This window comes from Leptosomus discolor, chromosome 10 (assembly GCF_034619465.1).
Source record: "Leptosomus discolor isolate bLepDis1 chromosome 10, bLepDis1.hap2, whole genome shotgun sequence".
Classification (NCBI taxonomy): Eukaryota; Metazoa; Chordata; class Aves; order Leptosomiformes; family Leptosomidae; genus Leptosomus; species Leptosomus discolor.
In genome coordinates, this window is record NC_141400.1 from 20,837,772 (window position 1) to 20,980,249 (window position 142,478).

At 49.5% G+C, this 142,478-nt stretch overlaps 2 protein-coding genes across 2 annotated transcripts; one reads left to right on the forward strand and one right to left on the reverse strand.

Annotated features, from left to right (window-relative positions):
- Positions 1–27,474: 27,474 nt before the first annotated feature.
- On the reverse strand, positions 27,475–34,765 carry YIPF5 (Yip1 domain family member 5). Its single transcript, XM_086470980.1, has 6 exons — positions 34,733–34,765; positions 34,318–34,428; positions 32,621–32,793; positions 31,209–31,354; positions 29,224–29,405; positions 27,475–28,566 (listed from the first exon to the last, which is right to left on the reverse strand). Exons 2-6 carry the CDS (start codon positions 34,416–34,418, stop codon positions 28,404–28,406), a joined length of 765 nt encoding a protein of 254 aa, XP_086327106.1. The 5' UTR covers positions 34,419–34,428; positions 34,733–34,765; the 3' UTR covers positions 27,475–28,403.
- A 9,818-nt stretch (positions 34,766–44,583) lies between these two features.
- On the forward strand, positions 44,584–117,299 carry KCTD16 (potassium channel tetramerization domain containing 16). The gene is made up of 2 exons (XM_009947053.2): positions 44,584–45,415; positions 116,848–117,299. The coding sequence occupies exons 1-2, from the start codon at positions 44,584–44,586 to the stop codon at positions 117,297–117,299; spliced, it is 1,284 nt and encodes a 427-aa protein (XP_009945355.2).
- The last annotated feature ends 25,179 nt before the right edge of the window (positions 117,300–142,478 follow it).

A 142,478-nucleotide genomic window follows, 5' to 3' on the forward strand; every position in this document is an offset into this window, starting at 1 on the left:
GCCTGAAATGGGCTAACACCTCTTGTTCCAAGACAGCATTTTTTGCGCACAGTTGTCCTAACAAGTTATTTCGAGTCGTACACTGTGTGATCCTTCTGACAAATCTGGCCCCCTACACTAATGCAACAAATTGCAGACCAACATGTGGGCTGGAAAGATGGTGACTAAGGGTCAGCTACCGCTGATCCACCGAACTTTGGAGCCCTATAGCAGCCTGCACTAGGTGAGACACGAGTGCTGCCCTAATTTTCATTTATTTATGATCGGTATTAGGTAACAGGACCAGGAGCAGCTCCTGCACGAGCCCCTGCTGATGGTCCCGCGCCGCACGGCTGCCGAGTGGGATGCTTGCCACCCCACGCCTCATCGCTGCTGACCTCTCCCACCAGGCAGCATGACGCCAGATTACAGTGGCAGCAGCTTGTGGATAAAAACATCACTCTGGTAACTCCAGTGTTTGGCCATCCGGATCCCCCGCTGGTCCCCGTTGTTCTGGTTTGGAGCAGATGCTCGGGCTGCAGTTTTACAGCCCGCTCTGAGCAGGGGCCAACACAGCTCTGTCACTCTGGGACAGCACCAGGAAGTCAGACAAATAAAGCAGGAGGTAAAAATGTGACTCAGATCTCAAAGGGAAAGTGTTTAATCCTTTTCACTTGGAAGTCACATTCTCCCCTCCGAGTCTGGCAAGAGCTTGGAGGTTGAAGCCCAGCGGGGCTCTGGCAGTCAGCATTGGCATCTCTTCCCCTCTCAGCGCACCCAGGGCTGGCTGAGGGAAGGGGCATTCTCATTTTTTTCTTTTTAAAGTCTGTCTCTTCTTCTAGAAGAGTCTACAGCTACCACATCTCTGCTTGTTCTGTGTTCAATTTGGAAGCCATGCGTTTGTAGCTGGAGAAACCCCTGTTCCTGAAGGACACGGCATTTGCCAACGTCAACAAATGGTTTGTGTTTGTTTCAGGAAACTCTGCCATCTCATATTTTTAATATACTCATGGATTAGGACCAAAGCTTTCCTTACTAGCTGGTGTAGACTCTTCAGGCTGCCTGTGTTCTATTTCTATAGCTTGGCTGCGTTAACTTTTCCTCCCAAATCTCTTCTTTCTCTTGCATGGAATTTATGCTTTTGTTCAGTTACCATGCGACTCTAGTTCTTTCCAAAGCTGCATACGGTCTTTGGTCATTCTGTGCTCAGTTGCCTACAAGAAAACCTCGTCTACTGTACAAAGCCTACACTGTTCTGGAAGAACATCTCGAGTACTACGTAACCCAAGCTATCTGCTGCCACTTCTCCAGAGGCGTGACAAAAACACGTGCTCTGCATTTTCAGAGTAACTCATCGGAAAGTTACCGCCATCAGAAGCACATCTACTTCCCTGGTATCACCTTTTAACCCAGAACTTTGTCTTACCTGCAGCAGAAGGTGTTCCCTGTTTTGAGGAAGGAATGAGATGGGGAGAAGAGGAAGGGCTATGCGTTTGCTAACAGGTCTGGATTAGAAGGTGCACAACAGTATTTGTTTAAAGCTTCCTTTGGCACCTTAAAAGAATGTCATATTTAAATTTGACCTCTCATCCCCAAGACATTTTTTAATCTTATCAACAAAAAACCAATTCACTCAGAAGCCAAATTGACTGTTGCAATTAATCAACGTCTTTACATCTCGCCTTGATTTAACAAGTGGAGGACACCATCTATTTAGTGCAGATTTAATATGCAATGCACATCTCTGAAGTTTTCTGATATTCCTTAGTCTTTCTTACTTGAAGTAAAAGTCATGTGAATACACTTGAAAAACCATTGGCATCTCCTTCCCTATTTAAAGAAGTCTTCTGAAGATAAACACAAAAGGGCCTCACCCTGCCACAGGGCAAATCTCAAACCTGTGAGTCTGCGATAAAGCGCGGAACCGCAACACAGACGTCTCCCTCCTGATGTGCTTCGAAGAACTACAGAGTGAACGCCGACGAGCCAAGCAGCTCCCCGCTGCATCCCGACTCACCCCACGAGAGAAGGAAACCCTGGACAAATCCACACGACTCAGGAGGAGCTTCTTCAGTGGTCTCCTCTTGTTCAAGCCAGCTGCGCTGCGCAATGGGTTGAGCACTTCCTACAGCTGATGTCTGAGAGATGCCAACCTCTAGGACTTGGGCTCAAACCAGAGCTGCAGGCGCCCCGCAGCAGGGAGCAGGCAGTAAGCAGTAATGAAAGAGCAAGATGCAGAGTCCTGTCCCAGCAACTGCAGGGAAAGGGGCCCTGTGGGACAGCTTGCAGGGACACGCTCCACTCTCGCAGACTCCAGCCGCCACTTAGTCCCCAGGGAAACCGCAGACACAGTGGGGCAGAAGAGAAGCTAAACTACAGGCAGCCACGAGCACTGATGGTGCTCCAGAGCTAATAAGATACTATGCCTTTGCATTAATTAGCATTTAGTAAAAGCAGAAGCCTCAGAAAGGGAGGGCTTCAGCATGTTCCAACGCTCCTGCGCTCCTCTGTCCCCTCCATATCCCAGGCACCTCTTCCTCCAGCTCAGCACCCAGAGGACAACCATCTCCTGAGCATCCACAGCAAGTCTCTCCATGACTTCTCATGGGAACTCGCCGCACTAGGACAGCAATCCCATATCACCCTCCCCAAGAGGGCACCAGCCTCCTTAGGGCTTGGCCCCACAACCACTGCAGTTTCAAAGAGCTTGACAACCTAACAGTTTGTGGGGGGAGCCACCGCTAAGGCTTGAGGTAAAGTTTGGGCAATAAACAAAAACCAATAAAAACCTCCACCCCACCCTTGAGTGAAGATTCAGCCTGCATGGAGTATCTCTCTGGGGAATTGGTTAGCAAGTGGTTAACAACCCTGGAAGACTAGTTTGAAAGTGCAAGGTACCATTACTGAGGTTAGATAATGAAGGAAGAGAAGCACAGGGTGGTGAGGCTGATGACAGCCCAGCACACGGCACAGCCAGCTGGGAAAACACCTGGTTGATGAAACAAAGAAACCCTGGATAAGCAAAGCTGTTTTACTGAATAGTAGTGAAAAAATACCTTGTTAAGGAGCAGAGAATATTGACGATTAACCTCTGGCATTTCATAATTTTATTCAGCAGAATTTACGATTTGTTTGTTATCGGCTTTAAAACAACTCAAGCTTGTTTTTATCACTTGGTTTGACTTGCTCCTTTCATTTGTACTCCCCTGCCTTTCCCGAGCATTTCCCTGCTCTTCCCAGCCAGCACTGTGCACTAACCCTGTGCAGGCTGCGGTGGTTTCCCAGCTGTGTCTCTTATCCATAGGCGCTGGGAAATGCTACCAACCATCTCCAGATCAAGTTCAGTACCAGGCACAGCCACTGCTGCAAAGATTTCCATCTCTTGAAGGATTTCCATCACTCCAAGGCCCATCATAGCCTTAATCACTCATGACAGCCGCAGCAAATGGAGCTGAGCAAGGACAAGCAGCGATGAGCCACATGTAGGCGAAGCACAAGCAGCACCTTCCTCCTCGTACCGGTGCTGCGGTGGCTGTCCCCATGCCAGCCCCGCTTTGCTGGGCTATTCCAGCAGACAGCCACCCCGGCAAGGCCTGCTGCAGCTCACCGCGAGGGCTGGCTGGTGCCAGGGCTGGCACGAGAAAACAGGCAACGCAAGACTGCCCAGAGGGGAAGGCTGGAGCTGGAAAGTCTTTTTTTGATGGCAACGCTACTTCTTGGGTTGGCTCAGTCGTGAAGTCGAACCATGCCTTGAGAGACAAGTTACGTGTGTGCAAACACAACTGCTGTGGGATTGTTGAACGTTATTATGCTGTTCACCTTAGTAACCTCAAGGTACAATGTCCTGCTTACAGGGGTGGCTCTGATGCTCCTCTATCCCAAAGCTGTCTGACTTCAGCCTGTCCAAAAAAGCTTAGACCTTTGCCAGAGGATCATCCCTTGGGGCCTACAGAGTTGGCAGGTGTTTGCAGCAACACAGAAAAGCTTGTTTCAGGTCAAGACCACTTTTTTTTTTTTTTTTCCCCCTTAACTGGAAGAAGATGCTCAGGACCTGAAAAAGCAAAGTCTGTGCAAGTGAATCACCTCCTTCCTGGCCAAGCTACCCCAGACCCATGATGCTCTGCTCAGTACCAGCACTTTTGTCACAGCCTCAACAGCACAGGACATTCTGGGCCAACAGTCAGTGAAAGTCAAATATCCAGACAATGGTTTCAGCTATCGTTAAAGAGCAACTTCATTTGCACACTGGCAGCCCTTTACAGATTAACTATATTCATCCTGATGCATGGATATTTCATCCACAATACTGTGAAAGGGAGAGAAAACAGAGTTCCATAATTTCCTTAAAATTCATCAGCCCTTTCTCATTGTCTGTGAACTGGGGGGTGCAGAATTTTTGTATTACTGGCTGCAGAGAAGCAGCTGTATTCTCCCTAACCTTTGAGTACGCTGCGTTGCAGCACTCGGTGAACGTTTTCTTTACAGTCCGCAAGCTCTTCTCACTTCACTCAACACATGGATCTTATTTAAGCAGGCTTAGTGGTGTGAGGAGTAAAGGAGAACTGGGAATAAAAAGTGGTGAGGGGGAAGTCAGGAGAAGTAACAAGTTTCCAAAAATCTTACATTTATTTACAAATTTCTGGCAGTTTCAGGTCTGCAGGGTACAGAAAACATGCTTAGGAACACCAGGCTGCAAAAGTGTAACAATTAAGAAAAGTGATTAAAAAGCAAACTCGCAACTGAAAAGGACAAACCCGACAACTAAGCACATGCAAATTTCCATTAACTTAAGTAAAATCGGGATTTTGTCCAAAAGTTAGTAGAGATTTAGCCAATAAAGTGGCCAAGGAAAACAAGGTATCGTTAGGAACGCCCGTAGTCTTCCAAGCGCTGGTTTAAGTATAGTGTATGGATAATACTGGACTTACTTGAATCTACTCCCACTTGGCAGGAAAGCTAATCTTTTTTCCTCCCACAGCTGTCTATATAGATGTCCTGTCTTTTTTTTAAATATGTCTAACATCTAATTTAATGCCTATTAAGTGTTCTCGATCAGATATAATTTCTTTCATTTTAGAGGGGGAAGGAGATATATCAAACACGCAGTTTGCTCACACCACAAAGAGTGCAGAGACACTCATGAGAAGCTGCGAACAGAAAACCAGTTCCAAAGGAGAGCTCCTGCAAGGCCACCTCTGTGCCAGGCATGGGATACTGCAGAAGGTGAAGGTGAAGCTGGCGGAGGGAAGCCCCTACCAGACATGGGCCACAAAGCGCCGTAGCTCCTGGAGCACTCAGTGAGTGTTCTCCAGTTCCAGAAACACAACAGCACCCACAAAACCTGACAATAAGCAAATATCTGAAATGATTTTGTAAAGGTCAAGTGATTGGCTACAGAGCATCACTGTGAGAAAAAGCTGGTCCACATTTTCTGACGGGCAGGCTGAGAGGGTAACGCACCAGAATGTCTCGTTGCAAACATTTGAAATGTTTCTCTTCAGTTTCAACTTTCCTTTTTAACTTTTTTTCCAGTATAACTAAGGTTTCAAACAAAATGTTACTCTCAGCTTAACAGGTCATTTTGAAAAAGGTCCTTGGAAGAAACTTACCCTTTTTATGGATAGTTTCTGTTTTATAAATGAATATTTTCCAATGGAAAAACAGGTCCTCAAAATTTTCCATACACAAAGTAAATGTCGTAATTACTTTGGTAATTAGAAACATAATGGCTCCTATCATATGTTCCTCAAATTCTGGTAACTGCATGATGCTTTTCTATATTTTCCCAATAGCTCAAAGACCTGACAGCATTGCTCTTCCCTGCCTGTCCCCAACAGCCGAGCGTACCTGTGAAACACCCAAACTTCCTTCCCAGCCTGGGGAGGCCGAAACCCCTCTCAGGTAGGAAAGGAAAAGTCTTGCCGAGTCCATCCAGATCGGACATAGACAAGACCAATGTTATTTTGAAATCGATACAAAACCGGGAAGATGGTGCTGCTCATTCCCTGACAAGGCTGGAGCAGACCGAGGGCACCTCTCCCTGCCTGGGCCCCAGCCATTCCTTTTGTTCCAGGTATTTCATTCACACAACATGCCTGGCAGAAGCAGGCTGAGTTAAAGGAAGCAGAAGTTACTGGAGAGACGTGGATCTATTCAGATGAGCACACTGAACTTTGGAAACACACCCCGTGCCACAGAACCCATCAGCATAGCCTACACAAAGCGTGGCTGACAGCAAACGGTCTGTTCTGCCTCTCCTCACTGTTGGTAGTGCCGGCAGTAACGGGTATCAGAACAGCAGCCGGCTGAAACACCTGGATATGCGACTTGTTGCGCCTGCTCCACCCCAGGTTTCAAAGGCTTTACCTCGGCATTCAGGCACACCAGCCCTGCAGGACCGGACACCTTCCCTGGCAGACACAACAGCCCCGTTGTTGGGTAAATAACAGCACATCACCCCTCGGGCTGTTGGCTTCCAACTAGGCCTAAAGGTGACATTTGTACTAAACGTTCATTTTAGATACAACCGCTTTCCTCTATGCCAGTACATGTGCTACTGTCCAGCACGGGCACATGAGGACAGAGGGGTCGCCGTATTGAGGCTCAAGCCTTGCTCCAGAGAGCAAACGCTCGGATAGAAAAGACTGATGGAGTAAATAGGGCAATAGTTCAAGCAGCCTCTTGGTTCAGCATCAAACGCAAACATTGCAATGCAGCATGAAGCGTCAAACTAGCTTAGATCTTGGGCTCTCTGCCATTTCTTTGGGTCTTTATGTAGCTACACAGCATCACACAGGAGAGAGAGTGCTATGTTATTGACTGCTTTTTGGGGCACCAAGTGTCTATATCTTATGTTGCTTCCTCTGAAAATTAACTAGACTGTTCTATAAGCTAAGGGCTGGCATTTATTATCAGAGTTGTTTAACAGAGTAAAGCCATTAGAGAACAAACAGTCTCATAGTTGAAACACAAGGTTGGAGACCCTGAAGAGTGGGTTGCTTTACAAATCATGCCACATATTTCGTCTGTCACCCAGTAAAGATGGTAAGATCCTTCTGGACACAGGGTGCTCATGTACAAGTGAAGCTGCAAATGTCTGTATTGCCAGACAGTTGCAAAAGCTTTGATGTATCAAGTGGAAAATGTTGAAGTGTTACTTTAGGATAACCCAAACTCCTAGCGTTTACAGTACAAGACAGACGATAATTCCTGGGTTTTTTCGCACTGGGGAATCAGACTGGCCTGATCATTCCCCAGGCTGCCCCCAGTAACCAATGCTGGGAGCGCAGGGGAGTTCGGTGGTATCAGGCTGGATTTTCTCAGGACGCTCAGAGTCCCCAGACGGTTTGTGTTTCCCATTTAACTGCAGCCCCAGAGGTCCAGGGGCTGCTCTCACCCCTTCCAAGCCCTGACCTCAGGCTCCAGTGATGTGGGCTGGGGTGCCTGCACCCACACCTACGCCCAAGCTTGCCAGAGCCTCTGCAGACACTGCTGCTTCTCATGACGGAGAACGGACAGGAGCTGCAGGTTGTTAGGAAATGAAATACTCTGGATGCGACGCCTCCCATGTAACCCCCCCTCGCCAGCAGGGCTGAGCCCGTCTCTCTGTGCCCCCTCCCCTTCACTACAGCCACTGCTGCTGCTGGGCCCCCCTTGCCCCGGCCCACCAGGCTGCCTGGAGCAGAGCCAGGAGAGATGCCCCCCCACCACCAGCAGCTCTTGGAGGGTCCTTCGCCCCGAAACAGCCACAGAAAAAGAGGAGATGGGGGATGAAGAGAAATAGAGCAATGGTGTAGCTGCAGAGGTGTCATCAGCAGAAGACTTCAGAACCTCATGCAGAAATCACAAGTTTTACCATCTATTACCCCAGAACACTTCATCCCACGGTAAGGGGGGAACCGGCTGCAACAACCAGCAGGCGCTTGCTGCAGCCTCAGAAGAACGCTCCAACAGACACAGCATCAGCGATGACTCGAATGCTTGTTAACAAAACACGAATAGAAGCCCAAATCCAGGAGGGGCTCCTGGGTGGGACAAGACATACAAGGAGAATGCTCAGAGAGGGCGGGAAAAGCCCAACTCCTGCAAGCACAGCACTGCTCTCAGGCCGTTGCTTCCCCGATTCAAAGCACTTCCCATCAAGAGCAGCCTCTCTCCTCCATATTTGCAATTTTTCATGCTCTTGCAATGTAAACAGTAATGACTATGGGTAAATGTTAGCTTTCAATGACAACCACTGTACATATAGATTTCACACAGTTTACTTTTCGTGTTTTGGTTAAAAGGTCAGAGTGGTGCTCAAATATTTGGAAGAGGCATGAAATTTATAGCACCTAAGAAATTACAGCACATAGTAAACACACATGCACCCTATTTATATGTCTATACATATAAAGAAAAACAGCGTGGCTTTGGCAGTTAATTTGTTCCTGCTGGAAGGCAGGATGCAAGAAGTAAACTCATGTGCACGGCCTCACCCCTCCCTGCTCTTTAGGAGCGCCTCCTTTCTGTGGCACACGTTAAGCTAACGCATATTTCTATTTACATTATCTTTATTTAATTAAATGCCGCTTTTCATACACACACACTATTTAGCCAGCACTCACAGCTCTCCCTCCGAATCGAGGAAAATCTCCTCTCTGCGGCCCCTTCTCCAGATGTTGGTCTTTCAGCAGCGACGTGGGATCAACCAGCCACAGGAGCAGCGTCCCCGAAACCCTCCCCACCGCACCAGGGAGGCATGTGTTCCTGTCCTGGGGCTCGGGGCGGGGGGTGAAGGCGGCAGAGGGGCAGTGCTGCGTGTCCCCCAGGTGGCTGTCACCCAGGGCCAGCTCCCACGGCAGGCACTGCACCAAGCAGAGGGGTGCAGGCAGCTCCCCGCACCCCTAAAAACCTCCCTCCTGAGCTCTGCTCCCAGCAGGGGAGCCCGACCCCCCTTTTCCTCTGTATACTTTGCTATCAGCAGGAATGGGCACAGGATTTCCCAACTTCCATAGAGGCAGCTTCACAGTCTGCTGGAGGGCACTGGCTCTGGAGGGGAACACCCCACCATCGAGAAGGGTTTGCTGCCTCTCACCGCACCTATGGGGCTCTGGAGAAGTTTAACCACAGCATCATGAGTCAAGAAACCTCAGCAGCAAGCAGCAGCAGATAACCTCTCTCTCTTTTTTGCACTGAGTCCCCCAAAAAGGGCAGGTATGAAACTCAGGGAAATCAGGAACATCTCTCTAGGGAGCCCAGGAGATGTGCTGCCATCCAGGGGAGGGTGCTACCTCCGGTCATAAGGCATCTACCTACAGGCAAGATGAGCAAAGCACTTCAAACAGTCCTCTCCACAGGGAAACACCGAGGCCTTAACCCCAGAGCACGCACGAGCACGGGAAGGGGCAGAGCCGTGTCCTGCAGCGGGGAGCTGCCGTGGTCAGCCGTCAGGAACAGCACCGACCCTGGGATCTCCACCTGGGTTGCTGCAGCCTGCTGGGATGAGGATGGAAAGCCCACTCTTTGGTGGGAACCTGCGGTAACCGAACGCCCTCCCCGCAGCCATGGGCCGAGCAAGAGCTTCATCGCTCAGCCAGACTGATGCAGCGGAAGGGCTGGCCCAGCCTAGCTGGCACGTTCACGAGCCACCCCATGGAAGTTTAATCATGATTAATAAAAGGATTGCAGCTGCAGCTCGGATGTGACATAATAAAGCTCATTTCTCCAGTTGTTCCAAGAATGACCTAAGTTCAGCGTCCTTTGCAGCTCAAAGGTTAGTTCCCAAGCAGCACTCAGTGCTAAGAGCAGTGGGCTCCCTTCCTGATAAAGCCTTCAGATATTTGCAATGGAAACCAGCTATATTTAGTGAGTCCACCAAAGCAAGACCATGTTTATTATTATTATTATTAGGTGAAAACCATAAACTCAGCTTCAAGAATTATCCTTCACAACACAGAACCGGTGGAAAAGGCAAAAAAGCGAAAGCTCCTGACCTGGGTTACAAGGGGTGGGGAAGGCAGCCAGTTCTGGACAAACACAGCACATGCAGAATAAAGCAACTGAATGGAGATTACCTATACAGTCATTTGTTCAGAACGCCAACACATGATTATTAGGATTAACCCCATAATTTTTCCTATTTGCACATACACCAGCCAGCCCAGAAGCCGTGTCCTCCCCCAGCGTCTGCAGCTGCAGCCATAAACCAGCGATTGCTGCTGCCCCGGTTGGTCCCACAAAGTCCAGCAGTCAGATTCTGCTCAAGAAGATTTTTAAGATATCCCAAAGATGAAGCTCCAGTTTATTTTCCCTCAAATGAAGTTTTGTGACTATACCTTCAAATTCTGAGCAGGAACCCCCAATAGATCTAGCTCCTATCCTTTCTATTCCAGCATGACAGCTGCCACTGTGGCTGAGCCGCTGCAGACAAAAGCACTCTGGAGCTGTCACTTGGCAGCTTCTGCAAACATTTTTGCAGTACCTGACTCCTTCCAGGCTGTAAGTTACAAAGAGAAGGAAAACTTAAAAGCAAACTTCAGAATTCTTCACACAGAAAGCATCTAAAAAGCTCTCATAATGAAGTGTGGTCATTTTGATGTACATCATCTCTTTTTCCCTGGTTTATTTTTAGAGTTTTAGTTACCATAACAACATAAAGTATTTTACTGTATAGTGTACTGAAATGAGTTTGGTTTTCCTTCTGGTGCACAGCAGAGCCCTGACCACCACCTGCACCCCAAAGGGAAGGAATGCTCCCCCCTTCTCCAGGGTGCTCCTGGGGTGCTCCCCATGCCAGTGACGAGCAGTTGTGTGCTGCAAGGGGCTAGCAAGAGCAAACCCCAGAGCCAGGACCGCAGCTCCCGTAACCCAGGCACATGCAGCACGAGGCACAGGGAGAAACACGAGCAGCCGGAGCAGCAGCCAGAGCAGCCCAACAGCACCAACCCAGCTGTCTTCTGGGTGGTGAGAACCATTGCACAGCCCCCGAGGAGCCCCTCACTCTCCCCCCACCCCAGCTCCCTCCAAGCAGCCCTTATGTGCACCCAGCACTCTCTCTGCAAGTGAAGGGACCCTCAGAGAGGGAGCAAAGCCCCAGGCTGGCTGCACAGAGCAGCGTGGACGGGGCATATCTGTGTGGACGGGGCACACCTGCGCTGGTCAGGCAGTTGGAAGGTGATGGTTGTGGGTCCCTTCCAGCTGAAACAGGCTGTTCTATTCTCTCCACCTGTGTGGACAGGGCACACCTGCGGCCCTTCTGTTAAACCCACAGCCTGCAACCATCCCTAACTGGAGGTGAGTAGGGTGCTCTGTGCTGCCTAAGGGCCAGGTCCTGCTGCAGGCAGAGCGGTGGCTGTGGCTGCTGGGGGGCTCCTGCAAGAGTCAATGGGCTGAGCTGTGGCTGGGTGGGCCTGAACTGGGGGTCTTTGCTGCCATCCTGCCTCATCCTCTCTGTTTGCCTGCTCTGATGGCTTGTGACCTTCTGAACATGTATTTTTGCTGGTAAATAATGTGGTTGCTGTAGCCACAGTGACCCAAGCCTATAAGCAAGGGAGGAGGAGATACAAGAGTCCTTCTTGTGCTGATGCCTGTTGCATACAGCCGGGGACCAAGGGGGGCTTGTTCAAACTTGTCCTGCCAGCCCGGGGGCTCAGGGGTTGCAGGGAAGGAGGACACACACAGAGCTTTAACCTGTGCATGGTGTGCTTTGCTCCTGCTTCGGTGGGCTCTGCTGCTGCCAGAAGTCAGTTTCTTGGAGCCCCAGGGCCCTCTGCAGCAGGCAGAGCCTCCTCAGGATTAGTCATGTGTATAAATTGTTTATTATTTCAAAACATGTTTTACCTGAAATGTATTTTTTCTGCCCAAACAGTACTTTGCTTCCCAAGAGCTGCCTGGTCACCAGGTAATTGAAAGAAGGGAGCTGTGGATGCTGAACCCACTTCAGACAGCTGAATGATTGCTAAACACAGTTTCTAAATCTTTTAAAATATTTTCTCTCTTCTGTATAGCTTTTCTTGCAACAAAAATAGCAGTATTATTTGCAAACAAAATAAACCAGAGGCAGTGACAGCAGGTTAGCACTCCTGGATCCTCCTGCTGTATCAAAACAGCACGGACAAGCGCTGCCGATGGCAGCTCCCGCAGCAAACCAGGCTCCCTCGCCCAGTCCTGGTGAGACGGGTACTCTCAAACGTAGTGCATGGCTGAAGAAAGCACGTTCCGTGTTCAAGCAACTGAAGGGCTTTAATTAAAACCACTGAAAAGAGTTTTAAGAAAATACTGATCTTCCCCAAAATTATTTGCTCCGCCAAAGCTAATGCTCTGCTTTAAATCTGTTTTCATACGTCTCTCGGACTTGAATTATGGCACATTAATTATGGCCAGAGGCAATGAAGAAGTGTTATTCCTTCACAAAGAAGATGGAGAAATTCAGTTAAAAATAGATTATAAGACAGTGCTGTCAGGCACAAGCATTTTCCTGCCTCCGCTCTATTTCTGTTTTCCATAGACCGAGGAGGAATTTTCTCACAGAACATATGGAATTTTTATATTACTCAGCATAATTAAGTGTAACTGGTTAAATGAGCACAGCGGCTGTGGAGGTCACTAGAACAGCCATTAACTTTTCCCTGCTAAGTGAAGTGGCAGTTGGCCAAAAAATCATTATCTTCCTCTGCCTTTTTTTTTTTTTTTTCCCCAGTATTGTTACATTCGGAAAGGCTGAGGAGAAGCCGTGTGTGTGTGTGTAACACCTGAACACCCGGGTGTGCTGCAGGGCTGCACTCCCGGTATGAGACAAAATTTGTTGTAAGGGCTGGAATTAGCCCTGGAGCTCCAGACCCAAGCGATCCACCGAGTTCTTGTGGGACCTGGTGCCACCTGGAGACGCTGCTGAGCTTTAGCCGCAGGAAAGGGGAACAGAGGCAATAAACGCCTGCCACCTCCTTCGGACGAAGGATGGAGTTTCCTATAAAGATGTAAGCCCTGCAGGAAATGGAAACTTTTGATAATTCACGGATCGAAGGGAGGATTTCTTTCCTCATGCTCCGACGTATTAGTGAGTGTTCTTAAAATAGCATCACTGCGTCGAACAGCCGTTCGCTGGGCTGCCCTGTCGTCCAGCGCTGCTGAAGAGGATGCTCTGGCTTGTGGTGTCCCCTCCTCACCTTCTTGCCCTCTCCTGCAGCGCTGGTGTGGCCCTGCCACCAGGCTGAGGTCAGGGAAGTGACTCAGCTGAAGCTGAAGCGAACCGAGTTAGCAGAGGACCGCTCGTCAGCAGGGGACACTCCTCAGCAGGAGCAGCTCCCTGGTCCCGCTCCCCAAGCCCCATGTCCCGGCTCCGGGACCCCCCGGCCAGCACCGGCTCTTCCCCGGAGAAGGGGTCGGACAGCCCGGGGAGCAGATCCCCCGATCCAGCCCCCGGTGGAGCACCAGAGCAGCCGGCAGGCGCCCATTGCCACCTACCGGCGGGTGAAAACGGGCGCTCGGAGCTTGACCCGGGCTCTGCTGCCCGGGGATGCTGATCCAGCCTGAACATCGCGGCGAGGCTGCTCTGCCGCCGACCCCCCGTCCCCCCGCCCCTGCCATCAACAGGGTGGGGGCTCAAATTGTATTTGCTCTGCTCTCTTCCTTTATTAATCCCGTATTTCAAATTTTCAGGATATTTTGGCTAGAGAGTAAGGCCAAAGAGCAGCTTTGGGAAGAAGGTTCGTTGTTGGTGTTACTTCTCCTGGGTGCAACAGAGATTCGAGGTCAGGGCTGCTCTGACCGTGCTCACACCTTGACCAGGAGGTTTAGGGAAACACCGGTGGTCTTGTCAAAACCCTCATGCACAGGGCCAGGGTGCTTGAACCTGTAGGACGAGGCATCCTCAAGCAGCTTGACTTTCACAATGGCACAGGGTCAAGGCATTTCTGCCCAGCTCTCAGCCTGCTCCTGCTTGCCCTCAGCTACCGGGTGTCACTGGAAGTGCCACATTGCACAGGGGATCCCCTCCCATGAGGAAAACTGGACGTGTGCTCTACGTGACCAGCCTTGCGGACCAGCTACCTGCACCCCTCCTCCTGTCCTGGGAAGGATTCGTCTTGCAAATCACAGAGGTCTCGTGTGTGAGTCTGAGTCACCCTGGCCTGCCCTTACAGTCAAAGGCTGTGACTCATCTGATTTATTATGGCAATCTACTTTAAGATATGAAAAATGCCTTATAAAGCCTATTTATTTCCATTGCCTGTAAAGCCTCAAATGATTTACTCATGTATCTACATCTGCGTTACAGACACCCACCTGACCAGGCGAATCCCACAGCAGATGAGTTGAAATAAAGGCAGAAAACAGTGACAAGTACTGAGAACCACAGCAATACAAACAGAGCCGTTAAAACCAGTTATCAGTTCAGAGAACAGCGCACGTACGCTGCTGATAACGGTATAGATTAATGAGCAAAAGGTAAAGACACACTTTTGTTCTGGTTTTGTTTTCTCAGACTGTGGTTCTGCTTTACCTGCTTAGTGACCTCCAGACAAATTGTTCCCCTTCTCCATGTCTCAATTTCTCCCTCTACAATATCGAAATGATAACAATTAAGCAACGTCTTTGTAAACTGGATAGGTTGAGACTGGTAAAAAGGGAAAAGGCATTTTATAGTAGGAGAAAACCAGAGCAGAATTATAATCCATGAAGCTTCGTTGGCTTTCTAAGCTTCATCAAGTGGTGCATTCACAGGCTACTCTTCTGCTTGAAAGTCAACGCTCTTGCCAAGCTCTACCATCTGCAGAGTCGCCACCTGCCTTAGCTGCCGGGCTGTAAGTAAAAGAAACTTGATGATGGTAGAGAAAAGCTGCGAGGGCCCAAGCTGGGTAAAGACAGCAGCTTTTTGGTTTGGGAGACCCAGGTCCGAGCCTGCCCCGTGCATGTTGGCACAAGGCACCCGAGCCACGGGCAGCCTTAATTCCCGTTTGTGACGAGGGGCTGGCGTGGGGACGGGGCTGGCGTGGGGAGAGCTGGGGGTGCTGTAAGTCACGGGCACCCAGGCCGGGCTGTGAGCAGGCGCCAGCACCGAGCAATGGGGTGGGGGCGACAGCTGAAAAAAACCCCACAGTGAGGGATCTTGGCGGCAGTGCGGAGGGGATCGAGACGCTCCCCAAGCGAGGCCAGGGCTGTTTATGCTGCCAGAGTTTCTTGGAAGGAACAGCAGCGTTTCTGCATCGAGCAAGGCCTCCTCTGCCCAGCGCCCTCCATAGGGCACGTTGATACACCAGTCCTCCAGCTGCTCGCGACGGCTGGTGTGTTCATCAGAGGTTAGAGGAAAAGAAAACAGGACCATGGCAACCAGGCTAACACAGCCGGGTGGTATCTAAACATCGAGCCCATATACATGAGAGTGAAGTGAGTTGTTTGGGGGATTACACTTCGGGTTTCCATGGAAAACACTCCCATAGAACACACTTCCAGCCGAATTACTGTGTAAACTGAAGAGAGGTTTCAGAGCTTCAGTGCGATGTTTTTAATGAGCATTATCTAGCTGCTGCCAGCACTTTACAATTTCAAAATGTAGCTTAGCAGTATTTTCTCCGGGGTCTAGAATTCTGTCTGTGTTTGCTCTGAAAATAATGAAGGAACAAGAAATGGCCTCTGCAGTTATTCAATCATCTGTTTAGCAATCCGGAGTGAAAACAAGCAAACAAATGGGCTGGAGGTGGAAGCAGGGAGAGTGCTGAATGCGAATGTGAGTGCTTCAGAGCTACTTACAGCATGAAAACATTCGTATCTCCTCGAAAATGCTGCACACACAAAGAGCATGCCGGCTCCTTCATACCGCCAAAACAATCAGAAAGAAATAGGAACAAAAATCCCTACAAATCAGCAAAGCCAATTAATTACAGATTGTGGCAGAAAGACAAGAACTGCTGTTATGTTTCTCCAATGTTGTTTCAGACACTTTCAAGTGCTGTGGTTAAAGGGAATTCAGCAGAACTTGAGGAAGATACCTTCTATGTTTAGGGATGCATTGCCTCCTTTCAGCAATGCAGTGGAAAGGCATTAGCAAGTTTAAATTAGCCTGGATTTTGCACAGAAAGGAAGAGCTCTGCATTGGCAAGGAAAGGGGACGTATGATTTTAAAGATTGTTTTTTTCCTTACCTCCAGTATTTGAAGTCCATTGGGATCCCCAGTATATCAAACTCGGCTGGTGAGATTATCCAGGTCAGTAAAATTAGTTTTCTCACCCAGAGCTGGACTCCAGGGTAAGAATAAGGTATTGTGAGGCAGAATTACTGTACTATCAAACCCCAGTATTTTCCAGATCAACCTGACACATACTCCTGGCTGTGAGTTGCAGGTACTGTACAGTATTGCTAGGATAGATAATTTAATGACAAAATAAGAAAGTCTTCCTTGCTTTTCAAAGCATGATCAGAAATAATTAAATTTGAATATTTTCAATACTCAAAATGGGATAATTTTTAATACATTATGAACAGTTACGACATTCATATATAATTCACGATGGAGAGAAATTATTTTAATAACATTTATTATTTGAGAATAAGAAGGAATATTTGACTACTGAACAGTTACAAAAGTGGAGCTGATCTTGGTTTTTGCTGCTTCTGGGATTGAATTGGAAATAATTCTTCTGGTAGCTCCCCGCCAGTTTTTGCTCCTCCCCACTCAGCAGCACATAACCTCAACGACAGCTCCTGGCTCCCGCTGATGGGCGTCCACGGGCGCAGCGACGGCACTGCCCTCCCCGCGCCGGGGCGGATGGCTCAGCCCGAGACACGGGCAGCCCGGAGGAAGGCTCAGGTCAGGGCTGACACGACCACCACGGTGCTCTGAGGCACTGGGCTGGCCACGAGGGCCAGAGCCGCATCGACTGCTGCTCCGGAGCCGCCAGATGTTGCTGCAGCCGTTGCCCGATGGAGCTGAAGGGTCGGTGCAGCCGGCGGCAACGTCTCCGGTTCGCTCCCAGTCGTGTAGGGGGGGAGCAGAGGGAGGAGGGGGAGAGCCCCCACGGGCGCATCCCTGCGCCCCCCACACCCCCGTTGGTGGCCCAGGCTGGTCCGTGCGGGAGTCAGCCAGGCTGGGAAGGGCCACCCCTGCATTCCCAGTCTGGACTGGAAAGGTGGGAGCAGCCACAGCTCGTCATAAGGGATGGTATTTGAGCACAGGCCGCACATACACCAAGCCAGACTTCATTGACAGTTGATATTAACGTTGCCTGTTCAACCCTTCCCAGTTTGCCCTCCTGCTTCCCATCTGTAATCCGTGACCCGTTCACAAGCCCGGTTTGATTTAACGGCAAATTCACATTCTGCTCATCTCCTTCGCTTGGGCCTCTTGGTTTTGGCTTTGCTGGGAGAACGAATGAATGACCGACAGGCAGTTTTGTGGCCTGGGGAGGAGCTACAGAGCGGGCTCTGCCCCGCCAGGGTTTGCTCCCCGAGCACCGAGTCCCAGGCGAAGGAACACACCTCTGCCTACAGACCGAGGAGCTCGCTGCAGAACTCCTATGCTGGCCTAAAAAAAAAAAAAAAAAAAAAAAAAAGAGACGACAAGCGGCTAAACCTGCTAGCCCTAGATTTGAATGTAAAATGTGTCACTGTTGCAGCTCTCCTTGTAGGAAAATTTCCTTTAATTTATGGGAAAATTTTCAGTTTAACTGGGATGCCAGGAGATGACCCAGCTCTTCCTTTTTTTCTCACCCATTTCTCAATCTCAACAAAAAAGAACCTAAAAAAAATAAAATTAGTTGTTTCACCACTTGTGTGCACACAAACAGGAGAGGCATTATCCTTTTCGTCCCACATTCCCTAACTAAACCAATTGGGGTTTGTTTGGGTTTTTTTTGTTTGTTTGTTTTTTGTTGTTGTTTTTTACAAGGTAAAATTTTGAATGTCTTGTAAAACTATCTGAAAGTTACTGAATGCAAAAAGTACAAAGAGGAACCAAGGGGCAGGTTTTGGTGGGGGTTTTTTTACCATCTATGCTCTGCATCCCGCCTACAGAGGCAGGCAGACAGTGGCAGGCAGGAGGCAGAAAACTGCCTCCAAGCCTGTCATACTCGGATGGAGAGGGAAACGTTTGCTGGGTCCGAACAGGAGGCTTGCGAGCCGCTTCGTGCGAGCCACGGGCTCGCTGCGGGCTCCGCTGTGTCCCCCAGCCCCTCTGACAGCCAGGCACACCCAGGAGCATCCCAGGGCTGCATCCCTCCGGAGCATCCCTCACCCCACACCTAGGGCCTGGCACGGCGCTGGGAGGGGAGCGAGGGGTGAGGGGCTTCCAGGGTGGAAGTTGCTGTTTATCACCACATCCACTGCGTACGCTGTGATGATTTATTTATGCAGGCAAACGCCAAGAAAATACTCCCCACTCAACAGTGCTCCTGCCTCTCACATTTAAACAACTCCATACCTGGGGATGGATTTTTTTCCTCTTCCCTCCTGTGTTTTTCACCATCATTTGTTAAATACATTACGACCTGCTATTTACCTCGCTCTGAAGCTCTGAGACCGTTTGTGGCTTTATTCCCCTCCTGGCGTTCTCTAAATAAATCATAGTATGTTCACAACAGATCTTATGAGAAGTGATAGGAGTAGCACATGGGAAATGTAATCCCGTTCCGTACCGGCAGATGGTTTGGTGACCTGCCACAAAACTGCCTCAGCAGCTGGAGCAGCACATCAGCACGGGGTCCTCCAGCCTGGCGTGAAGGTCTGAGCCTATTAGTGGAAGCACTGACTGGGTGGGAACACTATCATCAGCCAACATGCAAACACGAGGATCCTTTTCAAATTTAAGCTCTACATTCACTCCAGGTCATGAATCAAAAAAAAAAAAAAAAAAAAAAAAAGAAGAATAGATTTGAGGCAGAATTAGGCCTTTTAAGCTCAATTAAAGCTCAGGCAGAGCATGAAGATTTTCATACCTACCACACGGGCTAAGATCACTTGATTGCTGCAAATTTATTCCAAACTAACAGTGGTGTGAAAGAGTGAAGAATTAATCCAATGATGTAGGCTTGGACCAGTCAATCATTTATAATTACGATCATCTTGTCTTTTGTCAATATGCATAGCTAAAATTTAATTTTGATGCTTTATTCAGATATGACAGCAAAATCCCAGAGATTAAGGAGTGAGATGAGAAAGAGAGGCCTTTCAATTAAAAAAAAAAAAAAAAAAAACAACAAAACCCCCACGCAAACCTTGATATTTAAAGCAGACAATGTTGTTTAAACATTAAATAAATGAAAAAAATAAACTACCCCATGGCATTGGAATGGTCAACCTGGTTGTGTAAACACGTGAATAAATCAATACATCCAGCCCAAAACTTCCTGAAATTCACATGAAACATCTGCATCTCAGAAAGCTGCTACTGACATACAAAACTGTGAATTCTCAACCTCCAGACCCAACCTACTATTACATGGTAGTTAAGTACATCTAGTTTAGATAAAAGGGTTTAGCGTACAGGAATTCCAGGAGAGTATAAAGCAGCCAGAGAAAACAGTAAAGCCCGTCGCAGCGAATCAAGCAGATGTTCTGAATCATTGCTACTGAAACCCAAACTCGGAGCGTTCTGTTTCCACGTAAGATTATATTCACAGATCCCTTTTCATTCTTCAGCCTTTAAGAACAATACAACTGCCGTGGCTTTCATTCAAACAAAGTGTTATTGAATGATTTAATTGTTTTACCGAAGCTCATGGTTTTTATGGGGAAAGCACCGCATCGAGGGCTTGCAGCACATCCCGCTCCCAGCACAGCCCTGCCCTTCAGCTGGTGTTCACAACGACATCGCTCTGCTCTGCCCCTGCTCCCTGGGTCTGCCTTCACGCCACCCCCGCGCTCCCCCGCAGACGGCTGCAGCTCCAGAATTAGCAACCCCACGTTATAATGGATCAACTGGACTCAGGCCAGTTAATGCCCAGGTTGGTTTGACTCAAGGCCGGCTGCTAAAAATCAGTGGCCTGATTCGCAGAGGATTGAGCAAATATTCCTCCAAACAAACAATTCAAAGCGAAACAAGGACCCTCTTCTCGTGCGTTGGCGTCATCCCAAGGCACTCAAAGCCACCATTTTGCCTGTGTTTAACGACTGAAATAGACCCCAAATATTCACTGCTGAAATTGTGCGTCTGAAAGGCATGGAGAAGGTGAAAACACGGAGCACTCTTTTTCTAATACTTTAGTCTGATCATTTCAGCTTCTTCTCTAAATAACATCTCAACGGTTGATGACAGCAAATGAGGCCATCAAAGAAAATTTGATGCATGTTCTAGTAAAGATGATGAAAAAACAAGCAGCCTGTGTGGGGGTAAAAGGAAGAGTAATAAGTGATCAGTAAACAAAGCTGCAGATAAGACTAACCAAAGTTTCCATGAATATGTTAGAACAAAAAGTGAAAGCAAAGTACGTGAGCGTTAGTTAACAGGGAAGGAAAGCAGGTGCCGCATGACGGCAAGGGGGTTAACGTGCCCTGTTCGTGCGAGCCCTCACAGAACCAGCCGTGACCAAACGCCCAGACCCTGCAAGTTGTGTGTCGGCAGGGGCTTGTTAAACAATACCAGAGGGTCCGCCGGGCACTGGGCAGAGCAGCCCCTCAGCCACCCGCAGTCATCCTGAGGACACGTGCCACAAGCATGGGGATGGGGCCACAAACGCGGGAGTTACGGAGGGACAAACAAAGCGCTTTTCAGAGGAGGACCTGAGGAGCACGGGCTGGTGCCTGCAAGGAGGCTGGAAAATAATTAAAAGGATCAGTCTGTAAATACACAGAAGAAAATGAGGTGACAACAAACAACCAATATGGGACTGTAAGAGAGAAACCAGGTTAGGGAGACCTAGTTATCTTCTTCCACGGGTCACTGGTCTGATAGACGGCGAAGCAGCAGATGTGATATCATGATTTACAAGAAACATGGCACAGAAAAATTTACTATAAAGGTTGAAATGTGAGTGCAAAATTATGACTGCATCACGGTTAAACACAGGCGATACACCCCACCCTCAGTCTGCACTATTGACTTGCTTAATCAACTCGGGGGATGAAAATTAAAGATGATAAAGTGGGAAGCACTGCCATCACTTTGGAGATGGGATTAGAGCTCAAATTGATGGATATAAATTGGGAAAATGATCTGAACTGTTAAGACGGAATTCGGTATAGTGCACAACGCCACTTTAAAGAAGCAATGTCAATGCCTAAACAAATACCCTAAACAAGATGGGTAACCGTGGGCTCAGTAGGATTTCTGTAGAAGAGGATTTGGGCGTTGCAGTCGATAGTCAAACAGTTGGGTTTGTTTTTTTTTTTTCCAAAAAAAGAGAAGAATGACAGGGAAATTAGAACGAATTCACCATTATGTAAGAGGCTGCTGCCAAAAGGAAGAGAATAAGCTGTCTTTCATGTCTATTGTGGATAGAATAGTAATAACAAAGTGCAATAAAGGGAGGAAGAAATAGGAAGAAATAAGCCTGACATCAAGAACCATTTTCTGATCATAAAGTTAGCAAAGCACCGACGAGGTGTTCAAGGGAGACTGTGCCATTTCCCTCCAGCTGGAGTTTTAAAGGACAGGTCAGACCTATCTGTCAGAAACGAGATCATCTTGCATTTACACCCAGTGACAGACTTCTTGGGGTCCCATCCAGACCGACCTTCTACAGCCGAGAGCAGAGGAGGATGTGGGAACGGGCAGCCTTCGCAGGGGGCACTGGAGGGGGGCCCACGGAGGTGGCCCAGGGAAGGGTGTTAAGCCAACGAGCGGCGTCAGAAAGCAGGTGTAACACCGGCAGGCTCTGTGTTCAGCACCTCTGCTTGTCTGACTTCCCTGGAATGCTCTATTCCAAAAGATAAAAGCCACCCTTCATATTCTCAAGGGGAATGTTAAGATTTCTCAAATCCCATATAAAATGGTTAAAGGTGATTCTGTGCCTTTCAGGCTCAGGGCTTTTAAAGTAAACCAAATAGTACTCAGCAGAATTTGGCCAAATGAATCTGTAAGAAAACAGCGTGGCAAGTAATGTGACATCTGCTGTTGGCATTAGCTAAGTGCAGACACTGAATTCTTTAGATCTCCTAACCTTGTCTGAACCAGTAATTTCTAATTGGGACAAAACACTGGAAAGAGAAAATCATCCTGAATTTAAATGTTTCTAGCTGTGATTCAATAAAGCAGCCTACCAGCACTACCAGCAGAGCCTTGCCAAGATGCCAGATTATCTTTTCCTATTGACAATTAACACTTGAACTAGATGCTGAAACAATCAGAAGATTGACTCATATTAATAAAGTCAAGATTAAATAAATAAGAAAAAGGCACTGAACTCATTAAAGTCCTCCGCAACCTGTCATGAATCTTCAGCGTTTGTCCTGCTGGCACGAGGACAATGTGACCTTCAGCTTTCTTGGGTAACTGAACAGGAACAGGTTAATACAGTAAGTTTTTACGATGGATTTCCACTTCTGCAGATTGTACCCTTTACTAACACAAAAGGCCTCTACGCACATACTTTTCAGACTCTGAACATTTCTGAGGTAAGGAGCTGGCATCCATCTATCAACACTGACATTCTTTCCTCTGTGGATGTGGCCAGTCCGAGCGCAGGCTCGGGAGGCTGGGCATCGCTTGGGCCTGATGTTGGCTGGAGAAGAGGTACTAGCTGAGCATCCTAGCCTGTCAGGCTTATTTGTAAATGAGGGTATTTGTCCAGATTTGCCTGACATAATTATTGGCCAAATATTCATCCTGTTGATCCAGCTAAGTCTCCGGCTGAGCCAAATGGGAATTCTGCCTGAGAAAGAACCGAGAAGCTGGCACCCACCGAGTGGGATAAATCACACCCCGAGTAAGAACGTCTGGATTTTACCCTGAGGCTCCAATGGCCTCAAGTTTGGATCCATAAAAACGGCTGAAGATAAGCCTTCGCTGGTGCGTGCTGCCAACAGGCCTGGGAAGACTCTGCCAGAAAGTTCTGGGACCAGCGTTCAGCTGGACCATCAAACTGCGCATCTCCAGTGACCCCCCCCCCTCTGCCAGGCCCTGCGGTGGACAAGCTGTGCAGGAGGAAACCTTGTGCAGGTCTCGGAGGTGAAATATCCTCCTGTAACGTGTTCAGCAACAGATGCAAACCACGGGTTTACAACAGGGAGAACACCCCCTGTGCCGCAGGAGCTGCCTGGCACTGCGCTGAGGGACGGGTAGGCCAGAGAAAGGGAATTCTCCTGACTCCCTTTGGCGGTAAATCATTATGCTCCAGATGCGAGAGAGCACAGGCAGGTGAAGAGTGCCTTTGGCAGGGTCTGGTTCAGACCTGACGGTAACTTCATGTCACTTCTCCCTATAGACACGTAATTACAGCACAATTCCTGAGAAAGGCCTGTTCCAGGACTAGTGTCTAATTTCAGACAATCTTCCACTCCGCCATTCCTGATGAGGACTAGAGGATCCTCGCTTTTCTAAGGTCAGTACTTCCTGCAATAAAGCAAATAATAGGAGACAAAAAAAAAAAAAAAAAGCCCTTAAGAGCATGATGCTTGCAGTCCTTCCCAAAGCAGGGACTGCTGTTTGGCTAATGGCCTGCTGGCTTTGATTAGGAAAGCACAACGCTGGCGAACACAATCGACAGACTTTGCAATTACAAAACCTCCTCCCACTTTCAAACTGTGTCCCAGAGAGCTGGACCGAGAATTCCCCTCTGGAGAAATACCCCATTTTGTTTTGCTGGCATAAAGACGGTCAAATGCAGCAGGACTTACAGAAATCACACGCATCTCCTCACTCCATTCCTCATCTACAAAACCAGACAACAGAACCTCCCCATCGCACAGGACTGTCAAGGATAACCACAACAGATAACCTGAGGTCCTCACGTCTTGACGGATTAGGGCCTGCAACTCCTCAACAACAAAACAATATTTTAAAAACTCTTCTCATCCCATAGGTTGTGTAAACAAATTGTTTTCGTTCTGAGAGGGACGCTGTTTAACTAAACTGAAAAAGTACAGCAAAGGGAGGATGTGTCAACTCACATGGACAAAAGGCATCGAGGCAGGGCTACAACACAACGCCACCCACCCCAGGGAAGAGCTGGCCGGTCTGTAGCCCCCAATGGTCAGAGAGAGGCAGTGAATTACTCAGAGAAAAATAATCTGAAGTGCTTTTGGACTGCGTACAGGAAACCAAGAGACTTCCTAGTAAGCTGAAAAAAATAAGCTGGTCAGAAATATTACAGCTTTATACAAAGGAGATGTAGCAAAGGTTTCCTGTGGCCAGGGGGCCACCCAGCACCCTGCTAGTTTGACAGGCCGTGACTGAAATGAATCCCTTCCCCATCACAGGGCACAGAAACCCAGCTTGGCTTCAGCAGTTGGACTACCTGGGCACGGAATTGCTGTTGGTGTTGCAGGAGACAAGCGAGGAGGGGAGAAGAAGGGGAAAGGCTTCCCAAGGCCGAGCTGTGCCAGCCTTGCAGCACGTCAGAAGTGTCCCAGTACAGCGGATCCATGGCAGCACATCAAGCGTGTGCGCCTCCCACCCAGTGGAGAAGCGGGAAACAGCAAGTTTCCCCAGTTACTCCATTCCTTCAGTTTTTATCACGACGCAGCACGTACCACCACGAGCAGGCACCACAAAGCACCTTGGTGAAGACGTCGAGACCCAAAGCTCATCCGGGTAAATCAACAGGCGCACTGGAGGATGATCTCCAAACCCGGCTTCCGTGGTGCAGCTCCTGCCTGCACCCCACAGTGCCGCTCGCTCTGTCGGCCAACGGGGGGCCCTGAACATGAACAAACTCTGAAGCCACAGTATTGACACAACGAACGGGCCGTTAGCACGTTGGCGAGTGACCCAGCCCAGCCTCCGCACCACGAGGCGTACACCCAGCTGCAGCCCTCGGTCCCTCGAGCACCCAGAGGCCCAGGCGACGGTGCCAGCGAGCAGGCGGCACACGGCATGGGCGAGGCTGGCTCCCCGCACAACCCCAGGATGTTCCTCTCCGGCCGTGAGGATGGAGGAACATCTGGCTGCACAGAGAAGGGCAAATCAGCCCCGGCCCTCTGTGGCTTCTGAAGGTATTCAGCCGTCCCTGAACAAGCAGCAGCCCCTCAAGGACAGATGCCAGCACCAGTGCACGGATGAAAGGCACAAGAGCACAGAAAAAATGTGCTTTTTAGCAGCAGATGTGCCATGTCATCTGTTGATGCTTACAGGCATGTTGCCTACTACAGACCAAACTGCAGTCAGCAGCTGCCTCATAGCAAAACAGGTCACTGACAAAGTCACTGACAAAACATCGACAAACTGAGAGAAAAAACAGACAAATGGGGAAAGGTTCCTTTTGACTCTTGTAGAGTAGGAAGTAAACTCAAGATTGGGCGTCCTAACAAAAGCAGTTTTAAAAAAGCAACACCAGCATTCATGTTCGAATGCTGGAACACGAGAAACATGAAAACGCCAAGATACAACGCAGGACAGGAGTAAGTAATGTCAGTATTTCATCTGAAAACCAGATGCAACGCCAGTGGTAACAGACTGTGGGGGAAGAGTTCAGATTTAAAAAGTAAAAAGAAAAAAAAAGGCCTATTGAATACAAAAGGCAAATGTGGGAGTCAAGAATTACAGCATACACTCCTGTCAGTCTGCGTAATGGCAAAATTAAATTGTCTGAAACGTAACTAAAATTGAAACAAGATCTAGGACAAACCATCATTACAGAAAAATCAATGCAATTGATTTTGGAAAGGCAATAAACACAGTCAATGGAACCACATTAATTAATGTACCAGAAATTTGGCATCTTTAAAACTACCAGTCTAGACACAACGTTGTGTTTTTGCGAAGTCCTCCATGAATTAAAGTCTTTGACCTTCTCCTCCCATCCGCTTCTCTCCTGCCCCCAAGAGACCAATTAGAAATTCAGTGCCGAGTTCTCCATGTGAGCTGAAGAACACAAAATGCTCCTGAAACTCACTGCTCAAACAGAACCTGTAGCATCCTCTACTGCCAGAGGAAGGACTTTGTAAACACACACGTCTACGTAAATACCCGTCCATAGTCCTTTCCAAAACTCAGCAGCTGTGCCACACTGAGAGAAGTGAATTTACATGTTTCTCCCACGCACTTGGGTTTGCTCGTGCTGAGGTGAGAGAAAAAGTTAAAAATAGTGCTTTCACCCAGAAGCAATCGCCCTGGAAGCTCTCTGCAGGATCAGGGCCAGCTTTAAGAAGCGAACCACATTCGCATACACAAGGTAAGCTGAATCAGCCCGCTGCACGGAAATACAGCATCAGGGTGTTCGAACCTGATGTGCTCGAGAGAGTATGGGAGCTTTTATACTTAGTAGAACAATTCTGTATTTAATTAGGCCTCATTAGTAAAGGTAGTCACTGTAATTTATTTGCACCAATACAGGAGACCACACTCCATCAGCTGGTCACGTTCTTCATTAAGAGAACCTTGTGCGCCAGGGCAGGGGGCTGCCAATTCAAAGAAACCAGAGTAAAACATTTTGCTAAATAGAATCAACTCACCACTTCGATTTGGGATGATGGTTTGTAATAACATACCAAAGCAGAAAATTATCTGGGCTCTTGAATTTGCTTCTGGAAGGAAAATCAATTTTCTTAAGTGTGTCTGTGTGTGTTTTAAAGTTCATGGCAACAGCCAGTTAGAGCACATGATGCCGGTCAGATGGTAACAGCCAGTTACAGCATATGACGCAGCTCAGAACAGTTTTGTGCATCAGTGTTTGATTCTCAGAGGCTTCACTCACCCGACACTTCCCGCAGCTCCCAGTGACACCAGCGCAAGCTGGCTCTGGCCAGCAAAGAAGGACCCTGTCAGTAGCTTCTAGCGGCACCAGGAAGGTGTTTTTAGGAGAACGTGCAGACCTAAGGGAGGAGTGAACAAAAACGGGTACTCAGCCTCTGAAATTACTCGTTCAGGTATGAACTTCAGATGAAACTTCCCTTTGATGCACTCGCACATCTGGCCAGAAGGTGCCAAGGGAACGCCCCTGAGCAGCCCTTCCCCTCCTGGGGCCTACGAGCAGATGGTTCTGCCAACGGGCCAGGTGAGCATCGGCCCACGCCTGCGGCGAACTCGAGGGAACGGAGCCCCTCGCCCCGACCCGCTGCAGCACCGGGCGTGACGAACCAGCGCTTCGTCAGGGCTGCTCATCCCCTGGGCGGGGCAGGGCACAACCTCCCCTCCCCACTACCAGTTACAATCCGTCTGTGCCCCTTTCTGGCCTGTTTTAGGAATTACAAAGTGCTAATGTGAAGAACGACCATTTTTGCTTTCCCACTTCTTAGACCCACAGGACTCATGGCAAGCGGCTAACAGCACCAACTGGGTCATGCTTCTCACGTCCCATCACGTATCTGCGACTGAAGCAAGTATCAAATCCACCAACCGAACACAGCCTGAACTACGATCTTGCTTCAATACTAAAGTTTCTATTTTAATAACTGAACTCCATTAAAAAAACAGATCAGAAAAATCAAAAACCTTTTTCAAAATTTAAGGAAAATTTAATCAATATGCCTTAAATTATTTTACAGTAACTACAATACTGACAAGCATAACATTTTCAAAACGGTGTTTTTCTTGGAAGTACTGCAAAAGAGATTACTCTTCGTCTACTAGTATACGCACCATTAGGAAAAGAAACTCTAGCTGAAGTCATCTTCAGAAATCCAAGTTAACACAGAGTTACTCAGACATCCAAACATGTTCATATTTCAAGTGTGACAGAATTACAGATCCCTTCAACTTTTAAGCATCTGTTTTCTAATCGATAATTTAAGTATCTTAAACCCTGAAATACTATCCCATCAAATGAACAAGTAAATGAGACCAAAGATCTTAAGAGTATATTCATTAAAATACAGAAAATACTCTAATCACTTGTGCTCACTTGTGCATTTTATTTTACTAAGAGGGGGCAGGAAATCGGTTCCTTAGTACTGCAGATCGATTCACCGAGCACCCCAAAGCTACGGCATCTGCAGCTCCGTTAAATGGATAGATTTTTACCCAAAAAAGTTATAACTGCAACTCTTCTCCCTCCCTCACTCCCCTAAGAAAAAAATAAAAACAAAAAACGAACACAACAAACAAAACCCACAACCTTCAAATAAACAACCAAAAGGTACTTTTCTAAAGATACAGGAATGGGAAAGAGGTTACACGAGTGTGACAAGCCTGGACACTTATTAAAGCTATAGACACCTCAGGTCAATTGAAAACAGTACTCAAAGTCCTAAAAAAGTGTACATGAGACATTGTTTTCATTGTTCCAGATGATTCAAAACAGGTTTAAGTTTTGTGATAGCCACACCATAGAGTTATCTGCAGCCGGTTCTGGTCCAACCAAATGTTCCAAGTCGCTGTTCTCAGTTTGGCCCACAGGAGTCCAACCCTCTGGACAGTCCATTCAGAACACAGAAATGAGAGCAAAGACTCCGTACAACAAAGCACAGGGGTATGCTACTAGAAGTTGTTGTCCTTCCATTGCTAAGGCAGAAATAAAGATTTTGGAAGCAGAAAAGCTGCACCAGCCAATGATTCCAGCTGTGAGAATAATCCCCATCATTCCCCTGCAGAGACAGAAATCAAGAGAGAATTAACACAAGACTCATGCCTATGTGCCTGTAGGAGTCATCACTGGACTCCTCCTAATACCTTTTACAGATTCTAAGATAAATTTCAGCTTTTATTTTTTTGACTTTTTACATTAAATAGGTCCAGTATAGACTTCAGAAGGGTGTTACTCAATTATGACAGCATAAAAAAAAAAACCCAAAATTAACTTTGTGCACGTGAAACGTAAAAGCAGCGAGTAAAGGAACTATAGGAAGTTCACTCTCGGCCCCCACTTCCATATATAGCAATGGGGAATCCCATTATTTTTTTTCTCTTTGTCAAGTTCAAATTTGACCTTCAATGATCATTACTTCTAGAGTTCATAGGTACTGAGATCTCTCAGATTCAAAGCTGACTGAAAACAAATTCGATCTTGTTATTTGAGGCTATGTATCTAAAAGCTATTAATTGACTTGCAGATAAAACCAGTATTCACCTGCCTTTCATCCAGCAAATACCCGAAGACCGGTCGTATTTATGTTTCTGCACTTACTACAAATTCCTGCCGTATCCAAATTATACGCAGCTTCATGAAAATTCCTTTCCGTAAGTTCCTTCACCACCCCACACGAGAGGCATCTACTACTGAATGAGGAAGTTTATGTACTTACTGCAACGAAAATACAATCGCGAAAGTGGAGAGCAGGATCATGGGAAGGAGACAGTATCCAAGGACACTGGCGACGCAGCCGAAGGAGACGCCCGTCATGCTCATCAAGTTCAGGAGACAAAACATCCCCAAACAGCCGATGGCACTGATTCCATACACGTACCCAAACTGGATTTTGCCTGCCTGAAAGCCAAGCAGAGCAGCGCCTGTCAGCTCCCGGCACGAGCAGGGACGAGGGAGGAACGTTCACAGAGCACCCTCCTCCTCCTCTCCCTCGCCCCCATCCCCAGTTCCTAGACCCAAATGCTCCAGGCAGTACTTCCCACAACCCAAACTCCAGGACACCTATATGTAAGAGGCACATTTCTCCTAACTTTACCTATCCCGATGGGCAGATTTTGATCGAATTGTTATTCTTTGGTCTGGGCTGCAAAAGCTCTAAAAAGCTCTAAACTCCAGGGTTTACCCAACCAACTTCTCCTGCCAACCAATTACTTGCAATAATAATTTTTACAGAACTAGTGTATAAAGACCAAAAAATGGTAATTCAGGAACTTCTTGACAAATCCAGAGCAAAGTCCTTTAACTCGTGGCAAGCTCCACAACGTAAATTACAGAGAGTTCCCAGGAAGACCAGAGGCTGAGCTGCAAAGCAGCGTGTGTGAACGGCAGAACTCACTCAGGCAGATTTTAAAAAAGCCAAAATCGGAGCTTTGCTCACTAACCAGCACGCAGAAGGCACACCCACGGGATGTCACCGAGGAAATCAACGCTCCCCTCACCCTGCGGAGCACAGGACTGCACCGCTGCTGAAGCCACGACGCTGCACAGCTCCCAGCTCTGGCTCCCACTACTGACTCCCAAACCCAGTTTCCTCACAGCCCAGCTCTCTCCCTCCTCGGGCGCTCCAGCAAGCCAGCAAACCTGCTCTCATCCTTTCGCCAGGCTAAGCTTGGTTTCTTTCACCGCTCCCAATGTATTTAAAAATAAAGCCCACAGGAGAAAGTACCGATTTCTTAGGAAAAGAACATTCAAATGTATGTTACAAACATGCTCAGTAATTTTACTGGCCTAGTTTCCATGAATAAAGGTTACTTATAAAAGTAGGCTTGAAGGCCCCTTGGCACCAAACCACTGCGTCGTAGCCATGTGAAATTTAGGCAAAAATGAAACGCAGTGCCTGAAGACATTTAGAGAAAAGAACAGATTAAAAAACCTGAAGCTTTCAATGGCAAGAAAGGCTGTTTGCTGCCATTCTGTCATTTCATAACCGACACTTTCGAGTCATTAAGGCTCTTACTTCAATTAAGCCTAACCAAAAAAGGCACCAGGCCTCAACAGCTGCTGCCCTATTAAGAAGTATAAACAATTTGAAAGCAGGTTTACTTCAGAAGTGTTTTACTAGACTGAAAGTCATGCCTAGTGCTTATGAAATCACTTTTTACACATGAATTTTGAGTTTCCTCGACTCTTGATTATCATTAAAGAACAATGAATAAAGAGTATGGAGCAAAGAAACACAACTAAACAAAACAAAGAAATAGACTCCAACATTAAACACAGTAAGAGTTAAAAATTAAAAGAAACTCCTAAATGAAAACATGAAATAAATACTCCAATATTTAATGTCTCCATTCTTCTGACTCCTGGCAAGACACAAGATAACAGAGGTGCTGCAAGAAGCCAAGGCACGATTCTGACAGTGAAGCATCTCCATCTGAATTACACCGAAGTAACTGCCACGCAAAAACCAAGGACAAAGTCGTGGACTCAAACCCCACTGAAGTGACGGTGAACTGAATTTCAACCAGCAGTGACACCCCAGCTCCTCTTCCACGTAGCTACGAGCTCGTGGTCAGGATGTGCCTTCTGGGCCTCCATGCCAAGAAGTCACTTCCAACAAACCTGTGGGTAACTTGGCATTTGCCCCAGCGTTTCCAAGAATATTAATACACAAAGAGTGACATTTTGCAATTGGTATCTTACCAGTAACAACGTGGCTCCAAAAGCTAGACAGAAGACCATGGGTCCTGCCAAGTCAGTCTCATTCATGATGCTGCCATCTGCCACTTTCAACGGGTGGAGCACTGTTAGTGTCTTCTGCCAGATGTGGTCAAAGTTGATCCCCAGTTCTACAAGCCACATGAAAAGCATTATGTGCATTTATTCCATTCTTCCCCCTTCCTGTCGCCCCCGTTCGCTTCACTCAGCTCTCCCTGCCCCTCCACTGTCACGTCTCCTCCAGACACCATCCCGTGCGGACCAGAGAACCGAGGCAGCCCCTCATTCCTCAAGCTGCTGAGTGCGCTGCCTCCGCAGATCCTGGGTCTCAAATGGTCGGAAGTGACAAGGGGGTTTCCGAAGGAGCAGGCAAGAGCGTAGGCGCCGCGTTCTGGGGCAGCCCAGAGCCCTTCAGCCCCGTCCCTGCCCCTCCGAGCGCCCCAAAGCAGACATGGACAGAAGAGCACAAGCACAGAACATGCAGGTTCCCCAGGTCGCCGATGGCTGGCGGCTCGGGGATTTCTAACTCAAAGCAGTTTCTCTGCACTTAACCACCCTCAGCGGATTTCTCTGTCAGAGGCCAGTGAGCCCTTTAAAAAGCCCACCCACCCCCCAACACTCGGGGTCTCACGACAAGGAGTTTCACATCTCCATCCCCACAGTCTGAGCACAGCCGTGTGTCAAACCCTGCCCACCTCAGGCTCTGGGATGCGCCGGTGTAAACCAAGTAATTTTTTGAAGAAAACACAAACAGCACAGCAGAGTGGAAGGCATCGTGAATACGTACAGGCAACAGGTATCACAAATACCCCTCTCTCTAACCAGCAACAGAAAGGGTTTCTTTGGGTGTTTGGACTGAAGAACAGTGGGTACAAGGTGGGAACTGAAACCACCAATCCAGACACCAACTACATCCCCGTGCTGGCACTCTGCACAGACTGTGCTCTGCCGAGGAATTTCTGCAGTGTTCAGCATTCCTCTTCAGCAATGACAGATTTCCATTCTGACCAAAGAATCAACTCAAACTAACTGCCTCCACTTATTTTACCAAAAAATCACATGCATCATTCGCAGTAACAGAAACAGCGTTTTGTCGTGAGAGCTGTACGAAGTGAGGTGCCCCACTTGACTGACCAGGTCTTCCACAGAACCGTGGTGTGACGGAACAAAGCACAATTCTGAAACTGCAGAACTTCACAGAAGAACGTGCATTTCATACACCAAAGTACAGGTGAACAACAAAAAAAAAAATTCCTAAGAATTTCAAGTCAGCTGTGCACTTTCAGACGCAAGGAACACACACCCTGCTACTCAACCTACCCCCAGACTGGGAGTTTTGGATTTGGGCCACAAAGTATAAGTTATACTTTCTAACACAGGAAAAGCATAAGTTGTACCTTCTAACAGAGGAGGCTCATCCTCGAAATTACTTCCATAAAAAGACTGTGCTGAGGTCGGAGTGTACGTCTGCGTGGGCTGGTAGATCTGCCCCGTGTAGGGCTGCTGCTGCTGCACCATGTCCGGGGGCACAAACCCGCTCTGCTGCGAGTACTCGTAGCCTCCATAGTGCCTGCGGAGAGCAACCGCGCGTTAGGGACGGGCACAGAGCTCTGGTTTAATACCTCTCGGCAAAAGCAAAGCTGGTTTTCAGCAAATGCCTCGCGGCAAACAATCCTTTCCTCTTCCTTGACAGGTCCCATTACACGATGCCCTGCTCAGACCCCGGCCGCCCAGGCACAGAGCCACGTCCATCAGTTCAACCCGTGCCGGCAGCACTGCCCGGCCAACCGCAGCCGCTCATGCTGCGTGTGCCAGCGGGGGCTGCTGGTCTGGAGCAACGAGCGCTGCCCAATGCCTGCACCACTGCTAGAGGCTGCAGACCTGGGAGAGCAGGAAATTTCACACCTCCAACTTATTCAGATGTTGCCCGTTAATTAGGACTGACATCTCATCTGATGGCAGCACTAATCTGCTATGTAGAACGTTTAAGTGCAGATTCACTGCTGAAGAAGGAAGCTGTTACACTATCACTTTTGTTCCCCTCCAGATTTTAAGAATGAAACTCAGCAAAAAAGAAAAAGCTGTTTTCCCCTTCACCACGCGTGTCAGGCAGCATCACGAGACACAAAGAGGAGCTACGATACGGACATCAGACACCTTGTGACATCTACCTACAGTACGTGATGCAGGGGGGAAAACGGGTGATTTTGCAGTTTCTATTCCATGTGTTCTCAGTTATTTACTAACAACTCAATTTATCCTGTCCTTGGAATACTTTGTGTTATAAATTTTAGATGGACAGCAATATACATTGCTACCTTTAAATAAAGCCAACCGAAGCCACTGTTGCTCCTACACAAACTCATTAAGCTATTCTGGCCCCTGATCATTTCCAAGTTTGACTACAGGTTTCAGTAAATGCCCCTAAAATATTTCACTATGGAAATACAAAGAATGAAACCCCAGAACTCCTTCTCCTTTCTCCCCTTCTATTAGTAGTGTTCAGCCTTGTCACAGCCCGGGAATCACTTTCAGGACTTGACCTGCTCCACTTCTCGCAGAGATCACAGAGGTCACATAACCGACCAAATCCCTCAGCCTGAGCCTGGATCTTCACACGGGACTCCCAAGAGCTCCCCTAGCCTAGGAACATCCGCCCCGCTGCCCTGCTGCAGCCCAGGAACCCCTGCTGACGTCACAGGCTCATTTATGTAACACTGGAACTGATTTTTACTCCCTGAGTGACTGGAAATGGACTTACAGAACAGATATTTCTTTTCACAAAGATGCGAAGGCTGTTCATATAATTAAGACTGCTTATATAATCTCTCCTTCAATTTTCTAAACTTAGCCTTAAAGTATTCAGAGTATTCAACATGCAACTGCCCTGTATCTCCACTTATAGAATACAGATTACGACCCTCATAAAACAGAGCAACAGGGATTCCTGTCCAGGCAACAGCAGCTGGCTGAAATGTCAACCCTCTGCTGAACAGACTGTCCCAGGAGTATCTAAGCCAGGCCTGGCGGCTGAGGAGGCCCCTCGGGACAGCTCTACAGAAGCCACACGAAGCCCAGAGGCCCGCAGACTCACTTGCCATACGGCCGGCCGCTGTAGTCGTAGGGCTGCGCCTGGTCATCGATACTGTAGCTCGTCTGGAAGAAGTCTGTGTTGAAGCTGTCAAACCCGGACATCGCAAGGGATCTGCAAGAGAACAGCGAGGGTTGCTGGGGGCGCCCCAGAGAGCCCGAGCGGCTCTGCCCTCCCTCCGGGCCGCCCCGAGCCCCGGTAGCACAGCGGCCCTGAGGGAGCTCCCCTCCCCGCCGCTCGGCCCCGGCCGGCCGGCTGCCCTGCCCCCCCCCCCGCCCCGCCCCGCCTCGCCTCGCCTCAGGCCGTGCGCTGCCTCAGCTGTGGCTCCCGCCCCCGGGGCCCCCCGCCCCTCTTCGGCCCGCAGGGAGGCGGCGGGACTGCGGGCCCGGGGCGGCGGCGGCGGCGGGCGCGGACTCACCTGCACCCCCCGGGCCGGCCCCGCACCCGCCACCGCGGCCCCTGCGACGTGTCACCCAGCGGTCCGAGCGCTTCCGGGGCCAGGGGGGGCCGCGCCTGCGCACGGCGCGCTCGGCGGAGGACCTCCACCGCACATGCGCTTTCCGCTTATGCCCGCCCTCCCCGCCTGCGTGAGGCCGCCGCGCATGCGCGCTACCGCGTCCCCAAGCGACGGGGAGCGGGGTGGAGGCAAGATGGTGGCGGGGCGCGGGATGGCGGCTGGGGCTGGGCCCGCTGTTCGCTCCGCACCGCGCTGCTGCCGCAGGCGGGGTTTGGCGGCTCCGGGCTTGTCCTGCGGGAGGGCTCGGCCACCCGCCATGGCAGGGCTGGCGTTTTTCCGTCCCTTCTGCTACAGCTGAGGCCTCGAAGCTTCGTCACTTGTGTCTCCCGTTTTGCCTAAAATCTGAAGAAAAGCAGAACACTGGCTTTCAAATACATGCGAAGAATAAAGTTCTGTCCGTATGTCACTCGGCACTAAGGCAAGAGTCGTCGGTGCCGCCTTCTGCTGCTTCGCCCCGGCTGAACGTGCTGAGTGTCAGGCAGGGAGCTGTGAATCGGGGGCAGTAACACAGATTGCTCGTGAGGGGAAGCTGTCACGCACTGTGTGACCACTAATTGTTACTTGTTTTTACTCTTCTACCCTGGTGCCGCCACCAATGACGTATAAAAAAATTAATTACGGTTGTAAATCCTTCCACCAGTATCGCCCTGTCTGAAAAGCGCAGAAACCCAGTTGGCAAATCCTGCTGTGGTCACGGTGGTGTAAAAACATGATGGAAAAGCTGATCTTTTCTCCAGGAGGCACAGAAATGGACAAAGGCAGGGCTCTGGTGACAGCGTAAGGTTCCTCCAGTCTCTGTCACTGCTGCAGTTAGCCCTTAACCAGCCTGGGACAGCGAGGAGAGGGACTGCTGGGCAATATACTGGCTTGTCAGGCAGCTTCCTGAAGGGAAGTACGAAGGCTGTCAGGCTTCTGGCATCTGCCAGCTTCACGGGGCTTGTTCGTGCTCGGAAGCGTCACCCGCTTTCACCCGGATGCAAAAGTTTGGTCTCACTACAGTTTACACACACAGGTAACATCAGCAGCTTTTCAGTAAGAGCTTAGTGTTAAACATTTTTGAGGGCACCGAGAAATTTATTACTAAGCAACTTAATTGTCAAAAATTTCTTTCTTTCCAGGATTTTTTTTCTGATTATTCATGAGAAAAAAAGGTATTGTGAATCCTTGTATAACTGTGGAGCAGAGTAGGGATAAAATTGCATGATTCAGACACAATTCTTGTTGACATCAATGAAAGTAAGCGAGTAGAGTTTGGCTCTAAAGATATTATTTTGCATCATGTTCATTTAAGGTGTTTTTGGTTTGGTTTGGTTTGGATTTTTGTCAAGGCCACAGCATGGTTACATGAGGTGGGTTTTCCTGCCAGTTTAGCACCTTGCCCTGTGATCTGTCTCGATCTCTTAAAGGGGACAGGGTGTTCCCTGCATGGGTGGGAGAGTTTATGTGAGACTGCAGGTACTGAAGGAAATGGAGTAGGTGATGGTGCTGCTGGGTGAAAAGTAAATAATTGCTGTCATTTAGTATTAAACCTTCATACCCTTTCACATGTCCACATTAAATAAACCTAATATTTTTGTGAGGCCAGACAAAATTTGCTAGAGCTGTGAATCTTCTTGTGCTGAGCAAAGAGCAGCCGTTAGCCTGTCCCTCACAGCTCAGCTGCAGGAGCTGGGAATAATGTGGGACTGAGAGAAAAATGACCGGGATTGTGAAGACTCTCACGTCAAAAAGCTCCTTTCCTTCACAGTCCTTTGTCACTCACCCTCTTCATCCTTCTAGTTTCAGCATTTTGCTCCTTTATTTTCATGGAGGGCAGGAGAAAAGGCTGTGCCCAGGCTGTGAGCTGGAATTCGGTTTCGTTATCTGCCCGGGGTGCAGGCGTGCGCTGCTGGCTCGGGCGGGCAGGGCCAGGGGAAGCCCCGGCTGCAGCAGGGCAGCGCAAACTCCCGCATGGAAGGAGCAGTGATGGCCACGGGAGGGTTGTGCTCCGTGGGTGCACGGGATGAGGTTCAGAAGCGTTGGCTGGGCGCGCAGCAGCGTGGCAATCCCACGCTCGATGGCGCTGACTCCTTACGGGCCTGCTGGAACCCAGCACTTGCCCCTTGGGCACACATGTCCCTGCGAGTGCGGGTCCCTGTTTTCAAGTGTGTGTACGGTTCCCTTTTTTTTTTCTTTTATTCATTTTGGCTCAGGACATGATTACAGTTCTTGTGTCACAAACTCTCAGGTCTGTAATCTCCCAGGGAGATTGCTGTATTTAAATGATAGTCCGGTTACAACCTCTCCTGCACAACATATCTTCGCAGCAGCGTACATGGCATCTGCTGAGGACAGCCTCCCAGGAAGTGTGTATGCCTGCAGAACTGAATGAAATAACAGTGGAGGGATGATACAGAGATCAGTAACTGTGGTATAAGCTGCTGCTTGCAAATTGATACTTTGGGAAAATTAGTGTTTGAAGACCGAGAAGATCCCAGCTTTCATGGAAGATCTGCAGAGTGTGCAGGGTACATCTGATGTTGATGACTTAGTGCCACTTTGCTGAACTGTGTGACTGCGTTGCAGTTCACTAGACAGTAAAATGAGACCCAAATCCCAGGCAGTGGGCTGTGTAATTGTGATCTGCTGGCGAGACGCTCTTTGGCCAGAAACCTGCTTGGATTTGCTTAGATTGTTAGAATGTGCCGACGGCTCGGGCTGAGCTTTCATTCACCAGTTCTCTCTGCACCGGGCACCTCCGCGTTGCTGTGGGGCAGCGCCTGCTCCAGCTGCGCAGGGTGCGCTCCCCGGGCCGGAGCCGTGCCAGGTCTGACCCGGGCTGCAGGTCCTGGCGCGGCAGCACACGGTGCCCTCGGGAAGGGCTTTGTCCCGCCGGCCGGGTGCACCAGGCCTCGAGGTGGCAAACACGGTCCTGTTCTTGAGGACCCAGCTCCCGCGGCGCCTGCGGTTACTGGGCAGGGGATGGGGCTTTGCAGAGGCCTTGGAATGGCTCCACGATGGGAAGAGTAGAGGTGCTCCTAAAGCTAGTCCGTGGATCCCATGGTGCTGAGGTCGTACAGTGCTACCCAGGGAGGACCAAGCTTCGGTTTAGCTATACCATTAAAAACCACACTGTAATGACACCAGTGTTCATAGCGGGATAGTTGAACCAGACTGAGAATACAAGTATTATTCAGGGAACTTTGGGAGTGTGGGAGGAAGGGAAGAGGAGGAAGAAGCCTGCTGAAGTAGGCTTTGCTAGGGCAGAACTGTAAGAGAGCAGGGAAGTCCCTTACAGAGGGGTTACTGAAAACAGCGCTTTTCGTTTGAGTGTAACCCGCGGATCTGATGTGAGCACACGGGAGGTCTCTGTCAGCCTCTACCCTCTGGGTCAATGCAAGCATCAGCGACAGGATGTGTGTGTAGCGGGTTGTCGAGCAGCGCCCATGAAATCCTGAAGGATTTGCCAGCACTGGGTATATCAGTTCTTGGTCAAAATGTTCTCGGATGCACAACGGTTGTTATCTCAGTCGGCAGAACATGATTCCCTTTGCCGTGGGGTTTTGCAGACGCGGGGCCTGGTGCAATGCCTTTGCTTTGGGGTCAGGGTTTGGCAGCAGGTGCACACAGCTTTATTTGCCAGAGCTGGGCCCACGCTCTGTGTGGTACCTGATGGAAAAAAAACGTTGTCGTGTGTCTTCTGTGTGAATCGTCCGCCTTGCACCGCGCCCATGCTCACGTGCTGAGCAGCTGTGAACGATACTCTTCCTCTTTGCCTTTTTTTTGGGTGAAAATACACTGTTGGCTTGAGTTATGAACAGAAGATCGAGGGCAAAGCTGTATCGTGCTTTACCATGTGCTCATCAGTAACCCTGCTTGATGGCACTCGCGCTCTTCTGCTAGCAGACCCTTTGCTTAGGGAGATGCTGCCATTTAGTCCTTTTGTGCTTTTTCTTCAAAGTGAGAGATTCCTTAGGGCTTCTTATTCACACCTACTGCTGTATTTCAGCAGATGAGGTTTTCTCTGTATGTAATCCACATTGCTGGATCAGTGGATAATGTGTTATTCTAGCTCAGTATCGTACTTTGTTTTTTGCCTGGCTCACTTTCTTCACTAGAAACTCAGATTCTAGAGCTGCTTTAGTGATGCGGAGACCCCTCCATGCTGGGAATGAGACACCCCTTTTAGAAAAGCATCTGGGTTAAAGGCCTGTAGCTCTGCAAGAGCAGTGCGAAATGGATCCTGCCAGGGCTCTGTCACCGGTCTTTGCCCTGGATTGGGACTGGAGGGCAGTCTGGAAGCGCTGGCGTCTGCCTGCAGGACATGGTGTCTGCTCCTCAGTGCCACCGCTGTCCCTCTACATCGCTCTGGCAATGAGCCGGAATCAGGCCCAACCTGTCCACTGGGACCAGACGGTTCTTCTTTTTGCCCTGCTGCCCTTCTCAGAAACTGCCCTCTTCTCTTGGGCGTGAAGGGGCTTTGCCCTGGCAAAATGTTGCGTTGACTTGGTGTTTAGATGTGAGACTGCTGAGGAGCGCTGAATGTTACAGGGTCTGTGGCTGAAGGATACTTGGGTGGCACCTTGAAGCCATTTCTGAATCAAAGCACAAGCCCAGAACTGGAAGTACTGCTTTTCTTTCTTCCTTTTTTATTTTAAAATTGTGTGTAAAAATCCCCCAGAGTGATGAAAGTTCCCATGTGGCTTTTTAGCTGAAATCTTCTGTCCAAAATCCAATGTGGATATTTTTTTCTTCCCAGAATTACTCCTTCAGTTTCCGCAACTTCCAATTGCTGCTTCTCTGAGTGCCATGAAGTTCCACACGGTGTTGCTAAATGCTGATAAACAGCTTCGACACTTCTCATGAGACGTGGGCAACTTGATTCGTATTTATAGCCTGTGTGTTCACAGTGTGAGATCTGAGGCGATATGTATATGTACCGTCGCTACTACAGACCTAGCTGAATACTACCCTTTCTTTCCAGCACTCATTACTGCTTCTTTTGAGGCACCTTTTTTAGCATCCACGGAATCTGATGAAGTCAGTTGTCCCATGATTTCCTGAAAGCAGAAATGCTAATTTAGCGTGAGGAGTGACCTCAAACCTGTGAATGATGTGATATCATTAGTATATCAGGTTTAAGCATAGCTCTGCTGTGACTTCTGGAACATAAACTTTAAGCTCACGCTAAATTTTCCCCTAGCTGTACTGAAGGTTATGTAGGCATCTGTTAAAAGTGGAACATGCTTCATCCTCCTCCCTTTGATGGATGCTGCTTTTCTTTTTCATCGGAACTGTCACTGCTCTTCAAATGAGCGACATTAGTTCTGCAGCTGAATAGCCGAGGACCTTAGTGTGGTCCTGACACATATTTTACATTCAGATCACCACTGTGTTTGGCCCAAATTTGAAAGTTTCACTCTTCTCAGGCTGCATTTTGATGGATTTACAACCCCGTGCAATGCTACAGGCTGGGGAGGAGTGGCTGGAAAGCTGCCTGGTGGAAAAGGCCCTGGGGGTGCTGGTCGACAGCCGGCTGAATGTGAGCCGGCAGTGTGCCCAGGTGGCCAAGAAGGCCAACAGCATCCTGGCCTGTGTCAGCAATGGTGTGGCCAGCAGGAGCAGGGAGGTGATCGTGCCCCTGTACTGGGCACTGGTGAGGCCGCCCCTCGAATGCTGGGTGCAGTTTGGGGCCCTCACTGCAAGATGGACACTGAGGTGCTGGAGCGTGTCCGGAGAAGGGTGGCGGAGCTGGTGAGGGGTCTGGAGAACAGGTCTGGTGAGGAGCGGCTGAGGGAACGAGGGGTGTTCAGCCTGGAGAAGAGGAGGCCGAGGGGAGACCTCATCGCTCTCTGCAGCTGCCTGAGAGGAGGTGGTAGTGAGGTGGGGGTCAGTCTCTTCTGCCAAGGAACAAGCGATGGGACGAGAGGAAATGGCCTCAGGTTGCGCCAGGGAGGTTTAGATGGACATGAGGAAAAATTTCTTCACCGAAAGGGTTGTCAAGGCCTGGAACGGGCTGCCCAGGGAAGCGGTGGAGTCACCATCCCTGGAGGGCTTTGAAAGACGTGTAGACGTGGTGCTGAGGGACATGGTTGAGTGGGGACTTGGCAGGGCTGGGTTAACGGTTGAACTCGATGATCTTAAAGGTCTTTTCCAACCAAAACAGTTCTGTGATTTGGCCAGGGGCTTGTGTTTAGCTGGGAAGTGTATGTGATGCTTTTACCACTGAAGTCATTTCATCAAAGGAAATTATGTTACAGCAAAATGATTGGAACATGCTGTGTGAAGAAATAAAAGCAGGTGTTGAGTTTCTTTCATTTATTATTTGAAAAGTGCAGATGCATTTCTAAAGCTGTTGTGATTAAAATTCTAAGGTTTTTGTTCTTTTCAAAGGACAATTCCGATTATAATTTTTCAGAAAGTCTTAGAGCTTAAATATCTCTGTAGTCGCTAATCACATGGTATCCATGTCAGAATGCTTCACAGAAGCTTGTCAGGAATCACAATTTTCTACAAGACTCTCTTGTCACCGTGCCGTTTGCGAAGTGCCTGCCCGTCAGACTGACTGTGTTGTCTCCTCTCGGCCCTCAGAACCTTTGCCCAGGTGATCTCTATCGCTCGCCCTGGTGGTCTGGGTCTCCATCCCACTGCGTAATCACAGATGGCTTCAATGCTTGTTTGAACAAGATCAGTTTTTACTGGGGAGAGTGAATTGATTCTTCAAGCCCTGCCAGTATGGCATCACTGGCCTTGTGAAAACGGATTTCAATATTATTGCAGCACATTAACTAACATTAATAACTAAAATATTTGAAAAAGCTGATGCAATACTCCTTGCTTTGAGCAGGGGCAGCACTAATGAGCTTAAATCCCGAAGGAAGCTGTCATTCCATCTGTCATGCAGCTGTCAAAGCCCGTAGGCACTGACTGCACCAGGCTCCTGCAAAGGGACGAGGACATCCAAGCTGACCTGTTCTCCCTTGCGCCTTCCATCCTCCCTGCCAGGGCAGCGCTCCTTCAGCGGGTCTACCAGCACTGCTGGGGCGTGCACAGCACTCTGGCTTTGCTCCTGCTGAGACACAGCGAGCTTTCTCTGTAGTAGGACCAGGTTCTGCTGGCTTGAAAATCAGAAATCTGATCCAGAAGTAGGAGCCAGAACCTTGTCTCAGGAGCCCAGCAGTTGCTTCAGAGTCAGTGAATTGATTATGGTAAAAATGGAGGGTTTGGTTATCTGTGCAACCCTCAGATTGGAATTTGAAGAGTCTGTAAGCACACAAACTAGCAATTTTCTGCCTTAGCCTTGAAAATGGTACTTTTGACATTAGCATATTGGGTTAACTTTTTTATTTTTTTAAAACTATGGCCATGTTCTCAGAAGAATCTCGCTGCAACTGCAAACAAGCAACAGCAAAGGCTGTCTGCGCATGGTGACTTCCCCACGCAGGTTTCCCTTGAAAGCTTCGCCTCCAGGTTTTGGTTAACGTTTGAGTAAAAGGCTTTAGTTTATTTATCATGGGTTTATCACGCTGAGTAACCTATTTTTGCCCAGAACTGATGTGTGCTAGACACAAAGCTGGACCTCCCTGTTGCTGCTGCACGGCCAGCTGTGGCATCGCTGGCGGGTGTGCAGTGTCGCGATTCGGTGAGCTATTGAAGCAGCTTCGTGCCTTAATTTCAGCGGCTATTTTGTGCCGGGCTCATTTCACCCCAGGCGTGTGCTTAACGTCCCGCTGAGCAGAGCGGGCCGGGGGTGTCCGGTTTCCCGACCCGGAGCCCCCGTCAGCAGCGGCAGCAGGCCGCACCGCCGAGCCCCCTCTCCCCGGTACGTTCCGCTCTCCTTTTCCCGCAGCCCTTGACCCGGGAAGAGCAGCCGGGACCGTCCTGCGCGATCGCCGCTGCGGACGCGAGGTGGCGGTGCCGGCGCGGAGCCACGGCCGCTGCTCCCCGCTCCCCCCTCCCCGTTACAGACCCGGCAAATAAAGTAGGTGCGGGGCCGCCGCCGCCACGCCGAGCTGCTGCGGGTCCCACCTCCTCCCTCCGCGCCCCGCGGTGGCGGCGGGTCCCCTCTACGCTGGCTCCTGCCCTTCCTGGGTCGCTGCTGGGGAGATGAGGAGCGCCAGCAGCGTGATAAACCCACGGTTCCGCCTGAAAGCCGCGGGGGTGCGTACCGGGAGCCCCCACCCGCCGGGCGCTCCCACCCTGCCCGCGGCGGGCGTCGCCGGCTGAAACCACCGCCGGGGCTGCGCGGAGCCGGGAAAGGCACGTTTGGGCGGCGGGCGGGCAGGGGAGCGGGCGCTGCCGGCTGGAGGGGGACGGAGAGGAACGAAGCGAGGAGGAACTTTCCCCGAACTCGAGCGGAGCGGCTGCGAGCGCCTCCCGGCCCCGGCCCCGGCGCTGTCCGCGGTGCTGACCCCGGCGCTGGTCTCGGCCTCGGCGCTGTCCGCGGTACTGGCCCCGGTGCCGGCTTGCTCCCGGCGCGGGGCGCGGGCGCCCCTCCCGGCCCGACTCCTTTAAGATGATGCAATCGGCATCGCCCTCCGCGCTCCCGGCCCCGCGCCGCTGAGCAGAGCCGCGCAAGGCGGCGCAGGGGCGCGGGAGCGGCCCCCCCCCCCCCCCCCCCCCCCAACCCGGCCCGGCGCAGCGGGGCGGAGCGGAGCGGGGCGGCCCCCCCCCGGCGGCGCCCCGGCCCCGGCGGCGGCCCCGGCGGGGACATGGGTGTGCCGCCGGCAGCGCTGCCCCGGTGGCTGCCGCCGCGGGAGCCGCCGGAGCCCGCCAGCCCTTAGCGCAGGCTGCGGGGTTTCTGCAAGTCATCTGAGCTGGCCGAAACGCGCACCCCGCTCTTCCTCTGCCCCGCTCCCGCGGCCGAGCGGATTTATTCGGGGGGGGGGGGGGGTGGGGGGGGGGGTGGTGGGGTGGTGTTGCTGCGGTTTTGTTGTTGGTTTTTTTTTTTCCCTCTCCCCCATTGAGCCGTCTGCATTGGTTTCTCTCGTCACCTGCCACGGTTAACTTTCCTGTGACTCGGTTTAACTCTTGAGATCCACATGGATGTTGCTAAGAGCACTTTTCTTGCCTTTGCTGTCCCTCGCTGGGATCGGATTTCAGACTAACTGGACTCTGTGTGCCTGTATGTGTGTTCCGAGTGTCCTGAAATTTTGCTTTCCTTTACAAGAGCTATGCATTAATGGTAACCAAGGTAAGACTCGCTGTTCTTGATTGCTCATGTGCATGTCTAAATCAGATGTTTCTTTAAAGATGAAGTATGTATTTTCTTTTAAACGGTGGAGTCATATGTAGTCCTTCCATCGATCAGTACTTGTGAAACAGCAACGCAGAACTTGCAGAAAAATAGACCTGTTTAGCAGGAGATCTAGCCTGGCTTTCTAAATGGATCTGCTTTTTTTTCTGTTGCAGCTTCTGTCATACTTAAAAGAATAATTCGTATCTTATTTTGTTTTCCCTTCTGACAGACCTGTGAATGACCATAGGCTTGGCTTGACCTTGATTTTGATGGCTTTGTTGGAAGATCTAATGATGTGATTGCATTTCATGAAGTGATTGCTCTCCATCCTCTATGGCTTAGGGTATAACCCACTTCTGCCACGCTGTCCCTCATGGACAACTCAGATTTTTTTTAAACAAACCTTTTGGCTATTTTTCTTTTCTCACTTCCCCTTTCCTCCTTGTTTCTCTTTAATATTGGGAGCCTTATTCCACACTTTGATGTGATTGATAGTCCTGCTGCTTTGTGCTGCTGATTTCTGTTTTAAAGTACAATGGCTCTAAGTGGCAACTGCAGGACTTACCTTCCTCCTCGAGAGCAGGGGACTGGGCTGCACTCCTTCCCGGAGGTAGTGGAGCTAAACGTGGGCGGCCAGGTTTACTTCACTCGCCATTCCACCTTGGTTGGCACCCCTCACTCCCTGCTGTGGAAAATGTTCACCCCAAAGAGAGACACAGCCAACGATCTGGCCAAGGACTCCAAGGGAAGATTCTTCATCGACAGAGATGGTTTCCTTTTCCGCTATATTCTGGACTATCTCAGGGACAAGCAAGTGGTTCTGCCCGACCATTTCCCAGAGAAGGGAAGGCTCAAGAGGGAAGCTGAGTACTTCCAGCTCCCAGACTTGGTCAAAATCCTGACTCCCGATGACAACAAGCAAAGCCCCGACGATTATTGCCACAGTGACTATGAAGAGGTCTCCCAAGGCAGTGACACAAGAATATGCCCACCCTCATCGCTCTTACCGCCTGATCGGAAGTGGGGATTCATTACCATCGGGTACCGGGGGTCATGCACTGTTGGCAGGGAGAGCCAAGCAGATGCCAAATTCAGGAGGGTCCCAAGGATTTTGGTTTGTGGAAGGATTGCTCTGGTCAAAGAGGTCTTTGGAGAAAGTTTGAATGAAAGCAGAGACCCAGACAGGGCTCCAGAAAGGTACACCTCCAGGTTTTATCTCAAGTTCAAGCACCTGGAGCGGGCTTTTGACATGTTGTCCGAGTGTGGATTCCACATGGTGGCCTGTAACTCCTCGGTGACGGCTTCGTTTGTCAACCAGTATACAGACGACAAGGTCTGGTCCAGCTACACTGAATATGTCTTCTACCGTAAGTACAAGACATTTCTGAAGGAAATGGGACTCCCTGTTTTAAGCTGCTCTCTTCCTTTGACCGGACAATTCTCAAAGCACAAAGAGTGCAAATTGCCTTGTGTCTGTCGTGGACTGAGGCTTTATTTAGATGTGGGGGGATACGCTTCAATTTAAGCTTTCAAAATGTAAAGCCAGGCTGAACTCAACGGCTTGGCCTTGGCTAGGTGGCAGCACAGACTGCCAGAAGCGCCCCATCCCCGTGGCTGGAGGGTGCTGCTGTGGCTGGCGGTGTAAGCCAGCCATCTGCCCGCCCCATGCTCCCGAGGACGTGCGGGCTGCAGTACAGCCTCGCAAACACGCTGCAGCTTTAATGACAGAAAATCTTCAAATGGGATTCAATTTGCAAAGGTAATAGCTGCTTGATAATAGTCAAGCACAGTCAGCCAAGCCATCTGTCAACAAACCTGACACACTTACACAGAGGGAAGGGAAAACAAAATCCCGTCCCCCTGGCTACTTTTCAACAGGGGGCCTTCTCGGAGCCAGCCGATGCACTCGGAAATGAGGGCTCGGAGCAGCGAGAGGCAAGTGGCTGCGCCTTGTTATGCAACGTGCCTCTGCAAACCACACTCTCCTCGTAATGAGGAGTATCTGCCCTGCTTACCGCATCACATCCGAGACCGTACTGTTGTGGTAATTTCAGCTGATAGCTCTAGCAGGCTCATTAACCTTCTAAGTTGATGTGCAGGTAGAGGCAGTGTTACCCATGGTAACACGAGGGTAATTTTGATTCTATAATTCTGTATCAGAAAGTCATTCCACAACTGCTGCACTTAAATATTTAAGAGGTTCGTGAGGCTGTTTTCCTCCATTTTCATTTCAAGAGGGCGAAGGATGGAACATTTCCCCAGTCCATTTGTAGAAACAGGCTTCAGCCAGCTGCTGCTCTGGGCAGCGGGGTTCAGAGCAGGATCATGCTTTGCCAGCAGACCTGCTGCGCTGTGTGTGGTGCTTACTGTTTGCCGGCTCAGTGGTGTGGAGAGCTGACAAAAGTTTTAGATGAAAGATGTCTCGGGAAGTGAATAGTTTGTGTGTAATACTGGATTCAGCGCCATCTACTCTTGTGTCTGGGCTCAACAGGCAGCCCTAATCTGCTTATGTAATGATGCTTAAGTTAGCATCTTGAAAAGCCATCTGTATTTTTGACATGCATGGATTTACTTAAAATTAGTTTTCTAGCTGGATTTCATAGCAAAATCGTTCTAAGGTTATGGGTTCGCTTATATTCCGACAGGAATGGATGATTTCTATTATTAGGCTGCTTCTGTTTGGGATAACGGTGTCTTGTACAAGTTACAGGGGGAGAATTAGTGCAGTTAAAAGAATGGATCAGAATAAATTGTGTTTGTACTTATAAAAAATATCTAAGTTCCCTATAGGCACAGGGGTTTGCTAATTGAAGAGAGGATGAACGTGAGTTTTGCATGAATTAGCAAACACAGACTCCTGATTTTTACATTACTCAAATTTTTACTTTCAAGGATTGCTCATTGCTTCCACAGCACTACAGCTAGGGTAAGGTATTGAGATAAAAGGTACCTTAGAAATTTTGGAGAGTGAAAGTCTATAGTAGGTGTCACCAAACCTTCTCTCACCAGCGCAGGGAGAGCCCAATCCAATTACAGTTCCTGGAAAGACTCTTACCCAGTTCAACAGCCTTTGCATTTGGCTCGTTTCAGTTTTGTGGATTTTTGACACTGATACAGTTTCAGAAGTGGATTTTGCAAAGGGTCCTTCCCGAGGTAACAGCTCAAGCAATGACCGTGAGGCTAAACCACTCCCTTTCATCTCAGTCTGAATTGGTCTGTTACGCTCTGTGCCATCTGCTGAGGTTCTCCGGCCACGGGCTTGGGGTCTGGCTGTAGGCAGTCACCCGGAGAGCAGGCACGATATCCACAGAATTCACCTGGGGCAAAAGAACCCTCTTCCCAAATTTCCCAAAGTCATTGCGTTTGAAACTTTGAGGACCAATAAAATTGACATCTGGCTTTCCGGTGGAACCTCACAACTTCTCTGCAGCTGCTTTGCCATGATTTTTTAATTAGAAGCTGCCGACTGTGTCTATATAAGCATTAATTCATCAAGCTGTTTGGATCAGGTTAATGGGCCTGAACATGGGAGGTGTCTAATGCCACTGGTTAGGCAGATGTAGGGGTGGTCTTTGCAGAGCCACTTAGTAGCTCTTGTGAAACGCACAGCTGGAGGGACTCTTCAGAGCTGGGAAAGGAGGATCATTTCCAAAGGAGGAAGAATAGAGGGAGGAATAGGTTTTTGATACACCAAATACATTGTATGCTCCAAATACTACTGGGAAGGTAAATGCCTGCGGTTGGCACGAAGATAAAGGACATTCTTCATGTGCAGATCCTTTTGAAAGTAGATCAGATGGCCCGAAGGGGTGTAAGCTGTGCAGGCACTCACACGGGTACAGTGTGTGCCGTTAGCAGAACTGCCCGGTGAACAGTGTGTGACGTTTTCTCCCCTTGCTCAAATCTAGGTGCTATTAAGGCTAATGGGAGATTCATGTTCTCTGTGGAGGATGCTTTCCTGAACTGCAGGGCACGCAGAAAGCATCCAGTACAGCAAACCTGCAGCTGTTCTGCTGAGGGGGTGGTGAGATGGGCTGCAAAGCCGGCACTCGGGATGACAGTGCAATCCTCGGAGCGCAGCTGGGCTCCGCTCCAGTCTCAAACAGGCCGATGCGAAGGAGGGTTTGGAGACAGGCTGTGTGGGTACATCAGAGCCACGATTAAACAGCTCTTTGAAACGCAGCTCTTGTGTGGTGGGTAGGCAGGAGTCACCGCCTGGCTGCTTCTCGCAGGTGGGGTATGGGTTGAGGAAAGGAGGTGAGGTTCTGCTCAGGCATTTTCTTTCCCTCCAGTTTCTCTTATGTCAAAGACGTTTACTTAAATTACTTAAATGCTGGCTAAGGCTGGATTTCTAACTTGAACCATTTTGTGGTCCGTCCCATCCCCCTCTCCCCGCCTGTTGTTTTGATGATCTTGAAGTAAAACCTCATCTCCAAACACTCATTTTTGAAGAGGGTGATAGCCTGTGCTTGGATCTTAATTTTAAATGTTTTCAACCTTTCTGATGGGATGAGTCAGAAATGTGCACTTGAACATCCGGTAAATGTTGTGGCGGGGGTGAGGGGTGTTAAAGCATATGGGCTGGCTCAGCCTTTTGTAGCCTGGCCCCATTCCTGACTCTGCAGCAGCAGCCCCACGCTCTTTGTCACCACCTCCTGGACCCTACACACCAGCCCTTGCTGCCCGGTTCCAGCCTTGCAGTGTTGCCAGGTCTGGGGGGGACGGTCCTGCAGGTGGATGTTGCAAGTGCCAGCAGAGCAAACAACAGGTTGGAAGCAGAGGAGTTTTTAGCTTCAGACAGCAGATCAGCAACATGGCAGGCTGTGTGCACGTGTCTGCCAAGCAGCCAGGAACCGAGCGGCATGGCAGTGGGCTGGGGAGAAACTGCGTGGCAGCCCCTGACTGTGTCTTGGTCTTGCCCCCAAAACCCTGGTGCCACGTGCCTTCTCCGTGCACTCGTCAGGGGCTGGGACTGCCATGGGCTCTGGGAACAGTTGGCAGTACAGAGGGGAGGTCTTGGCTCTAGCACATCGCATCAGCCCTCTTGCCTGGGCTCTCGTGGCTCCCTGCGCAGCTGTGGGTGGCACCGGCAAGGGGCACGGTTGGCACCACAACAAGCCAGTTGCCCTCTGCTCAGCTGGAGCAATAAAGTGGAGGGAGAGGAGAGCTACTATGCCAAGAGCAACAAATATAGAAGAAGTACAGATGGAGGAAAAGGGGAGAAAATTCACACACAATCTGGAGAGAAGGAACGAGGGAAAAGATGTGGGTACTGACAACTACACCCAGACATGGTGAGGGAGAATTTGTTAGATACGTCAAGGCTTCAGTTTAACCCAAATGTTTTCCCACAACAAGCAGGTGGAGAGGGGTTGACAAGTGCTCCTTCAAGTTCACTGGCAGAAAAGAATACGGGGATTTAGACAGACGACTGTCCCTGCCCTTCCTAAGGCCATGTTTCAACGTCTGAGCAAGCATGAGGAAATCAGGCCAGTCAGTCTGATTTGTTTAAGCCTTGCCTTGCACTAGCCTCTTCACACCTGCACACGTGGAGCAGCTCAAGCGCCTGCAGATGTGTAGAGGAAACTGTGAGACGTTCCTAGCACTGTCGCTCCGAAAGCCAGAAATTAATGAACAAGGCTCTTGCTCCTGAAGGGACAGGTGTAAAATTTGGCCTTCTCACCTTCCTCTTTCAAGAAGGTGCTGGCTGGGTGTGCTTTTCACTTGCCGGTAGAAGGCTGATGTGCAGAAGTGTTTGTGAAGCAGGTTTCAGATTATCCTGGGATAATCAGGTGAATCCTCTGGGGTGGGGCTGTGCAGGAAGGAAGAGAGATGCCAAGCGATCCCCTCTGATCGCCGTCCGTTTGCCATGCATCTCTGGGGTAATCCTGGTGTCCTTTACTCAAGATGAGCCTTGGGATCAATGCAGCCAGCTGCGGCCCGTCACTGTGTGTGTGAGCCGAGCTAAAAGATCCCATGCTGCTACGCATACCACTGACTCATCAATGAATTGTGTGGTAGAAATCTGACTAACAAAACTGAACACTTTTGCACAGTGACACCTACGGCTGTGCTGTCAAGCGGGTTAGATGTGGAAAAGGAATATCATCTATTTTCCCCTCTCTTTAAACTGATACTGTCATCTGTTCTAGTAGTTGGTTCTGTCTGGTTTTAAATCAGTGAAGATCAAAATTACCCAAAAGATAACAAAATAGAGTCTAATCCAATGAATAATGCAAGCTTCCTTTCCTGTTGACAGATGTTTCTTTTCCCAAGTAATTATCATCAGCAAATCTGGGTCCACCTTGCCAAACAAAACTCTCTCGCACAAGGATGATCACCTGCAGGTGGTGGGGCTGTACTTGGCCAAGTCTGTTAGCATATCCATGTCAGAAGGACCTTGCTCTGAGCTTTTTTGGTCAGACTTGAGTGACAGTTGATTTATTCCCAGTTTGTCATGGCAGACTGAAGAGCCTGCACGGTTTTTGATTGGAGTTATTCCATAGATGAAAAATGTCATTATTTATGGGAAACCAATAGTGTCAAATCTGATTGTTTGATTAGTCTAAGAACTCCAGCTCAATGGATAGCCAAAGGAAAACTTGGGGGAAAAGCTGGTGGGATATAGGACTCGGAATTCCTTCTAACAGCATGTGAATAGTGATGTTTAGGAACCGGCAAGGACGGCTTTGGGTACTGGCCTTTGTCTCTACCTGGCATTCATGGCATGGCTGGTTATGTTGTAGCCCTTTGGATATGATCTTCTTCGTCCTGAATGTCTGAGGTGAGGTGTTTGACGTGACTGTGCAGATCTGGTACCTTGCTGCTCCAAAACACCGCTTGGCGATGGAAATCCTCCCTTTGGCCCAATACCTGTGCAGCAGCTAGACAGGTTTCCTGCCAAGGACAATCCTTACCCCTCTGTCCCATGTCTGTGGAGGCCTCTGCGGTGGGAGGGGGTTTGTGAGTTCGGGAGAGAAAATCAGCACTGCCCAAAGAGGTTGTTGAGTGGGTTTTGGTCTGGGGTTTGTGCCTTCCCTCTCTTTCCACGCTGCTGGGAGGGCTGTGTGCGCTCTGTGCAGTGCAGGCGTTGGGGCGGCGATGGCAACGCTGGCGCAGGGCTCGGTGAGGTGAGGGCCTGGCCGCGGGCACGGGCTGCGGGCGCATCCTCCCTGTGCCCGGCCACCGCCTCCGCTGCTGCAGGACCAGCAGGGATGGACTGGATGCAGAACCTCCCCTGGGAAGCTTGTGTTGCTGCTGCTGCTCTGTGATCCATGAGGAGACTGTAATGACTAAAGGATTGACCGAGGAGGGCTGGTGTTTAGGGGAAAAAACCAAAATCGCTGTATTTTAAACTGCAGTCTTGAGCTGGATGTTTTCCAGGGGCAGTGCGCATGAGGTCCCACAGTGCTGTTTCGCTAGCCTGGCTGATCCAAGGAGGGTTTTGCTGTCATAAAAGTAGGTGTGTGCCAGCGGGATGTTCCCCCGCTGGTGTCCCGGGGAGGTGTGGGAGCAGGGAGCACCCAGGCTGCTGCCCCGCGACGGCAGGAGGATGGGTGGAAGTGGCCTGGCAGCCCTGGGCTGCTCTCTGCGCAGCGGCGTGGAACGGCTCCCACTAGCCAGGTTTCTGCAGCTTTATTCAGCCTGGTGAGGTCTGGCCTTTCTAAAAATTTGCTGAAATGTAGTTGTGGTTCTTAGGAAAACAAAATCGAAAAGAGCAAAGGAGTGTAAATAAGAAAACATAGCACAGATATTTGCCATTCAATGAATATTGGCAACATATTGTGCACACAGACAAACACTTCCTTGCAGCAGGTTGTTTTTTTTTTCTTTCCAGCCATCCTGGATTTGTTTAAATTTGTAACCACAACATTTTCTCAGTTTCTTCTCCTTTTTTTTTCAGCTTTTCAAGTTCAAGGCTAACATGCAGTTAGTATGGAGACAAGAAGTAAAATCTAAATTACATCTTTGCAAAGAGCAAGAGTACCCTTTTATGAAACTTGCTCAAAACTGTTTTTTTTTTTAAAGGAAGGAGATAAACTGAAGCGAGTTAGACTTGGTGGAATTGCTTAAATTGTCACTGAAGCATAATGGCAAATGAGTTGGCCAGTCCAAAGAACCCTGCTCGAGTGATTTCCCCTTTCTGCTTTCACAAGACGTGCTCAAGTGAATCCTGGAATACAATAAAACATTGCTGCTTGTTACGCCTCTTGCTGCTGACCCAAGTGCTTAGGGAACAGTGAGGGTCGAGCCTCAAATCTGATGATGTAAGGGAGAGTGTTATTTTGGTGATCTGGGAAGTGCTGGACACCTGCAAGTCCAAAAAGGTTCAGGTCCAAACATGAATATGCGATATAAAAGCTTAGTGCATATGATATCGTCTCCCCTCACAGGTGCGGGGTGGGAGGCTGGTGTTTATTTCTGTGCCGATGGCCCTTACTGAGGCCTTCCTAAGAGCTTTGGACCTTTCTTTTGGAATGAATGTTCCTTGGTTTTATCTCTGCTAGAAAGATCTGGGTAAATAAAGCAGAGAATGAACAGCAGTATACTGGGCATCAGAGTTCTGTGTAGGCTGTTGTCCTTAGTTTTCCCAAATTAGCTTGTTGCATTAGTTTCTGGTAACGTTTAAAAGACAGCAGGGAGTCGGGCATTGTGAGAATACCTTTTACATTTCCATAGCTGGGTATAAGCTTTGTTGAAATACCCATAAATATAAACTGTTCAACTAGAGGGTGATCCTGTTGACCACTTTCTATTGACTATCAGTCACGTAAAATGCCTTTCCGCCCGTGAGGCGAGTGCTGGTGCAGGCGCTCTGCAGCCGTGATAACCGGCTGGACTTGGGAAGCTGGCTCATAAATCACTAGCGTTAACATTTTTCCAGTGCTCCTTCTGGATCTGCTAAGGAAGTGATCAGCGACTTATAGGAGCTCATTGGTTGGCTGCTAAGGCAGCTAAAAAATGCCTCTACCGAAAATACAGTGACGAGAACCCTGGCCATCCTGGCTTGCAGTCCGTCCTGAGCACCTCGAAAACCAACCCCTTGAAGTCTGGACGTGAAAATCTCGGTAGCTGTGCTCCAGACGCGGGGCTCTGGAGTTTGGTAGAAGAAGACTACAACATCCCTAAACCTCTCATTTCAAACAGGGAGGTGAACCCGGGTTTTGGTGTGCGTTTCTGGAGGGACAGGGTTGCGGTGGAGGGAGCAGCAGCGCGAGGGACGCTCTCATCCCCGCTCTGAGCTCAGAGTGCGGGTGGGAGTGGAGACCCAGCGCTGCTGTTCGGGCAATTAGTCTTTGGCCAGGGCCAAAGGAAATTTTTGAAGAAAAAGATTCTCTCTCTGCATATTTTGAAGGAGTCTTATTTCAAGACTTCAGATTGAATTTCCATCAAACTGAATTGGAGTATATTTTTACACCAGAATTTAATCAGGCTGAAATAGAACCCAGTGGAACATGCTGATTTTGACTGAATTTTGCACTTTGAATATTCTCAAAGCCAAAAACTCAGAGCAAAGCTTGAGTGAGCAAAAAGCATGCCGTCAGAGAGCTTGAAAAAATGTTTATTTGGGCTTCTACAAAGGGAATTTTACTGACTTTTTCTCAGCTCAGAGTTTTTGCTGGTAGTGTGGGAACGTCCAACATTGTGTTCCATGAAGGACCAGGAGTGCAGAGGCCAATCCTGAGACGGGGGAGAGAAGATGGCTTTTTGCAAATTTACTGTTTCATGCTCACATGAAAATGTGGTTACTGATCGGCAGTTAAACTGAATGTAACACCTGTATCGATAATGGGTGCATTCAGATAAAATTTGAACAGAATTTTCTCTTGCAGTGTTGTTGCCTTAGTGCATTGTCATGTGGCAAATGAGCGTAGGCTGGGCAACAGAGCAGAAGGCTGGGGCTGCTGGAAAAGTTGAGCTGCTTCACTGGAGATCTAAAACCGCCTTGCTTATAACACACAAAAATCAATAAGGAGGAATCTGATGGGTTGTCCGATTGTTTTTAAAGTATGTTGGCTTTGGTTCCCGTTGGTTTACTCTCCTAGTTATTAGGTGATCATCAAAGCCAGTGCATGGATTAAAGAGGGAATTCTGTCCTGAATTAATGGCCCAATAGTGGTCAGCGGTAATGTGATTTCTGCGCATGAATTCTGTTTATTATATTATTTATTACCTTTATTGTTAATATTTATTGTTAATGTTATATATAGGCAGAAAAGTAAATATGGATTGCTCAGGTTACTAACAAAAGCTCTGCTGAGCCCAGTAGAGCTGCACCAGCCACCGCAGCTGAAGACCGGGCGGTTCTGCAGCATGTTACCCTGGTACTGCTGCTTGCCCTGGCAAACGCGTATGCTCCCACGCGGGCTGGCTAATTGGAAAGGTTTGCTGTGGAAGATAGCGCCCTGTTTGACGTAGCAAATGTATTTAATGTACCTCCTTTAAGTACAGCTGTGCCTTCTGGAGAGGTCACTACCAGAAACATCGCTGACATTTCCTTGAAAGTTTGGGTCCTTTTATCTTGTTAGTTTGATCACGACATGCTAGAACCTGAGCGTGTTTCTCTGACTGATTGAGCTCTGTCGTTCCTGCCAGTGTGGGATAGAATGACTTTCTCTCCATCCTGCCGTCAACGCTTAAACCACAAGGTTAGAGAGGTTTTGTACCCATGGCTCCATTTAATTATTTCATTCCCTTGGGCGTTGTTTAACCTAACCCACGCGCAGCCCAAGGGTGTCTTTACTTTCCTTGGTGAAGCCACAATTATCAAGATGCAAAAGCAAGTGTTTCCTAGCTGGAGGAAGCGTGGCTTCTAGGTATTCTTGATTTCATTCATTTGTGAGCATTCAAGAGAGCAAATCCTCTATTCTCTCAAGTCAATGCACTTATATTACATGAGAAATTATTCATTCCCTTCCTTCAAGTCAGAGCAGATAGAAAGCTGGTCTGCCTTACTTTAAGTAGGCAAAGAATATTTAAATAAGGATGCGGATAAAAATGCTTTCACTGGTAAAGATCTGATTAAAGGATCTGTTGCTTTAATGAGTCCTGTAGGCGAAGGCGAAAGTCGAAAGATACCATTTCTTGCAGAGGGATCGAGCAGTTGGTTTAAGTTTGGGCTGTGGGAAGAACTCCCACAAGTCAGTGACGTCCCCACTGCTGGGCAGGGACCAGGTCCCTCCCCGCAGTCCACCAGGCTCCCCAGCTGCAGCCCCCATGGGGCTTTTTGCTGAGGCTAGTTCACCTCTCCCTATGCAAGCGAGGGTGCTCCTGGTTTCAGAAGTCCAGTGAACATTTTCACATGTTATTGTAAAGACGAACATTTAGTAGCAATAGAGTTTGTTCTGTGCACTGGTTTTAACGTCCTCATGGCAGAAATAAAGTAACCTCCCTCCCAGAAGGACAGTATTGTCGCACTGTTTGGACTTAAAATAGAAACAGATGTCACAACTATTTTTTTTCCTGGTTTAGATCTGTTAGTTGGTTTGGTTTTTGGGTTTTTTTGCAGAGTGGGCAGTGAATACAAATGAGTCTACCTCTGATTATAAAGGTAAACCAAAATTTCCCAGTTATGGGATTAGGCAGCCCATGGTAGTCTGCGTCCCGTTGAGACTGGCGGATCTGCTGGAGGCCGTTAACGGGGAGAATCAAACCCTGCTCTAACTTACTTCCACTTTTAAATCTTCAAAATACTTGACTTGTGCCTAGGAAGCACCAGTATTTAGTTTAGAAAGGTTTTCTGGGTTTAAGATGTCCAAGTAACCTTTCCTGTACCGAAACTCGAAGGACTGGAGAAGATGATCCATTTGAAACTTCATAATGCATCCTTTCTTCTCCAACAGCAGCCCCGGGTTTCCAGTCAGGCTGGTACAGAGCAGGGGACACACCAGCAGCCAAGCCCTGTTCCCGTGGGCAGGGTGACTGCTTCGCCTGCCTCCCCCCCGGCACCTCTGCAGTCTCTGATCTCAGCAGGTAAGCTAGGGGACTCTGACCTGTCTGAGGCTGCGCTGGCCACTGGCCATGGGCTGCTCCCCATCCCCTTTGGGTGTTGCACGCCGTGCCATGCCCAAATAAAGTGGCTGCGGGAGCACAGGGGTTCGAGTTTGTGTGGTCACAGCCCAGCAACCACAGACTTGGGATCAAACCAAGGCTGGATGCAAACAGGCAGAGGCCACGGCTCCCACCGCAGTCAGAGCTGCCGGCAGCAGGACAGGGTTTGGTTCCTTTGTGCGTTTCTTTTCCAACTTTCGCTAGTGGCTTTAGTACAAACGGCGTCGAACTTGACGTGTGTCTAAATATATTAATAGATTTTCTGTGGAAGAAGACAGTCAACCTACAGACAGCGACGGAAGAGCAAATCTTCCCACAAACCGTTTGGGAAGCAGCCGCTCTGCTGTGTGCCTGCTAACAAAAATGCACTGCAAACCAATCATTTTCTGGATGAAAGCTAAAAGCTACATGGCATATAGTAAATAAATAATTGCAGGGAAACATTGCACATAGATTTCTCGGGGAACAGAACTTAATTAAATTTTGTGAACATGCCTACGTAGTTCCATTGATCAGGACAAAATGGATATGTGCTACGTCTTTAAGATTTACTCTCTTGGCAGTGTTTTGCCTTCCTCCCCTCCCTCAGTTTCATTCACTTTATATCCTGCAGTGGTAAGGGAGCACGTTTCTGTTTTTCTTTCTTGAAGAAATTGATCCTAAGAAGCACAGGACATGATGTATGGTTTGTAACTCTACAGTATTGCTAAGCAAAAAAAAAAAAAAAAAAAAATCACTGAAGTAGGCTGGGCAGATATTATATTAATTTCCATTTCAAAATTGATTTTTTCCCACTAGGACCAATAAAAAATATCTGAAGGCTTTCAACGGCCTCTCTAGTAATAATTAGTTAAAAGAGGCTATAAATCTTGCTAGGCTAATTTAGCAAGGTAGGTTTTTTTAGACTCTCCACCACACATTTTTTTGCCACTGAATCCAAACTCATCCCTGAATTCACAATACCAACCGCTCTGGGTCTCGCTGGGAGCTCAGTGTCTCCTCTCTGGTCCATCGCAGAGACAAGCAGAAGTCATGGAGGTGACGGCGACTGGTGCCTGGCAGAGGTGCAGAAGGCCCAGACAATCACAGCCACCAGGATCCCTGTTGCTCCAAGTTGGCTGCTTTTCGTTCCCCGTCTCGTTGAAGTACGGCAGCAAGTTGCCTGGTAAATGAGGAGGCTGCTGTCCTTGCTAGCATAATTGTGATTTGGCATATTGGTACAGGATTAAAATTCCAACTGAACAGATGGTGTCAGGATTTTAACTTATGCTTATGAGATGCAGATGGTCCAAGGAATGAACTTGTACACTAGTTATTTTTATTTGGAACAGGTTAAGAACAAATTACTCTCTGGCTATTGTTATTATTGCTCTGCTCGTCATTTTTTCTTTCCCTGCGCGTGTGTGCAAGCGTGTATGTGTGCGTGTGCACGTGCAAGTCCTCTCAGAATCTCTTTTTCTTATAACTTTAGATTGAAAACAGCCCTATTTCTGCCTAAAAATCCTCTCCATATAGCTACTGTTTCCTTCCCAGCAGCCCTTTTGTTTTCCCTTAGTTCTGTTGCTTCTCTCCTTGAGAGGTGCGGGGTTGAGGTCCTGCCTGGGAGGGCTGTGGAGGTGCTGGGGCTTGGTGCTCAGCCCAGCCTCCCCCAGGGCAAACAGGTCCCGTGTCGGGCTCTCGTGGGGCGGCAGCCAACCTCCCGGGACTCTGAATCCGGGTCAGCGCTGATGCAGGTGGGGAGTGCGGAAAGGGGCACGTACACCCAGTGTGACTGAGGGTGCTCGGGCAGGTTTCTGGTCTTGATTGCACTGGAATGAATCTGATTGACCCCACTTTTACACCAGTAAGGATCTGATACTTCTTATCTAATCCTGTCGTGAAACACAGGGTTATATTTTCGTCATAGTTTATAAGCTTATTTAATCTTTTATAGAAAAAAAATCTACTGCTACAAATTATTAATGTCCACCTGAATATTTTACACCTACTACACAGTCCTAATTTTCATGCAAAGATACCAGTGTTTTCCATAAAGCAGCTGGGTACATTTTCCATACAGTTTCTCCAGCCCATGTCACGTCCTCAGGGGAAGGACTCGTGAACGTGTGTTTCGGGCAAGTCTCCTGTGTGCCAGCCTTGATTCTGCTTTGGCATTGTGTCTGCTAGGGACTGCAGTTGGTAGCCTCTTCTCGGAGGGGTGAGGTTTGACGTGGCTCATTGATCTTCCTTCTCGGCAGGGGCATTTGCTGTGTGCAGCTGGTCACAGGGAAGGTTGGGTCAGGCTGTGGTGTTGGTGTTTAATTCCAGCCCAATCCAGAAAGCAGGAGAGTCCCAGTGCCTCTGGCACTTGAAACAAGCTGTAGGTATTTGAGATCTTTAGACTGGGGAAAACAACATTTCCCAAGGGTTAAATCATTGAGTAAGCATCTACCCAGCTTACTCCTAACAAGGGAACATATTTCTGAGGTCTGTGATCAAGTGACTGGACCAGCAAAACTAAATCCTGGTCTGTTACCTGTCCTTGATGCCTTTCACATGTGCATCTTGCCACTATCGGCTGCAGGGAAGGTTTCCATGAGAGATGGTGCAAACATATGGCGTAAGGGCAAAGACGCCGGTTGCAGGTGGAGGTGTAATCAGGTTCATTTATTCCTCCCTCGTCCCTGCTGCCATTACTCATTCCTCTCACATTCAAATGTACAAATCTCCTTACTGCTCGTTAAAGCCCACAGGGATCCAGAAGATGCTGCTCCCATCCCTGTAACGCAGCGGGTCTGGGAGCGCGGTGCTGACGGGATGGAGGCACCTTTCCCTGGCAGGGACCTGGCACCCAGGGACCCCATCTCGCCAAGTCCCCGCTCAGGACCCTCAGTCGCTTATTTTTCTGCTTCCTGGGAAGCTGGCGGAGGATGTGAAGGTGTTTGGTGGTGGCTGGGCTGGAGGGTGCAGTGGGGCTGGCGGGTGGCTGGCTGGGGGGCTGCAGGGAGACCTGGGCATGCTGCAGACCAGGGTGCTGCTGGAGCACATCTCTTGCTGGGGCAGCTGCACTGATGCAGAAAGGGCTTTTGGGATCCCCTGGAGTGCGAAAAATTGCCCTCCCACCTATTTCTGATAATTAGTATTTTCCATAATTATCCTGGATAAGATGACATTGACCGAGAAGCCTGTGCCATAGCCAGAGGTGTCTGAGCTCATTCGGTGTTCCTCGGAGTGCCTGGGACGGCTGTGTGCAGCGCTGGGGCTGCCCGGCACCGCGCTGGCGAGGGGCACGCATCGACCTCTCCTCCGCTCTGTGGCTTCAGCAGATGCTGGTGTACTAATGGGGACAGGGTGAGTGAGGATGAGTAATGAATATTTCATGGGAAAACATTACAACGCTGTGTACGAGAGCTCCATCGCATCCTTGCAGCTGCCTCCTTGCTTCAGACAACGTGTTTTTTCTCCCTGGTTACCTGGTGGGGAGCGAGGCGGTGACAGCAGGAAGGCACAGTGCGCTGATCCAGGCTGCCACCTTCTCCCTCGCAAGCATAAATATTTGAAATTTTGTGTTGCTGCTTCTGAACGAGGGGATTAGAGAGCCCTGAGATATTAACTTCTTGCACTTTATGCTGCATTTGAAACTCTTCCAAACCACGGCCCCTCTGCTCTGTGGGATGCGGAAGGGGTCTCCTGCCCCCAGAGTTTACGGCAGCGATGATCCCATCTCTCCATCCCCAGTGAAGGTCTCCAAGGTGGTGGGGCCTTGGTCTGCCTGCTGGCAGACGGGTCCTGGCTGCAGGGAGCAGGTTGTGGCTTTACACCGTCCCTTTTCCCTGCTGGGAGCCTTGGGGACCATCCCCCTGTGGCGCATCCCCGTGGGACCTGTCATCAGTGGCCGCTCTGCCATGAGGGTTTGCTGCCACCACTCTTCTCCACGGGGGTGAAGCTGTTGCTAAGGCGTCTGCTGGCACAGCCTGGCACCGGGATGCTTCGTCCTCGCTAACGATGTCCCACGTCCCCTCCGCGTGCGTGCGCCACCCTCCTGCCCGCTCCCTGCCGGCCGTACCCGCGGGACTATCATCCCACGCAGATCTTCTCACGCTTCGCTCCACCTACATCTTGATGGCTTGAAATCAAACCAGGGCTTGAAATTGGTGCCAGTACATCTGCTTATGTTATACAGCCATAAACCCAAGCCTGAATTCAGTATCATGTGCCAGGTGTTCCCGTGCTGTTTGGTGACATAAACCATCACCTTGGGAGACAGAAATTTCCTGTACCCAAATTTTCTGCCCCTGACCCTGCCAGGTTTCTCCACTGCATGGAGAAACCCAGAAAAAAAATCAGTGATGAAGATGTTTGCAAGTTCTGTGACCTGATTTTGAACATATTCCAAAAAGAAAAAAGTGAAATTTAATAAGTAAAATATTAGCTAGAATGTGTTTGCTCAGCTGTAGCAACAACTTTAGTTACACACTGTATTTTTTGTTTGCAGATGCTGCTTTTACAGAGCCATGGCTATAGGACAGATTAAATATTGTTTGAAAAAGTGATCAGAGATTTTGTTTACAATCACGCGGTAGCTCTTCTCCAAATATTGGAAGCATTTAAATTGAGTTGTATTGATAATGGCATTGTAATGCTTTTTCTTGCTTGTACAGATTGTCAGTGTTTTAATGTGCTTATTCCCAAGGGATAAAGCAACTGAAGAGAACAGATTAAGTTAAACCTTAAAGTATGTTTCGTTAGGGAAAATCCTGTTTCCTTTAAAACGGCTTTGCGTAAGGTTATTAGGTGTTTGATTGTTTGTATTTCTCACTGCTCATGTAAACAGTGCTCATGGCTAGAGCACGGTTATCAGCTTTCTGACTGCAAGGCTGTCATTCCAAATGCAGGAATAGGCGTGACCTCAATCAGGGGTATTTCAAGAGCCTCTCGGAAGAGGCTGTTCCCACCATGTCCTCTCCGTGGGAACAGGGTGGGAGGTCTGTGCTGAGAGGGGGGTACCCCGGCCTCCGCCGTGCATTTCTGTGCCCATCCCCTCGCCCTTCCCTGGCAGGGTTGTGGGGAAGCCCGTTCCCGTCGCTGCCAGGGCTGAGGGGAGGCAGGCTGGAGCCCACAAACATCAGCAGACACTGCATTTTTAATCTAAAGCATTTTCTTTTCCTCCTATCTGAAAATGCAAATGCTCATGTGGATGTTGAAGTGCTCATCTGTATTTTGGCCTGTCATAATTCGCTCCATCATCCCTGCGCTGACGCGGTATGCAGTGACACAGCCACTTAGGAAAGACAGAGCAGGTTTGATAAATCCGTAAAGACACAGTTTGCCAAAAGCTGTTTGGATGTACAGGAGTCACATTTTTACTGAGCTGTTCTGAACACGTCCACCTGGATATAACCTCATACAAAACAACCCACTTCTGCAGGACAGGGACACGTCCCATATGTCCCCAGAGGAGACTGAATCCGTCTGACAAGCCCTCGCACATCAGCCCTTAGAGCTGACATGTACCAACCGCAAGGTCCCGAGTAAAAATGCGTAAACCTCTTGGTGACTGTGGGATCAGGATGGCTGTGCCCATTCCCTAGCATTGGTAGAGTGATCTCGGGGAGACCTTTGACTTACTTTCAGCCTTTGTAGCTGAAGTTTATTTGGCACGAGTTGCATACCCTGACAGCCACGTACCACCTAACACATGTGTTTATTTGACCCTCCCAAATTCACCAGAAGTACAGAGCTAGCCTCCCCAACAAGGCAAGGTTTCCCTGTGCTTGGAACTGTTGTTTAACTGTGTGATGACACAAAACCTGTCTTGTTGCTGTCTTTTCTCCTCAACAGCTTATTGCTGGGCATTAACAACCATCCAGCGTGCTTTCCCTAGGCATGCATCGCTGGCTGCCGAAATAGGCACTGAGACATGGATTGGCAGATCTGCAAAACAACACAGAGGGACCCCTGATACCCGTGTTGGATGTACTGGCCATAGCAAGCAGCGTGGCCCCATCACTGGGCTAACAGCCTTTTCCTCCTGGCTGATTGACCTGGGCCAACCAGGAGAAGAGCAGGAGCCTGGGCTTATAAAACCGGTGACTTGTGACGCTGCTGCGTTGCCTGTGACGGGATGAAAGCGCCCTCGCTAGGGACCTGGCCCCTGCTGTAGCCTTACAGTTCCTGCAACCCCAGGGTCAGCACTTGTATAGAAGAAAACCGAATTCCCCAAGGCCAGGAGCGCCCTGCCTCTAGGCAGGTGGGTGAGGAGAAGCATCGGCCGTCACGGCGTGCTCAGAGAAAGCACACGAGCTGGCAGGGTTGATGCCTGTGTGATGCTCTGTTTATGTTTATTGCAATAAAGATTATGATAAAAATCCCACAGAACCAACATTTTGGCTGATCAAAAACTGGCTTATTTGTTCATTTTTATTGATGCTCTGATCTCTGGTGAGAAAATAATTGGCTTAAGCAGCAGAAGCCTATTCTGTTTAAAATCAGTGACAGCTTTGTTCAGTGGAAGCAGTAGGTGACCCCAGACAGAGTAAACAAACAAATATTCTTACTTATGTACCAATTATACGTTAGATAATTTAAACTCTGAAGTATCCCGTTTGCTTTCTGCTAATTGTTGTGCTGTCTCCTTGCATATGTCTCCACTTGGCTAATTGCAGTTTTTAAACTTTTGGTTGCACTGTAGAACACTGGCAGGTTCGCAAAGCTGCGCGTTGCGAGCTCTGCCGGGAGGGCGTGTGCCCGCGAGAGCAGCGTGTGTCAGTGTACGTCCCTCTAAGTGACAGACACCGCTGCCGAGCAGGGGATGGGACCGTCCCACGCTTCAGCAGAGCTCAGGCCAGGAGGGGAGGCAGAGGAGACCGCATTGGAGCTCGTTGGTTCCCTCGCAGCTCAGGACGAGCTCGCCCTCGCGGTGCCAGGGGCGCGGGAGCAGCTGCCCCTCGCGCGCAGCCACCGCGGGGTGACGACACCGCCTGAGTCACTGGGTACGAGTGAAGTTATGTGAGCTGAACGGAGCGTTGGCAGGGAGTGAGTTGTCTGCTAAAAATAAGTGTCTCCATCTCCTAAAGTAATTTATTTTTGATAAATGCCTCAGCCTTGCATTTGTTTAGCAGCAGGACAACGTTCCTGTGTTCCACTGGTGTTGTCTCAGCTGCCAGTAACTTCTGGGGCCTAACAGAGCTGGTTTTAATCTTGTGATAGTCCCTAAGTTCCTCCACCTGCTGGCAGGGACGAGCCTGTCTTCATCTAGTTATTGGAAACAGCCTCTACTACCCCTTGTAGCCCATTTTTTTCCATTTGGCACAGCTGAGGTTTGAAGTCAAGTGCATTTATCTGCAGGGGCTGAGCTCTAGGAGGGTGGCAGAGTGCAGAGCACTGGTGTGGTGTGTGAAAGGTGTGAGGTAAGACTGGAACTGTAGTTGGCTTATGGGCCTCTCAGTTGCTTTGAGTATTTATGCATGAATGTTTGGACTGGTTTATTTTAAAGATGAACTTGACTTGAGAATGTTTTTGTAGAGACTGGATCCTGTTTGTCCTCATAATATACAAACACAAAAGCTAACTTAATAGAACTTAAACTTCAATGCATGATTTAATGGTATGATGAGCTGAGTTACTGGGTTTATTGGATATATTTGGTGCTTAAGTGAAACCATAAAGCACCTGAGCAGTGTAGAAATCTGATTTTCTGTTAAGATAATCTGCAGGTATGTATACATGTTTCATAAAAAAGCCCATGCTAAAGGAGCCATTTCTTTGCTATTACAGATGGAAGAAAAAGCTTCCTTTCACATCAGCCTGGAGTTTTTGCTCTCCTTAACAATGAGTATGGGGTAAAGCTGATAATCAGAAACACAGATTCTATCCCTAGCACTTAAACCGTGCTGCTAGTCATGATTAATGTAAGGAAAGCACGTGCTGGTGTTCTGCTGGCTTATGGAGAAGTGTCGCCTGGGGGTGTCTGTGCAGCCACCTGCTGGTGCCCCAAACCCGTTGGGCAGCTGCAGCTTCCCTCTGGCGGCTGCAGGACATGGTCTGTGTTGTGAGTCTCTGCCTTTGTGGGGGAAGGCAAGAGGACTGTGATGGTGGGGACTTCTGGGCTGTGCAACACTGGGGTGCTTCTGTTTGACTGGGGAGGTTTGGGGCTTGTGAGGGGTTTTCTTTTCCTTTTTTTTGTCTTAGCTTGTCTTTGTTTTTAGCTTTTGTGAAGGCTTACTCTGCTTCTCACTCTCAGAAGCTCTACCCAGCCTCTCTGCTTCCTTTCCCAATAATCTGATGGATGTAAGTGCCACTGGATTGATTAGAGGGAGAGGAGTGTTGCTCTGTGACCTGAAGGCACAAATGTAGCAGTGTGACTTAGATACTACAGTGTGCTCTGAAGTGATAGGAGGAGTCACAAGGAGGTTAAAATACTCATTTTGTTGAGAAAAACAGGAAAGTAATCATGCTTTTGTCTATCTTCACTTTTGGCATAGAAGACAAGCTGCTGATTCTGTAACTTGCAGGATGGCTCAAGCGAGACTTTACCCAGCTGAATTATTTATAAAGCTATCATGAGCTCAAGCAAATGGCCCTTTAGAGCTCACAGTCCCTCTGCGGGTCTTTGCCCAGGAGGCTCAGGCCTCCCCGAAGTGCTCTTGGTCGTGACAAGGGCTGAGCTGCCCGTGATTTGCTCTTCAGCCTTCTCTGCACCAGCCTGGGCCTCACCACCGCCTTGCCAGCTCTCCTGGCTTTCCCTGTAAACCGCTTCTTCAGTAGGACTTTTTTTTCCCTAAACAAAGTCCAACAAGGCTGGGCTGTCTCAGAAAAGCAGTTTTGTTAGAATTGTACTTAGCAATTCGGCAGCTCTCGTTCCCCCTCAAATGTGAATGTTACTTGGATAACACCATTCACATGAAAAGATTTCTTGAAATTCTTTAAGTGCACATTAAAATGCAAATTGGTTGTCTTATTAAAGATTTCTGGAAGTTCTCTGACAACACATTTAAATGCAAATCACTGAAACGTAGACTCAATATTAAAATCCAAACAATTATTTGATCCACATGCAGAAATTGAAATGAGGCCATGTTATATGTCTCCATAAAACTAGGGCCATTCTAGCAGCATGCGGGCGGCAGCTCTGCGTGGGGCTGGGCTGGCCGTTTGGGGAGCAAGAGGAGCAGGATGGGGCGCGGCGCTGTGCTAGATGCTGTGTCCTGGGATCGCTGAGCTCTTGTGTCTTACCGTGGGGATGTCACGAGGTCAGACTTGTCTTTGGTGAGATAGAAGCTGCTGACATGGATCTGGACTAGTGGAATGAAAAAGCCTGGCTGGAAATGACCATAAAGTGTCCCTGGTGGCACAGAGTCCTCTCTTTGTCTGGTCTGAATGTCATCCATGTAAAAATATGCGTGTGAGGAGTGAAGGCAGAGCACTTGAGCTCTGCTCGTGCAGGGTCGGACTCATCAGTACCCAGGAAATACAAGTGGGACCATGTGAGGCAGCAGAACAGACTATTAAAATACCCTTAATAAGCAAGAAGCTACAGCTAGATTTTGAATTTTCCCCCAAATTATGCATTCTGAGGTTAAAGCTCTACCCTGAGCCAAATTGATGGTAATCATTTGATGGAGTTTTAATGGGCGTGCTCTGAGGCCAGCTCTAAAAGCTCTTGGTGTTATGGGATGCAGCTCAGCCGAAGGCATCTGATCTGGTTTATTTTAAAGTATGATAATCCATTAGGAACAACAGGCTTTAAATATCTTTAAACCTGAATGAGGTCCTTCTTTGCTTTTGCTCTGCTGTGCTTATGAAGTTCCTTCAGAAAGACTCCAGAGGAGCAAAAGGTGCTTTTCCACCACTCTCTCTTTCTAATTTTTTTTTTTCCCCTCTTCTCTCTGAATCTATTTAGCTGCTTCACCTTAGGCTTGGCTTTCACTGTTAAGTGACTTGGAGCAGGGGAGCGTGCGCGAGTGCCTTCCCAAGGCGTGAGACAGGTAGAGTTGGTGCCGTGATTGCCAAGGGCTGACCACCCCACTGAGGAAAATGTTTCTTTTTTTCTCCTAATTTCTTTCAGTCCTTAGACTGTCCACTTGGAATATGACAGTTGTATCTGAATATGTTGCATCTTCTTTTTAAGACAATGTTGTTTGGAGGGCACTAATGATGTTGAGGTATGCCAGGAATTTGGGACTGGTAGATTTGGGGAAAAATACTGCCTGAAGCGCGGGCTTAGCAAAGCTCTGGGTGTGCAGGCTGGAGGGTGCAGTGGGGCAGAGCCGGCCTGGCTGTGGGGCCAAGGGTGATGCAGCCCCTTTCTGGGCTATGCCCTGCTGGCATTGCTGCCGTGCACAGGCTGACACGGTCTGACTGTGGGTTTGCACAGCCAGTGCGATGGAGGGAAGAGGGGCCGTGCCTTGAGGGAGCCCGAGTGCCTGCAGCGCGTCTGGGAAAGCAGCACGTGCCCCAGCCACGCTTCTCACAGCAGCCCTGGGGTTTTCCTGAGGCAGTTTGCTTGGTCTGATGTTGGCATCCCGGCTTCCCTTGCTAATCCTCTGAAAAGAGCAGCACACTTGCTTGAGCCCAGGGCCAGGTAACCCGGGGGCACTGTGTCCTTACCCAGCGTCCCTGTAGCTTGCTGCAGGGGGAGGTCAGTGTGCAAGACCTGCCGCCTGCTCGCCGAGAGACTCTGTGCCGAGCTGGTGGCAAATGGGTCTCTTGGACCTTGGAGAAAATGAGCGATACGATGGGAGGAAGAGCGTTGACACTTACACTGTGTGGGGAGCGGGAATGAAGGCGTAGGTAGAACTGCTCACGTTGCTGCTTGTGGAGCAGCGTTTGACAAACCCCGGGGTGACAGACACAACCTCTGGGTTATAACTCATCCCTCTTGGTCTGCTCCAAACTCCACGTTATTAATCGCTGCCGGGTGGCTCGTGAGCCTGCCTTTGCGTGTATTCCTGCACTGGGAGTGGGTCATCCCCTGGGTGCTGTGGGCTTCTCGCATAGTGTTTGGCCAGCTCCTTGGCTGGAGGCAGCGTGTTCCACAGAGATGTACCAAAGGTGATGTCAAAAGGAGACTGAAGATGAGCCAGTGTTACCTTGGGTTTGCTAAACTGGGAAGTTGCACAGATGCCTTTGTCTGCACCGGTCACGGCACGTGAACAGTCCTGTGCATCATCAGAAGGAGCAGAAGTGTGTTGACTCTTGAGCTGCTTATTCACAAGTAGTTGAGATTATTTGCGTTATTCAGCCTTGAGCAGCTGAAGGGAGAGAGGACAGTGCTGGGTCGCTCTTGTCTGAATTGCTCATGTCGGTTTTTGTTAATGGCTGATGGATAGCTACCATCTGAAGTTTCCCCAAAAGAAAAGGGAGATTCTTTTCTCTCTTGAGTTGGATGTTCCCCAAACAAGCTTTGTCCACACCAAGCTTTTATTTATTTGGGATACTTCTATTTGAGCAATCTGAAGCTCTGCTTTTGTTTGTCTCTTTTACGTTATTTCATGTGCTAATCAGAGCTTTTTAACTTGACTTTGTCACTCAAATGCTTCTTGATGCTGATGAGCAAATCTAAGCTATTTTACTGCTGAGTATGTATCATCAGTGAATTTTAATTTTAAAGGAAAAAGCGTTTTCTTTTCTGTATTTAAGTATGGTTATTTAAAAAAACCCAAAAAACAGGATAGTGGTGTTGGACAGATAATCTAAGTGAAATTGAATCCAAAGTACAAAATGGATCTAGTTGTTCCCCCCTCCTCCATATACTGTTGCACGAAAATAAATGTCATGCCCAAGTTAATTTTGAGTGGTACACAAGGACAAATTGTACTGCAGCTGGTATCTGTCAGTATTTGAAAAAGAGAAGGAATGGGAAGCATTTCAGCTCGTGATATTCATGGGTTACTTGTCTCTGCCCCACCCTTTATTGCAAATATTTGGGGAAAATTGAAAATCAGATCATAAATGGTAAATGACAGAAAACAAATTTTATATGTAAGTGGGTGGGACCCTCGGGAAAAGGGGAAAATAGTTATGGTGTATAAAGAGAAATCCAGAGTTTCTCACACGTGAAAGCAAAGTAACACCATCTGTTTGGGTGTGGATTGCCCCCAGCGGAGCTGGAAGGGTCGGGGGCAGCAGGTCAGCCAAGGCTTTGCTGGGGCACGCGGGGATGCAGCGGGCCGTGGGGGTGAGGTTTGGCTGCCTGGGCTCGGTGCTGACGGCAAGGCAAGCACGAGCCAGGGCTGTTGCCGCTCCTGCTTTCTTGGCTCTGGTGTGAAGGAGCCAGGCACCATTTCTGTTGTGAATCACCCTCGCAGGAAGAAGGTGCATCTCCTCTGGTGGGAGGTTTGGGGGTGATGGGGACGGTCCTTCCCTCTGCAGCTGGGCTGAGGAGACCGACGCTGCTCACCTCCTCTTACAACTTGATGGATTGAGCCACTTTCTTCGTGCTGCTAGGTTTGGAACTGATGTACTGCTCCTCAGGCCTTCATTTACAGTGAAGATCTGTATTTTCCAGTGACATATACTGCAGAAGTGCGTAACTCTGTTTTTTACCTTCTTAGCCAGCGAGGAAGAATAGCTTCTGCCACTGACTGCAGGCAATGAAATCCCTGACATGTGCTCTTTATTATGGGGTTAAGAAGCCTGGAAAATCAGGGAATTGGCAGTCCCTCAACATAATACATGTTAGCTGCAGCGTGTAGTACAAATTATATTGGAAAACTCTGTTATTCTTGAGCTATTTGTCCATGGGTTTTGTTGCTAAGGTGGTGTTTGCTCATTCGGAAGGAGGCAGAAGTGCAAAGTACCTGTCTTCTGTGGGCGCTGAGATCTGCGTGAAGAACATCTGCTTTACACTGGGGGTGCATTGCTTAACTTTGTTCTCCCTGCTCAGACCCCCTATTCTGTATCAATATTGGAAATGTCTTTTGATAGTGGGAACTCATGGAAATTCCTAGAAACAGTCACCTTTTGGGGTGCTGGCACTGAAACAGCTCAGCACCCTTCCCTTGAGCATCATCAGTTGCCTCCACCCACCCACCCACTGCAGCTCGAGCACAGGAGGGGATGGGCAAACCTCTGCAAGCCAAGGGGGGCTCTGTCAGAGATACGGTCGTGTGCTGCTTTGTGGGCTTAAAACTTCAATTTCTCATCCTCTCGGACCACGTTTCTTAAGCTCCTTTTTAAGTGCTGCTCAAGCATTTGTCGTTACACTTGCTCCAGCCATACTTGCTCGCTGTGGAGGCAGCTGCAGTGAGCATCAATCGGTGCCTCGACTCCCCCTGGGTGGGGCTGTGGGGGTGCCGGGGGCTTTTGGTGCTTGTACCTTCCCTGGAGGCAGTGAGCTTGTCTGCACTCGCCTGAGGGAGGCAGCCCCTTCACCCTGCTCCGGGCACCAGAGCACAGGTGTCCAGCTGCTCCATGCAGCACTTTTACTAAATCTTTTTAACACCTTTGATTTTTATTTTTTTTTTAATTTTTTAAACATATAAAGGAAGACTGAAATTAGAGATGCTGAATTCTACTGCCATGAAGGCTCCTGCAAGCCAAGCAGAGGCTGCTGTCCTGGGACACTGCGTGTTGTCTACCCTGTTCTTCCTTTTTTTTTTTTTTTTTCCTTTCCCTCTTCCTGTGACCTTTCTGGTTCCAAAGTCACCTCAGCTCATGTCAGTTCCCCCCTCCCCGTTGACTTGCTCTTGCTTTCCGCTGTGGTGGGGCAGTGGAGAATGCTTCTCTCTTGCTCCTGAATTTGCACACTCTGCTTGACTCGCCCTGGGGAGCTGCTGTCCTCGCCTTTATTTGAGAGTAATGGGGGAGGGAAGACCCAATGACAAACAAATCGTAACCAGTTCAGCCTGCCCTGCTTCCCTCTCCTCCTTACTGGGGTAGAAAAGGCATTTTACCTGATGGAAGTCACCCAGCCCACTCAGCCTGCCCAGACACCTGTTCTGTCAGGCTCCAGAGCAGCAGTCCATAGTGAACAGTAGCTCTTTAAAGCTGCTTTCTGGGCTCTGAGGAGAATTCCTAAAGAAACAGTTTGTAGGAAATGTATTGGAAAATTAACTTCATGTTCATCAACATGTAATTAACGATTTTCTCACCCTAACAATCAAAATGTCTGTGATTGTTTCCATCTTCGAAAAAGGTGAACGCTGGCACCTGGCAATATGTTCTCTCATCATTTACTTACAGCAGTGCTGTTCCCAGGGGGCTGCAGCTTCCTAGGAGCAGGGACAGCAGAGAAAAAGGCATCTGGTGCATTTATCAGCCTGTTTACAGTGTGGAGTCCAAAACCAGTCAGTTTTGGAAGTGATTTTTCTTTTTTATTTTTTGATTTTTACAAGAAACGGTCATCATTTATAAATCCCTTCTGCCATTCTGTCTTCCCAATCTCCTTAACCATCCAGTGCAGCTTGTGATTTTCCTCCCGTGTTTTCTGGCACCTTTCCATTCTGTGTCAGCCTTCTCTGCTGCATGAAGAACGCAAATTATTTGTTTGGATGCTGGTCTCTGACTGTGTGGTTAGCTAAAGATGCCAAAGCTTAGTTTTCCTTTTACTCATACGGGATAAAACTGAAGACAAACCCTCCTCCATACATGCACGCAGTTTTTGATGAGTCTTAAGTGAGTTGTCTTAGAGCCTGTGATTCTCTCCTTTGCTTCCCATGAACAGTGACAACCAGAATTATCAGGTAACTTGGCTGGTGGTCCCCAGAGCAAAACCGCTGAGGGCTGGCAGGCTGGATATTTGCAGGGATAACCAGGGGCTGTGGAGCTCCTTTCCAAAACAGGTCACTGCTGCTAGGTGTTGGCATGGGAGGCCGTTCCCTGGTGGTCTTGAAGAGGTCTCCCTCCAGCTTCTGTGAGGGTCTCCAGGAAGACAGCCATGAACCCCGTTTCAGGTGAGAGGAGGGAGGTAGAGCAGCAGCTTACGGTTGTGAGGAAGAGGAGGCAGAGAAAGGGTTTGCAGGGCGACATGGCTGAAGTGACACCTGGGGGTATGACCTTTCCCAGGATCTTCTTGTAGCCTGCCAATAGCAGGAAGGTAAAACAGACAGAAGAGTTTTGCAATTAGGGAGATGAGGATTTTGTTTACGTGGAAACAGGAGAGAGATTGCATCTTTAATTGTTGGGGTAAAGAACTGGCAAGGTGTGGCTATAGCCAGGACACAGGGAGACCCAAGATGAGAGTGGTCCCCAACTACGAGGCTGGGTTACCTGCACAATCAAAATGTTGACCACGGTGATGGAGAAAAGTGTGTGGTGAATATGGTGAGGGTGACCAACGTCTTTGATCTCCTGAAGGACAGACCTCTCCAGGGCTGGGAGGGGGGGAGGCTGAAACTGGGGTTTGGACTGAAGAAGTGTCTGGAGCTGAAAGGTGCATCTGTGAATCATCAACACAGAGCTGTTAATTAAAGATGTGTTGGTGGATGAAATTATGCAGAAACAAATGTGAAGCAAAGACAAATGAGGCAGTTTGAGAACTGCACAGAAAAGTAATGAAGGTGTCAAAGAAGAATCTCCAAATGACAGGCTGCAGGAGGGATTTTGTGTAAGTATGTGAGATTTAGAGGAAAGGAGAGGATCTGTTTGAACCCCTGTGTCAGAAGGGATGACAGACCTGGATCCTCTCCTGCAGGCATGGGCAGCAGGAGAGGATCCAGCAGAGTGTGGTGGCCAGGACTGAGACTGATAGTTTGAGGTGGAAGTGAAGGAAAGGGCACCTCACAACTGAGGCAACGTCTGTCAGCAGTGCTTTTAAGGACCTTGGATAAAACAAGGACAATGGGGAAGCAGTCAAAAGGTGTATGGGGTGACGGGGACATTGTTCCCTTGACAATGGGCTTGCAGGTGGCCAGGCTGGTGGCAAAGTTGTGCTGGAAAAATGATGACAACAAAAGAGGCAGCACAGGGCTTCAGGTGGAGGACCTCTGTCTGGCCACCAAATTGCTACAGGATGCCCAGCCTGCCAGGAAGAGTAAAGCAGGCGAGAGCAAGTGCTGTGAGCTCATTTGCATTTAAACTGCGTTTTCCCTTGTGGGTGAACATTGCTAAGCAGTCTGTTTTGCTCATTCTGACATTAAAAAGGGAATAACAATAGGGTAACAAAAAAAGATTAATTTTTAAACAGCAATTGCTTTTCTGCTGATAGCGCTGACAACTCCCTAGTACCTTCCAATTACAGTCTTTGCATGTCTTCCCTTTGCCTGGGTTCCTGCAGCTGCACGCCTGGAACAAGATCTGTAACTTCGCTCACCAGCTTTTAATTTGCCGCCGTTCCCCCTGGCCTGTTGGGAAAGTGAGTGTGAAAGGGGGTTGTCTTGTAGGAGGAAATCTCCTGTCTCTGGTGGGGGTTACCAGCGTTGTTCCCTCTGACTGCCTGCAGCTGCACACGTTAGGGGACATTGCTGAGAGCTGATGCACATGTGTTTTGTCAGCTCCTGGGCTTTATGGATTTATTTTTCAGTCCCTTTGCTCCCCCAAGCACCATCCCCTGTAGGGACTGTGCAGGAGAGGGCAGCAGGTCCCCAGCAAGGCGCGGATGGTGCAGGCTCCAGTGGGCACCTCTCTGTGCAGAGACAGCCACTGTTGCTGACACTTCTGCGCTTAACTGCACTTAACTGGTAGCTCTGGAAGTCCTGATGTGTTACTGCCGCCCTCTGCAGAGAGGGCCTTCCACACAATAAAGGCTGCTGGGAAGCATGCAATGGACGTCCATGAAATGTCTTGATAATCTGATTTTTGACTTGCAGAAAAGACATAGTTCTAGAAAAGTTTTTAATAATGCCCCATAATGTCTGTAATCGGGCTTTCCACAGGCTGTTGCAGACTTGTGCTCTCCTAAATACCTGCGGCGCTGACCTGGCATTGTTTATAGTCCATGTTTAATGCTCCACAGCGTGAGCTGCCTTGGTGATGTCTGGTGCTCCCTCTGTGACACCGGGAGGGCTTGCAGGGTCCTGGTGCCAGTAACTTTCCCAGCTGCACATGAAACGTGCTGGCTGTGACGGGTTAACATGTTTTGGGGACTTGGAGCCCCTGTTGTCCTCAGGGCCAGGGCACTGTGGTGGGGACAGGAGTGTCTGCGCCTTGCCTGGGCTGCAGCAGCCCTGGGAGTTGGTCCCTGGCCTGGTGTCCCCAAGGAGAGACTGTACATGTTGTGTTATGCCTCGTCTCACAAGTAGAGTCTCTGACAAGTCCGGGCCCATACGATCAAGGTGAATGTGTCCTCTGTTTAACAGCTGGGAACTCTCTCTCCTTTGATTTCTGGTTTTATTTGCATTTATAGCCCAAGCAAATGCTCAGGACAAATGGATCTAAAAAAAAAAAAAAAAAATCGATGCCTCCTAGCTGTTATTCTAGAAAGGCCACAAGCAGCACAGCAGACCTTATGCTTAAAAAGACTTTGAGGACATCATGGGACTTGTAACGATGCCCCTTAAATTTTAGGCTTGCTTTTGGCACGCGTGCCGTCCAGCCCTTCAGTTCCCTTCTTTGCTCGTGTTTTTCAGTACCTTAAGTCCTGACCCCGAACAGGGGCAGGGTGTGCTGCGTGCCCTGGCACCCCTGTGCCTCGGTGCTGCATTTGCCCTGGAACCGCAGTGCGAGGCGGGCCCCAACGATTGGCTTTCCCAAAGCGCAGACTGGTACCATGGCAGTGTTGCAGGTTCACACCCAGAAATACCAGTTTGGTATTTGCAACCTGCTCCAGTTTCACCATGTGGGCACTGCCTTTTCCCTTGGTCCTGCAAATCTGTTGCTTCAGGAGTTTCAGATGGAGCATCTTGCCCTGGTGCAAGCACGTGTGAATTGTGCGCTGCCCTTGGCTGTCCTCCCCCCACCAGGGATAACTTTCTAGGCCTGGGTTCTTGCTAAGATTTAAAATTGAGTAATTAAATAATTTGAATAACTATATAATATCTATATGAATAAATTCCTCTGAAAAAGGGTACTAGCGGTAGTGTAAAATAAGTTATTTTAGCACTTGTTTGTACAGTTCAGAACAAGTGATCTGAGATAACTGATGTTGCCAGTGAAAAGACCTGTGCAAATGCAAAGAAGAGTGGAACAGCTAATTTGTGGAACACGAGACTGAAGAGTTTGAGCCCTGTGTCTGTGTCCACACAAACAGTAATTCTGGGAGTAGGATGTTGTGCTGGACCCTGGGAAAGCCCTTGGCTTTGAGTGGGGCCGAGCTGGCAGTCAGCAGTAACTGCATTTCAAGATCTAAGAGCAGATTCTGGACAAATGGCACTAATGCCTTCCAGGGGAATGACTTCAGCTTCGGTCCTGGGCAACTGCCAGCCAGATCTGGCCCGAATGGGGGTGCTTGCATGGGTGCCTGGCATGTCTGCAGGGTTGCTGTGGGTCTTGAGCACACTGGTGGTCCTTGATGTCCCAACCGTCCTACTGATGTGCCTGGAGATGCCCCGTTGGACAGGTGAGCTCATTATGACGTGCCGTTACTGCGCTTATGTTTATGGCTGCCGTAATTATGCACACAAGCTCTGTTTGCGTAGCAGTGATGATCTAGCCCCATAACAAGAATAGATCTTCTTAAACTTATTTTCTATTTAAATGTGATTTCATTCTTGGCCCTGCTCGTGGCAATTGGTGCGATATACATGCTAAGCATGAACGATGTGTGTAATATATTGCCTATGGGAAATGGTGCAGGTTATAGGAGTGCCAGGATGTATGTGCGAGGGCTGAAAGAAGATGAAGAGGTGCAGAAGTGCACTTTGTCAAGTGTAATTCATCCCAGGATAATGTAGGTATATGCATGTAATGGATTCTCGGCTCCCCTGCTCGGCGTCCTTCGCTACAGAATGAGGGTTGTGTTGTTATGCTGCTGTTCCTGCACTCATTACGTCCACTATGCCAGAAGCCCACTCGTGCCATCTTTTCTGACTGCCTTTCCTCTCCAAAGTCATTTCCCAGAGATCATCTTTCAGCCTGTGGTTTATCTGCCTCTCGGACCAGGTGCCTTAACGCTGCAGTTCTGCACATGAAGACATTTCCAGCGTGTCTGCAGTTTTATATCTCCCAATATCCACCAGCCTTTTAGTGTTTCCATTTTTATGAGTGCTAATACCTTCCTGCTTACAGGGGAAGAAAAAGCCGGTTTTGGGGAGAGAAGAAAGGATGGAGGACCCGAGGGGCAGCAGGGCTTTCCACAAGCTGAATACAACTGCTCCTTTTTTTACAGCCCTGTGAGCTGGAAGCAGCAGATCACCCATGAGCTGGTGATCTTCGCCAATAACACACCTCAGTTTCCTCCCTGGGTTTCCGAGTGCTTTTGTGGGGTAAAATACAGAGGCTTTGTCATTCCCCCAATGTGGTTCATGCTATGGCGGTTGTCAGCACCACCCCTTGCCTGGTCTACATCTACGGGCTCCGCTTTATCTCCCTTTTCCCTGCAAGTAAGAACACGTGAGAGGGGCTGGAGTCACTGGGGGATGATGAAAGTGCCTGAGGCTGGAGTGTGCTGCTGACAGCATTTCGTGAGCGGGGGGAAGGAGGAGATGCATGAGAGGCTCTACAAGCCAACAAAATCAGATGAAAGCAGCCTTTTAGGAAGATGGTATTTGTGGTTGCCCTTCATTTATTGCTTTCATCCACCCATCTGCTCTATTGCAGAGAGGTGATTGCTTGTGGCCATGTAAGTGTTGATACAGATTTATACTTGCACAGGTGATATCAGAAGTACTTTAAAAGCTGCATTTAAGTTCTATCTGGGTGATTCGCCACTGCTGCCAGCAGCGTGCTTGCTGCTGCTGGGGATTTGAGAGGCTTCCCATCAGCATTACCCAGGGCTTCCAAAACCCTGGTTTGCTCTTATGCCGAGTTCTTTTTGGAGCGAAACCAAGATGGTCCATTTACAAATACTTGAGCACTGAGAACAGGGAGCTAAGGAACTGGAAATGAGAGGTTGTGTTGAGAACCTGCCCTCAGCACCCTGACTGGCAATATGGCCATGAGCCTGTGAACAGCTTCAAGATGATATGTTCTGTGCAAACCCTTGCAGGAGAAGACTGAGCAATAACTGGTGTAAGGTGAAGGGAGATGCAGACACTCAGCAGACCTGTACGCTAAAGGCAAATTCTTCTCCTTTTTCTTTTTTCCCCATTTCAAGGAGAGCCAGCATGGCCGGGCTGTACTCCCGCTCTCCCTGGAGAGCTGGAAACAAGGGGGCGGCTTTAGGTTTAGTTTTTGTTTGTGTCGGAATGCACGTCAGTCAATATTTATCCTTTTGGATGCTCCCAGTCATTTGGGATGCGGTTTTAGGGTCTGAATTCACCATTGACTCAGGTTGGTGGGGAGATGCTGATTTTTGGAGGAATTTGGCCTGAGCCCTCAAGCTCTGGCTGCTGGGCTGGGGGGCAGCTCCCAGGACGGGGCACCACGTGCCAGCCTCTACAAGCCTTTTCCTTTGGCCTCGTCCCCAGGGCAGCATAGCTGTGTGCAGGCTGTGGAGATGTTCCTTAGCTCAGGCACATGCTTCTTGCCCATCGCAGAAGGGTGCAAAGCTTGAGGCCTGAATTAAACTTTCAGTGGATACTGGACACCTTTGGATACAGGCCCTCGACTTGTTTTATCGCAGGCAGCAGGGCTGGATGCAGAGATCTGGCTCTGCACCGGGGTTTGCTAACCTGGGGTGGGTGTGAGGAGTGCAGGTGGTCAGGAGCTAAGGACTGTGCCTAGCATCCATGGCAGCTCATTGAGCTGCTCACCAGCCCGTGGGCAGCGTCTGCCCGCTCCCCAGGAGCTGATTTCAGGTGGGTACAGCCCTGCAAGGGAGGCAGGGAGAGCCCATCCATCCCTTGCTCCTGCTGCCCGCACTCAGGAGTGATTTATCTTCTTGCTTTGTGGAGTTTCCTTTCTGAAGAAGCTTCAGTGAAGCGTATCTGAAGATAGCAGCAATCCTTTCTGCCCGGTGTTGTGGTGACGACAGCTGATATCAGCCCAGCTCCTGCTAGCTCTGCTTTGCTGCTTCCTAATGAGCAAAACAAATGGGATGTGGGCACCAGTCTGTGTGGAGGAGCAAATGTGTAAAAGCAGGATAAGTGACCCTGGGTGTGTGTTGCTGTAGCTGGACTCATGTGTCTATTGGTCTCCAGCACTGGAGTTCTCACTCTGCCCATCTAGTCCTGCGTACGTGTTTTTTCCAGAGTGCCAACTACAGTGTAAATAATTATTTGATTACGCAGTTTTCACTAACTGCTATGTTCACCATCTTGTCTCTGATCACTCAGGAGCATTTCAGGGTGAAATAATTGCATGTTCAGGGAATTTCCTTAGAAACTGGTAGTTATTAATTTCCTCTGAATTCATTTTCCATGTGTTTGCTGCATGATGGGCTCTGAGAGCAGCAGGTCGTGCTGGAGAGTGGCTAATGGAGATCACAGACCACTTCTTCCCTAGCGCAGAGTCCATTACAGCCGATGACTTTCCTGCTGCCTCCGAGGAAGGATGGTGACGTTTGCTTTGCTTTATTGCAGTTACATCACTGTAGTTCCAGTCAGTCTAATCATTTCTTGGTCTTAACTAATTTTCCATATTATTTCAGTGCCTTTTCAACTGTATGGTTATGTAATGTAATTATCTTGTATCTTTTATTGTTATCTTGTATCTTTTGTTTGACCCTGTTTTATTAGTAATGATGTGCTAATTATCCTGGTTCTGTGTGTGTTGATAATTGCTTCATATTATGATGGTAGTTTAAAGATCACGAATAATATGTAGCACCTCCTCTTACGAGCTGTTATTAACTTGTACTGTACCCCACCGAAGAGTTTAAACTGTTTAAAACTCCCATTTCCCAAGTGGAGGCAACATATAGGTGTGATGAATGTGATAAAATTCTCATCTCCACTCTAGACTTCACTGCAAATGCCTAATTATTCTTTCCCACAATTACACCCATCCTGAACTTCCTAACTGTGAAATAAAACATCCAGTTTCTTGTGTCACTCTCAGACGATGCCAATGAGCCTGTCGAGGCTGCTGGAGCCAGGCGCAGGGTGAATGCGGCGATGGAGACCTGGGACTCCCTCCTGCCCCACGCTACGTGGCACTAAAAGTCAGTGCTGTGCTAGAAAACAATGAGGCTGGCTGGGGCTTTATCTGAAGAGCAGTGAGGTCAATGGGCCTTGAAGAAGCCCCTTGGGCTGTGTGCGTAGGGAAAACGCCGTTGTGGTGGAGTGGTGGTACCAAGGGCAAAAGCCCTCCTGCGGGGCGGCTCCTGGGCGGTTTGTCCTTCATTCCTGTACTGCCTCAGTGATCTTCAGAGGCAGGTTCCTGATGAGAGAGAGAATTAAATTTGTCCTGATAAGCATCATGAGATTGCTCTCGTGATAATATCCTGCCACAGATTTTCTAGTGGCTGCTTTGACTGTCAAATGGAGTGAAGAAAAGTTGCACAACCTAATTTATTTTCCCCATTTTATGCCTATAACCAAATTTCTGAATTTCACAAAGTTCAGGTTAAAAAAAACCCTAGATAAGTCAGTGTCAATGTTGTTGATATTTGGTTTCTTCTTGGCTCTTCTAGTTAGCAAACACTGTGACTGAATTTCCATGCTGTTGCGATAAATTTAAATTTTAAAGAGAATGCTATTGTGGCTAAAACATTTTAGAGGAAGAGGAATACCTCTGTCAATGATGGGGGGAATACAGGGGCTGCTGGGGCAGAAGTGCTGGTGTTACCTTGTCTGGAGCTATGGGTGCTTTGGCGGCAGGTGCAAATCATGATCTTTCCCATGGGTACCTGTGGAATTGGCTCTTCACAGGGAATAATTTCTGTTAGAGATTTTTCCGTGCACTGACACTTTAGATGCTTGTTTTATATATCCCGGTGCCTTGTTTATCAAGTTTCACAGATGTATGGATTATGAAATGTCATCTTTACAGCTGGTGCATGCTCTTGGCCACAGCGATGCCTGGCAGCCATCAGTCCCATGGGGAAAGGGTGGGTTTCCTTGGAAAATTGCTGTGCACTCTCACTGAGCTTACACTCTGTTTTAAACCAAGATCAGTATCTCAGCTTTTGAAAGACACATTTGAAAACACTGAACTCTCCTCTATTTTGCAAGAGTTTAGAAAGACTAAACATATATGAGCCAAAAGAATTACCAAAATGTATGTGTAACTGCAGAGTACATAGTGGTGCAGGGACATGCTTTGCAATGTGTTCTGTAACAAACAGGAACAAATAATTGTTTGAGAAGGATTGAATTAATCTGAATGAATCTAGTTAAGCAGGCATTAAACATCTTACCCAGCGATTAAACAGTCTTATTTTTTCACTTATGTGAAAATGTTCCTTGCTATATTGGTGCATGCTACCTTGAGATTTTATTAACTTCAGTGTTTTCATTACCTACCTGTAATTAAATATTTATGGTACAGTACACTGACATTTCTATAAACTATTAAAAGGGGAAAGGAAATACATTTTCAGGAAATGGAGACTCAGGTTAATGGAGGTGCACAGTTCAGTGTAACGCTGGATGGGGTTGGTTCTGTGCCCCTCAGGACAAGCCAGGTGTTGATGTTGGGCAGTGGTAGGTCCTGCCACCATTTCTAGTCCCACTGGGGACTCTGACATGAGCCTGGGACCGACTGGGTAGTGAGAACTAAGAACACAAACCGCAGCTGTCAGAAGGATGGACAGCAGTGATCTTTCACAGCTGCAAACTTGCTTGCCTGGGCTCTGCTGTTTTTCTTAAATTCATGTCTGCTGTCGGGATGTGCGCTAGCTCATTGTGAGCTGTGACCATTTGTCCTCTTAAATCACATTGTCAGGGTTGGTAATTCAGGCTGGCAAAATAGGCATGAAATACTTATGATGGTAGACCTCATGGGGCCGTAAAATTTGGGAGGTTTAGTTAGATTGAATTAGTGACATGAAATAGTCTTTGTCAGACTCCTTGCAGAACCCCAGCTGTCTTCCTCAGCTGTGCTGGCTAACCCAGTGCAGTCCTTGCAGAGGAGACTCCTTTAGCTGAAGTTCCTGTCTTCAAGTCCACAAATTAGTGAGAAAAGGGACTGCTGGACAAAAAGTGAACCTTCATGTATTCCTCTGAAAGGCTTCCCAAGAAGAAAATCAAGCCCCCAGCCCCCAGCAGCAACCTGCCACAGAGGACCTGGGCCTGCTCAGCATGTTGTGCCTGCAGCGCAGCTTTCCTTTTGACCTGCTGCTGCACGATGTCAGGCAGAACACCTCTCCCCCTGCTGCAGAAATAATGCTGTAACTTTTAAATAATCACTTTTGTTAATTCAAAGACATAAGTGGGAATTTCTGACAACAAAGGAAAATCCATCGCAGACCAAAGGCAAAAATGCATCCTACTTTGTCACTGATTTCATTAAGGTCGTGTCAAGTGTAGTTGCTATTATATAAGGGAAAGAATTTAGAAACAGTTTTTGGCTTGTTCGCTTAAAAGAAAGAAAAAGGAAGGATCTCTTTTGGGCAAAAAGCTCATTAGCTGTTAGAGCAAGGCTTTTTTTCTTTTTAAACAAGTAATGCATTTTTGTTTAAATAGAGGAAAGAACAGGCTATTTATTATTGTTCAGAAATCTGGATGGCGTTAGCAGCTGTGTAAATTAGTTTAACTTCATTGACTTCTGCAGAAATAAACCAATTCATCTCTGCTGAGAATCTGGTTCCGTGGGACTTAATTGATTTTCAAGCTGACATTTTTATTAGTAATAACACTTAAGGTGCAGATAATACTCATCAAATATTTGCTTACTGGTCTACGCAGCATCCTTTCTAGGTAAATAAGGTTATTGTATGTCTATAAATCTGGATAAATAGATAAATAGAAATCTAGACATGTTTATAATTAACCAACAGATAAGATGTAGAGGGTGAGGTTGCCTGTCCTGAACTGTGCAGCAAGAGCTGGGGTTACCCTGAGTGGCACCTGGCTGCCAGCACATCTTCAGGCCAGGGAGCTGGTGTCATATTGTCACTGAAGTGAGGTGGATTCAGTTCCCAGGGTCCTGGTTATGAAACAGACCTCAAAGATTGGAAAGGTCGGGTTGGCTTGGTGAACACAAGCACCAAATGGTCTTCATTTTTAAGCAATGCAGCATATGTGCATGTTCTGCAGGAGTGTGTGTGTATATACACACATATGTAAGTACATGTTATGTCATGTAAATGATTTCGAAGCACCTTGTGGTGTTTCTGCTGGTGCTGTCACGAGGATGTCCATGGGCGCTGCTCTGTTCTCTCACCCTGCTGTATTCACCTCTAGGTAAAGGGAAGGCCAGAGCCCCGTTACCCCCTGGGTAGCTGCAGGCCTGTGCCTGCATTTGCAGCCTCCCACCCGCTCCCCCTGACCCAAATCCTCGGGGCTGGTGCCTGCCTTACCTCCCAGAAGGGGAGGTCAGGAGCCAGGTCCTGGTTAAATTAATTCTGAGCCCCACTGCCTGCGCCCTTGGTGCTGATGGGATCGTGTGAGATACAGGTTTTGGGTCTGTTCTGGGCTTGATTCTTGCAGAAACTGTAAAGTTTTCCCCTTCTGTATGGGGAGCTCAGACATTCTTGCTCCTGTGGCTGTGGTCACTGTCCCCTCTCACTCTGTGGAGGAGGAGCTGTGTTGAGATCATGGCGCTGCCAAGGTTTCCAGTAGCTGAAAATAACATTTATTTTGCTGTGTGACAGCACCGAGTGCCTGCTGCGGGCTCTCGGCATAAATGCAAGGACGGTGGCTGCTGTTCCACATAGCAGCACCCAGCTCACGGCATCAGATTGGTAAACCAAGATCCAGCCTTGCCCAAACGTGGTCCTCAGAGCAAAACCCTCTGAATGAATCCCTGTGAAAAAGTGGGGGTTTATATAAGCATATGCACATGTGTAATATTATAATAGATATGTAATATCATATTATAACAGTGATTGTATATATAGGTTGTATATATTGCTGCTCTGGGTTGCTTCACGGTGGGAGAGACAGTGAAATCCAGCCTCTGGGTCACGCTGTACCATCTCCTGCGTGTACTGGGGACGCACCAGCTGGTTCTGGTGGGCGGCGTGTCTGTGGCTGCTGCCAGGGCGCCTGTTTGGACATTCATCTCTCTAGGAGCTACTTAGCCTGTCATTAGTTCCAGCTATACATTAGTGTGTGACTCAGGGGCTAAAAGGAGTAGGAGGAAGGAAGAAAAAACCCAAAGGAGGAAAGTGTATGGCTGGTGCTCATTGACAGTATTTAGTCTTAAACCATAAATCCAGTGGTGTATGTAAAATACAGTCTCTGGCACCAGCAAATTGTTCTTTAAGTAATTGTATTATGTACTTCAGTGCTTCTTTGATAAGATGTAATTTGTGTGAGGTGATAGCAAGTCAGTAATCCCTAGTGTTTCAAAATCAATTTACAGGGAAAGTTTCTACTGATGGAGACAGTTGGCTGAAACCTGGCGGGGAGAAAGGGGCTCGTTTCAAGGGGGGCGTGGTGTGGTGGTGGTGGTGGTGTTACCTGTAGCTTAATCAAGGTGACCCTTGCATTCAAAACCTGATACACTTCACTTGTTCAAAATGTAAGGAGCTGTCAGTGATTTTACCCTTTGAAAAAAGGGGGTTAGGGTGCCAGCTGCCTGGAGCGGGGCTCCTGGGCCCTCTGGATTGCTGCGGGGGTGCAGGGGGGGCCAGGCAGGCTTCCAAGGGCTCCCCACCTTCACAGGGGCGCGGTGAGCTGCATTGGTGGAACCAGGTGGGAACAGAAGGGGAAAATGTCAGGAAACATGACAGCATCTCCCCTTACTTGTCCTGGAGAGGCAAGATCCTGACCCTTGCTTACGATTTTTGTTTTGGTTTATGTTGGGTGTCATTTGGGGAGAAGAAAAGATGTGAATTGGTGGTTGGTTGGTCTGGTTTTGTTTTTGGTTGTTTTTTTTTTTTACCCCCCTCCTAAATGTCTTCATTTGGCAGCAGCAGACATTCCTGGTTTTGGACAGCTGGGGTGGGAGGGCTCCTGCCCCTGGCCTGGGTCTCCCCCTGGGGGCAAGGGGCTGTGACCCGGCCCCGCGGATCCCACAGCCTGTCAGTGAGATGCCCCAAAACTGGATCACAGAGAACAAGCTCTGTGTGCCGTTAATGCAGATTAATTGTCCTTCTGTGGATCTTGAGCCAGAACGTTTTGAAGTGAAAGAGGTTTTGAACCGCTGGCTCTGGCAGCTTTTTTTAAATGTCACCATTTTGGCTCCAAGCTGAGTGCCAGGGCCGGCAGCACTCGGATGGGGTGACCTTGTTGTACCCCAAGATGACTGTGGTGCTTGGGCATCTGCAGGAGTCAACCGGTAGCTCCCCGAAACAAACGTGGCCGGACGGGAGATGAGGAGGAGCGGGAGGGGCAGCCCTGAGCCCCCCTTGGGGTGTCTCAGACGCTTGCAGAGTCCCCAGAAACCCAAGCTCAGGGTGGAGGATGAACTCTGGATGCCGCAGCCTGGCACTCAACAACTGCTGAGCCCGACCCTGCTGATCTCCAGCGCCAAGGGTGTGGCGGGAGGGGGAGCCCTGGGGAGACGGGGCGGCTCTGCCCTGGCCCGGCCCATTTTGTTCTGGGGCCGTTGAGCTGAGGAGCCGCCTTGGCGTGTGCTGATGAGGATGAGGATGGGAACTGCCACCCCCTGAGCTGGGCTGCATGGCCCCTGGGGACGGGGAACTAAGACTCGGCGGTGGGGTGGGACCTATGATACAGAGAATGGGAAAGGGGAGAGAAGAGACACGGGGGGGGATACCAAGCAGAAGGACAGCACACAGAAGAGGCTCCTAGGAACCAGAGACACCCCTGTTGGCTGGACCAATGCTGGAACTTGGAGGGGTGATCTCTTTCTCTATTTTTTTACTTTTGGACATTATATATATATATATATATACACGATAATTATTTTGAGGAAACTTTTTGCCGAAGTTGATGTTGGTTTTGTTTGGGAGAATTCTTTTGCATTGCAAGTGAACTGGTGTTTTAAACGAGCCTCCGGAATACTTGTTGTTACTCCGGATTAGCACACAGAGTGTTTTAAAAGACCAGCTTCCCCCAGCCCACCGGGTGGGATGGGACATCACAGAAGTGTTTGTTAAATTTTGTTCCTATTCATTCTTTGCCAGCACAGGCAGCCTGGGATCTCTGCAGGGTTGGGTTTTGTCTTCAGGTTAGGATCTGCATAGCATCATTTGCAGAAATAACAAAAGAAGGCAAATACAGGTGGATGCCAGGTATTATTTTCCCTTTTATTGCTACTGTGTTAAATGCTGCTACTGTAGAGACAAATGTGTTGTGCAATGGTTTGGTTAAGTGCCAAGAACAGCATCTGCATTTGCATTCTGTGAATTAGAAAGCAATCTGTTGCTAGAGGGGAGTTGTGTATTCATTTCTAGCTCAAAGTACTCTTGAGATATTTCACTGAAAATACTGTATGTCTAAGGCCTTTCCTTCTTCATGTCTCAGATAAAAATGGCCATACAGGTGCTGTCTGACAAAAGTAATTTATAGCTTTGTGTGTCACTTGCCTCATCTTGCTCTGCAAAAGTAACTGCCCTAAGATGGTGCCAAGGACAAACAGGTTTTTTTTCTGTGTGAAGCTTTTCTTCTAAAACTAAATGCTTCCATTGTTTTATCTTTCTGTTCAAAAAATGGCAAAATTTTTGCTTAGAGTCTTACCAACGTGTACAGTACACAAAGCGATGCAGTAAGGCCAGGCTTGTGCTGTTTGCAGCAGACACGGACGTTTTCATTGTGACAGAGAGGAGGATGACACTGGGTAGCTCAGTTTGACAGCAGCCTCTGGGCTGCTTGTTGTAATCTTCTGGGTGGGCACCATCGAAGTCTGCCGTTCATTAGGACTGACCTGAGTCACCAGTCTGCTGCAGAACGGGGTGTCACCTTCTGCCTGCAGGACGGTGAGTTTGGGGTGATGCTGATGTACAGCTCCTGCGCGGCCCGGATTAACTGAAAACCTCATCAGCCTCTGGTCACCTTCCTGAAAGGAGCGCTGGGTTTCATGGTACAACAGTAGAAAACGAAGTTGTTCTGAGGATGAGGGGTTTGCAAGCAAAGCGTTACGGCATCTGCAGTGGTCTGTAGAGGAAATTCTGCCGGGACATCTCCCTGCGCCCTGGGTGACATGGGCCCATGCAGGGCCAGCGTCACGACCTGTGCAGGGTGGCCCACAGTGGGGCCAGAGGGTGCTGGCCCCGGACCTGCTCCTCTTCCCTCAGGGTGCTCTGAAATGCCGTGACGGCCCTCTAAAGTGTGCTCAGGCTTTGTTGCCAGGAGCTCAAACCCTGCCGCGTTTCTGTGCGCACATGTACTTGGTGAAATGGAAATAAGAGCCTGAGCGTGTAAACACCAGCTGGGACAGTGAGCGCCACTTCGGTGGGTTGTACAGACACTCCGTGCTGGAGTGACACCGTGTGTGACCCAGGCGTATGGGGGGTGAAGGGAGGCTCTTGAAACAACGCCTGCTGCTGTTCTGTACCGCACTATAACCTGCGGTGATGATATTTTCCACCGAGCCTTCAGCTGACCATGGCTGTCCCTTGCAGCCTGGCTAGCCGGGCTGTCCCCGAGATGGCAATTTTGGGCAGCCTTGATGGGGGGAAAAAAAGCAGTAGAGAGTCTGGGAGCTGCCACTCTGTCTGATCTAACCTGACTGCAGACTTGTATATAGGAGTAGTTTTTCCTTCCACTCTTTCAAATAAAATAAGCAAACCATTGTGAGCAACTGAATTCACCGGACCAAAAGGAACGGAGGAACAAAGGAGAGCAGTACCCAGTGAAAGCCAGCCCAGGGCAACGGGCACCTTTTAAATCATTTGCCTCTTCTGTGTCCTCTCCGCTGTACCGAAGGATGAAAGCTTTCTGTCTGGGCTCAGTCTTGCTAATTAAACTGGTCTGTTCGGCTCCCACGGTGGCAGCTGGATCAGCCCTACCTCTGCTTTTAGCCTCTCCGACACGCTGCACTTGAAGATGGGGCGGGCTGGGGAAAGGGCTTTGCAAGCATGCTGCATTAGCTTCCCTGCTTCCCTTGAAGCCAGGGATTAGAGTCAGCCAGGTCCTCATGCTTTTGAAACATCTCCCTCTGAGCCTGCATGACCTTCACACAAAGGCAGGGTTAAAACAAAGGGTAAAAGCCTCAATTTGGGTAAATTGCCACAGTGTGGCTGGAGGCAGCGGAGCCTCGGTGTCTGAGACCAGGAGAGAATTTGGCCTGGAGTGAGGAGGCAGTAAAAGGAACAGCCCTCCTGAAAAACATAAAACTTAGTTGTTATGCAAAAGCGGTACATATTTTTCAGCTCTCAAAGATCAGTGCTCATAACTTCCCCATAAAAACTGCAGCTGGCCAATATTTTTCACTTTTTTCTGAGTGCATTGGGAATGAAGGCATTTTTCACGCTCTTGGATGAAGCTTTGAAAGAGAGCTGCTTGCAATAAAACCTTGGGGCTCGGTGGGAGCTGAGCGGGTCCCTAGATGCCCCTTGGTGTTACCTGCAGCTGTGCCTCCCCTCCGTTGTCCCTGGAGCAGTGGTGGGAAGTGGGGATGCTCTGGGGCCATCCAGGTGCTGGCAGCCAGACTCATCTCTGCTGCTCCTGCTCTTTCCACCATTTACCCCAAACTGCTGGGCAAGGGCTTGTGTTCTCCCCCTTGCCCTCTCCACAGCGAGTCTCAGATCTTGGTATGGATTTGGCCCCAGCAGGCTTCAGACGCAGGGGTGGTGATCAATGGCTAGACCTTTTAGGTGCCATCCAAAGCCTACTGGAGCTGATGGAAGGACTTCAGTGAACTTTAGATCATACCCTTAAGTGCTGGATTTCTTCACTGTGAAAGAGCAGATCCTGATTTTAATGCCTCTTTTTGTCAGCATCCCTGGAGGTTTTATTTACTTCAGCTGCTTTCTTTGCAAACTGTGCCGATTCATTTAGCTGAATCCTTGTCAAGTTGCTCGAGCTAAAATTGAGATGCAAATGTACAGCAGCTATTCCTATTTTTTTCAGCTGTAGAAAGCAGGCATTGGAAAGATAAATTTCTGTAGTTCCCTTTGAGCACATATTGCTGAGAAGCAAACACTAAAACATCAAAATAAAGCCTTTTTTCTTCTTCACTCTTTTTAAAGCAAGAATATGCTCCGTGGATTTTGCCAGAGCACAGATCAAAGCAATTAAGTAATTGCTCTTGGCTTTTTGACTACGGTTTTGAGTGGCATGTGCAGTGTTTATATGGATGCCACAGGATGCAGCTGTTGCTGTGAGGAGCAGCCTCAGCACCCGGGGAGGGCTTGGCGGATACCTGGGCACCTCTGCCCTGGCCACCCTGGAGCACTGAGAGGAAGAAGAGCAGCAGCAGGCCCCAGAGAGGTGGGGTGGTCCTGCCCTTAGCTGCTGACCGTGTTTTCCAAGGCAAAGGCATGTGGTTAGGGAAAAATGCTCACAGGCTGATAGTAAAATGGATGCTTATATCAAAATTTGCTTGTAGCTTCAGTGATTGTTTACCTTATTTCTCATTTAGGATGAAAAATCGCTCTCTGAATCTTGGGGATGCCTAAAATGCAAGTTCCATGACTCATGCTTTCCAGCAGGCCAAATTGGATCCTAAATCCAAGCGCTGACATCCCTCAGTTTGGAATTTGGCAATGGGCTCAGGTTCCTTTCTACTAGTACAACAAGGAGACTGAGCAGAGATAAGAGTAACTGTAATTTTCCACATAGGAAGACTTGGCAAAAAAAAGACTGTTCAAAATTGAAAGCATTTTATATTCCCCCACAGAAATGTTCCCCTATTTTAAAAATAAAATAGTTCCCTTCTTGCCTTGCTTCTGACTGCATGACCCTCTTGCAAGGCAAGTTATAGCACCGTTTTTTTTTCCTAATTGCAGGGAAAATTCCTCTTTCTGATTCACACTCTGGTACTCGATAGGCTTTGTGCAATTGTTCCTTTCATGGTACTCCTGGTACAATCAGTATATTGAACGAGCAGAGAATTTATGCAAGCAAAAAGCAATACAGATGAGCTGCATAATGCGGTTCAGAGGAGGATTCTGTGCTCGGTGTTCAGCCCTGGTTGCAGGCACCCGCCTCCCAGCCCTGGGCCAGCACCCCAGAGCATGGGCACGGCTGCAGGCAGAGCTCCTGGCTGCATCGCCCCTGTTTCCCCATCAGAAGGCAAAAGGATGAGGCTGACGAGAAAAGCCAGCCGTGGAAAGGAGAGAAGATGGGAAAGGAATGGCCCAAGTGGGGAAAAAGTGGGTGGCCCCTGCAGGCATGGGAGCGCTCAGCTTTAAAACCCAAATTCTGAGCAACCTCCCTGCAGGTGGTGTGATGCAACACAACATTTGGCCAAGCCCAGGTCCCCAGGGATCCACTTTGACCCATGTGCCACGTAACTCAAACCATGCTCCGTGGCAATGGTAGGTCTGTGGCTTTATTCGAGGTGTCTTTGAAGAATGACTTCTGGTAGTTGTGGTGACCTCGCCAAAAACTGCAAATGTAAATTTGTGACACTGCAGAAAAGGAGCCTCTAGCAAGCAAGGGTATGAAAAATAGATCGCTCTCTGTCTTGGGTTTAATTCAAACTTTTCGTTTGAAAAAGAAAAACAAGTTTTCGTGAATGATGTTCTTGATCGTTTGCGCTTTTTCCCAGGCTGCAGGAGGAAAGATCTCAAACCGTGCTGTGGATGCGATTTGATTGCCAAAAAACTAGACTTAAATCCAAAGTTTCTCTGAAATGAACAAGGATATTAATTAAAATATGTAATTGTGGATCTCCCTTAGAAAGTAATGATAGGGTGCATAATTGTTTCTCTGTGATTTCTGTTAATCAAGAAAAGAGCCAAAGAAACAATATGTTAATCACAAAGGTAAAGATTTTTGAGAACATAATGATTGATAAGGACTCATGTCATTGATTATCACTGGGAGTTTTACACACATCAGTCTTTTATGCCTTTCAAAATCTGCCTGAAATGGAAAAACCATGAATCCTTTCTAAGTCTGGGCAATGAGGAAGGGACAGTAATTTGTCTGCCATAATTGTATGGAGGTTTAGTAATCGGAGGATTTGAGCTTCTGTCTGGGCACCTGCAAATCTTGGATTCCTGCCATCGCTACTGGTTTGCTGAAATAGAAAACGCTTGCCAGATAGCTTGGCTGGAAACAGTTTTACCTTAACTAATGTAAGTGACCCTTTGTCTGGTTTAATCAAAAATCTCCTTGATGTATCTGGAGATTGTTGTTCAGAAGAGTGCCTGTAATAAAAAGTACATTTTTTCACTGCTCCTGGAGGGGCACATAACCCAGTGCTGTCTATGACTCCTGAAGGCACAGGATTAGGTTGAAGGACTTGCACCTAATATTTGAGGTTTGAATAACTACCAGAGTATTTATTCAGATGTAGCTGCAGAGCCTTTATAGGGCTTTGCTCTGCCCCTTGCCACACTGGAGGAAGGAGGATGCAAGTGCATCGTCACGGTGATTTGGCATGTTCACAGCACTTAATTACGGCCCCGTTCGCAGGTTCTGAGTAAAAGTAGTAACCAATAAAAAGAAAATGGACAAGTAATTGCTTTGTAATTATTTTTAGGAAAAACTGTCTCGGCAAGAGCAGCTGGAGATGGAGGGGAATCTCTAAGCTGTCAGAGCAAGCCTCGGCTGAAATCCCTTTGTGGTGGATCCCCCAGCCTGCTTGGGGTTGGGGTGGTTTGTTGGGGCTTTTGGGATTGCCCAGATGAGCAGAAGCTGGGGAGCAGCATGGTCCCCTCAGAGCAGTTCTTCCCTCCAAGGGATGAAGAGCCACAGAACAAATCATCCAACCTGGCTCTGTAGCGGCTCCTGGTTTCTGTGCAGGGTGGTAGATCCTCTCCTGGGTAATCTGAGGCTCTCCTTATCTCGCAGTTAATTCTGTCATCCCAGTTTTACTTCTGGTTTGACACATATTTGTTGAGCAAGCAGTAAATCTGTCATTCCAGCAAGCGCTTAATTGAGCTATTCAGTCCTGGGAAGTCTTTTGTTTCCTTTCAGAAGATAAATAAATACCCTCCACCAATGTATTTCTTCTTCCCTCCCCACTCCATTCATCCCTTTTTGAAACTAAACCTTTCCCAGCAGCAGTGTTCTTCATCTGTTCTGCGTTCCTTGTTGGACGTGTCCAGGCAGATGCACAGGGTGGCACCAGGCGTGGAGCAGCGGGATGGGTCCAGCAGCTCCGGTTGCTGCTCCCTGGCAGCTCTGCACACTGCTGTCACTCAGGGCAGCTGCTTGGTGCTGTTGAGGGTTGCTCCAGGTGGCCTAAATCAGAGCAGCCCCAGGCATGATCTGAGGATAACCTGAAGAAACGTGAGAGCGGGCAAAAATACTTATCTCCTCTGCTGGTTCCATGCAGCTTGGTTACAGCCTGAAATCGGGGCCAAGGTCATTAAAGTTTCTGCAGGAAGAGGCAGCTTGCAGGCTCCCACAGACCTTGCTCGGAATTGTCCTTTTTGGGCACGTCAAGGCATGCTCTGTCAAAGCCCTCGGCTCTGTGCAGTGCTGACCCCTCTCCAGAGCACCTGCCTGGGCAGGATGCAGACGCTGGGTCTCTGGGGCCAGTTCTCCCGCTGCCCACGTATGCCAGCTAACGGAGCTCTTCAGCTGTGACCTGCAAGCTGCCAGTGGCCCTTTAAAAAAAAAAAAAAGTCATATTTTTCTTCTCTTGCTGCTAATTAGATCAATAGGGATCTTATTCACCTGTTATTGCAAGAGCCAGTTGTAAACCAATTAGGCACGCACTGGCGGAGCACTGGTGCCTCCTCTCCTGCCCCTCCGTTCGCCCTGGGGGGGCTGCGGGCTGGGGCAGCAGCACAGCAGCTCCCACAGGAGGGGGGTTCCTTTTGAGGCTGAATTCCTGCGAAATCCTCCTGCTGCCTGTGGTGCTGCTGAGGTTGGGTTCGGAGGGCGACGAGGCTGCAGCCCGCCAGGCGATGTCTGGCTGTATTTAGACCTCTGAGGATGAGGCCGTGAAGAGGTGAGAGCTGGCTGGGCCGGGGCAGGACAGAGTCGGGTCAGCTGGGCTGTCCTGGCTGCCCGGGGGATGCGCTGCTGCCTGCACTGCTGGGCCGGGTTCGCTAACACGAGCCAGCGAGCGCCTTCTGGGACACCTGCCTGTACGGGGATCTCCGCGTTAGGCTAATTGGAGAACAACGCTGTTTGCTGTTACAATCATTTTCCGTGTCAAATATTTTACTGTTAATTTGAGCACAGGAGGCTTTCTTTAATGCTGTTTAGGGCTTTGAAGTTAAATCGCAGTTTCATCAGTTGCATGATAAATCACTTAATGGAATTTCCCAGATGTTTTGAAATTAAGTTTATATTTTCCTAAAAGAGTGTCAGGCTTATTGGTGTGATGGAAGCTGGGGGATCTCTCATGGTTTACTAGAAATTTCAGCTACTTTCTCGATAGCTCGAAGTCCGTCTCTTGCTTTCTGGGCATTTCCGAGTGGGGCTGAGCAAGGCCTTGCCCAAGCCGCGTGTGGTGCCTGCAGAAGCATGAAGCTGTTCTCAGCGGCTGCTCCTGGAGAGGGGCTGATGCTCCCGGCTGGAATCGCAACCCATTTAAATTTCAAAGCAGAGCAGACAGCGCTAGCGGGGAGTTGGGACCCACTTCCAAGATATTTTTTACTCTGATGAGGGACCTCTTCTCTGACCCGTCTGGTTTGATTGTGGCTGAAATCTCCCGTTCCTGGAGAATGACATCATTGCCCAGGTGATTCGGTTGTCTTCTGAGGAGTCACTGAGGTGATTTTGTAGAAACACATTTGATCATTACAGCATGAACCTGAGAGAGAAAAGCCTTGCTCCGAGTGAAAATCTCAATGTTGCCGACCAACTCCTAATGAAGAAGTGAAAATCAGTGAAATAAATGCTCCTATGAGCTCCCCGGTGCTGTGGGAGCAAGGGGAGGTGGTTGGAACGCAGCTGAAGTGCACGGCAGGCACCCCCTCACACCGGGCAGTGCTGTTGGCGGCTGCAAACTGGGGGTGTGCTGGGGGATGGGGGCAGCCTTCAGCCTGGGGACCCCTGGGGACTCAACGTGACCCACGGGTGCTCTCCTTGCCCGCTGCCATGGGCAGCGCCTGGCAGCAGCGCAGAGGGGAGAGGGAAAGAAGTATCAGGCCCCGAAAAAATTAGTGCATTGTACTGCAGGCTGCCATGTACTGTGGAGAGAGCAGGTCAACTAAAACAACTGAGCCTGGTGGCCTTTAATTCGGTAATCACACTGCTTTGGTTTGTTTAAAAGTTGCCTGTTGGCTATGAATGCCTCAAACCAGGGTTGTAGATAGAGAAGATGTCAGGATTCAGACAGGGGTTTTCAGGAGATCAATCCAGAGTGGCAGTGCTGGCTGGCTTGGAGCAGGCACGTAGCTCAGATATGCTTATGCATTTGGATGGCTTCTTGATTCGCCCTTGCCTTTCGGTCTGGAAGCACGGGTTGAAGGGGAAACCGGCATTGTTGTGGCAGTCTTGTTTTCAAGGCATCAGTCTTGCTTTTTCTGTTTGATGTATTTGACAGAGTTTTTTTGTCCCCTGCATAATCCATAGCTGGGGACAGAGTTTTTTGTCCCCTGCGTAATCCGTAGCTGGGCAGGCAGCTGCAGCCGTGACATAACGAGCTGGTGAGGCAGGCGCTGGAAATACCGGTCTTCAGCTGCTGCAGTGGTGTGGTCCCACTGCATGTTTGTCAGTGGCCGTGCCGTGGTTGTACCGGGACCCGCTTTAGGGTCATTAAATGACTGTGCCATGCTCAGCACACCGGGCATGAGTTAGGGTGTTTCTGACAGTGCCAGTGCTTCTCAGTGGTGAACAGGCGGAATAACTGACCTGCCCAGCCTGCCGGCCAGGCTCTTCAGCCATTCCTTTGGCTGGATGAGCTGACCTGCCTCCACATCGTGTGGTTGTAGTGCACAACCTGGAGTCCTGACTTAAGTTAGTGATGGACTGAAAGAGGGCTGGGTAATGTGCTGGGCCAGCCCTCGCTCGTTAGCATGGTGCTTCTGATGATCTGAACTCAACTCCTGGCTAAGGTTAATCAGGCGATGTCAGTCGCGTGGCCGCCTTCTAATCCTCTTTTGTGCATATCGTACAATTATCAAGCGTGACTACGCAGCTAATAATTGTAAGGCAGTGGGGCGATGCTGGGATTTGAGGAGGAGGAAGCCCAGTCCGAGCTGAGGACTTGCCTTCCGTGTGAATTTTCTTTCCCTAAAAGGCACCCGAGTATGTGCTTTCAGACTCACGTGGCAGCATGCATCTGTCATGGTAGGCATAAGGATGTTATCAGCTTTTAGCTGCCTGCACAAGCTGTTTCCAGCAAAAGACTGAACATCGGTCCCTTTGGGCTTGTCGACGTGACATTTAAGATGTGCTGCGGGCTCGTGCAGACTCGCCATCCAACGCAGTCTCCAAGCTGACTTTGCTCTTCCCAGGGTGTTGCTAACTGCCTCAATCACACGGCTTTTCCTTCAATCCACCACCAAAATGTTTTAACTGGGGGGCTTCCGAGCAAGGACTGACAGTCAGTGGGGAGCAAGTGGTGCACTTCTGGTGTGACCCAGGGAGTTGTCCAGCTGCGTGGTGTGAACGTGCTGTCGGCTGAAGGTCTTCAGATGAGAGTGGGCACGGCCCCACACCCAGCAGCCAGCCCCAGCAGGGCTGAGGATCTCCCCGGTGCCAGGGCCAGCTGCGTGCTCAGGCGCAGCTTCTGGGCTGGCCGAAGGGAGCCGGGAACCCCACGCAGGGTGCGGGGCAGGAGTGCTGAATGGTGGGTCGGAGTGGGTGTCCCATGGAAGGGCTGTGGACTCTGCCCGGGCTGGGGCAGCTGCTGCCAGGGACCTGCTTCCTATGGGCTTTGGGCCACCAGAGCCCTGTCCTTGGGCAGAGGCTGGAAGATGCTGGGAGAAAAGTACCTCTCGTTACTCTGATGCGGACCTGTTCTTTGTTTGAATTTCCCCATCGCTGTTTCGGACGTGTGCTGGCACAGAGGTGAAGGGAGGTGGGGGCTCGCTTTGCAGCGTGCGGCAGGAGGGTCCTGGGCGCGCAGGGGGAGCCGGCGCTGGCGGCAGCACGTACCACACAGCCTTGCCGGGATTCCTGCGGGCTCCACTCCGTGTGTCGGGGGTTTTACATCAGCTCCAGCACTCTCTCCAGCGCTTTCGTAACAGTTCCAGCAAAGCCATCAATTTTTAAAGAGACTGCAACCGCTCATTTCCAGAGCTCCCTGGATGCAGGCAGCAGTGTTTCACCAAGCATAGCCCTGCATGTAAAACTTTTGCTAGGCCCTCCTCCCTTTCTCTTTCTTGGGGTGGATTTGACTCTTATTATGTATATTCTGAAATGAGGATACCAGAAAACGTATATTAGACCAATAACCGTGTTATAAATATGTATTTGTACTAGAGTGGGCAAATATATCTGCTGAATGATTCTTTTTAAAACAAAACAAATTCACAGGATAAATTATTCCGTGATTAATATTTGACCAGTATGCAGAGTTATCTTAATATGTTTGGAGGCCAAAACTAACTCAGTAATACGTAGCATTTGTGCAATATTTTTACAGCTGTTAAATATTAAAGGCCTATTGGTCATGTGTACTGAGGCCCCATAAATCATTTTGGCTCTGTTAGGGGGCCTTGAAGCACAAGTAAATTACACTGCTGCTTATTTTATGGCCCTCGTATGCAGTTAAGAGAGGTATAAAAAGGCTTAATGTGTAAATGAGAATCTGACTTTACTGGTTTTGGATTTGTGAAGCTTTCCAAATGACAAACTCTTGCAGTAAGTGGGAGTTTGGCTGGAGGAGCCTATGCCATGGCGGAGCAGCTCCCTGCCCCATTTCACAGGCTGGCAGGGTCCTGGGGCCTTCCCTGCCACCTGTCCCCACCCCGGCCCTGCTGGGCACCTGCTGCCCACCACAAGGTGACCCCAGTCCTAGTGGCTGTGCTGGGAGGATGGGGTAGCCCTGGGGCTGCTCTCACAGTGACAAGCTGTCTCAGGTCAGCTCATCTGCTGGTCATCAAACCAAGTCTTAAAATTGAGGAAAATTTGGAATGCTTTTTAGGCAAGTTGTTAGACTGTGCTTCTTACAGGCCTTTTCACCCCCTTGTTAAGGACCAAACATCCATTTTGCTGAACAATCTCAAGTCAAATATCACCCCCACACCCGTGCTCTATTAAAAAGACAGAGTACTTTCCCCTGGCTCACAGGTTTTCAAAGCAGTGCCTGGAGACTGGTAGCACGACTCTGTCTTGAGCCTCTGTGCTTGGTAGGGCCTTTCCAGAAGGGCCTGGTTAATACTGTAAGGCAGGAGGCCAAAGAGGGTTGACATGAGCAGCAGCGCTGGAGATGCGGTGGTTCCCTAGGAATGCGCTCCCTGGTGGGTCTGTGCTGTTAGGGGGGGTGCCACAAGGACAACCTGTGCTCACGCCACTTTTCTGCGTTGCCACTCAGAGGAGCAGTAGTGGGACAGGACTTGGCAGGACCTGGAGGAGGTCTTGAAGCTTTATCGGCCCTCTCTGCTGGTCCAAAGGGCCGAGCACTGACGGAGGAGCAGAGCTCATCCTGGCCGTGCATGTCGCTGCTTTTGTGTGTCTCCAGTGCAGGGCTGGCACAAGGAAATCGCTGCTGCTTGGCTCTGAACCAGGAACGCCGCGTCTGGGTCTGCTCCCTGTGACCCTCCGCGTTGCAGCTAGAGCACACAGGGTGAGGCGGTTTGGTCCCTTTGCACTGAACCCCTCCTTACTGAGGTTGAATAGCTATACTAGAATTTGTACATCTTTCCCAGATACAGGCAATGTTTGTTTTAATTTTATTTTCACTTAATATGTAAGAGAAATCCATTAAATTCAATGAAATACGTAGTCCGGCAAAGCGAAAACTGTTTCAGCCAAGATGTCACTGTGATATCATAACTAGTGCAAATGGCTTTTGATTTGGTGATGGCAACAAGACAGACCTTTAGCTGTAAATTATTCATGTGAAGGACTAATACAGCAAACATTACGGAGTTATGCCAAAATACGACTTGGTTATTTGCGTGCTTGACTGCAATACAGACGACTGATTCCTTTGTCTTGCGCAGTATTTGGTGATATACTGATCTCCAACTAATGCTTATCATAGCACAAATGCAAGTACCCATGAAATGAAATTTCACCCTATTAATTAAATACTTCGTGTTCGAGATTAATCTCCTGTGTTGAATATGAGTTTGTTTTATTCTTTGAAGGCGATAGGTTGAACTTTGAGAGTGTGAAATGCAACGTGAAGCCCCAGAGAGTGCATAACTCCTGCTAACCCGTGCACCCAGCCGGGGGCATCCTGCACCCGTGGAGTCTTTGGCTTTCAGGGTGTAAACAGTGCGCTTGCTCCTGGCTGAGAGCTGCCGAGCTTCTCCCTCCGTCCTGCAAAGAAAGGAGCTGGCCATACCCACTGCACCCGGACCCTGATGGGTCAAAGGCCTGGCTCCACACACAGGTCTGCTGCTGCTCCTGTTGTCCCAGTCCTGAGACCACCACATGCCTCTCTGGCTGCACTGGGACCCCAGCCTGCCTCTCCTGCCCTGCCTGAGGCTGTCGGCTGGGGCGAGCTGTGCGTGCGGCGCACTGTGATCTGTGTGCCTTATTCTGCATTAATTCAGGTCTAACAGCTCCCTTTAGAAATCACTCGCTGGATTTGCAGTTTCTTCTAATGGCTGCAGAGCAAAGCTGTCAGGAACATCAGCTCCCCCCAGGAAGCCGGAGATGCCTTTGGCCAGATTCGTGCCTGCCTGACAGCAGCTTTAAAGGAGTGCAAAGCCACCAGACACAGGTCAGGATGGAGCAGGGCTGCCATAGTGGTGTCTGGGGCCTGAGCAGATCGCAAGGAGGATGAGAACGGTGTAAGCAGTAGCTTTTCTTACACAGCAACACACTGAGTTCAAGCTGAAATATTTAGACTCTTTAAATTATAGTTTGGGCCTTTTTCTTCAATTTAACGATCATATTTCTGTTTGTCTGCACCACTTAAAAAACTGGATTCATTGCTTGCTTAATCGTATTTGTGGCTGAGCAGCGATGCTGAAATGAGGCTGGTGCAATGCATGGGGGAGCCAGCCCCAGCACATCTGCTGCTGCAGAGGGAGCTCCCCATCCTGCCGCATGCTGCCGAGCCCCTGCTCCCATTAATTCCCAGCCCAGCTCAGATAGCTCAGAGTACCAGATTTGGATCTCCTGGCTGATCAATAAATAAAGACCATAAAACACTAAAACAAGCCTCTTGAACAGCAGGTCATGCGTGCATTTAGAGTATGATTTATCTTCCCTGAACAAGAGAATTAGGTCGCAGTGTTTGGTTTTCACCAGATAAAGCTGAAATAAAGCAATAGGCAAGTCCCTGTGTTAGCATCAGTGACTGATGCAAAAGAAAATTACTCCCAAAAACTAGCTCTAAACTACTTCCTTATGTAAGTTAAGAGAGCTGAGGGAGATTTTTTTTTTTTTAAACCATGGGCTGCTGAGATACAGAGGAAAAAGAGAATAGACGTGGGGAAGCAGCGGGGGGGCTGATTTCAGGATCTGTGCTAGCACCAAGCCTCCTCGCCATTGCTGGGGTGCAGTCAGTCATCCCAACAGCAGGCTCCAGGGAGGTGGAGCAGGATGTTGGCCACCCTGTCAGGGGTGTCTGGGACTGAGCTGGGTCCCACAGCCCTTCGCATGCAGGATGGGGCCCTCCTCACCCTGCGCTGAGTCCCTCCCTGCTGGAGAAAGCCCCTCTGCCATGTCGGTCTGTCCGTTGGTTTGTCTGTCAGGACCTCAGGGTGGATGGAACTTTGTTGTTTTGTGTTTTCGTGTGCCGCTGAGCTGCATCGCGTCTTAATAGGCCTCTTACTTTGCCAAATTACTTTGTTTCTGTAGCTGATTTGAAGGCAAAAGGGCCCAAGAGGGTGCAGGAGGGAAGGGAGAAAGGAAACATCTCAAGTAATTAGTATGATTAGAGCAGCTGAACACTCTGCTTTGCTAAAACGGCACTGTTTTCTCAGGAGACTTTTACTATAGAATCGCCTGTGTGGCTTTAGTGCGAATGCTTCCCAGGCAGGCGGAGGCTGGTCTCCTCGTGGCGCTGGGCTGGTGCCTCTGCCTGCCAGCATGGCCGGTTTTCCTGCACCGCGGCCTTGCCGTGCGTAGCGAGAAAGGCCTTTGAGAGGTCATCTTCTTCCTCGGACATTATTTGATACCACCTGCTACAGCTTGTAATGACTTTTCATTTTAATTTTGTGTGGAAGAACACCTTTGCAGGCTGTGCCTCGCGGGGTCTGTTGGGCTGGAGCAGGAGGGGGCGGAATGCCGGGGGCGAGGGCCCAACGGCACAGGCCCTGCGCATTCGCCACCACCTCCCCTCCTGGTTCTGCTCCTTTTCCACCTAGAAAATATAAACCACATCAGAATAAAACTGGCAGTGCTGAGGCCCCCGAGTTATCACCCCATCGTGCTGCCATGGTGCCCGCCGTCCCGAGGCGCCGTGTCCTCAGGGCCTGGTGCAGCTAACGCACACCCATACGCTCCTGCACTGACACAGGATGGATGGGAGGTGTAAACGTGGCAAAAAAAGCAACATTTAGTGTAGCCCTGGCTTGATCACAGGCTGTTGCAGGGTCAGGAGGGGTTTGGGATTTTGTATTTCTGGCAAGCAGGTTCCCAGGCAGCCAGGAGCGCAGCTCCCCTTCTCAGGGCCCAGGGCGGCGAGTGATGGCCCCCGCGCTGGCCAATGGCTCTTCCTCACCGCCCTGCTGCAGCTCCTGGGGCAGGGAGAGGATTTACACCTCTCCTTTTCTTGTTTATATCTGCTAAACTAGGTTTCATCTAAACCAAACGATGGCAACTGAAGGAAGCTTTAGTCAAGGGGGTGTTTTGTAGGTGCTTTTTGGTTTGCTGTCACAAGCCACACATGAAATTCTTGGTGGCATTTATTCCCAGCCTACTTGTCAAATTAATGCTATTGCACCTACAGCAAAAAAAAAAAAAAACAAACAAACAAAACCAACCAAAACCAACCCTAATGCCCTATGTGAGTTAATGAATGACATTTCCAGGCTCTAACAACAGGTGACATGACTTTCACAGTGCCAGAAGTAAATATGTGGAAAAAATAATATATATATAAAACCACCCATAACGTGCTGTCTTATTCTGAATCTTTCAGGCACATGTGGGAAAGTATGTTTTCCTCCAATATAAAATATTTAGAAAACATTGCAAAGTGTTTGCTGGAACTCCAACTGAAATGGCTTGCCTGTTGTGGCAGTACATGATAGCTGCTGCTCCGTTACTCCTCAGCTCCACCACTTTCAACAGGCAGGGGCAACACCAGCTACTCTTCCAGGGCCTCTCTGAAACCTCCCTCCCATCACTTTAATGTGATGGTGGTGAACCTGACTGTCGTGTATCCCCATCCGTGTCTTGTTTCCTCTGCAGCATCTGTAGGTCAAGTTGTGCGAACAGAGCAGTTACCCGAGCGGCCATAGACAGATTGCTGCTACCCATGACCTGCTCCTGCTCCATCACCTACCTGCTAGGTGCTATGTTGAGGAGTAATTGCTAACTAATTACTAAGCCTGACATAGCAATCCTGAAATTAACTCTGTGTGTATATATATATATATATATATTTTATCTTTTTTTCACCCTCTGAAGATTTCAGATGCAGCCTGCCTTCACAATCTGCTTTATTAGCTTTTTGGATAGCTGTGAGATGTCGTGATTTCTAAAGAAATAAAGTGTCTGTAAGGTAAAGAGTACAAAAGTGCACCATGATGCTACAGCTGCAGCTGGTGAGCTCTTTTGAAGTCTTTTTCAGTCAGTGAAAATGCTCACATTATTTCCAGAGGGATTAGGATCAGGTCTTTACATAGCAGAGAGCTTACTTAAATTTTCAACATTTCTTCTAGGTCAAAGGACAGTTAGTCCAATTTTTCCATGTTTGATGCATTTCCACATTACAGCATGTAGAAAAATCCTTCCATTATTATTATTTTGAATACTCTGTAACGCTCTGAGATTTCCTTTGAACATGTTTTTATCCACAGAGATACTGGGCTCATAATCATTGAGATTTTTCTGTGTTCTCATGGAGAAGCTATATGGAATTTAATAATGCTGATACCAGTAGTCTCTGCAAATGACCCTAAAACCCTACAGAGTGTAATAGGAACCACTAACATCTCTAAAGACTCTTTGCATCCTCATGTAGAAATATATGGAAGAGAATATCTAATAATCTGTTAGATTCAGCAGAAAAAAAAATATATTCTTGCATGAATGCAGGGCAGAGCTGTACATTAGTTAGCCAAAACCAGTTTAGTTTCCCCAGCCCAGTGTGCCCACCTCAAAAAACCCCAAATTATCCTCTAGACCCATCAGGGAAAAAACCTACAGGACCTGGCAGACAGACCTCTCCCCAGGCTGTGTGTGCAGCTGCCGGGGTTCAGTACCAAGGGGTGTCCCTGCCTTGGGAATTGTCAGTGGCTCCCGTGGCTGGGGACAGCAAAGGATGCCTCTTCCCCGCCTGCCTCTCTTGATGCCCATTTCCCCCTCACTTTCCAGTAAGAGATTTCCCTGATTTGCTGTGTTCCAGCACATTCCCTCCCTCACGGAGGCATGGGTGCTGTGTTTTGTTTAGTTTTCTGTCTCTAGATGTCACTCACTCCAGATTTCACTTGGATTTACTCCCACGGAGTGGGTTCACAGATGTTACTGATTCATTTTCTGGAATTGCTGGTCTGAAGGTCGTGTCCCCTTCTGCACAGTGCCTCCCTTGAAGTCAGGAGCAATGGGGCAGGTTAGGCTTTGGTTGGTTTCTACGTTTATTTTTTATACTTTGCAAAAATAGAAATAGTTGGGTATTTTGTTCATGCTAACGCTGTGCTGGAGAGCTTCAGAGCGACCTACATAGAGACCTGCCTTGCAATGGGAGACGAGCCCAGCTGCGGAGTTTGGTGTCCCTGCCAGGCTACTGCTGCGGCTCAGCACCCCCCTCGAGGCCCTCTACTTCACGGAAGAGGAAAGCTTGTGATCTCCAAGCATGTAGGATTGCCCAGGCATGGGTGACTTAATTGGTCTTGAAGCTGGTGCTAAAAATGCTTGGAATAAACCACTGGATTTTTTAAAGCAGTATCTGGAGAGTCTCCCACTGCATGCGTTTATTTGATGCAAAAGTGCTTTGGTCTAGATGCTAAAACTGATAAACCAAACCATTCATTTCTTAAAGTTCGATTCGCCACTTAGGGGATAGAAAATAAACCCAGCTAAGCCACAGCAACATTAAACAGCAAGATACAGGCTTTAAGGCAAAGCCCACTGTGGCTGCGAATGTTTCTCTCACATAAAGCAAATTTATCTCTACAGAGCAGAAGACTGTTTTATGAGGTTCAGACAGGAAAAAAAATGAAAACTTCCAGAGAGAATGTCTTAAATAGCTCATAAAAAACAAGCATCTGCCCCGATGGAAAGGGATACCTGATACTCCCAGAAATGCAGCAGCCCCGATGCAGAGCTCCGGTACCGTCCGTGCCCCTGGCCGCGGGCTCGGACCGCCCTCTGCTCTGGCAGCAGCCGCCCTTGCCACGTAATGAATGAACAGCCCTGCAGGGCAGCTGCCTTCTCTGACAGCCCCTCGCCTTCTGATTTTCTTTGTGACCACAGCATTTCCCTCAATGAAGCTGAACTGCACCGGTGGGGAGAGGGCTCTGGTGGCGCTGGGCGGCAGGAGCAGCTCGGAGCAGGCGATGAGGCACCACCGCCCCCCACGCCCCTCCCAGGCTGGGGCACTGCCCCACGCAGGCACACACCACGCTGTTCTTAAGGAGCCATTGGTGAAAAACAAGGCTTGGTTCGATGCTGTTGAAAACGTGGCGCTACAGGAAAGACCATGAGATCTTTATTAGTGCCTGTGGTCACCGGGAAATACCACGGAGCTGTCTGTGATCCTGTGTGATGAACACCACCACTGGCCAGGTCCCGCAGCCAACTGCGGTGGCAGCGTTCGTTCCTGTTAACTGGGGAGGTAATTGGTGTCTCCATTCGGGGATGCATCCTTGCGATGGAGGAACGGTGCCTTGCGTCAACGGGGGGAAACCGCCCAACGTGCAGCCTGCTGTGGTCAGGAGGTGCCGCAGCCACCGGGCAGCTCCTGGCTGTGCAGCCGGTGTCCCCGGGTGGGGTACGCCTGGCCATTTTGTGCGAGGCCAAACGATAAGTGAAGGACATTACATTGTTTAAAACAAGTCCAGGGTAAGAAGAAAAAGGTACCGTGGCAATGACGAGATTATTAACAGCGTTAAGCAGGGAAGAAGAAAGTGATTTCTCAAGTAATTTTTTTCAATAAGCAGCTTTTCTAGTTGGATCTCTTGCAGGCAAACCATTTCTCGTTGGTTAGCTGGTGCCGTGCCCTCTTGCTGCCGCCTGGCCCAGCTGCACAAGCCACGGTTCATCTCACGCCGTAACAGCGAAATCCATCACGTCCCTGTTCACCACCCGGAAAGCAGCTGTTCCTCTCGACTCTGCCAGTGCCGCCCAGGCTCAGGGGAGCGCTGGCAAATGGGGCTAAACCAGTCAGAAAAGAAGTGCCGCTAATAAACGCCTTGTAGGGTGATAACGCTACGCCTCTCGGTTTCAGCTCTGGAGCATCGTGCACTCACTCATAGCTGCATCTCTCCCGCTGCTGTCATTAAACCAGAGCGTCTCTCCACTCCCATGCTTTGTTTCATCTTTGTATTTGGAAATCACTAATTGGTTAATAACGTTGGTTAATAATTTGTTGCATATGACAGTGGCCCAGAAATGTGCCTTTCATGTGCTGGGCCTGGACAAGGGGAGGAAGCCTGTGCCCCTCCGGGGTGAGGGGCGCGTGTCCCCCCTCTGCCTGCATCCCTGCTGCGAAGAGCCCCTCCTCCTCCCCACCTTGCGCCGAGCTGGGCTGCCTGCAGCTGGGCAGCCCTGGGGGATGCCAGGGCCTGTGCAAGTGAGGCCATTGCAAGCCCATTAATTTAGGTATGTTTTGCACTCGCCCTTTTGCTGCCTTTTCCAGTTCAGATTTTCCAGTTCCTCTCCAGAGTCTGGTACACCTTTGGACAACCTGTTCCCATACTGTAATATAAAACCGGGCTCCACTTTGCCTTCTGCCTTTGACAGTCTTTCACCCTTATGGTTTGAATTTGAGGTGCAACGTTCTTTGGTGACATTAGTTTCAACAAATGAGATGTTTGTACTGTCTGGAAACGCGGGGAGTAAGCAATTTATTCAGTAATATCAGAGCTGCCATTTTGAAGAGTTTTAGAGGTGGAGTCCCAACAAGTGACTGAGATTTCTTGTCCCAGTCCTTGTCTCTTATGTTTTTTAAATCCACAGCTCCTAATTTTCTTGTACCTGCCAAAGAGGCAGAAGAAAATCAGGAATCAGGCTCCTGTTACTCTTTTTTTACTCTGTTTCCTGAGATTTCTTTGCACTGATGTCATTTGTGGTGGGGGTAAAGGGGAACACACAAATTATTCCGTATTATGTTCAGCATAATGACATGTCTTAAAATAGCTCTCAATTAGCAATTGATTGCAATTAATTGGAACAACATAGGCTGACACGATAGCTTCGTATCTCCAGAGCATTTTTGAGTTCATGAGTTCTAATTTTCAAAAATTCAGAAACTGTGACTCCCGTATTACCATAACCATCTGTTGCCAGTTTATAATACAGATCTTCAAGGAGCAGGAGCAATACGTACTTTGGCTTTGCTAATTAAAACAAGTGTCCAAACAGGGCTCAAGTTTGAATGTAAACTGTGTTTTTTACATATATGTGTGCAAATATATATGTATGTGTGTGTGGGTGTACCTCAAGGTCTTTCATGCTAGGTCAGAGCTGTACGGGGTCGGCTTCCATGCCGGGGAAGCTGCCCCGGCTTTGCATGTGGTTGGCACTCATCTCATTGTGATTTCTTTGCTCTAGCTGCTGGGGAGCCCGCAGTAGTGCTCGTGTGGGGAATTCTAAAATTAGGGCACTGGGAAGAGACCTGTTTGCTGACTATTCAGACTAATTCAGTTTTACCTGTGTTTTAATTAATGGGTGACTGGAATTTCTTTCTTAATAACCATCAGGAATCCGTCAGTGCAAAGCAGCTGTGGAGGTTCAATCCACGCTCCACCTGCATTGCTCCCTGGTTTCTGGCCAGTCGATTTAATGTCCTAACAGAAAGGTGGTGTGAGTCTCAGCTTGCGCCATGTTTAACTCCAGAGGGTTGTTCAGAGAAGACAAGGGAAGCCCTTGCTCTTTAACCCAGGCTGGCTTAATTCAGTCAAACTTTATTTTCAAGTTCTTGAGCATAAATGTAAAGTAACTGAAAGTAAAAGGAAAGCTTGTATTAAGATAAGGTGTTAATACAGCAATACTAAATCAAAAAAGAGACAGAAATGTCTTAAATTTGGAGGGGGCAAGACTAGACTCGAAGCAGGAAGATGCTGGTAGTGGCAGCTATTAATTCTCTGTGCGCCAAACTTAGCCGAGCTAGAGACATTGGACAGGACAGAAAGAGCAAACACTATTGGCAGAAGAAAACTTATCTGTCAACTTGTCACATCAGTGTGATTTTCCCAGCGGAAGACATGCTGAAATGCCACAGTCCTGATGGCCCAATACTGTTTCTAATCACAGTATTTGGGAAGGGGAGTACAAATCAGGGAGGCCAGCAGCACTGAATTACTCCTTGAATTACTTCTTCTCATACTGGAAATGCTGAGCAGCCAGACTGCTTCAGCTCTTCCTACAAGCCAGGCTGTTCCTTTACTTTTCCTCTTCAGGCTAAATGCTTGCTAAACTGTCAATGGAAAAGACAGGTGAGAATTGAAAGAGTATTGCTTGGCTGTGCTCTTGCTTCTGTCTGGCCAAAGATTTTACTTAGTGGATGCAAACTAACAGGTAGAAAGGCAGATGAATCTGGGCTGTGCAAGCCTGAATGATTTCAGCAGTGCTACTGGAGAAGGATTTCGTTCAGCAAATGGCTATGGTTAGGCTGATAAAGAGGTTTAAAAAAAATGACTGATTTGAAGAGACCATAATGAGAAACAGTTAAAAGTTGACAGATGGCCTGAGTGAACAATGGAGACATTTGCTGAGGTATCACCACACGTCTTCGTAGTAAGAGGCAGAACAGAGTTTTCCTGAAGGTGGAAATAACTCGCTCAAGGGTCACACGTACCGAACCGCAGGGGCTCCACCCCTGACCTCCGTTTAAAAGCTGCCCAGGCTTCACCAGAGCCTGCCAAGAAGCCTGCATGGGGTCACCCTCTGGGCCGAGTCTCCACCACGGGTTTGCTGACCGGAGGGTGCGGAGCGGTGTGGCCACCCCGTTCCCCGGGAAGGATGCTGATGCGCTGGTGAGGCCAGGCAGCTCCTGCAGCGGGGGCGGCCGCCGTTGCCGTCTGCGTGCCTGCGTGGGAGGCGGCTGAAGCCACAGGGCCCTCCCGGGACGTGTTTGCTGGTTTAGGTGAGTGCCGAGTAGCCCAGTGCCGGCTGTGTCTCCAGGCAGGCAGCATGGGGGCCTCCAGGTAGAGTCAAAAATGTTTATTGCACAGCAAAGTGATACCCAGGAGAACAAATTGACCACAGAAGTGATTTTCCTCTGATGGAAAGGCTTTTGTTATGAAGTGCAAGGAGGAGCCTGTATGACTCAAGATACATCATGACTTTCAGTCTGACAGCGTTGATGACCACGGCTGACCAATTTCTCTCAACGCTTTCTGTTTCTTACCATATTGCTGCTCACACCTCGTGCTTCTTTTTCCACTCAGGATTTTAACTTCATCACATGTTACTTTGAGAAAGATCCATATATAAATATTTTGGCTCATTTAATATGCCTTCTGGTATTTTAACACCAGGTCTCATATTTTCTCCACCATTTGGGGAACTTATTTTTATTTTCAAACAGATTTGATGCTCTTACAGAAGTTCATTTCCAGAATTCAGTCTTCTAGGAAAGATTGCAGGAGTGCTGGTAAGATGACAAAGTGCTGGGAGACTCCTGATAAGAGTGTACGTGCTGGCTAGGGCCGGGCTGAAATTCTCTTGCACGAATCGTAGAGCTCCCCGGACAGAGAGACCATGGGCGAACAATTCTGGTTTTTACACGGGGTTGGCAAGTTCAGAAAATTTAAATGGAAAAAACTTTAAAGTAGAAAATCTGGATTAGTAGAACGGTCTGGGAAGGAACCGAGTGTCTGTGGAGAGCAGCTCGAGTCCTGGCCACGGCAGCACCCAGGTGTCCGCAGCTGCTCCGGAAGGGTAAAAAGCTGTGTTAGCTCCCTAACCGCGCCTGGCAGCAGCCTTGCCTCCACCGAGTCCCTCCCTCCCCCTTCGCTGCTGTCTTGGAACATATGGGAGAGTTCAAACCAATAACGTTACTGTCAAGTCCTTCCCTGGTTTTGTTTGCTTGCTGAAATTTTGCTGAAGATACTTGATCCTAAATGCAAATAAATCTACCGTGTGTCCATCTTGCTGCCAACACTGATCCCAGAGCCAATTACTTGCATGGCATTTGTCATTGTTCCTAAGCTTTACCTTGGTAATTTTATTTAGACAGGGACATTTTCTGCTGATAAATTTAGCTCGATTACCAAGTCAGAATGTATTTATTAAAACACCAATTAGACCTTGGTCTCTCATCAGTCACAACACCTTTAATTCATGCATGGATGCAAAAACTGTTTGAGGCGTTGTGCATGCATGGGTGATCTAAATCAAATTGTCACTTTACCGCCATTACCTTATCTTCAGACCTAGAGGCAATCCATTTTTTATTTACTGTATGAATAATGTGTGGTATTTTTAAAAGCTTCAACACTTCATTTTTTCGGTGTTGAAAGGAGAATACTTGCAAGGTTGGAAACAAAGGTGACCGTGGACGTGAGGGCACCGGCTCCTCCAGCACCCACTCCGTGATTGGACCTCTGTGGGATGGAGGTGACGGGGATCTGGCCAAGAGTGGCCATGGAGGCTACCTGGCTTTGGGTGGGGGCTACCTTGTTGCCACCTACCGATGGTCCTGGCGACCTGGGCAGTGTTGTTAATTACCAACCCAAAAAACCCCCCAAAACCTCAGCAAGAAGAGCTGTGAAAACTGCAAGAGCTGAATAAAAGGAATATAATTCTGAGAACAATGAGCTTTTCTGCCTGTAGGGTCAGAGGTGCATGAGAAAGCAGGCTCCATATGTCTCCATAATGACAGTCTCCGTACCATTGCGTGTTCTCACACATCGATGTGTGCTTTCATTCCGAATTCAGTAGGAAAAAAAAAATCAAATTTTGGAAATCTCTTGTAGAATAGTGATTGCTAACATTCATTCATGAAATATCACAACATTGCATTTTTGTAAGTCTGAAGCATTATTACAGAAAATTAACTATATGTAGTGTGATATTGAAATTAATATTATAATATAGATGTCAAAATGAAAGGAGATGCTGAAGTGATCTAGCTGAGCCCTTTCCCAGTGCAAATGTCATCACAATCACCGTGCTCTTTTAGAATATTTCAATTTCAAGACAACAGCATTTATCAGTGAAAAATTGCCTAAGAAGTGTTCCACCCTTTCTCCTGGGATCTGTCAGAGGCTTCACACATTTGATTACGCTCCCTCTGCATTTCCAGGGGGGCTCGGGGAGCAAGGGGTGAGGATTCCTTTCCAGTGCAGGAGCTGGATAATTTGTTAGCGGGATCAAATCTGGGAATGATCACCTGGGACAGGTGGGGGCTGAGACTGGGCCAGCCCCAGAAGTGGATGCAGCTGCACGATAAAACAGCACAAGTTACTTAGGGGTAGCATTTCGCTTTGAATTGTTTGTTAGCCTTTTTCTGGGGGAGCTAATGCAAACCCCTACCTCTCCTAGGGCTCCTAGAAGTTGAGGAGGGGGAGATGTCCCAGCCTGCTGCAGCTGTGGGGTTTGGAGCAGTTTTAGACACCTCAAAACGCTTCTGCAAAACCCCACAATCGGAGCATCCCTGCTGGCTCAGGGGGGTCGCAGAGGGACGGGGAGGAGGGGGAAGTGCTGCCCTGCGAACCCTGGGTCTGTCTCCGTTGGACTTTGATCCCAGCTTAGCACTACAAGATCCAAACCTGTCGTATCCGAGATGGACTTAATGACGGGGGGGGGGGGGGGGGGGCGGGCGGGGCTAGGGTCTGGATGCCATTTCTCACAATAAAAAGTCTTCATTGATTTTCGTTTGAAGGTCCTGTGCTAATTTTATTTTGTATCATAGCTTCTCTCCTCCCTGGTTTTCCACACACCAGCCGTCCCTCTTCGCGGGGAATTCCCATTCCCTGCTTGCAGCGTGTCTGTCATGAAAGAGGGACAGAAGAAGAGAAAAACCGGATGGCTGATGGTTTGTGTGTCAATTATACATCAGAGGCTTTGCTGCTTCTTCAGTAGCTTCTAATAATAATAATTATAATTAGGGCACTGGGAGAGAAATGTGCTGAGATCAGGGAGAAAAGCAGGAAAGCCAGGCCAGAATTAATTAGCCCCTTTTATCTAAGAATCTCAAAGCATTTAGACATTAATTAATGAATTCTGCGGTTAAATCAGCGTGATGTTGTTTGCTGCCTGCATGGTGGCTGGTCCTGGGGCGCAGCACCCATCCTTGCTCAGCCATGAGTCCTGCCTGGGTTGATGCAGCTGCAGGTGCTTCCCTCTCACTGCAAAACATAGAGAAATATTTATTTTTTACCTGTTGGCTCTGTGTGTCACCCTGGCAGCACCCAAAATCAGGATGAGGAGACCCATTCCCCCGTGCGGCAATGCAGCTGGGCAGATTTACACTGTTGGGAACTGCGCAAATCCCTGCGAACCCACGAGATGCCCGTCCCCTGCACACTGAAAGCTGGTGGCTTCCTGTGGTGAATGAAGGTTCTCCACTGACCCAGACCCAAACTCAATTAAATCTCCCACCCATGGCGTGTAGATGACCCGTGGGACTCCAGCAAAACTGTTTATTGCACGGCAAAATGGTACCCAAAAGAATAAATGGACCGTGGCAGTGGTTTTCCTCTAATAAAAAGCCTTCTGATATGCAGTGCAAGGAGTGGCCAAGCCCGTTGGGTTTATATCTCTCCTGGCCTTCTAGGTATGCGTGGTGTTGGTATGGGATGTGGTAAGAGAGCTAACTGTTCTCTGATCCAGAGACACTCCTGCATCAGACACCGTACCCATCTCCGCAGCCGAGGCAGCAGCGCTGTTTAGCAATTGCAGCAGCCCTGGTGAGGAGCAGGAGGGAGCGTGGGTTCGCCTCCGAGGGCTGAGCATCCTCTCCTGTATGTGTGAGCACGCTTTCGTCCGCGGTCGAGGGGTGTCCTGATGAGATGGCCCGCGCTGGACCAGGTGCCGCGAGCCCTGGTGCGGCCAGCAGCAGCCTTGCGAGGATGGTGGCGTGGGGGCTCTAGGCCAAAAGTCACTAACTTCTCCCCCAAAATCACATTCCAAGAAGTAAATAGTTGGGTGAAATATCCTTTAAAAGTGATCTGGAAAATGCTGGGAAAAGCACCTGAAGAACATCGATGGTGTCCTGGCACGGGGGTGGGTGACTTGCCTTAGCTCTCCTTTTGACGGCTGGGATAGTCCCGGGTTTTAGGTGAGTTCGGTTCAGTTGGCAGCCGTTGCCTTTAGGTAGCAGCAATCTGCAGTTTTTCAGTAGTGCCTCACGGATTTCCTTTCACCTGCGGCCGCTCCACAATAATGCAGCTATTGCAGACTGTGCTTCTGGTCTAGAGAAGTTGATGCAGCCCCAAACCTAAACCCACGGCCGGCCCTGCTCCCGCACAGGCTGAGCTCGCCAGGTGGGTTGGCTGCTTGAACACTGCTTTCACCGCTGGTCGCCTTGATTCTGCACGGTTCTTGCTGTGGAAAACTCGCTGTATTCAGCAAAATCATGTGTGATGTGTGCGTGTGGAAGGCGTGTAGCGCGATGCTCTGCTCATTTCGTTGCTGCGTGACACAGAATCATTTTCTGAAGCTACCTGAGGTTTGGCAGCGGCTTCTAATGACACCCAGGTATAGAGGGGTTTATGTGGAGGTGACATGTGGCGCAGCCTTAAATCAGTAGCCCTTTGCCTCCCATCCCGCCTTCTATGCTCCAAAACGTCTTTTAAAAGTGACTTTATAGCCAAACAATGCGTCATTTTTCTTTGGTAGGGAGTGGCTGAAGTGTTTTGGTTTAACATTGCTCAAAAAATATCAGTCTGAGGCAAACAGCAGTGAAATTTTTTTCTCTAAATCCCGAGCTCTTTTGCTCAAATCCTTCTTTGCCAAGTGACCTGGCCATGCAGCGATGACCTGGCTCACTTGCTGACACACATCAGCTCCTCCTTACCCTTGACCAGCTCGGGACCGAGCGTGCCGTGCTGGGGGTGGCGCAGCTCTGAAACCTGCTACCCGTCTCCCCAGTTCCTGAGGGGCTTCTTCCTGGCTGATGGCAGCGTGGAGGATTTCATTCCTAACAGGCTGCCTGGGAAGCGTTACCTGTCGTTCTGAGTCTGGTCTGTGTGTCTGGGTCAGACTGACCTACTGCTTCCCTTTGCTTTGGTGTCAACTGTAATACAGAGAGCAGTTTGGTTACTTAAAATGATAAAATGAGATTTTGTACAATGTGTCTAGAATCTCCAACTTCCTTTCCTTGTTAGAATTTTGCAGTTGTGTTTCCTTACCCCATAGCCTCTGAAACTCTGCGGGCAGCATGAGTGTATCCCTCAATAGGTTCACTTGGCTGGCGAATTCCTGTGACCGATAGCTGGCTTTAGCTTGGGGCTTTTCAATGTGTTTTGGCAAGTCTGCCTCTGGAACACCCGGGCATCCTCTGGCTCCCCAGGAGGTGACAGGAGCCATTTCACCAAGCCAATGTCTGGAGTTGTTTGTCAGAGCGTGCGGGAAACAGAGGCTTCTGCAGCCTGTGCCCGACTGAGTCAAAATTAGGCAAAGGGAGTCTGCAAAGCAGTATATCAGGCAGCTCTGCTGGCCCTTTTTGTTGTGCACCTGCGATGAAGTGGAGCTCAGCTTGCTTGACTTGAGATCAGACAATTCTACAGGGCTGTTTTAACTGACAGAGCCAGCTTCCTAGCATGGCCATTGCTTTGATCCTGGTTGGCACAGATGTATTTTTCATGTAGTATTGCTTAATACCAGAACCTTTCTTTTTTTTCTTCCTCTGGTATCTGAAGATAGCCTAATGAAGATTTTTTTCTTCCCCTACTTCATTAAACGCTAAAGGGCAATTCAATTTTCTCCGTAGCTTTCCCTCTGTCTTTACATTTCCTTAATGTACTACTCTGGCTAGCCTGATATGTTGTTCTTTTAATGATTATATCGAGGTCTTTTGAGCGTAAAACACAAGCTCATTTTGGAGCTGAAAGTAAAACCCCCCGCCTGGCGATGCCCGCTGCCCACGCACCTGCTGGGGTCTGGCTGTGTGGCACCGGGCTGAGGCCAGCCCAGGCAGGGGTGACAGGAGGGCTGGGAGCCAGGCGGGACGGATAGTGTCCGAGAGCGTGTCTAACGGGGCCTGCAGACTTCCCCACTGTGGAAAGGTGTCAGAAATGTGTTTCTGGAAAAGAAACCTGTTCGCCTTCGCCCTTCTATTTCTGCGGAGTGCAGCAGTTGTTCGGGTGGCAAGAGGAGCTCGCGGGGCTCAGCCCTGCCTGCTGCTGCGGCATCTGCTCGGCCGGGCCCTCGCCTTTCCCGGGGCCCTTTGGACATCTCTGCCCATCCGCCGTGGAGATCCTCTGCACGCCCAGAGCATCTGCTGGGCCCCAGCTCTCCTGCCCAGCCCTGCTCCCAGTGAGCCAGCCCAGCCCGGCTCGCCCAACACTGGTGCTGGCCGGAGGTCTCTGCCCAGGGAACCCCTCCAAACGCTGTGGCTGTTTCCAGCGCCCCGATCTTGTCTGGGTTTTGCTGTTCTGCCTCATGAATGGATGAATTTCTGCCTCCCGGCTCACCCGTGGTATGCTCATCATTGGTGAATATTCATTAAGTGAAATTAGCATCTGTTAGGTCTTAATTAACTTATTATAAAAGGCTTGTTTTGTGGTAATGAAGTATATACTCTAGATGTGCCTGATGGCAGCTGGTGGATCCCCCTGCCCATGCAGTCATCCCTGAGCAGGGTCCAGCCCCTCCAGTGGGGGCACAGGGGGCTGGACCGCTGCTTCTTCCCCACAGCTATGAAGTCACGGCTGCGAGGAGGCATCTGCGACCTGAGCATGTGCCGGACATCAGCTCAGGTTTGCAAAGTTTCACTAGGTGGTCGCAGCAATGCCCTGTGCCACTGTGGTGGTCTGATATTTGGTGTCTGGTGTTTGGCGTCCGGGCTGTTTGGGCTGTTTGGAGGTGTGTGTTGAAGTTTTGTTCCTTTGCTGGGTGAGTGCAGCCCTTGGATCTGGCTTTCACGGGCTGTCCCTGTGCTGTGGGATGTGCGATTTAGCTCAATCTCCCTATGGATTTGCTTAAAAACTGTTAGTGAGGCACCAAAAACTGCCGTGCTCAGAGGATGTAGGATGTAGGAGGAGGTTGCATGGCGCGCTAATGGGAACCGACCCGAGCCGTAACCTTTTCCCTCTCAACTCATTTTTCACTGTTTTTCAGACTTCATTCAGGTCAGCGTGGGGTGGGGAAGCAGCAAGGGCAGCGGGAGCTCGTCACCCTGGTGCAGGAGCTGGAAAGCATCCCTAGCGCTGCCCTGTGACCGGGAGGGAGCCTGATGTCCAGAGGAGGGAAAACGCATCACGAAAGAGCTGGTGGCAGCAGTGGTGCTCGTCAAATGGATTTCCTCTGTTAGGCTTCACTGTCGTTCTTAAATGCACATGAGCACCATGGGGAAAATGACTGGCTTTCCAGGTGAAAAGAGAAAAAGTAATTACAGGCGAGTGCAGAGCCAACGCTGAGAAGGAGAGCAGGAGCTGCCCTCCCGCCGGCCAGGAGAGCCGTGGAGGAGGCCCTCCCCTCCCAGCAGCTCTGCGTTTCCACAGGGCCGGCCAGAAAGACCCTCCCCGGTTCCCTTCCACCTGATTAATTTTTGCCTGTCAAGCGCTGGCAGTTGCTCGCTGGAATAAATCGTTCTGTGTTTGGGCAGGGCAGAGGCTCCGGAGCAGTGCCTCACAGGGACCCCTCCCTGAGCTGTAAGGCCAACTGCAGTAAGGAGCTGCGGATCGATGCAGCTTACGGGCACGTGTGGCAGAAGCACGTGTGATCAGCGTTTTACAAAGGCTCAGTGGGTAATGCCTTTGTCAAAGCTGAGCAAATTATAAAAAATTTCAATTTAGCCATTATTGACTTTTTTCAGACAAGACACAGAACAGGTCTTGAAGCGAGTCTATAAATTAAATTTAGCCACATAGCTCACAGACTGAAAGCCTCCTTCATCACTGACAGGGAAGAGGAAGGAAGAGGTGAGGAGGGGCCTGCTGACTTCTGCTTTCCCACCTGTTTCTGTAAATTATATGCACTGTGTTCATGGTTGCAAAAAAGATGGAGACACAGAGGAGCGGGGCAGTGACTGTCACCAACGCAGCTTTTTAACATTTTGCTGCCATGAGCTTGCAAACCCCCTTCCTCCAGGGTCAGCTCCCAAGGCTTGGGGCTTTGCCATTGGTGACAACGGGGGGCTTTTTCTTTTAATGCCCCATTGTTTGGCTGGGGACCTGGTGTTCCTAGAGCGGTGGCACCAAACAGTCACCTTGGACCCTGGCGTGAGGAAGAGCCTCCCCATCCTCACGCCCGCTCTGCCGCCCTCCCCTCAGCCATGCCGGAGCTGCCGGCACGAGGCAATCCCAGCACCATGCGTTGCCTGTCGCTGCTGCCACGGCCACAGGGCCGGTTCTGCGGCTCTCACCCAGCTGTTCCCCCTCGCCGTTCCCTTCTCCTGCCCTTGCACCGCTCTCGGGAACGCCACAGGCGCCGGGGTGCGACACCGGTTACGGGGCCCCCGGGTGCTTCTCACGGGTGAGAGCAGGGCTTGTATCGCTGGTCCCAGGTTTCAAAGCTAAGTATTTCTTGATCTGGGTAACGTTACCAGTCTGTGTGAGTTGGAAATGATAATTACGTTTTAGTGGGAAGATGGATGCTTCTGAATGACATTTAAATCCACGATTATTGCAGTGGTTTGGTCAGGGAGCAGTTGTTCTGGATGCCAGCTCTTCCCCTGTCACACATTACTGCGTTTGGGCAGGTCTCCAGCTGAAAAACGAAAATCAAGCCATGCGCTGCGTGAGTCAGGAAATAAATTACTATTCAGGGGTTCCCACCCCCAGTGGGTTATGCAAATGAAGGACCGTGTTTCCCAAAAACCTCAGGTTTGTGCGTGACCAAGCCCTCATGCATGGGAGGCTCCCTCCGAAGTGTCGTGAGTTGCCTGCAGGGCTCAGGGGCTGGGTGAGCAGGGGGGACGCTGGGGCCGCCCGGGATGGAGGCTGGCAGCTCTGGCTGCACCGCCTTCCAGCCGAAGCTGGCTGTACTGTTGAGCCTCAGAGAAGAAAAGATGTCCGGAGAAATTAGGGGTGCTGTAGGTGTCAATAATGGAAAAGATGATTTCCCTGTTCCCTGGCAGGTGGGGAAGCCAGGCACCCTCTGATCCCGGTTCTGAATTTTCTAACAGGCTGTATAAATCCTTTTTGTGGCAGGAGAGGTGTTTATTGACATTGGTAGCCAATGGTCACCTGAATACTGCTTGATTTCTTATTTTAAAAAAGAACAATTCGTTATGTTTAATTGAATGAAAGTATAAAGACCGTGATGATCACAGGCTAGAATGGTAACGAACGTGTTTCTTAGCAGTGAGAGCAGTATTGTCTGAACATTTTGTTTCGCCAGGAGGAGCATCTTGTTTTGTTTTGTTTCACTTCATGCCGTTGGGAAAGCGTGTGATTTCCAGGGCCGCATGCCCATGGTTCCCGTGGCGGTGTCACGCAGGGATGCTGGCTCCCGGCTCGCCGCATGCTGGGCACTAGGATGAAACCCCCAGCACCGATTTCCTTTGTGACTGCTGGGATTTTACCTGAAAGATCAAGATCAGTGTGAGCCCGGGATCTGTGTATCTTGCTTTTGGTACACGTCCCTCTGCCGTTCACGTTTAATTTGCCGTGGCCCCTCACCCTGCGGAGTGCCAGCAGCGATGCCAGGCAGTGCTGCTCCCTCCGATGGCACTGCACTGGCTGCCAGTGCGTGTTGTGCTGGGAGGAGGCGGAGGGAGCGGGTGTGCTATAGCCTGCCTGCCAACAAACCCACTGGTGGGGTGGCTCCGAGCCTGGCACCGGCATGTTTCTCCCTGCGGGGGGTTTGCTGCGAGCCTCTGCCGTGGGGCTGCGGGCAACGCCGCAGGGCAGCCGTGACACCTCCGGGGAGCGGTGATGGTCCCTGCCCCTGCAGCAGGGCTGGGATTTCATCTCCGCTGTGCGGGAGAGCCGCCGGCCCGTGCCGCGTTGCTTACACTGGTCTGTCCTGGGGCAGGGGCCATGGCAGGGTGTTTGCCTGCTCTGGTTCGTTATGTGTGGCTGCTAATGAGGGGTGGTACTCTGCACTGGTGTGTAATTGTGCAAAAAAGGTCATTGCAGAATCTCAGAGTCTTTGGTTCTAACCTGAACATGGCAAAGAGGGGAAAAACGAGATAGCTTGGATTTAACAGTGTATTTATACCGTCCTTTTAAAGGCAGAGGAATGGCGAGGCTGGGAGGGTTCAATGGGATTTAAGCAGCTTGGCATTCCCAGGTGAGACTTGTCAGTCCCTGCAGCCACCTCGGGTACAGCCTGACTTCTTCACACACCAGCACAGACAGACCCTTCCTGTGTGGACAGATTTTATTCCCTTCTGTCCAGCTTCGCCTTTGTTAAGCACAAACCCAGGGAAGATCAGTGCCAACACGGGCTGTTGGACCCGACGTGTTTTGCGGAGACGGTAGCTGGGATGGGAAGGGGCAGCAGGCGCTGCCATGTCCTGCCTCCTGGCTGCTGCCTTCCTCTGGCAGCCAAAAATTCATCATTGTTGGTCTGTTTTGTACTAGTAACCTTGGCCTTGGCCCTGAAACCTCTATTCGTGCCTATGAGGTTACTGGCTTCAAAGGAGCCCCCCACACGGGTATAACACGGAGGAATGCGTTGGGAATGACGAAATCTGAAGTCCTCATTTTGTTTTTTCTGTCTTTCCTCAGGCCAAATTTCTGTGGACTTCATCAGGATTTTCTCTTAAGGGAGAAAAAGCCGGTGTGATCCATGCAGGGTTTGGCCTCGGGTTGGTGGGCGGAGGAAGTAGCAGGTCATTACAAGCCTGAAAAGCAGTTAGTGTTCCCGAGGCAGTGGTTGCTGGGGCTGATTAGACACCTGGCTGGATCCTTGTGTGACTGTTTCTCACTGAGGATCTCGGAGACCTTTCAGACACGCGCTGGATGGCTCAGGGGACCCGCAGGGGACTGAGCAGCACATGCGAGTGGAGCGGATGAAGGAGCTCCAGCATTAATGGCAACCAGCCCCCACTGGAGACCGGGTGGAGGTTTTGCTGACAGTTCAGAAAAGCTCCCTGAGAGGTCTCCTGCCACGCCGGCTGGCTGCACCCCTCCCCGCTCCCGTAGGTCTCGGCAGGCAGCAGTGAGCCCGGCGGTGGGCGCACAGCCTGTTTCTGGGTGCAGGCGGAGGGTTCGGAGCTGTCGGTAACACCGGGGCGCTCTCTGTTCCTCTTGCAGGTGAGCCCTCCCGGTGGTCCTCGTCCCACTGCGACTGCTGCTGCAAGAACGGCAAAGGCGACAAGGAGGGAGAGAGCGGCACGTCGTGCAACGAGCTGTCGACATCAAGCTGCGACAGCCAGTCGGAGGCCAGCTCCCCCCAGGAGACCGTCATCTGCGGCCCCGTCACCCGCCAGCCCAACATACAGACTCTGGACCGGCCGGCCAAGAAGGGGCCGGTGCAGCTGCTGCAGCAGTCCGAGATCCGCAGGAAGAGCGACCTGCTCCGGACTCTCACCTCCAGCTCCCGGGAGTCCAACTCCAGCAAGAAAAAAGCGGTGAAGGAGAAGCTCTCTATTGAGGAGGAGCTAGAAAAATGTATCCAGGATTTCCTCAAAATCAAAATCCCAGACAGGTTTCCAGAAAGGAAACACCCCTGGCAATCCGAACTGCTGCGGAAGTACCACCTATAGGCTTGGGGAGGGGAAAGGGAAAGCACAAGACCTTAGTACCGTTAGAGCAAGAGTCTAAGTGATACGAAAATATTTCCCAATAATAATTATTTGTTAGGTCAAAAAAAAAAAAATCCATCTCTGTAGTACTGCCTAATTTGCCTATTTCACGTTAACATTTATAGTCATAGGGTAACGATATTTTTCCAGTCGTGGAAGCACAATGACAAATGCTTTTATTTGTAAACTCTGAGTCTTACACAAGCTGAATACCTTAAGGGCCGACAGCAAGAGATGCTCATGTGCGGGTGCTGCCGGTGCCGGTGGGAACACGGCTCGTGCGCAGGCAGTGTCCGGGGGTGTCCGTGGGCTGCATGCCTTCTGCGTTCTCCTTGTCGTGCGTTTGTTTGGAGGGGTGTACCCAGCTCAAAGAAACAAGCTGTGCCGTGACAGTTTACCTTAAGCATGTGTATATATATATGTGCATATATATATATGTGTGTATATATATCTCCGTGTGTATATATATATGTATATATATATATCAATATATATTGCTTAAAGATTTTCTGGCTCTCTCCTTATAACTGCACTTTCTCAGAAAAGAGCATTTTTTAGCAGTCTGTGGATGTTTTGTTTCTTCTTCAGGTCTTTGAGGGTTGAACAGTAGAAAACCCATCTCACCATCTTTCTCCCCCGCTCCCTCTCTCTCTTCCCCCCCCTTCTCTGAGACACTGTAAATGCATTTCAGTGGAGACCAGGGAACAGTGTGTGGGTCTTTGTTGCTGTCAGCAAAATACTCCATTTGGTTTTGGTGATCTTGTTCCCTCTGTGTCCTCCCCACGCCTCTCGTTGTCTTTCTCAAGGCTCTCTGGCACCAAGGGGTTAAACATGTGATGATCCCAGTTGGAAAGCTGTAGGAATTCTTCTGAGGTCGAGAGTGGTGGCAGCCAGTGCTGGTGAGGATGGCTGATTTCGGCAGGCGTGCCAGGCGCGTGTGCCAGGAGCGTTTGGCCCCCACTGGCAGGGCGAGTGGGCATGGGATCCTGTCGAGAAACTCTCGGCCTAACAAGCCACATTGAGTGCTTTGGCTGGCGGGGGATCGCCTGCTGGAGACCGGGAGCAGCACTGTTCCAGCCATGTGTGTTTCAGGAGACAATGCAGACCCCAGAAGGAGGTACCCAAATTCCCTCCCACAGGCGCCCGGCTCGGTGCCAGTCCCGTCCACAGTAGCCAGCAAACCGCACCGCGTGTCCTGTGTTACCCACCGCGTGCCGGCCAGGGAGCTGTGGGAAGGGCTGGTCCTGCTCTGATCGGAGTGGGGGGCCCACAGCCCACAGCCCCCCCCCCCCGGGGCACGGGAGCTCGGGGAGCTGGTCGATGTTGTGGGGTGCAACAGGCTGTCGCTGCCAGGGGATGCATGAGCAGCACAGCGAGGACAAGAGAGCGCCGGGGAAGCGGGTGTTAGCAGGCAGCCAAAGGCATAGGGCCAGCAGATACTGGAGCAGGTAAGCGTGGGGGTCTCAGCTCAGGGGGGGGAGCTCGGGCTGCCAGGGTGAGCCGTGGAGAGTGACAGAAAATGAAGTGTTCCAGCTACCCTGCTTTGGCCATAGCTGGGATCAAACCAGCTAGAGTATCTGAGGGAAATGACTTGTTTTCTAAAGGCACAGGAAGAAGGAGATTTTTAAAAATACAAAAAAAAATGGGAAGTGATAGTGCTGGTAACACAAAGCACTGTGATTCTGACTTCTTTAGCGTCCTGCAGGTTCCAGGGCTGCCCCCGCCCTTACATTTCAGAGACAGCTATGGGAGATGGAGATGATGTCAGGTATGCACAGGTTATTTCTGGTGATCTTCACGCAGTTTCAGCAAGGTGGTATCTTCGTGTTTGCAGGGCTCCACTGCACCCACGCACCTTGCTGTGACATTCCTGTTTTGCCAGAGGAACTGTGAGGTCTGTGGAGCACACAGACAGAGGTTCATACCCATTGCTCAGCTGCAGACGTTGTGCAGGTTTTTACTGGTGAGGATGTGGATTTTACCAGCAAAAAAAAGGAAGAAATACTTGTCCAGAGTGATCCGTAAGCATGAGCTGGCTGTGGGGAGCAATACATCTCCCAGTCTTTGGAGAGCAGGGCTTGGATGTGGCAGCTTGGCGTCATCTCTGCTGAGGTTTTGCAGGCGAGGAGGGTGCTGTTTCTTACAGTGAACGCGCAGCGTCGGTAACACAGAGTGAGGATTGTGAAATGGAGGGTCTGACCTGGGGAGTGCTGGGCTCAGTGAGAAAACGGAGCACTTCTTGGGGTCAGGCTCTAGAACCAATTCAGGTTTTAAGACATTCACTCACGTTGGGGTTCAGCCACGGTAGCTGTGCAGCCCTCCACGTACCTGCGCCAAAGGCACATTTTCAGATGGAAATCACTTTTTTGCACAAGATCCACAGATTTGGCTCCTCTTAGTTGTTTGTTGGTTAGTTTCTAACATTTTTCTTTTCCTACTCAATATATCCTGCCTCTTGCCCCCCAGCTCTGGCACCAAGCAAACAAAACCGGGGAACAGACAGGGCTCTCCCTCAGGATTTCCAGCTGAGTACGCAGTTCGGGATGGATCACCCCTCTTCCTCAGCAGCAGACTGCAGCTAGAACCTTGTCCTTCCCCCCACTCCAGATCATTCCCTGTCTTTTTTGAATATCACCAATATTTGGGCTATAAAATATGTGACAGAGTGGCAGAACAGGCGCTCTATGTGTGTGTGCGTTCCCAGACTGACGTTCAGGGTGCACAGGATTGCACGATGATTAATAACTGTAGAAAAATTAGACCAAATGAAACACGCCCAAACGGGCTTGATTTATGTGGCCTTCATGTCTTCAGTTTGAGATGGAATGGTTATTACTCTCCAGTGCTACAGAAATAAAGGTCTTAAACTTCAGTAATCGCAGGCAGGCCAAACCTGCTAGGAAACACAGTGCTTACGGCTCTTCAAGGTGGAGCGGGAGGAGAGCAAGCACCCGGGCGTGTGGGTGCGCACTCTTGTGTCTGGGTGCTCTGGCGCTCTGTGCTGCGCTGCTGCAGGGATCCAGCTCTGGGCTAATTTCACGCTGCGGTTGTTTTATGGGCTGGTTTGGTGTAAAAGGGAGTTGGGGGCTGTGCTTCCAGGCTGTTTGCTGTTAAGACCGCCTTGGCGGGCTCTAGGTGTGACGGGCTCTGCTGTTGAGGAGCCCCTGGGCAGTGGTGGTGACCCGTCCACCCTCCCCGACGGGAGTCTGCCTGGGTGCTGTGCAGCTCTGTTACTGCTGCACAAATGTCCCCTTCTCTCGTGGCCTCACTGCTTTTCTCTGGACTGCTGATACCCGGCGGCGAGAACTGCACCCCACCAAAGAGCCACGCTTTGGGCACCTTGTTCTGCCACCATTAGGTGGCCACAGGGCCACATCTGGGCATGGGATGCTGCCAGCACGAGCCCCTGCAGCTGGCTGTGCCGCTGGCTCTGGGGTGGGGCAGAGGATGGGGGTACCGCGCGATGGTGTGGAGATCCACGGCCAGGCAGAGACAGGCACCCGGGTCGTTAAGAGCACTGCTCCACGGCGGCCTCGCAGTTCACGGGCGGGCTGCACGGGTCGGGAGAGACCGACCGAGCCTTCTCCTGCTGGTGGTGTCCTCCCTGTACGGAGGAGGTGACGCACTAACTCTGGAAGACCTCTTCCCAAAACCCGTGTCGCGCACGCACATACATACACATCACGCATTCATACAGGTACCTGTACGTACATACAGCCGGCTAGCGAAATACAGGCGCCTCGGGGTGATGGGAACACACCTACACCGTTTTGGCAGGGTTGTTCTGCCCCGTCGACAGGACGCGGCACCACCCGCTGTTGGAAGGTGCAGGAGAAATTCCTGCACTAGCGGGTCTTGACATGGTGCCTCAAACCAAACCGGCAGCTCGGCAGAAGCAGGGAGATACGGTCAGTGCTCAGCGTGTCAAGCACCTTCCTCCCTCCCAGGCTTTTGCCTGGGACTGTGCAGGGGTGGTGGGCTGCAGCCCCCCCTCTGCTCCCCTGCTGAAAGCAGGCGATGAGGGCAAGAAGGGAGACGGACGCAGTGCAGAGGGGGAAGACGAAATTGGAATAACAGGTTGTCTAAAAGGTAGTGGGGTTTGGAGCTCTAAAAATATTCAACTCAATTCTACTTTGTTTCAGTGAGAGAACCTGAGTTTACCCCTAGGACATTTTCGGTCACTTATCGGCAGCAAGCCAAGAAGAAACTCAGTTAACAGAGTAGTTTATTCTTTCTAAAGTATCTGGGGAGCAAACTGGGCTTTGAGCTACCTTCCACGCATAACAAAGACCAAACATAAGTTCTGTTGAAACTAATTTGAGAACTTACATTGCCTTCAGTGGGACTGAGACGCTACTGAAACACCTTTTCTCAAGAAAAATGGGCACTGGCGTCAGTGAGGATGAGAGGAAGCCCTTAAGCTGTAATAAAATTCACATCCACTTACGCTGCTCGCCGCGCTCATCGCTTGTGTGTGTGGCAAACGGGTCTGGCCGTTCGCTGACGGTCTGGCATCACCAGGCTTGCGTTCTCGTGGTCTGTCAGCAGTCGTGCTTACGCTTTCCTTGGGACTCTGGGCTGAAGGCGCCTGGCAGGCACCCGCACCCCTGCACAAGTGCCCCGCAGGGGGGTGACCCCGCAGCCCCGCAGCCGCCGGCTGCACGTGGTGCCCCAGGCGCTGGCCTGGGCTCGGCTCGGCTCGGCTCCCGTCGCAGCCGCGCTCAGCTCCCTGACCCGCGCCTGCCTGCGCCTTTCCGGGCAGAAATACCCGTTTCCCAAGGGCCTTGTTACACGCCCAAGCGCCTTGAGACCGACAACTGAGCAGGACTCAAAGCATCAGGGGGAGACCAAGGGAGAACACGTGAGTTTATGGAAACCCATGGGGACCAAATTCTTTTATGTTTTTCCCTAAACCATCTGCATGCACCGTACAGAGGCTTCACAGCACTCTGGAGAACATCTTTTGGGCTTTTAATTCTAATTTTGTGAGTCCATCTATTAATTTTATTTGCAAAGCTGTGGGCTGAAGGGGAAAACAAGGTTGATTTTTATTGGCATTGACTGTAATGTAACCGAGACCTTCAGCCATATCTTGCTGCTCTCCCAGCCCTGGAAAGGCTGGAGAAAACTTCCCAAGTTCTTACCCTGCCCCAAAGCCCTTTCCACCGTTGCGGGTGTGCACATGGACTTGACTTTCAGAGGACTTTATGCATAAGGCCCCATGTGTATCATGGTAGAAAATAATTGTCCAGTCTTATGGATAGTTTATGCCCCAACGGGGTTTTGTAGATTAATAGTAAAAGAACAAAAAAGCACTTTTAAATTATTTATAGTATAAAAAGACATTCTTTATTTTTCTTGGCATCGATATCACTTAGCTAAAAGATCCGTTTATAAGGATGATATTACAGATTTTAAACTATAGCAATGGCAGAGCAAACACGAAAAAGACGAATTCAGAATTAAACAAAGCGTACCAGCGCGAAGCAGAGGGGTGGCAGGGCCCAGCTGGTTGAACAGGAACTGCTAGACTTCAGCGGGGGGTCCTCCCCGACGTCCCTTTGCCCGTCAGCGCTGGCCGTGCCAGCCCGGCCCCGGGGAGCGGGCGCAGGGGGAGGCGCGGGGTGCTGGCCCCTTCCCCGCGGTCGCAGGACGTGACCCGACCCGGGCATTCAGGTTTGGAGGAGCGAGTGCTGCGCGTGCAATACTTCCCCAGCTGACACGGGATTCAGAGGGGGGTTTGGTGATTTTGCGATCTCCTCGGGGCCTTGCTCATGTTACGTTTTCGGACCTCATACAAGCACTTAATGACTTTGCCGAGGCTGAGTCAGTCTGTTGCACATTGATGTAGATTAAGTGGCACCCACTGAATTACCTCTCTACTTTCCAACGTGGTTCACTTGTACATAAGTGTAATGTCAAATTGTTTACAGGTTATTTTGTGCGTAATTGTGGAAAAAAAAAAAAAGTTTTAACTACAAATTTAAAGGAATCGATTTTACTGGAAGGTGTTTAAAAAAAAATGATTGTGCTTAATACAGTATAGACATCATTGATTATGGTCTCACATGAATGCATGTATCTCCGTGTTGTCAGTCCCCACCAGTGAGGTTATTGGCAATATTCTGCAGTCTGTGAATAGCAAATATGCATAAACTACTGTGACTCTGACAAATATAACTCGGTAACTGTTTCTACTGTGGTATGTAAAAAAAAAAAAAAAAAATCATGTAGCTTTTAGCCTGCTGTATTTCCCTGGTACAAATAACACCGTGAAGGAAAGAGAGACATCTTGAAAAAAACCAACCAAGTCATAGCTGTGACCTGCGGGGAGTCATTCATGCGATGGCACCCGCCAGGTAGCTGTGGGCCAACTGCTAAAAAATGCCTATTTCTAGAGCCTCGGGGGTGGTGAACGAAGGTGCTGCTCTTGCCTCCCGCTCCAGCGTCAATGCTGGCGGAAGAGCTGACCTTTTGGTTCGGATGACGGCGAATGAGGAGCCGCTCCGCGTTAATCGCTTCCGTGTGCGAGTCAGGCGTTACATGGAACGCGGGTGGAAAGCCCAGCTGTCGGTGGTGTGGCGTGGGGCGGCTGAAAACTGCAGCTAATTTGTGTCTTGCCATTCAAATAAATCAGCGCATATACACTGTAAGAGCACAGACAAGAATAAACAAGTTGATACCTTTCAGCTGTCATCTGTATCTCCCCACACACATGACGATATGGATATACACATCGTTCTTGCCCACTGTGATTTAACATCAGTTCATGTTACCAGCTCCCTGCAGGCTGGGGATTATTCTCCCTTGAAGGTAGTGGGGGGTTTTCCCTCATTTATTTCTGGGTTGGGCTGATAATAACAGTTCAGTGCTCTCAGGGTGAGATTCTTCTGCCTCCCTGTCTTAAACAGAGGTTTTTCTGATGCCATGATTTGAAAGCACTGTCACCAGCAGCAATACTTCTGGAAAAGCCATCATTGCATCAGGGGTTACCTGCCAGAGTGTTTCCAAGAATACTCTGAAATACTTCTGTCATTTTAAAGGCTCCTTGGCAAGGGACGGCTTCGTTACAGCCCATGGCTGGGTCACAAGTGGAGAAAGCGCGGGGCAGGACAGGGGCAGAAGGGTGCGAGGGAAGGGCAGGATGTGCAGAGGCAGCCGGCTGTGCCCCTTCTCGGTGCTGGTACCCACACCAGCCACCCCAAGCAGGTCCCAGGGCCCACAGACGGTGCCCAGCTTTACATTCCCCCCATTCCAGCTTTACATTCCTCCTGTTCCAGCTTTAGGTTCCTCCGGTAGCTGCCGCGAGGATAAAAGGGGAGCCAGTCTGCTGGGGGCGGGGGGAAGCCGTTTGCAACCCTCTGCCCCAACAGTGCTGTTCCTGGCGTGACAGACTCATCATTTGGGTTTCACCCTCGTAAACCCGTCACACCCTCCTTCCCTCCTGCGCTCTCTGGGGGTGATGGGGTCTTGGTGCTGCTGCCATCGCCGCTCTGGGCGGCCCGGCGCTCGTGCCCCCTCCAGGCACACGCCCACACTAAGGCGACTTGATCGGGACCAAGCTGGGGCTGAAAAAGCCAGAAAGCCAGGCAATTGCTCACTTGTGGGGCTCAGCATCCTGGGATGTTTGGGGTTTTTTTTTTAATTGTTATTTTTAATCTGTGGTACTTGGCTGCTCTTCAGAGGAAGTGCTTTCCAACGGCCCCTTCCTGGGAGAAGGTGAAAGATCCCGTCTTTGCAGAGCTCCCCCCATATGGTGCTTTGCCGTCGCGGGGATTTGGATGTTACAGGATCTGCACAAGCATATGGAAAGCAAAGCGTTTCTGGAAGTGAGGTCTCCTCAGATGGCGAGGTGTGCAGCAGCCACAGCCAGCTGCACCAGCCCGCTCTGCTGGCAGCCTGTAGGCGGCCGGCGCTGGAGGAGCCGTGAGCCAGGTGATGCCGCGATTCCCATCCCAGCAGATGACTCTGCGGAAGATGCTGCTTTCTGCCCCAGTGATGGCACGCCAACACCCGCAGAGCCGGCAGTGGGGCCCTGCGGTCCCTAAACTGCCGTCACAGCTCTCGGGCGAGCTGCTCCCCCACCAGCCGCCCCATGTCTGGAGCCAAGGAGACGGGGAGCAAGGGCAGGGGTGAAATGAGGGGATGGTTCTGCTGCTGTTTCTGAGCAAAGCAGGTGGTCGGGAGCCCTGTTCACCTGCCTGGCTTCTGGTGGGCGGCCTCTGAAACCCGGAGTTCATCAGGTTGAGCAGCAGCAGCAGCATCCTCGTTGGGGCTGGGCCAGTTTGGGGCACTGCAGCTCGGCGGGTAACAAGGAAGGTCAGCTCACAGGGTAGCGCGCTCATCTTCGTATGAAGGAAACAAGTGGCAATGCTGCTATCACCAGTTTTTGATCAGAAATGACAGGTTACTGCAGAGGCTTTCTTATCCTCGTGGCTTATATCTGAGTTACTGTCGGTGTTCGGTGCCCGTAACACGAACTGGTGACTGCAAACAGCTGGACTCCAGATGCCTGTGGAGCTGCTGCGCTCGCGTGTGGACAAGATCTTTGTGACCGATGGATTTTGACTTTGCTGACCAATATATTTTTTAAAGTGACAGTTTGGAATAAACAAAGATTTGAAGTTTTTATTATCCTTTTTTTAATGTGAAACTCCAAGTATCGTTTTGTCTAACCTGAAATGAAAGAAATGTTTCGCTTCAAACAAAAAAGGAAATTGATAATGACTTATTACACCCATTTTTGCTGTTTTTTTGTTTGCCTTAGGTCAGTTTTGAACTTCTGAGAACAAAAGTTGAAATCCTTCACGTTCAGAGCAGCAATGTATGCATTTTTGGACATTTCAGGATGTCCCCCTTCCTCATAATTTTTTTTCCATCCAGGCCTGTTTCCCAGACTGACCGTGCGTTCCCGAATAATCTCATTTCCATGGACCTGATGACAACCTGTTCCCCCACCCTGGCCACCCGCTTTGGCCCCATGGCAGCGGCCCTGGCAGGTGGCGGACGGGCTCACTGTGAGCTCCAGGAGCACCGCTGCTGTTCCCAAACCTGAGCGCCCATTGTTGAAAGACAACCCCGCTCCTTCCACCATCCACACGCCTCTGTCACACACTGTGGCTTTTTCCAAACAGCACATTTTGCTGAAAACACTGTAGGCGGCTCTGCCCGTTACCATCTGTCGATTTAACCTGTGCGCTGGGGTCTGGCCAGGGTTTGGGGGTCGCACACCTCTGCATGGAGATGGCTCGCAGGCAGCAGCAAGTCTCGTCTGAGACCCCCGAGGACCAGCACACCCATTTGTCCCAGGAAAAAAGTCTTTCAAGACCTCCTGGGCTTTTGGGGGATGTAGTTCGATATCCTAGGCAATTTCCAAGGCCCAGGCAGACAAATAGAGGCAAAATGAAAGAAATCAATTTGAGATCAAAGCTTATTTTGTTTGATTTGCTTCCTTTGGTGGCCCAGGAGGCCACCAGCAGAGCATTAGCGCTGCCCTTGCACTTCTTTCAACTTTTATTTAATTATGATGATACTTGATTATGTCTTGGGTAACGCTGGGGTCGTTCTTGGGCAGCTGCGCTCCACGAACAGGACTTGTGACAGAGGTGTCAGGGCTGCAGGGTCTGGGGAGCGAGGGGCGAGCAGACGGCCCGCGGTGCGAGCAGGGCACACACCGTGCTGCTCAGCCAAGTGCCGATGAGCGATGAGCTCTGGCCAGCTCCCCAGCAATAAATCTTAAGAAAAGCTGAATTGTTGTGGAATACGTTGTTGTCCTTGTTCCCTTTCATGTGGAGAGGAAAACGCCTGACTTGTTCTTCTTTACTGACTGCTGAGGAGAAGAAATATTCCAGCGGTCAGGAGGAAGAAGAAACATTCAGAGGCGCTGGTCCGACTCAGCCCAGGCTCCGGCTCCCCCCACTTTGCCCCTGTCTGGGGTTTGGTCTCTCTCTCTGTCTCTCTCAATCCTTCCTGATGGCAAAGGAGGGGAATCCATTGGCAGCCTCTGCGATGGCTGCTGCAGTGGCAGGGTCCTCTCCGTGGCAGGTCACACCTCTGGCAGGTTCCCATGCGTTTTCTAGGGCAGGAAGCTGAGTTTTGCCATTCCTGGCACTTCCGAGCGCTGTCTTGTCCTCTTTTCACATCAGGGCAGGTGTGAAAGAGCAATGGGTGTGCAGGTTGGAATACCTGTGCGATAATTACTGAGGATTTAATTACCTTCCCTACGCAGCACTGTATGGTGTGCATGGAAATTAGGAGAGATTCCCTTTGATACCAGGTGATACCAGGAAATAATTTTAATCTGCCTTGACTACACAGTTGAAGGAGCTTATATCTATAAATATGTATGTATACATCATATGTTTCTTTTCCTTGCTGATTGAGTTACAGTCGCTGCAGCCTGTGCTCAGTGTGAGCAGCCCCAGGCCAGGTCTGGGCTTGCTGTAAGCCAGGCGGGTGAGCGGGGGTGGGAAGAACGGCCCGAACTCATCAGTCGTTCAAACCCTTGTCAGAGGTGAGCACACCTTGCCCAAGATGTAGCCCCTAACCCCAAAATGACTCCAAGCACTCAATATAGCGGAGAAGGTCTGGGACGGGGAGGGTACCAGTCAGTGCCCGTGTTGCCCTTTCTGCTCGCTGGCCTGTGCCATTCCCACATGTGCGATGTTTGGGCAGGGTGAGGCGTGACCCTGCAAGTCACCCGTGGGCTTGACAGAGATGGGAATCAATTATTACTGCGCCCCCAAACCAGAGCTCAGCAGCTGGCTCGATGGTATCCCGTGGAGGAGGGAGATCCTTCCCGCGGTCAGGCAGGACTGCGGCACTGGGGACGCCGACCCGTGCACCCTCCAGCCTGCAGCAGCCACCTCTCCCCGCTGTACTGAGGGCAGTGGCAGGGCAAAGAGGAAACCTACTGCAGGGACCTGAGGCAGTGAGCTTGTCTCACGCGAGAGCAGAAAGCAACAGACACTTGCTTCTTGCTCGACTTTTCTCTCCCATTGCTGCTGCTGCGGAGTACTGAGGAGCTGGTGCTGCCCCATCCTCCAGCTGGCAGCAACCACCCCTCGGGCTCCTGCTGTCACAAGGTCTGTAGGGGAGAACTCTGTAAATACAGCAGGTTAAAAACTGGCAAAGTAATAGCAGATCTGTATTTGAGGCAGAAGTTTCCCATGTTTTGTAGTATTGTTTTATTGACAAATAAAAATCAACCAAAGACAAAAAAGACAATTGGCATCGTGTGTGTGACCTGGACCCAGCTCCTCGCGCCCACTTGCATGGTAGAAGGGGTCACTACCTGTCACAGGAGGAGCTGCACAGCCCCCTTACCCCCAGCTTCACACTCTGCTGGGGACTTTGGGGGGGGTGGGGTGGGGTGTGACCACAGGGGACCCCATCCTCTGCTGTCGGTTACACCGTGGTTAATCCTCATGGAGCTGCTGACAGCGCTGGAAGCAGGGCTGGGCGGGTGAGAACAGCCGTTGGTCGGACAGTTTAGATTAAGATTTTGGGAGTCGGGATTTTCAAAGCTGGTCGTTGAACACACTCTATTTAGCAGCCAAATACAGACCCATTACCTGGCCAGCCACGAGGCTGTGGGGTAAATAAGGAATCCTGCAGCGAAGCCATAAGGATGTCTCATGATCATCTCTGTTTCTTCCCTGGTCCCTCTTCCACCACCAGCACAGGGAGCTGCAGGGATGGAGGAGGTTTTTGTCCAGTGAGTCCACTGAGATATTCCCTGTTCACTCCTGACAACACACATCATCTCTGCTGTGATCGGTCTGTATCCCACTCCTGCATCAAAAATGTGATACAGAAGTTGAATTTCAAGACAAATCAGAGTTTTGTGTCACATGAGAAATAAAAAAGAATTTAAAAAACCAGAAGTGTAGATTAGAAATGTAAATCTGAACAGAAGTGTTTCCACATTTGGGGAGGTGTAGGGATTAGATTCAAGGATAACAATTAAAAACCAAACCAGACTCTAGATCTCAGACTTGTTTTTAGAGCAGGGAGTGAATCCAGGGGTGCAGTTCTGCCGGGGCAGCACCGCCAAGGCCGGGGGCTGAGGGCACCTTCTCCTGGCAGGGGGAGTCCCTGTCCCCCCAGTGCGGACACTCCATGGGTTGGCCTGAGCTCTGCTGCTTTCTGAGCGGGCAGCTCCGCACCTCTGGCACACTCTGCAAACACTCAGTTTTCAGTATCGAAAGCAGGATGCCTCTTGCAGAGAAGTGCGGTGGGACAAATTGATTCAGGGCTGAAAGAACAACTCCTAAAACGCGTAACTTGCCTTCACCACTGGCAATGAAGTCTCACTTCTTGGCCACTCTACTTTGCCCTTATTTTCATGCCTAGATATGCATATACATAAGCCATTAAAGGTTAATGGAAAATTGGGCAGATTTTAGGCATGATGTAAGTGTTATGCTACATACTTCATCCACCCATTCCTTGTTTAAGCACAGCAATACGAGAGGGTGAGACTCCGACAGCTTAGCAGAATTTTAACAAAGGAAAAAAATAACTGGAATTTGAAATTGGGTCCCTCAAAATTAGGGGAGGCAGGAGCTAAGTGTGATTTCGATGAGGTCGATTCCCAACCTGAGAGAGAACACTGTGTGTATTGAAAAATAACCCTCCTGCTGTTGCCTGGTGTCTGACAGCAATATTTGTACGGGAGAGAGGAGAATGACAAAGCAGCAGCTCAGATGTTTGCGGAGGTGGGTGCCAAATTCATCTGCCGTGAGCAGGAGGCTGGAGCAGGTGACCTCCGGAGGCATCCTCCAACCTGGCTTATTGAGGTGGAAGGGAAGAGCTTCCCAGAGGAAAGGCAGATTCATTTAGGGAGAGGCAGGGTGGAGGATTACAAGAAAATCAGGGACAGAAATGATGAAAGGCAGGGGATGAGAGAGCCCTTCAGCTGGAGGAGCCAGAGACAGGGCTACGGAAGAGTCGCGGGCACCTCTCGGACCTTTGTGAACGGCACCAAAACTATTAATCTGGCAACCGGCTCCATTGAATTGCTCGGCACAGATTTAACCCTGGAATCCATGTATTATTTGCTCCACGTTGTTGAACACTGAAGCCACGGTCCTCCAAAGGGGACGACAAAACTCATTCAGCCAGGAGCCAAGAGGGCAGTTAATCTGTGAGCTGATGGATAGCTGGGTTTTGCAAACTGCTCTCGAGAGGGTGACTCCAGGAGACCTTTGCAGCAGCGTCGTGTCCGACGTGCACTTGCTTCTCAGCAGGAGACGATACACTCAGTGTAGAAACAATAATTCCCACACGTGTCTGTGTTGGCAAATGATGTGTTTGGAGCCACCAGTGAGTCCAAACCAGCCCCTTTCACAGCCCAGTGGGGCTGCAGGACTGGGCCAGCCTTCGAGCACCCGGGCAAGCCCTCGAGCCCCCCCCGCACACTGGGGCTGGAAGGCAAAGCCACGACACATCGAACATAAATGGGAATTATTTTTTTTTTTATTTTTTTTTTTTTTATCTGAAGGGAAGTGCTGACACGGGGCAGTTCATATCTTTGACCCATAGGGTTAACAAGCACTGATGCCTAAATGAGCTCTGGTGTTTATTCCCTAAGCAATACCCGGGACAGACGAGGAGCAGCAATGCACCGCCCCTCTGGGACCGAGTCACCGCAGCTCATGCCCTGCCGAGCGCATCAGGCACTGGGTGAGGATGTCACTGCTGTCTCTGCAGCGTCACAGCTTGAACGGTTCGCGTTCGTCCCCACCAAGCCCTCCGAGATCTCAGGTCCCCTCCAGCTTCAGGTGGGCCGTGCTGCGCCCCCCAAGCATGGGTGGGTTTGGTCCAAGCGCCTCGCTTCAGGCCAAGTGGGGAGCCGGCAGTGGGGACAGAAAGAGCAGCACAGGCTGCCTGAGACCTGCTGCGCTCTTCTGACCACAGCCCCCGTCCGCCCCGGCCCCCCAGCACGGCGACCAGGTGGCTGTGCCTTGAGAGGGGCGGCGGGGTGCCGGGGCAGCGGGCGCAGCGCCGGGCGAGGGGGAGCCGCGATGGAGGGCGGTGACGGCAAGGGATCCCTCCAAGCAGAGACCATCACCCTGGGCCCTTTCCTGTCGCCAGTGAGGGCGCAGCACGACAGGCAGCAAGAAGAGCCCCAGTAACTCCATCTCGGCGTTATTCAGCTCAGGGCGTCCTCCAAATGCAAGCATCAGTTTTCTTTCTCCGCCTGAAACCCAAGAATTAAGATAATAACCCCGTCCTGCAGGCTCCCTGCAGCGGTGCAGCATGGGTGGCTGAGCTGCAAAGCAGTCGGTGACATTACCATAAAAACCCGCTCCTACACCCGTTTGAATCGATGGGAAAACGTCCACCAAGCTTCGCGTGCCCGTCGCCGGCTGCGAGCGCATCCCGCTCTGCGGCGGGGTTGTTAGTGCAATACTGAGTCACGAAGCAGGACTGCGGTGACAAAAATATCACTAATGGCTGACAAATTATCCTAAAACGCTCAGGATTTTTAAAGCACAGCAAGACAAACAAAACTTGAAGCAGTTTAACTGCATGTAAATTAGCTGCCTCCCAAAGAAAAGCTTGAGAAAAATGGTTTCATCAGAGACTCGTTAAAAATCACTAAACGTATTAATACTATAAACATCCTGTCTGTGGCATAGATTTTGCATCTTTCCAGATGTATTTTTATTATTATGCCCATTTTATGGGCGGAGAAAGTAAGGCACAGCTATTAGGATTATTTTGCCCCAGAGATCACAGCAAACAGTAGCCAAGAGGCACTAAAACCATCTCATCTTATCCGATTCCCAGTCAGGTGTGCCTGTGCCGCATCAGGCTGCCAAACCTAAAACTCTTTTTCAGATTTTATTTAGTCTTTACTGAAGCAAAACATTCCCCGATTTCAAGATTTAGTGCTGACGGAACCGGGAAGCCAATACCTGCGGCGCCGGCGAATGTCCGTTTACCCATGAAATAGAGCCGGACGAGCAGAAGGAACGCGGGAAGAAACACCGCTAGGGATTTAACCCCTTGAACCGCCCGGGAAGTGCTTACGAAGCTCCTCCAGCTTCAGACAGTACCAGACTGTCAGAAATTACTTAGTGCATTTCAGTGTAAACGTATTTTAGTGCATGGGTTTGCCGAGCTGCTGGACACGACGTGACGGGCTCTTTCTGTGTCTGCTGGGACGCCTTGGACCTCCCCTGGAATCGTGAAGCCCTGGGGGTCGACGCTCTGGGTGTCAGCACCTTTGTGCTGACGGGACGGTGGCCCAGAGAGGTCTGAGATGTCCTGGGGCAGAAGGATCCTCGGGATGGGGTGGTGATGCTGGCTCCTCCAGCAGGGCGGGGAGGGACGGGAGCCGGGGCGGTGGGACCCTCTGCCACCACCCACTCCGTGACAGCAGGAGAGACGGAGGAGAGACAGGGGCCAACAGCACAGCGCAGCCCCTCTGCATGGAGCTAGTGTTATTTTAGCTCATCTGACCCCAATGTCGTTGTTCTCTGCTCCCCCCACCCCTTCCTCCCTCTTGCTGAGTGGGTACCAAGCGAAGAGAAGCAGCAGCAGAGGAGCAGTGACGGATGAAGGGCTCCGCGTGTGTGATGGACAGTACACGCTGGCGGCGGCAGCGGTGACCTTGGCTGTACCTCCAAAGATGGATCCACAGTTCCCTCTTTTACTCCGTCACAGACGTTAACCCCCACGTTAAACCAGCAGCCTGCTGTTGCACCACCCCTCTCCAGGACGTCTGAAAGAGCATGAGCGCTTGTAGACATGTATTGAAAATGTAATTTCTGCTTTCTATAAGATCCTGCCTGTGTTACTTGAAGTTGTTATTAAGCTACTCTAATTATTTCTTAAAATCCAATAAAGACATCTAATACATGTAATTTTAACATCATGTATTGGGAATTGTATGTAGTTTAGTGATATTTCCAGTGCTAAAATAAACAGTGCTACTCATGTAGCTGTGAGCTTTTATTTTCACCATTAGCCCAAAAGAGCAGGTCTTGATCTATTTATAATTATTCATCAGGACCATGACACCTGGCCCCTTTCTTTCCTTTTTGTAAGACACTCTCTGTCTTACTGTGAGTGTTGTGAACAACCACAGAATTTTGCTTATGCTGTGCTCTTGATGGTGCAGGGTGTGCAGATAGAGAGATAGGAACAGGTGTAAAGAGTGCTCAGGCAGCCTGGGGTGCATGGCCAGGATAACCACGGGCGCCAGAGCCATGTGAGAGAGAAACAGAATTTTTCCTATTGCCACCAGATCCCTCCCTGGCCTTTTGCATTAATGAATTAATCCAGTCTAAACCTCTGAGGGCTGACGAGAGCGTGGGCTGAAATAGCAGGGCTTTAGCAAAATGAGAACAAATACAGAGGAAGGAGGCAAGGCTGCAGCTTTGTAATAACACCACCACAAGCGCGATCGCCGGCGCTTAATGCAGCCGGGCTGCCAAGTTCCACGGTTAGACTGTGACGTGCAGCCTGGGACGGGTGATGGTGAAGGTCAGTGCCCACACCTGCAGTAGCAGAAGGATTAAAAATATGTCTCTGCTTAATAACCCCTCAATAAACAGCAGTGTTAGCCGGGGTGTGCCCGCCCATCCTTTCAGCCCGGCTGGCTGCGGGTCCCTCGCCCTGGCTCCCGGGGAGGGCAGGGTGGGATGCTGGCTGCCCCTGCTCCCGCACCAGCTGCAGGATGGGCAGCTCCCAGCCCCAGTGCGAAGCAACGACCGGTTCCCAGTGCTGAGTGTGGGGCTGTGGTTTCTTGACTCGCACAAGTTTTAGCGTGTGGGTGACTCGCTCTGTGCCGGCACACGCTGGCCACAGCACCTTTGCCAGCGGTGTCCACTCTCGGCCAGCGCCGGGGGGCTCCGGCTGAAGTGGTGGAGGAGAGGAGCGGCTGGGGAGCAGCCCCCAACAGCAGGTAACCCTCATCTCGGGAGAACAGGACCAAAATAAACTCAGTCCCATAACCAGAGACCCCTCTGCATCCCCTGAGTGCTGACAGCTCTTGAGGAGAGACGTGGTATCCTTCTGCCATGGCTTTGGCAATTAAACCTCACACGCGGGTCCCACAACCCCTGCGAGGTTGTCCCTGAGTTGTCACTGCTGTCCATACTTGTAGGAAGAAAACAGAACAAAAAAACCCAAACCAAAGGCCAACAGGAAAAAAACCCCAAACCAAAACCAAACCCAGCAGCTGTCTCTCCTTTCACGGTAAAATTGTCCTTTAAGGGACAAACCTGTCCCTGACTACAGTGGCAACAAGAGCTAGCCCCCCAAAATGTGGAAGTCTGGACACTTTCAGCCATGCTTTTGCTGCTGCCCTAGCGCCTCCAGCCTTGCATCCTGCTTAGGCCTGTGCTTCTCACCTGAATTATCCCCCAACAGATCCTGCCACGTCTGTCACTGCATTGAGATTTGGCTCTTAAAGCTCTCCACAAATCTAACACGCAGCTCTAATTATCTACAGAAACCATCCCAGTCCCCAGCAGCCTCTTCAGGCATTTTTACAGCTTTGAGCCAACACAAAGGGCTGAAGATTTTCCCTCGTAATTTCATATATTTTTTCTCACTCACGTCTTTGTGTCATATCTAATACCTCCCTTTATGTCTAGGGCAAGCCGCACTCAACAGAAAACCTTCTCCAACTCGTTACCTCTGCTGCTGCTTCGTGCTGCTCGTTGTGCCCCGCGTTGCGCCGCAGCATCAGTACTTATCTCTAACTCACAAGCGGGTTTATTTTTCCAGTGCTGTGGATGAGAAATAAATCCAGCTAACAACGCAGAACTAAAAACTGGCAGTTTAATTGCCTCCCCAGCAAACCAAACATGAGCGAGAACATTTCCTTCTCCTCTTCCCTGGTGTACTGGGTAGCTGCTACTGCGTCTGCGTGCCCTGTCCTACAGAGACCTGATGTGGAGAGGAGTGACAGCTCTTCGTCTGCTTTAAACTTGCAGTGACGCATCCAGCCACAGCTGGAGCAGCCTCAGCTCTCCTGTCAATCTCCTGTGACTGGTGGGACAGCCAGAGCGTCCTGGAGGAGCACCGGAGCTCATGGCACCCGGGCACCTTCTCTGGCAGTGTTGCAGCTCCTCGCTCTGGCACGGGAGTGGGTGGCAGAAGCTGGGTCAGCACTGGGTACCACACCAGGGCCAGCCAGTAGAATGTGCATACCCAAGCTCATGCTTAAGCTTAACAAAAAAACAACAGAAAACCCAAACAAATGAAAAAAGCACTTTTTTTCTATCGGGGTAGATCCATCAGCTTTGATGACTCACCTGTCACTACGGTATCTGCACTTCCAGTGGTTCCTGTACGTTCAAAGTTAATTAAGTGCTAAATGTTTTATCAGGACCTGGATGCTGAACCCAGCTTCAATAAATGAAACTGAAATTTGCTCCTTTGGGTGGTCTCTTCATCAAATCTTACATCACTTCATAACATCAACCACTGTGAAAGGCCAAGCTGCTACAGCTTGTGGGGCAGGAGGTTCCTTGCTTTGCTCTGCACCAGAGCTGCAGCGAGTCTCCTGCTCCTCCAGACAGAGCTAAAGTCAAGGGCATTGGAGGGGGAAGCAGTCAAACCCCTTTGTAATTCCTTCCAACCACTGATATGTGCCCTGAAACAGATATTCCCTTTAGATCTACCTGCTAGGAATACAAATGTTATTCTGCTTTCTGTAAAAGCCCTAATACTACATTTAAGTTCTTTCTAAAAGGACAAAACAGGTGAGCTCTGTTTTCCAGAGATCATTTCTCCAGGCGGCCCAAATTTTCCTCCTGCAGTGGTATTTTAGCACTGTTATAACTAATCATCTCCTCCAGGTTAAACCTGCAAAGGCATCCCAAACCATGTATTTCAATGATAGCCAAAAAATTCCCCTAACTCCTTAATGATCTTCATTTTCATTTTCCACATATTTCTCTCCTTGTAATAGCCATGTGCTAAATCTTCATGAGATTTTTATAGTTTCACTGAAGGAATATTTGCATAATTATTAGTGCATAATCTACTTTAATGGTCCCACTGATTTTACTGTTATAGCTAAATGTATGTGGTGTCAAATTGAAGCATCTAAAGTTCTGGACAGTTCTTGGGCAAATGCCTTGTCTGCCGGAAAGAAGCGTGCCCGTCCCTGCACTCACTTCGAAGGGAGGGACACCACTTGTGCCCAGGCAGGAGCCCCCCAGGTGGGAGCCCCCCAGAAGCCGGGCGCAGCACGGCGGGTGCGGAGCCGCAGGGCTCGGTGCTCCCCCTGCCCTGAAGGAGCCCATCGCCTGTTGCGGGCCTTGCCCTGCCATGCGAGAGCCGCAGCAGAGCCCCACAGCCCCCGGCCCACCCCCCGGTGCGGGACCTCCGCCCGGCAGAGATGGGCAGCTCCGAGAGGGGACGCGGGGACCGAGGACCCCCCGAATCCGCCCGTGTGGGGGCACGCCGTGGGATGGCACGTCACCCCTTGGCTGCCGGGAGAGCTCGTGGAAGCTGTGGCGGGCAGCGAGGGCGGCGCGGCAGCACCCTGGGTGAAGGCGAACCTGGGGAAGGGCAAATTTGAGGAAGGGCAAATTTAGGGAAAGTCAGATTTGGGGAAAGCATCGTTGGCCCGACCACGGCACGAGGCGCGTCGGTGGGCACCACACTCCGCTGCACGTGGTCCCCGGGAGCCCCTGTGCCAGGTGGTTCCTAATGCTTGGCTTCGGGGATGGTGGGGCAGGAGCCAACATAAAATTGTGGGCTCGGTGCTTTGCATGGGTTTTATGCTGAGTAGGGTCCGGCCCCCTGCTCTCCCGGTTTGGAACCTTTCCCCGTGGGATTGATGTGAAAATATATAAAAAGAAGCTCCTAAAATAAGAGGAGTGAGGGGTGCAGATGCTGTGATGACAGCAACTATATAAGGAGGCAGCACAGAATTTTTGAGGGAAAGCATCAAGCGTCTGCTATTTTCCAACCGGATCATACTCTCTCTATAAGACGTCATTTCTAGAATTTTTTTTTTAGGCTGTTCTAATAGATACTGATAAATGTTCTTCTCCTTAGGGCCTGTCAAGAACAGAGGTGATTGATACTATCTTCAGAAGCAGACAAAAATGTTCAGTACAGCATCTGCCAGTATGACAGATCGCAAAAACAATGGTCTAAAGCTGATCTGTATCAAACTTTTTTTTTTTTTAATATTTAAAATTCCTGCAACAGCATTTCAGGTTTAAGTCGTACCTCCTCATGAAAGCCATAGCAAAGACCTTTTGACTTGTAAAATCTGGGAAATAAGAAAGAAAAGTAAAGCATCTCAAAAAAATGTAGGCAACCATGTGGTGTGAGCACAGTTTTGGGGCAAAATGCTTTTTCTGTATTCTGTCTTTGAAAGAGTACTTATCAAATTAATCTTATTTACTAAAAATACTAACATGTTGTACTTGAGAGATTCCCCAGGCCTGAGCCCGGAGGCTGGGAATGCCTCTTCTCTCCCAGATCCAAGCTCAAGCCTGAAATTAAGCTCTAAATGCGTTATTAACAGCAGAGAGTTCTGAGTGTGAAGTGATCTGTTCTTTAAATGATATATTAAATTAACTTTCCTTTTGTGTTTTCAGATGGAAGTTAAATATTTCCACATAGCTCTAGACAGCAAAAGACAATCAAGTGGGATTAGCTGAACATTTTTTTCTCCATTAAACGAGAAGTCCGGAGCCTGAGCGGAGCTGGTGGCACGCAGCAGTGCTCCTGCCCGACCCAGAGCGCTGTGCTGTGCCCGTCGGCTGCCCATCCTTTCCCTTCAACTAGAATTTCCACTGAGATCCAGGGGAACTACTTTTCCAATGGACATTTATCTCGATAGAAGCCGAACTAGTAACGAGCATCCTTGTGTTCGTCATATCACCTGTGCAGCTCTGGGGATTTCAGCTCTCTGAGACACTGGGCACTGTTGCAAACTTGTTCTTCCTGAACAGCTGACAAATACCACTAATTGTTATCCTCTCAGCTACGTGCAGGCAACAACAGTAGAAGTCTGTGTTTTGTTTTTTTTTTTTTTTAACAGAATGTGTCAGAATAACATGATTAAATGTTGCTGTCATATCCCCAAATCGTGCGTACTGTAATCCTCGAGTTTTTTCAACAGTTTTGATGGCACCTTATTTCCATAATAGCGTATAAACCACCATGTAGTACAAGGCTATAATTTCATTGATTGTTCCTGGCAACCTTGTATACCGTGACAGCTCCTGTAGCTCGAGCGATTTGTCACTTGGAGCTCAAGATGCGACTCTTCCGTCTGACACAGGCTCGTATTTTACATCCCATCCACTTCCATTTCACATCCCCAAAATAAACACGTAAGGATCATGCAGAAATCTGACGCTTCATTTTACATCAGCTGCAGGGGGTCGATAAAGTGCCTCATCAAACCTTTTGGGCATCAAACAGGGCACTGGAGTGGGGCAGGGTTTGCCAGTATTCCCCCCGCTCCCTTCCCACCTTGGCACCCAGCTGGGACTTGGGCGTCTTCCTTGGGACTTCAAGCAACATTTGAGGTGTGGAAGGGAAAAACAGCCCCTCCGAAAAGGAGCCTGACCTGCAGCTGGAAAACCTTGGCCGCTGCCTCCATCCTGGGCTCCGTCTCCCTGTGGGACAACTCGATCCACCGGCGAGCGGGACGGGGTGTGGTTTGCTGTTTGGGAGGGCTCGTGGGACTCACCGATACCCAACGGGGCTGGAAAATTCTTTGACAGACAAATGATCAGCGTCCTCCTTTGTAAATGATGCAGCTGAAAGAAATTAAGAAACAACTTCTGGATAAATAGATTTATTGGCGCAGTTTGATTTTACACGGCTCGAATGGTGTGTTTATAAAATATTTATAGGGTTTTCCTTTGCAGTGGTGGAACGAGAACCAGTTAAACAATGCGTGGGTCTTCATTAGTGCCATTTCACATGCAGGTTTGTTTTCTGTCTCATCTTGTCCCTTCATTAAGTTGGCCCTCATGATAAATTGGCCCAGATCATTAATTAATAATGGCCTCTTCTGTATAAAATCAGATTCCTCGAGTTAGCACTACTGGCTATGAATTTAAGACTACGCATAAACCTGTATGCCTTTCTCTGCTCCGTATTTAAGTCATTCCACTATTCATCCAAAACCTCATCAGAACAGATAATAAACCGCCTCATGAACAGATGTGCCACTTATTCATCCAGTTCTGTAATGATAATGAAGAAAATTTAATCTGGAGGGTCTATGGAAGATGATCTAAAAGACAGATTGGTATGAATAATAAAGACACTACACAAAAATTTAAAAACTGACATGAAAAGGCAATCATTAACTACTCTACAATGCTGCCTTTGATAACGTCCAGCAGTGTGTGAAAACAAGAACCTCTTGGGTGTTGGACTCCACAAGGAGCTACTGTTTCTGCAGATGTAAATGCTCTGAATTGCCTTTACTTTAAAGAAGCATAAAAGATAATTTCTCTTACAGCTGGAAGCAACATCTGACATTGCAAAATGCTGAAAACACATTGAAGAGAGGCTGGAGATTTCAGATACATTCAAGGTGAGTGGGATAACATGCATAGCTGAATATTTATCCAAAAAATAAGAAAGTGCAGAGGCAAGTGGAAATTTGCAAGGCCAACTTGCTCTGAAGAGATGCAGTAGAGGCAGGAGGCGCTTATTAGAGTTGAATATTTGCAAAGCCTTTAATGGAGCTGCATAGTTCCACGGTTTCTGTTAACAGTCAGGAAGATAATTTAAAATCCCCCAAGTGTCTTTGAAGACAAAAAGCCTTTGCATCCAATGCTGGTGGGATGTCCTAGACTGACAACTGCCTTCTCCCACTGCACAAACTGTGCAGCACAGGCTCTCCAAGTGATGTACTGGCAACAACAGCAACAAGAGACTGTTTGGAGGAGGGGGTCATGGAATAGGACATCACCTTGATGTCCATGCAGGGGCACTAACTCAGAAGTTTACTCTGGCTGCACCTAAGACATGTGCAGTTCATCATGAGCACATCAGCCAGACCAGTGGGAAACGTTACCCTTTGCTTCTGGGGAAGACAGATGAGGAGACCTCAGGCAGAGACAGGGAGGGGGACATGGGCACTTACAGCTATGGGTACAGAGTCATTAGCAAAGCTGAGCAGGAAAAATGAGTCCTGGAGCGGGGCTGCTGTCTTTCAGCTGGAGGGAGGTTAATGAAACCATTTGTGACAACACCAGCACAAAGAAAAAATTAAGCACAAGGATACACTCGGGATCCTTTGAACTTCAGAAGAATTACCTGTGTGTTTGACCCCTCCCCAGACCCGAGCCCTTGCCCTGAGGAGGACCAGGGCTCTCAGGAGTGGGTACTTGAGGCACCAGCCGTGCCAGGGCATACCCCGCATCCCTCCTCCAACCTGCGGGCTGGGTACCAAGTACCAAGCAGCCCTGACAAACGCTGCGGCCAGTCCTGTGCACACCTCACCTCCAGCCTCACCTCACCTCCAGCCTCACCTCACCTCCAGCCTCACCTCACCTCCAGCGGGGCTGATGGAGAAGGCGTTTCCAGCTGCCTCGCCCCACTGGGTTGGAGGAGGAGGAGGAGGAGAAGCTGGCTGTGCTCCCACCCATGCCTCAGTGCTCCCTCCTGTGCCGCCTCGCTGGGACCTGCTCACGGCCCCTGCTTTTCGTCTCAGTGAGAACCAGACTTGGAACGGAATCTCACGAGCACAGGCAAAGGGTAAAGGGACTTGGCAGGAATAGATGCTCGTAGCTGAACAAGCCGCTGCTTTGGATTGCTTGCGCGAGCGCGCAGGACACTGTCCTTCCCCGAGGGCCCTGGTGTCTGCATGTCCCCTGGTGCTGTGCCCCCCCATGTCCCCAGCTAACAGAGCCAAAGTCATTCCCTCCGGAAAGTGACCCTGAGGGGAAACAGTCCCATAACCGTAAATCTTTTTTTTTAACAATTTGTCAGCAAAGAAGTACTGCTTTTAGCACCAGATATATTGCCAGCTTCTTTCAGCATCTGTCACAACAGCAGCAGCCGACACTGCCACAAATTCTGGGTTAAGGAGACGGGAAATAAAATGGGTTTCAGAGGGCGATGTGGAAACTGGGTTTCTTTTTTATGTCAGGTCCTTGAATCTGAACAACAGGAGCACATGAGGGGAAGGATCCAGCCCCATACAAGTGGGTGTAATTGTACTATGGAACCGGGCGCCGGGGCTCCGGGTCTGCTGAGGCAGAGTTTCTGCACTCTTTGTCACCTCCTCACCAAATTTGGGGTCAAATCCTGGTTTGCAAGCTTTCCTCCATTTTTCCTATTGATTTTGGTGGAACTAGGGTTTGCTTCAATGCACTGGGCTCTTACCTCAGTGGTCACATTTTAGTTTCAGGGTGTTTTGCTCTGGCTGTTTACCAAACCAGAGGACACACAGCCGTACCTGTGTGGGCTCAGACGTAGCACGGAGGAGCGCAGATAAATGAACAGAGTTGAGCTATCAACTTCTGTGCATATTTACTGTGCCAGCATCTAAAGATAGCAGCTAGACCAGAGTTCCATTTGCTAGATATGGTCTGTACCTGTGCCTGTCTCTTGGCCAGGAAAAGACGTTGGTGTTCCTGGTCTGTCTCCTTCAGTCCCAGGTTAGCTGTGGTGGAGGTCACCTTTCAACGCTAGTTGTCAGGGATCACAGTGAGGGCTTGAGATGGCTTTAAACCCAAGAGAGAGACAAATAGGAGAGCCTTTACCTGGGAACACTTGACGCTTCTTGTCCATGACCCAAGCACAGCGCACTGCCCCCGACCAGGAGCATCTAATTCAACTTCGCTGGAGATAGGAAAAGCCACCCATTTTAGTTCCCTTGGTGATCACTGTCAGAGCTAAAACATAAAAAGGAAATGAAGAGAAAATATATCAGAATCGTTTATATATATTCATATTCATTACATTCCTTCTCAAACATCTAGCCTATCATGGAGTAACTTTTAGTACCTTTTGCTAGATCTCTGCTTCTCAAGGACTAGCATGGACTGGTCAAAAGGATAAGTATTTAATCTTCTAGTGATAGAGCAGACATTTTAATAGTGAGATTGTTTTATTCCTAGGGTACCTTCAATAAAGGTTATACATCTTCTCAAGGACAAATAATTACTTGAGCAGCCTACA

Coding starts and splice junctions, on each gene's coding strand:
- YIPF5 (XM_086470980.1), bottom strand. CDS start 34,418: ATGTCCGGGTTTGACAGCTTCAACACAGACTTCTTCCAGACGAGCTAC. Junction 32,794..34,317: donor AGCGGCCGGCCGTATGGCAA/GTGAGTCTGCGG, acceptor TGCTCTCCGCAG/GCACTATGGAGGCTACGAGT. Junction 28,567..29,223: donor GCGATTGTATTTTCGTTGCA/GTAAGTACATAA, acceptor CTGTCTCTGCAG/GGGAATGATGGGGATTATTC.
- KCTD16 (XM_009947053.2), top strand. CDS start 44,584: ATGGCTCTAAGTGGCAACTGCAGGACTTACCTTCCTCCTCGAGAGCAG. Junction 45,416..116,847: donor CACTGAATATGTCTTCTACC/GTAAGTACAAGA, acceptor TTCCTCTTGCAG/GTGAGCCCTCCCGGTGGTCC.